The sequence below is a fragment of the Callorhinus ursinus genome, unplaced genomic scaffold, assembly GCF_003265705.2.
Source record: "Callorhinus ursinus isolate GAN/ISIS: 27379988/994484 unplaced genomic scaffold, GSC_fseal_2.0 scaffold54, whole genome shotgun sequence".
Taxonomy (NCBI): domain Eukaryota; kingdom Metazoa; phylum Chordata; class Mammalia; order Carnivora; family Otariidae; genus Callorhinus; species Callorhinus ursinus.
The window spans coordinates 6,551,406-6,695,584 of NW_027397116.1; the positions used below are offsets into that span (position 1 = coordinate 6,551,406).

The 144,179-nt window shown below is 41.9% G+C and overlaps 2 long non-coding RNA genes across 5 annotated transcripts in view; one reads left to right on the forward strand and one right to left on the reverse strand.

Moving 5' to 3' along the window:
• LOC141371051 (uncharacterized) overlaps positions 1–7,521 on the reverse strand; it is a 9,472-nt gene extending 1,951 nt beyond the window's left edge. For both annotated transcript variants that reach the window (XR_012375666.1, XR_012375667.1), the window contains exons 1-2: positions 7,407–7,521; positions 3,766–3,938 (exon numbers count right to left, since the gene is read on the reverse strand). This is a non-coding gene — a long non-coding RNA (uncharacterized lncRNA). The remainder of the gene's footprint in view (positions 1–3,765; positions 3,939–7,406) is intronic.
• Positions 7,522–38,828: 31,307 nt separating this feature from the next.
• Positions 38,829–107,805, forward strand: LOC141371041 (uncharacterized). Of its 3 annotated transcripts, XR_012375645.1 has the most exons (5): positions 38,829–39,027; positions 50,073–50,316; positions 51,119–51,373; positions 107,131–107,218; positions 107,675–107,805. It is a non-coding gene; the product is annotated as an uncharacterized lncRNA (long non-coding RNA). The 3 variants fall into 3 exon arrangements; XR_012375644.1 differs by lacking the exons at positions 107,131–107,218; positions 107,675–107,805 and adding an exon at positions 52,545–53,006; XR_012375646.1 differs by lacking the exons at positions 107,131–107,218; positions 107,675–107,805 and adding an exon at positions 52,545–53,006 and having other exon boundaries at positions 38,829–38,994.
• Positions 107,806–144,179: the final 36,374 nt, after the last annotated feature.

The window sequence follows — 144,179 nt, forward strand, 5'->3', positions numbered from 1 at the left end:
TTTTCCATCTGATTTAAGAATGTTAGGTCCCAGAGACCTTTTTTGCGTTTTGAGCAACCTCATTCACTTTTAGTTCAGGCTGCTGGCACATTACCCAGTGTAACTCCCTTAAAAATACTGTAGCCTTCTGATGAATATGATTCAAGATGCCTCCATTCAGTAAAAGCCATATTCATAATTATTTTTGAGATGTGCCTCTGAATGCTTATTTAGTGTTATTTAAAGATTAAGTATCTACGGGACAATATCCTTAAGATTCGTACAAGTCATTTTGTCTGGGTGAGGGGGTCTACTTGGCATTGTCTTAACTCTTTCAGTTTTTTTTTTTTTTTAGATTTTATTTAAATTCAGGTTAGTTAACATAGTTATTACTTTGAGGGGCAGAATTTTGTGATTCATCAGTTGCATATCTTCCAGTGGTTTTACTAAAGGGTCTTAGACTCACAGCCCTCATTTGAGCTTTACGATCAGGCCTTCTTTTATTGAGAGAATCTTTACGAGCTGGGGAGGCTAGAGATGAGAAACTTATTTTATTTTGCAACTCAGCGAGTTCTGACCTTTCCATAGTTCCTTGACATTGTTCTTGCAACCAGGCCAGTTTTTTCGTTAGCTTGTCTCTTTCTTGCGATACTTTATCTTACACACCTAGGAATGACCAGCTGACACTTGGAGCATTTTGCCCTGGAAATCATCTTGCTCAAATCTAGAGGTTTTTCCCATTTTTCAAATTGCCATAAGCAACAGTTTTACCCATTGCTTTTCCAACACACAGCATGGGTTTCCATTTTCCCAGGCTGTTATGGGAGTTCCCTACTGCTTTTTTCTATCTTCTTCCTGCTCTCCAGCCTCTAAAGCCCATGTCACATAGTTTAGGTTTGTGTGATGGCAGCTCTGCCCTTCTGTGACCAATTTCTGAATCGGTTATCTGTCGCCACACCGGCGCTGCATGATCAATAACCATCAAACCCCAGTGACATACTTCAGTGAACGTGTATTTTTGCTTCCTGCTCTGTAGGTCGGCTGGCTCTGCTGTTCAAAGTTGGGTTCATCAGGGCTCAAGTATCAAAGGTCAGCCGTGAGTCAGGCAGGTGACTTTGTTGGGAGATTTTTGAGGGCAAGTGTGATACTGTGATTTATAAGAAAAAATATATATTTGGTCTTTGTCCTCAATTCTGACCCAGAGCTTTAAAAACCCTTGGAATTTTCTAAGCGTTGAGAGGCAGGTGTTTTTTGTTATGTTAATGAGGTGACTTCTGGAGCTCACCTAAGCTTGGGGGCTGGTTGCCAGGGAAACCAACTATGTGGTTAGGGGGCTGGAACGTTCTGTCCCCTTCCCCCGATCTGGGGAGGAGAGAGGGGCCGGAGATTAACTTCAATCACCAACTGGCAATGATCGAATCAGTTGTGCCTGGGTGATGAAGCCTCCACAAAACCCAAAAGGACCGGCTTGGAGCGCTTCTGGGTTGGTGAGCACGTGGAGGGGCAGGGGCAGCGGCATATTCTGAGAGTGTGCAAACTGCGCCATTTCCCTATGCATCTCTTCCCTCTGGCTGTTCTTGAGTTAGATCCTTTTATAACGAACCGAAGCGGTTCGTTATAAACGAACCTAGTGAGTAGTAAAATGTTTCTCTGAGTTCTGTGAGCTGCTTTAGCAAGCTCCAAGGAGGGAGTCAGTGGAACCTCCTGTCAGAAGCACAGGTGACCACCTGAGCTTGTGATGGGTGTCTGAGGTGGAAGGGGGCAATCGTGTAGAATTGAACCATTAACTTGCACTAGTGTCCGAATGGAGTTAAATAGGACATGCAGCTGGTCTTACTGACTGGTGGTGGCAGACTCCCTCCCCACAGCCTTGAACTTGGTGACTAGAATTGTAATTGGTGATCAGAATCTTTGCAAGAAACATCCCTTATTTATCTTTGTATGTACTCCTTCTTCTCACATTGTGTCTACACAAAAAATGAAAGTGTATCTTGGAATATTTTTATTTTCTTTTCTCCTATGTTGTTCAGAATTCTTGTCCTTCCTGATTGGCCTGGAGCTTCTTTCTGTCTGGGGGAGAAGGGATATTCGACTTCTGATATCGAATGGAGATTTCTAAATTCTTTTGTGTCTCTTTTAAAATTGTGAATTGCCAGGCTCCCAGAGTTACTGTATAGTACAAAGGAGAAACAGGACCCAGCATGGCCACTGGTCTTGCTTTGCCATGATAATGGTGACATCAAAGGTCAGAGGATTATGGAAGGAGGGAAGCGAGAGAACGAAGGGAGTGGGTAGATGTGTGGGGTTTTATTTGTTAGATAAATTGAAGAGAATACCAGTGACCTCCCTGTCTGAAAGAGGAGAGTCTCACGGGCTGCTCCGGCATCCAACTTTGAAGGGCCCTATCAGCTCAGTATCACTGTAGTGAGAGGCAGAGGAACATCCTTAGCCTTAGCTTTCCTGAGCTTCCCTTGGTCTATAGAGGGCAAGGATAGGACCCACTGGTGCTAGGGGGTGCTGGGGATTTGGCTAGAGGGAGTTACTGCCGCAGGTGCAAGGTGGCTCTGTAGCACACCTGCAGGGCAGGTGGTCCTGGCTGGAGCTGAATGGAAGTCACATCTGGACCTCTAGGAGGTCTGTCGTGCTAGGGGAGCATGGAGATGAGATAGGATCATGAAAAGAAGGGGGTCCTGGCTTTCTGGGAGCAGGGCCTGACTCTCTGAACCAAGAGAATGACTGTGAGTTTGTCAGTTGCTAACTGTGGCATTGTGCCCAGTAGGCCTTCTGGCCGCTGCACAGAAGACAAACTCCTTGGAGGCCAGAGGAAGTAAAGGACACCGTACCTTAGGACCCTGATCCTCCCCTTCTGTCCCAAGGCTCTGTGGGCCATACTTCTTCATGAGGCTGCCTTGGAGAAGAAAGGGGGTGATGGTGTGAAAGACAAAGCAATCTAAGTGGCCAGTTTTTCCTAGAGAGACCAACATTTACTTAAAGGAGATATTTCAAACCATGATTCCTGGGGCGCCGGGGTGACTCAGTTGGTTAAGCGTCTGCCTTCGGCTCAGGTCGCGATCCCAGGGTCCTGGGATCGAGCCCTGTGTTGGGCTCCCTGCTCAGTGGGGAACCTGCTTCTCCCTCTCCCCCTCCCCCTGCTGTGCTCTCTTTCTCTCTCTCTCTCTGTCAAATAAATAAATAAAATCTTAAAAAAAGTAAATAAGCCATTATCCCATTGACCAGGGGAAGGAGAATAAGAAGGAAAGCAATATTGATAGAAATATAATACTGATGCTAATATTTATTGAACACTTATTATGCATGAGGCACGTGCTAAATTTAAATTAGGAGATTAAAGCAGAGAGGTTAAGAAATTTCCCCAAGGTCACACAGTGCTTGCTGAACCAGAATTCAAAATCAGGCCATTTGAAACTAGAGCCTGTGTTTTTATTTATTTATTTATTTATTTATTTAAAGATTTTTTTTTTATTTATTTGACAGAGAGAGACACAAGCAGGGGGAGTGGGAGAGGGAGAAGCAGGCTTCCCGCTGAGCGGGAAGCCTGATGCAGGGCTCAATTCCAGGACCCTGGGATCACGACCTGGGCCAAAGGCAGATGCTTAACGACTGAGCCACCCAGCCCCCGAGGCTGTGTTTTTAGACATCTCCTTTGCAAATTCAAACTGTAGAATGAGATACATTTGCAATTCCATTTCGTAAATGGTAAAAAGTACTTTCTGGATAAATACATGTTTTGGTAAATCAGATTAATAGAGATTACACTCTACATACCAGCCTTTGTTTCTTGACACAACGCTGTTTCTGCGACTCCTTCACCTTGAGACACAGGTCAGCAGAGGGCTGCTCAGGATTGCCCAGAGGCCTCCTGGGGGGCAGGCAGGAAGGAAGGTCTGGGCCTGTAGGATCCAAGGCCTCCTCTGCTCACAGGGTGGCTTCTGAGGTTACTAGAAACAAGGGGAAGAATATTCTCATTTGTTTTTGGCTGAATGGGAGAATGCAAATATTGGCTACTTTGTTAGCTTTACTTACAGAAGGATGTTTAAGTTCATTTCTTGGGGCTGAATTGTGAAAATTCCAAACAAACACATGACCAAACACATCCTTCTTCCCTTGACAAAAGGGAAAGAAGTGAGTCTATATTTTACTATTTAGAGACATTTACGTCAGTGTTGAACACGCACTGCTGATTTATGGGGGGGAAATTGTACCCAAGAGGCAGACGGCACATGGTTAGGTTTTTGTCACGTTCAAGGGAGTTGGGCCCCACCCTCCCAGATCATGTACTCTAAGCTGTTTACCTTGATTTCCTCCACCTTCATCACCACCCTGGAAAGAAGATGAATTTCTCTGAACCCTCCACACTCCCAGTTCTCAGGTCCCATCTGTCCCCTGAGCACTCACCGTCCTGCATATGGATTCTTGCCCATAGATTAAAACTCATAATCCAGCGTTTAAAAATGAGAGAAAATGGAGGATGTAGATTTATTTTTCTACAAAAATTGCCACCACAGGAGAAAATATATATTGCTTAAGATTCATTCTAAATTCAATTTATACTTTGCTTAAAGGACCAAATTCTTCACTGACTTAAAAATATATATTAAAGTATCATGACAAAGAAACTCAAAGATCCAAGTCAGATTGTATTCCCTGAGTATCTAGTAAGCTATAATATTTATCGCTGTTACATGGAATGCCTAACATAGATGATATTGTTTATATTTTACTACTGCATTTATATTATTGTTTTCTTTTTGTTGTTTTTTAAAAATTTTATTTAAATTCTATCGGTTAACATACACTGCAGTATTGGCTTCATGCTATGGCATTTATTAATTTATTAATTTATTACTATTATTATTTTTTTGCATGGAGCCAAACACGGAGCTTGAACTCACAACCCTGAGAGCAAGACCTGAGCTGAAATCAAGAGTTGGATGTTCAACCAACTGAGCCACCCAGGCGCCCCTCTATTGAATTTATTTTTTAAGAAGTCTAGCAAAGGACTTATTTTAGGAAGTTTTGTATTCTTCAACTGATTTGAAGTTAAAACATAAAAATTCACATAAATAGGCATTCCCCTTTGATTCTCACAGAAACCCAAAGTACCTAACTTTCAAAGATGTACAGAGTTATAAAAATGAGAGTCCTTGAGTGGAGCGTGATGTAGAGTCCAGTGCGTCCTCTCAAAATTATGAAAAGGAGTGATTATGTCTTGAACCCAACTTCCATTTATTTAGCTTTTTTCCCCTGGCTCCATTCTTCCACATTCTCCTCATCCCTCAATATTAATTGCTTCCCATCCCATCAACACCCTAAAAGAATATAATTTAGAAATCAACAATGCATTATTTATTAGTATGAACATTTTGGGTCTGCTTCTGAAAGTTAGAGAATAAAAACCACATTGCCTCTAAATAAAAAACGTAAAAAATGAAGTTGATCAAAGGTGTGAGTGTAAGCTAGACTTTTAAGCCTTCGTTTTAATTGGAGGCATTAAGTTTACTTCGCTTTATTAAGACTTGAATAATCTGGGCATTTGAAGTCCTTTATAAATGAAGGAGTCACGTGATCTGGCTAGGACTCCAGATTTAAACTATGTTGCTATTCACCATAGGAACTCAACTGCAGGAAAAAACAAACAAACAAACAAACAAACAAACAAAAAACAAAGGAAAGAAAGAAAACAACAATTTGGGATCCGAGTCAGAAAAATCTGTGACTGAAGCCAGCACTGTACAGTGACGGGGACAGCAACTGCAAACATTGACTGCCATCTAACCCAACGTCCATTTCTTTTCTTCCTCTCTCAGGGTCTTGCTGGCTGCGTGACTGGGAAAGCCTCATAACCTTTGTGAAATCTCGTTGTAAGTGATTTAAATAATACTCTGTACCCATCTCACCTCGTAAGGTTGTTAGGACTCAAATGAGATAATAGGTAACATCAACATAAGAGCTAAAATGTATGGAGCACTGATTCTGTATCAGGCATGGTTCTCACCACTTTGCCTGTGTTCCTTCATTTATTTTTGTCAACTCTCCTACGAGGTGGGCGATACTCTTTTATAGACTAGGAAACTAAGGCAAAGAAACTTTAAGTATCTTGCCCAAGGTTGTATAGTTAGCAAGGATTTGAATGAAATGCACACTAACATGATGATGATGATGATGATGTGTGTGTGTGTGTAACTTTCAACGGAAAATCCTCAAGTTAAATAGACTGGGAAATCTAGTGATCTCTTGGATCTTTGTTTAGGAACTTACCACGAATTTGCTTGTTGTTTGATGGTTACTGAAGGAGCAGCTCTTGGGAGTTGGGACGTTCCACAGACTTCCTGTTTCTATCTTGTTATTTGGGCAGCTTCGTGACAGTTCACGAGTGGTTCCTCTCTCTTTCCTCTTGCTGTCAAGTTTCTGCCATTCGCTGCACCTCTGTGCATTACCAACTTGTGGTCAACTAGGGAGTCTAGCCTTTAAGAAAAAGTGCCTTGCACTCTTTGCAATGTCCAAAGCTGTGTGCCCTGGGATCCCATTCAATTCAATGAAAGGAAGGCCAGGCTCATTATGAGAACTTCCTCTCCCATCTTTGCTTTCATGATTACCCTCTCTGTGCCATGGTATTATTATTATTGTCGTTGAAGTTGTTATTTGCCGCTGAGGCTGGAAAACATAACGCCATGCAGTGGAGGTGACCAGAGTTGCTGTGGACCCAGATCCCTGGGCAGTTGAGTTTCCACCCCACCACCTGTATCAGCCCGGAGACTCTGGGCAAGTTATTCAACCTCAGTTTATTCGTCTGTAAAGCTGGGACATTGAGAATTCCTACTTGGTAGCTTTGTTGTGGGGACTAAATAGTTCCCATTATGTAGAGTGCTGAGGAGTCCCGGAACAGAGTGCTTGTAGCTATAGTAATAATAAACAAATAATACTGCATTATAGGAATAATTCATATACAATAATAATTCCTTATCATCATCATCGTCAGTTTTATGACTTGTCTGTAGACTCTAGAAGCTGAAGGTCCATCTGTTTTTTCACCCTTGAAAAATCACTGTCCTCTACCACTCATCCTTTGGTTTTCTATCAAGGTAACTTTTCCGATAAACGCCTTTCATCATTCTTTTTCTCTTGTTCACCGCATGGACTGACCTCACAGTGAATGGACAATAAACGCAAACTCCTTTGATTGCCAATCAAGGCTCTCCACAGCCTGGCCTCCCCATGGGCTCCAAGCCTTCATTTTACAGGAAAGGTGCAATCAGTTACATCGGATGGTTTCTCAGTCCAGTGTCAGGGACAGCAGCACCATCTACTGGACAGTTTTTGTTCTAAATGAAACGGAGCATCAACCAGTCTAAATTTTTGGGAACTTAAAATATCATTAGATACCGTGTAAGGCAGTGGTTCCTTACCCGAGCCGCACATCTGAATCAGTTTGAGAGCCGTGATGTCAATTCCTGGGCTCTACCCCAGGCCCACCTGGGAATCAAGTTGGCAGTTAGTGGTAGAATCTATGTAGAGGGGCGCCTGGGTGGCGCAGTCGTTGGGCGTCTGCCTTCGGCTCAGGTAATGATCCCAGGGGCCTGGGATCGAGCCTGGGATCGAGCCTGGGATCGAGCCTGGGATCGAGCCCAGCATCGGGCTCCCTGCTCTGCGGGAAGCCTGCCTCTCCCTCCCCCACTCCCCCTGCTTATGTTCCGTCTCTCGTTGTGTCTCTCTCTGTCAAATAAATAAATAAAATCTTAAAAAAAAAAAAAAAGAATCTATGTAGAATTCTTCCTCTGAAGCAGTTCTTTGGCTATTCCTGGCCTCCCCATGTAGCACCTTGTGGTAAAATGTCTCCTTCCTCTCTACCCTTTAGCAAAATGGCTTTCTCTATGTTTCCTTCCTTTTCGGAAATCTATACAGTTGGAAAGTACTAGGTTAAAATAAGCAGTTTGAAAAAAATTCTCAATTTTATTTATTTATTTTTAAATATTTAATTTATTTATTTGTCAGAGAGAGAAAGAGCACAAGCAGGGGGAGTGGCAGGCAGAGGGAGAAGCAGGCTCCCTGCTGAGCAAGGAGCCCAATGCGGGGCTCGATCCCAGGACTCTGGGATCACGACCTGAGCTGAAGGCAGACGCTTAACGGACTGAGCCACCCAGGTGTCCCAAAAGTTCTCAATTCTAAATGACAAAGTTTGAAATTAATTTACAGAATTTGAAATACATGATCATGATCACAGCATCAATCAATACAGAAGCGTATGAAAGTACATTTCTTTCTTTTTCGCTCCTCTTGTGCCCAACAAAACCCTCTATTCCCACAGCCACTGTTAACAGTTGTAACGCATCTCTTAAGATGTTTTGTCTGTGTTGAACAACAATCCATCCTCTTTCAAAAATACCTTTAATGAGATGTCATTGGCATATATTTAAAAAGCACAATTTGATAGGTTTTGACAAATGCCCACACCCGTGACACGATGACCACATGAACTATCTCCCATCCCCCAACATTTAAAACCAGGAACACCAACTTGGGACGTCTGGCTCTACAAGGATGGAACATATTTCACCTGTTTCAGTGCTTTTAAGAACAAGACATGCAGAATATTTCCAAATCCAAATTCCACTTCTCACACTTGTTGAGTGTGTATTTTCTGCGTGCACTCTGCATTCTATGGGGTTTAACAGGAGGAAAGTTGCTTGGAAACACCCAGCCACTGGTGGACAGTTGGGATTTAAGAGGTTGTCCTGCACCCTGACCACACCTGAGACATCGGCAGTTTTTTTTTTTTTAAGCAAATGTGGCTATTGGTGCTAGCTTTTGGTTTATTCATTTATTCTAAGATCCGATTTCAGAGAAGAATAGGTATAAGACCATGGACAGGCCATGGAGATGTCATGGATAGTAACTATTGTTTCATTTTGAAAATCTTTGAAATCATGATTCTAGAATGCAGAGAGCTTAGATGAGAATAGTAGCGGCAATGGAATCCAGCTGTATGTTTATGCATCACTTCCTAGTTCTTCAAGACCTCTCACATGATCTTATTGGACCCTCAAGATAGCTTTCAAGTAAAGTCATTGTCATCCCTCACCTCCATTTCAAAGACAAGGAGACTGAGGCACAGGGAGGTTAAATTATGGGCTTTGGCTTTAAAGTCAGGACTTGTCGCTCCTGGTCCGGGAGTGGGACGTACGTCCCATTATACTATAATTACTGCAAACTCTCATTTTGCACTTGAGAAAACTGGATCCCAACGAGGCCAAGCAATGTGTCTCAAATCACATGGTAAGTCAAGAGTCATATCAGGACAGGAGCGCAAGCCTCCAGACCTACAACCTAGCAAAGGGCACCCTAGCTCCTCTCTTACTTTGCCCAAACCCCAACAACGATGGCCTCAGTGATGAAGATGGCTGATGAAACTCTTGTTGGAATTACTGCTCTGTGTTGTGAAAGCAGGCATGGGAAGCCTGAAAGGCTTTGCAGGTAATTCTGATACCCACCATGAGCAAGACCAGCCCAGGGTGGAGGCTGGCCTTGAGGCTGAGGAAAGAGGTGGGGAGGGGAGGAGGCACCACTTGGAAACCTCAGGCCGATTCCCTGTGTATTCTCGGGGTTGGCTCTGGCCCACATTCTCAGTCCCTCAGGACGCCAGGCTGAGGGAGCCTCTCCAGCAAGGCTGTTTCACACCTGCCTTCTGACCTCCAGGCAGACCCTCTCTCCTTACTGCAGGAAGTAGGGAAGCCGTGGTGGGAGCTACGGGTTTTATAACACACCCTCTGCCAGGACTGAGATCTGTTTTCCTGAGCAGCTCTTATGATTTGAGTCCTGGTGCTCAACACATTGGTGCAGTCAGCATGTCTTATTTCCTGGTCTCAATTCCTACTTCTGGGGGTTTTAATGAAGACCTGATCATTCTCTGTGGGCTGAATCTTGGCACAAGAGCTTCCTGGAAATATAAAAATGTCACCTAGGCTTGCTTGCACTTAGGTAACCCTTGCTGGAGCAACTTAGTTTGAAAGAAACCAGGAGACCCTTCTAGTCCAAATATTTCAAACCATTTAATTCTCAAACTTGCACAAACTATTATGGCTCTTTTGCAGTTGATTAAATTTTCTAGGACCACAATTCCTGGAGCTAGTATTGCTTTATAAAACCTATTTAAAAGTGAGTGTTCATCTAGACTCCAAATTTAGCACTTTGCATTTTCCCTGCATTCTGCAGTTGCCAGGAAATACTGGAAGTTTTCCTCGTTGGGTGGACAACTGGAGTTTTTAAATTACACTATATGATTTTCTCTGCCTTTCTCATGTAAGGGGAAAACATTTTCTTTTGCTGTATAAACATCGGTTCCAAATTTCAAAATCTGAATCGTAGAGGATGGAGTTCAGCTTACACCCCGCTCTGTGTCCTTCAAGATGGCGCCTTGAGGAATGGCAAGGACACACTGTGGAGGAAGGCATGGCCAGAAGGTGAACACGAAATCCATAAGGCAGGCTCAAGGAGGATTTTGAGGGTAAGAGAAGATTATTAGAAGGTACATTTTTTTCCCTTTGGGGATTTGCCCTTAGGGCACTAAAGGGGCCTTAGATGGAAGCTGCTCAGAGATAATAAACCTAGCAAAGCTATTGGGTTCATTGACTCAGAAAACAATGGGCTTTTCAGATGGACCCTCTTATCCTCTTTGGAGGCCATTGCCCAGGGAGGCCAGTTGGGTGCCAGAAATTTTAACAGAAATGTGTTTGAAATCCAAGGAATGTGGAAAAATGGCTTAAATCTTTATGAAAATTTCTAGAAGAGGTACAAAAGGAACAGTTACATTGTTTGACATAGCAAAACACCCTCAGTGTTTCATCAGTGGTTTATTCACCACAGCCTTATCCTCAAGGCAGTTTCTAGGGTGGCCAGATTAGTTGTTATCCAAATTGGGACCCTTTTGAAAGTGAAAGGGGGTGCTACGAATAATGACACTGGAGTAACAGGCATGTGGCAGGCCTGTACTCAGCAAACTGGGATGAATTATCTTCCGTGGCTTGTCCCACTGCTCCATCTTCTATTTCTCTCAAATTCTGGCATCCTCTGGGTCATCTACCTTCACTGTCCCTCCCCACTAACTAATCCGTGGGATTTATTTTGTTTTCCAAGAGGAGTCAGAATGTAAATCATGGCTCTGCCCGTTTCTGGGATCAGCACAACAAAAACCTGGTGACTGTCACTTCTCCTGCCCCTGTCCCTCTCTCTTATTTATGTTTTAAAGGAAAGCCTTTTGGTCTAGAAGGAGTGACACTCCAGGAGCATGAGCACACAGAGCACCCCAATCTTGTTTTCTAAATGCTGTTCTCCAATAAAATGAACAAGGCTTCCTTGGAGCAATGGCTCATTCTGGGGATAGCGCAGGGAAAATATAAAATTTGCCCGGAGAATTTTGTAGTGGCAGGAAATAGAGAAGTGCTCAAAGAGCAAAAGGATAGAGGCTTGTCAAAGGGACACAAACACCAACTGGAAAGAGCTCCTTAAGGCCAAAGCTGGAACAACTTGAATAATTAAAAAATACATATAGTATTGAACTGTAACCCAATGTATGAAATAAATATGCATGAGTCCATACTGCTAGAAATAATTGGGCAAATAAGTAAATAAATGGAGGAGAGAGATCTTTCTTACAGAAGAATTCCAAATAATGTATGTAGCTATTCTCCCACCCCCAATCAATTGTGGGCTGGACACAGTGACTCATTTTCAATGCATAGAATATAGAAAAGGAAAAATAGTAACTTTACCTTAGAGAAATCTCAACCAAAATGATCAAGGTGAACATCCCTGATGATGTCATATTGCTGTGATATACCCCCTGTGTAATGACAAAAGGACTTCATCTCTGTGGATTCCCCAAACCCCACAACCCATGTCTAACTAGGATTAAAACATCCAAGGATCCCATATTGAGGCATATTCTAAAAATTACCTGACCAGTACTCCTCAAAACTGTTGAGGTCATGAAAGACATGGCATAACTGAGAAATTGCCAGAGTGGAGCGGCATTCAAGAACTTCTCAGCATGGCCACATTCAGTCTTTACAAAGGTAGTACTTTACTCTTCTCCTCCACACCCCTTTTGTTTCAATGTAATAGGATTACTTGATGTCTTTTTTTTTTTTTAAAGATTTTATTTTTAAGTGATCTCTACACCCAACGTGGGGCTCAAGCTTACAACCCCGAGATCAAGAGTGACATGCTCTACCAACTGAGCCAGCCAGATGCCGCAACTACTTGATGTTCTTGATAAGGAAGGGCCAAGGCTCAATAGTTTTCTCTTATTGGTATTTCCCAAAGTAGGATTTGTATACCATTGTTGGTATGAATGCTGTTGATGGCATTTGTAGAAATATTTTTATTTTGATAGTTATATATTGATTTTAATGTATATTAGAAAATGATATTAGTAAACCTAGGATTTCATGAATATTATTATTAGCACAAGTTCTGTTAAAAACATGGATCAGGGGAGCCTGGGTGGCTCAGATGGTTAAGCGTCTGCCTTCGGCTCAGGTCATGATCCCAGGGTCCTGGGATCGAGTCCCGCATCGGGCTCCCTGCTCCTTGGGAGCCTGCTTCTCCCTCTGCTTCTCTCTCTCTCTCTCTCTCTCTGTCATGAATAAATAAATAAAATCTTTGAAAAAAAAATAAAAACATAGATCAATTTAAAGTTAATATAAAGAAAAATATTATATATAATATTTATAATAGTACAACTAGGAGATGGCCAAAACTGTGAAGGTGTTCCACGGAACCTGAAGTTTGGGAAACACTGTACTCTAAGAGTGTCATAAAAGAAAATACTTTTTATTATGGTTAAATTTCCAACATACCAGAAGTACCCAGAAGGTATCTATCATTCAGCTTCAACTATGATAGAGCAGATTGCTTAGATTTGCCCTCTGGTCCACCACAATCTGCTCCAGCTTAGTGAACCAGAAGAACCCATAGGGATTCAACGCCCCAAAGTCCCTGTTTCAAAACGAAAGTCTTTCATACCCACCAAGGAATTTGCACTTCACTTTAACATTTGGAAATGGGATGTCAGTGAAATTATTTGAATAGAGAAATAGTGCTATAGAGGGTTGCCTTTCAGTTTAGGAAGGATTTATTTAGCAAGTAATAAAGTAGTATCCTAAGGTACAGTGGCTGGGATGGTTTTTATAAATCTGGGGTTTATATAGTTTTGATAGCACTGATTATTAAGGACTGTATCTTTTTTTCAGTTTTATTGAGAAATGATCGACATACATCACTATATGAGTTTAAGGCATACAGCATGATGGTTTGACTTACAAATATTGTGAAATGATTATTGCAGCAGATTTAGTTGACATCCATCATCTCCTATAGGTACAATACAAAGAAAGGAAGAAGAAAATTAAAAGAATTTATTCTCCTCGTGATGAGAACTCTTAGGATTTGTTCTCTTAACAACTTCCCATGTACCATACATTGGTGTCCCCCCAGCTGTGGTAATCATGTTGTACATTCCATCCCTAGTGCTGATTTATCTTATAACTGGAAGTTTATACCTTTGATCACCTTCCTCCAATTCTCCTCCTCTGCCCCCAGTAACCACAAGGCTGATTTCTTTTTCTATGAGTTTTGTCTTATTTTTTTAGATTCCACATAGAAGCGAGATCATAGAGTATTTGTCTTTTTCTGTCTGTCTGATTTCACTTAGCAGAATGCCTTCAAACTCCATCCATGTTGTTGCAAATGGTAGGGTGTCCTCATTTTTTGTAGCTGAAAAATATCCCCTAGTATATATACACCACAACTTCCTTATCCATTCATCTATCAACGGACACTTAGATTGTTTCCATGTCTAAACTATTGTAAATAATGCCACTATGAACATGGGGATGCAGATAGCTTTTCGAGCTAGTGTTTTAATTTCCTTTGGATATATTTCCAGAAGTGGAATGGCTGGATCATATGGTAGTTCTGTTTTTAATTTTTTCAGGATCCTCCATCATAGAAATTTACAATCCAACAACAGTGCACAAGGGTGCCCTTTTCTCTGTATCTATGCCACCATTTTGTTAACTCTTGAAGGCCATACATTATTGTAATGCAGCCATGGGTCCCATCAGATCTTAGCACGGGAGATGTTCAACTCCTCTCTAGTATGGCAGACACACTGGAAAGAACAGTGGGTGTGGAGTCAGGCAGCTTCAAGACTGCAAGCCTGCAGCTCCATAATTTGCTACTTTCTAGCCGTATAACCGTGGGGAAGTCATCTCAACTGCTGAGCTTTTCTTTTGTGTAAGCATGGTGTTTTCTATATGGATCTAATAAGATAATAATAGCTGTAGTTATGACACCAGTCCAGAAGCATCTCCTCACTTTAGATACACTGCTTTGGTTATTTGGCATTCCTTTACAGCGGCTTACCCCACCCTGCCACCCCTCCACCCCGCCCACCCCTCCACCCCCAACCCTCAGCTCTAAGTGAATTTTTTTACTTGGGTGGGTGAGGAGATAGGGATCATTGTGGAGATGTCTTATAATAGATGGAAGAAGGAATAAATAGCTGTAATTTAAAACTTTGGCCTGCAAGCCTCTTGCTCCAAGGGAATCAACAGGTTATTCTCTGTTGGTTCCTGTGACGATGTGGAAATAAATAAATCTTGATCGAGGGAGGGGATGCTGTTGGTGAAGTTCCTTCCTTTGGCTGGCAGAAAGAAGAAAGGATTGAAATGTATAGCAGTAATTCTCCTGGCGTGCTTCTTGCAGAGAAACAGGAGGATCTTGTTGGAAATAGTTACGCCTTTGGAAAGAGAGAATTTCCTCAATTAGAGGACGTAAAACAATAATGAGAATAAGCATTTGGTAAATTCAGGAAATCAACTTCAGCTTGGGAATCCCAAAAGGGAGTATGTTTGGTGGGGTAAGGAGCAATTTTCCAGGGCTGACCCTTGGTGAAAGGAAACTTCTGATTTTAAGTTTTCAAGCTCCAAAGGACTAATTCAGAGTGGAGAAGGGAAAATGATTTCCATGGGGGTGCCTGCTAAGACATTTGCATACTGTAAACCATTGCCTTTTGGCTGATGGGGTTTGAATTTTTGGGCCTGCACACTTTTTTCATTTCTACCACTGAGTACAATTACTCCCTAAATCCATTCCTATGGAATGTAATGAAATCAATGTAGGCCCGCTTGAACTTCCTGGATTAAACCTTCATAATATTTTAAAGGAGGAGACACTATAGTTAGCAAGTAATTAAACACATTTTATTTTTCACCACATAGAAAACAGCACAGAAAGGATTCGCCAAGATCTCCATTCAGCAAAGAGTTCTCCTTCCTGGTTATGTTTTGGTGCCTTCAGGAGGCTCACTTACAGCACTTGGTTGCAATACTCTCAACATAGGCAACGTTGCTAGGGTTACCAATTGGCCTCATTCGTCAGAGATTGCCTTAATTTAAGCCCGGCAGATCAAGCTGGTTTTGCAGGTCCTAGAATCCATGGAGCTAAATGAAATGGGACAGAGAATGGGAATTTGACTTGATACATTTGGAAAAGCGTAGCTCGTCTGGACTCTACGCTTGAACAGGCGTGTTCCAATTTGTAGCACTCTCTTCAAATCCATATTCCTGCCGCTCTCTCTCTGAGCACCTACAAATCTCCCCCTCACATCCTGACCTTTCAGTGACTCTCCAGGAACTTCAGTTTAAGTAAACCGAAGCTCTTTCATGGGGCCCACCACTCCCTTCCTCTACCCAGGCTGCCTCTTAGCCTGGTTCCCATTGCTCCTGGCCTTGAACTTGACTCTCCAGGAGACCAGATGATTGGTGCTTCTGGGCACATAGCATGACCTTAGGCTCAGGCCCTGCCTCCTGCAGCAAGCACCCTTCTGTCATTGCTTCCTTCCAAGTGTGACATGTTAATTCCCCCTCATTCTTCAAGACAAAGCTGTCATTCTGCAGGAAGACCTACCCTGCCTGTTTGGCTTTCCTCTTATTCTTTTATATGATCTTGCACCGCCTGCAGTGATCACCTTTGCTGTATGAAATTATCTGTTTATTTTCACCCCCCCATCCTCCACCTGCTGAAAATAGATTGTAAGCTCTTGGAGGGCAGGAACCACAACTTATTCATACTTTTTATTCCAGGCCCTTGACTGTGGAAGTAATTTTTGATGGATTTTTGAAGCTAAGTCAGATCTTGTCCTCAAGGGGCTCAGGGTCTGGGGAGGAGACAAGGAGCAAGGAACAGTGACAACACAGGGTCACAGTGACATGTGCACGGGGGTGTGTTGGAACACAGAAACTGGGTCCCTCCTCAGTGAAGCTGACCTCGACCTTGATACATTGGCAACTGGCCACCTTTTAGGTGAGATTTTTTTATTATTGCTGCCATTGGCTTATTTTGTTTTGCTTTGGTTTTATCTTTCTCTCCGCTCCCCCCCCCCGCTTTTTTTTTAAAGATTTGGTTATTTATGAGAGGGAGGGAGAGAGAGAGGGTCTTTTTTTTTTTTTTTAAAGATTTTATTTACTTATTTGACAGAGAGAGACATAGCGAGAGAGGGAACACAAGCAGGGGGAGTGGGAGAGGGGGATGCAGGCTTCCGGCACAGCAGGAAGCCCGATGCGGGGCTCGATCCCAGGACCCTGGGACCATGACCAGAGCCGAAGGCAGATGCTTAATGACTGAGCCACCCAGGCGCCCCAAGAGAGAGATTCTTAAGCAGACTATGTGCTGAGTGCAGAGTCCGATGTGGGGCTCGAGCTCCCGACCCTGAGATCATGAGCTGAGCCGAAATCAAGAGTTGGACGCTCAACCGATTGTACCACCCAGGCGCCCCTATCTTTTTTGTTCTTTTTGCTTTCTTCTCTCTAATTTCCTATGAGGCTTTGGAACAAAAAGCTTCACTTATTGAAGGCTTCAATGTCTTCGTGTGTCAAATGAGAGTGAGTTTGTAGCTGCTGACTGAAGCTCCTTCTAGACACAACTTTGACAACTTTGTGACTCTCCCAAGTCTCCATGGAGAGACGCATGGATCCAGGAGGACTATGTGAGGGGATATTAAAATGCGACTCTTTCTGTGTCTTGTTTAGCTGATGCCCAGAGCTGATAATGGTTTCATAGGTGGCATACCACCCACATAGAACGTGTGAAGGACTGTCAACACGGTTCTGTTCCCTTTCACTCATCACTTACCTCAAGGTTATCAAAGATGTTGGAGGTTGTTCAGAGACAGACTGAGGGCATGGATTTCCTCTGATGAGGGTTGTTGCCTATCCCTACTCCTCTCCAGCGGCATGGGTGGAACGTGAGTCCCTACAACGTCAGCCAAGCACACAGCCTCAGAGGGTCGAGTAAATGTTCCCAGGAGCTTGGGAAATGTAGGGTCTGGTGTTTGATGCCCTCCTGTGTAAAATATAGGGTATTAATAGAAAATGTGAGGTATAGTAAGGCCAACAGATCAGGAGACTCCTGTCATTAAAAGGATAGGTTGTTACTCGCAGTTCCCAGGAGGGACGGGGCATGCCACACCATGGGGGTGGGTGCACATAGCCAAGCACCAGGACAGTCATTGGGCAGAGGGACAAACTACGGGTAAGAGGCTTTATTATGGTTTCTTCAGGAAGGAATGATGACGCAGAGTAAGCAGATTTGGAATTAGCCTGTATGAATAATTTTAGTGGGCTCTGGGCATGGGGGCTGTCCCTACTTGATTGGTACCTGGTCCTGGAGTGATTAGGGCAGTGGTCTGGAGGAAAAGGGCCCGATAGAGGAGGTGTGTGGGGATGTCGGCTCTAGATGGGTTGGTTTGCATGTGACAGGTGCCCTCCCAGGTAAATTGTTCATGATCTCTAGGAACTGGCTAGCCCTAGGAGGCGCAGTCTCTCAAGGGTCACGAAGTGCTCAGATGTCCAAGCATCAGACAACAGAAAATGAGAGGCAAGGTTAATACCCCTCCTGGGGAAGTCTGAAGTCAGCAGGCTGAGACTGGATCTGCACCTGCTTGGTGGGAGACAGAGATGTGCTGGGAATAGCTTCTGTTTGCATAAACACTGGGAAAATGGGCAGGTTTTCTGGGGCTCAGTGTGGAGTCAATGCAAGGGACTTTCTCTGTAGGTATCCCTCCCAGGAGAGCCTCCTGCAGAGGCATGGGAACTGCACAGAGGGGTTGAGTGCTAGCAACCCCATACCCGTGGAAGTGTCCTAGGGGGACAGCAGGAGGAGAAGCATGGCCCTTATTAAGGAGAGGCCTTTAAAGAACCCATAAATGGGCACCTGGATGGCTCAGTCGGTTAAGCATCTGACTCTTGGTTTCCACTCAGGTCATGATCTCAGGGTCATGAGATCAAGCCCTGAGTTGGGCTCCGTGCTCAGGGTGGAGTGTGCTCAGGATTCTCTCCCCCTTTCCCTCTGCCCCTCCCCCGCCTGTGTACTTGCTTAAGCTTTCTCTCTCTCTCTCTCACAACTAAATAAATAAAACCTTTAAAAAAAATAAAGAACACACAAAAATCTATGCAAGAGAGCATGCTGGATGCCAAATATATAACTGTGCCCGTCAAATGTGACAGTTTTATACCCTTCTTCTCGCTTCTTCCTGGGCCCGATACTAGAGGAACAGCAGGTACCAGACTGGGGAGGAGGTAGATCAACAATGGAAAGCACCTCCTCCTCCCCGATGGCCTCAGTGATTACACCTGAGCTGGGGGGCCGTGAGGAGGGGGACAAGTTTCCCACTGCATAGGAATTTGGATGTAATTTTAATCTGGACAGGAATTGGGTGCTTACCAGTTACACGTTATATTTTCTAAGAGTGCTTGGGAAAGCTGTGGGATCTCCCCAAGGTGTCATCTGCGGGCAGAGAAAGGACTTGGTTATAGGGCCGGTTTCTGGAGGCAATAGGGAAGCGGATAAGCCCGTGCTTTGGTTACATCCGATCGTGTTTCAACTCCTTCGATAAACCTGTCGTATGAGCAGAAAGAGTGATGAAAGTCGGTTTGACAAAAGTTTTTTTCAAGCCTCCTGTGCCCCGAGCAGCATCCCAGGGACTTGGGGGATGATAAGTAAGTAGACAGGACATCTGTCCTTAAAGTGTTCACGCTTGAGCGGGAGGGAGAAACAGGCTGGTCCTTTGTAGCCGCCTGCCTCTTATAGGTCTCCCTGTTGCTTGGTTCTCCCCACCTCAGGCCCCCTTGTCCCGCCGTGAGAGCTATGAGCTCAGAGGTGGTGACCACCTGCCTGAAGACCCTGGCACCATCTGCAGTCCGCAAACTGCTCGCCGGGCTCTGGGTACCGGTGCACAGCGGCTGGGGTCAGGCCAAGAGACATCGGCCACCGTGTGAACGTTCCATTGGGTTCTTGGTCAGTTACTCCACCGTCCAGCCTAGCTTCCCAATCCCTACATGGATGAACTCTATGCCTTGAACTGGTTGTGAAATGAGATGACCTGAGATGTCTGTCAAGAGTTGGCCAGAGTGCCGTCAGACCGAAAGGCTTCCTAATGAGAACTACTGTCATTAGCATCTGTGTCCCTCCTCCCCTCTCTGGCTGTCCCCCTCATGTATTTGAAACCTCCTGGTTGAGTTTCAAATGGCTGCAGTCTGAAGACGATCTTTATGGTTAGATGCTTCTATGGGGAAAGAAGTGTAGAATTTTTTTTTTTTTTTTTTTTAAGAAACTAAGGAGTAGTGCATGACATCATTCTTAATAAAACAGAGTTAAGGAGTCCAACTGGAAAGGTTGATGACTTTGTAGTAACTTTTTGTGTGTGAGTGTACCAGTGAGATTAGGTGTGTCAGACACATTTATATTTTGCAGAAGGGAGTGATTTAGCTTTCCTTTGTATACGCTGTCCATGAAGCCAATTATACCTGGGATTTATAACAGCTGATCCATTTAGTGAACTGGGAAGGCACCTGAAAAAACTTAAAAAGTAAAAATGTGGTTGTCATTCCTTCAGTGGGTGATCTTCCACTGCCCCTTGCCAATCTGACGTAGGAGAACGGGTTTTCCCAGAGGGCAGTCTGAGGCTCTTGATGCTGTTGCCTTGTTTTCTAGTGCGATTAAGGAACATCTTGTCTCCAACAGAGAGTCTGGGTCTTTAGGACAAGGATTGTCTCCTCCACTTTGTTGTTGTTGTTGTTTTTCCTGTATTCGTTGGTAATTGGATCACTTAATAATTATTCATTTCCTTTGTCTTGTAAGTGACTCTTGAATCATCAACAGTGGTTTAAAATAAGTTCATGGTACTTTTCATGTTAATCCTTTTTCCACATAATTCTTTGAACATAACTGTTTGAAAATTGGCAATCTTTGTATTTATTAGCCAGAACAGTTCATTCTCAAATCCTGCCATATAACAGGGAGTTCCCTGCCTTCTTTTTATTGTTATGGCCCATATGAGACCTGATGAGTAAATGGTATCCATCCTCAGACACATCTTAGCATTTGGATTCACACAGATTCTGAAGTTCAGAATTGATAATTAATTTTAAGGTCTGATGTGGAAATATGTGCCCACTGAGAATTCTACTGAGCTTTGTTTATAGAAAATAAATATTAATTTTGTTAAACTGAATGCATTTGCATTTTTTTCCCCCAAATCACCACTAGCCTGCTCAACAAAAGGCAAATAGAGGCAAATTTCCTAGATTAGCAGCTTTTTTATTTCTTTCGGGGATGTTTTTAATAGAAATGTGTGTGTGTTTGATATATATGTGTGTTAATTTGGGGGGTATCAGTTTACACTGTCCATTGAAATGAGAGTTTTCTTATTTAAACCTATTCTCTCTGGTTCATTTTCATTACATTGTCTGAATAGGTGAGCAATTTGATGGGCAGTTTGTCACACACACATGAGAAGGCCGGACTGATTAGGCTGGTAAGGATGAAACAAGCCACCTTCAGACTCAGACCATTTATTAGGTACATATACAACAAAAGGGGCAACAGGTGTGCAGCTCCCTGGGGTCCTTATCTCTCACACCGGAGAGGGTAACACAGACAAAGGGGCTGGATCTCCGCACCACGACTCATGGATTCCCCATTGCCGAAGAGCCCATCCTAAATGGCAGCTGCGGAGATTTATATTTTGCATTTCTGCGGTGGGGGAGGCATGCCAAGGACTCCATACCTCATCGGAATCTGGGAGGTGATGCTGAGCTGTGTCGTGACAGCCTCCCAGGGGAGGCAGGGAGGTGAGCGGGCAATGGCCTCACAGCAGCTCCCCAAGGGCGTCCGATGCGCTTGCGTTCTGGGAGAGGCAGGAGACATTTTGAGATGACTCAGGTGATCTGTGCTTCAAGCCTTTGCCTGCATGGTCTAGGGGATACGTGGAAGGCTGCTGCGGCACCATGGTGGAACGTGCCCCCCCTACACCATCTTTTTGAAAACTGCCCCCTGCAATGGGCACGTGAGAAGGGCTGTAGCAGGCTTTGCGGTTTCATTTTGAAGCTCCGGCGTCTCCTGTTTGTCCAGTTTCCTCGGAGCTGCTTGGAATCCACAGCGATGTTTTCTGTGTGCAGGTCTCAGTTGCTGGCTAGGAGAGCATTGGTCTGTGATGCTTGACCTCGAGAGGGCACCCGATTTATTTATTTTATTTATTTTTTTAAAAGATTTTATTTATTTATTTGACAGAGACACAGCTAGAGAGGGAACACAAGCAGGGGGAGTGGGGGAGGGAGAAGCAGGCTTCCCGCGGAGCAGGGAGCCCGATCCGGGGCTCGATCCCAGGACCCTGGGATCATGACCTGCGCCGAAGGCAGACGCTTAACGACTGAGCCACCCAGGCGCCCCGGGTGCCCGATTTACTAAGCAAGTGGAGGACTTTCCGGGTATTTTGCTGTACTGGGCTTCAGTTGGTAAGCGCAGCCTGGTGGTGACCAGCTTAGATGCTGCAGTTGGAAGGTTCTGCCATTGACTAGCAGGGTGACCTTGAGCAAGCTGTCTAGACTCTGGATAGCTCCATTTCCTCATCTACAGAATGGGGACAATAGCACGAGAAGCTTGTACGAAGTAGTATGGGTAACATGCTTAGAATGGTGTCTGAGGCACGGTAAGCACCCAATAAAGGTGACCCACAAATTATCGAGAACATATTGGGGTGTTGTGCTCTCTGCTGAGCACTTGGGATAGGGGAGGAGGACAAGGAAAGAAAAACCCCGAGCTTTGTTAATTTACCATATAGTTGAATTAACTGAGCATGGACCAACAGTCATAAAGCAGCCAGTCAATGAACATTGACAATGGTTATAGAGTGGTCTTTGTAAAGAAGAGATCAATGGTCATAGGAGTCATCTTTTGGTTGGATTATGACATCTCTGAATTGGCCCGGTGATGTGGCCACAGGTGGAGAGCAGCCGGTCCCTCAGTAAAGGCTTCCATCGAGGAGTGCTGCTCACAAAATCATTGTGCGTAATGGTCTTGGCCAGGGACTGTCTTACACACCTCTCTTTGCCTTTCATCGTCCAGCCTGAGGGATGCCTGCACAACCTATTTGGTCATTTTGACTGAAACGACTGGTCATTTCACATCCTACGGGATGTTTGCAGAGGACATTAAACACAGGTGTGTGGGGATAGAGGGTGAAGGCCCAGCCATTTTCCAATTAGGAGCCCCTCAGTTCCCTGAAACCCAATCACATGGAGTGAACCAGACGCCCCTGTCTGGAGCTCTGTATTCAACCTAGGATCCAACTCTCAGTGGAAAATTAAAAACAAAGTCATTATTATATATTAGATTTATTAAAAATGCAACTATTACCAAGAGCCTGTGGGCATGTGTGGAAAATGCTGTAATTAAATTAAATTAAATTAAATCCAGCAGCTAGAAGTAACATTTTCCACTAAGGAGGAGGAAGAGAAAGAAAAAATAAGCCCATAAGAGAATTCCAGACCAGAAAAGTGCAAGAAGTGGCCAGGATTCTTCCAGGAGAAGGAAGATGTTGTAACTGTTAGCATTATTATTATTGCTGCCCTGAAATAATGGAAAAGTAATATGTAAATTTGGAACAAGATTGGAACTTTCCAGGCATTGGGAAATGATGTTTATTTGGAAGAAGGTGAATCACATTAAAGCCAGAAGGGGAATAGCTACTATTATAGAGAGAAAGTTTATTTGTGGTGATTATCCAGAGTAATTATTCAAATCGTGACCCTCAGATCAGTGGGAAAGTGGTGCTCTTTCCGTGCTGCCAAAGTTCAGGGGAGGGTAAAGTTGCTGGCAGATTCAACTGTCATGCTTCATTTCGGGAAGAATTAGGGTAGTGTTAAGATGATAGGTGATGGGTAAGACTGGAGCTTTCACTCTTTCTTTAAGAAAGCCCATGCTTCTGGTTTTCATTTGCACGTGGCAGGAGGGAGCTGGTGGAGAGAAGCAGGCTGAGAGTCAGCGGATGAACCCTAGATGTATTTATATTTTGTTTCTCCTTTTTTGAGATTTGTTGCTACCAAGAGGTTGGATGGTCCCCCACAAAGTCCCCACGGCAGATTCCCTTAGGACTAGATGCCCAGAAAGGCTTTCCAGGGGCAGAAGGACCTCCCAGTTCCTTGCGTGGCTGGCCCGGGATCTTGGGTGGCCAGATTTGCTGGCTTCTTCAGCAACATCAACACTGGCCACAGCTGTGCTGCTTTTTCTGCAATGAGGACGGTTCTGGGGTATTTTTAACAAAGGAAGTGGTCCAGGCAGCCTGAGGGTGAGGTCAGAGGACGGTCAGTACATTAGGGGTGGCAGCTCCCTAAATGCAGAGCCCGGGGAATCCCCAGGCAACAGCAGCTAGAGTGATTGCTGGTCTTGAGGTTGGTGGTTACGGGCTGTCTGGCTACCAGAACTGTTCCATTAGTTTTGCATCAGAAACGGTTTTTGTCCCATACCCGAGGAATTTGTTATCCTTCTGAATCCCACCAAGGATGAGGCTTTGCTCTCAACCGGCTCGTGCTGGGTTGGTTGAACTGACTGATCCATTTTGAACAACAGATTTGATTGATTTATTCCTTGGCCACATAATCTAACTCGTGCCCGTCAAAGTGATGGAACCCCAGTTGCTTGATGGTAACTCCAGATCGTTACCAGACCACTCAGGGATTGTGATTGAAAGCTCCGTGGCCCAGAAAGAATCCTCTTTGCTCAACTTGGCATTCGTGGGGCCTTCCGTGTTAGGACTACACTCAACTCAGGGGAGAAGCCCGTGAGGACTTGTAATGATTTTTTGGATGTTTTTGATGGCGACCTCATTGCTGCAGTTCTGAGGCTCTTTGGGGACAGGGGAGGTGGTGAATTTTGGCTTCCAGACAGTGAACCCTGTCTATAGTCAGTGAGGCTCTTTGGTTCTGCGATGGGGAATGAAGACTTTTGTGTCTGGCTGTGAATGAAGACATCCTCAGTTTATATAAAAGGGGCTTGCTCGTCCCCTGTGACCCATCCGTGGGAAGATTTGGAGGAATCGGGGGCTCATTTAACATAATGTAATTTAAAGGAACACTGTCTACTCCTTTTACATCTGGAGAACTCAACTGCCAAATGCTGTACTATGAGTCGATCCGTTTTTTTTTACTCCTGGATAAAGGAATTTATTACCATTATAATAAAGTATGTGTGCTCAAGAACAATTTATAATTTAGTAATGACTATGAAAATTACAGTGATAATGTGGGAGAGGTTTTAGTTACAATGTAAGCACGTCATTTGTTGGGTTCTAAAGTACTCCAAAGGTGTTTTGATATATTCCTGTGCAAGTTTTCACTTGTTATTGGAGGGGTGAGGTCGTTTGGCTGGTCACCTTGATCCGAGCCCTGCGTGCACAGTAAGTTTGTCATTTTTTTTTCTTTAATCGTGGCGAAGTGGCAGAACTCATGTTGGAGTATAAAGGGAATCCTACTTATAGTCACTTTTATCTACCTGGGTCAGATCTGCAAAAAGCACTCGAAAAGCCAATAAGCCATTCAACCTGCCGCACAGCACACAGAGAAGAACTGGTTTTACTTTTTACGAAATTTGTATTTATTTATTTGAGAGAGATGGGGGGATGAGGGTGAGAAGGAGAGGGAGAAGCAGGGAGCCCGATGCAGGGCTCGATCTCAGGACCCTGAGATCATGACCTGAGCCAAAGGCAGATGCTTAACCGGCTGAGCCACCCAGGTGCCCTGAACTGTCTTTACTCCTATGGCAATCCGTATCATTTCCCAGTTGAGACTGGATGATTTCAAACGATGCTCAGAAATTTCTTTGTAGTATGTCCCTATGTAGTTATGTTTCTCTCCACAAAAAAGGTGGAGAGATTAAGAAGATAATATCAGGAAAAAGAAATCACATTTCTTTAAAATAGTTTTCTACCTATATTTCTAATGCCTATACTAGAAATTATGAGGAAGAAATCCAAGTATGGCTTGATGGCTTTATGTGTTGGGTTTGCTCCACAATACTCTCCTGAAGTCAGATCTCCAGAAGCAAACTGGGGAGACAGACACGTAAGTATAGGGCAGAGAGGATGATGTTAGAGAATTCTGTGCTATTTCTAAGGATGTGTACGATTTACGAAAGACACCATGAAGGCTTTTGGAGTGCGTGTCTCCATGTCCACTGCTGCACGTGTGGGTGAGTTCAGGGGATCTGTGAGTGCACATTTTGAACACAACAGGCATCCAGTTTCTGTAAATATTATGAGCCACTCTTCATCCCAAATCTGATTTATGCAGAATGATTTCAAGGGTGGAAAGCAAAGCTGATCTGTGCAAGCGGGTGCTTAGTCAAGGATACTTATGTATATTCCGTTTGTAGTAGGCTGTTTGTCAACAGGTGTGAACATAGCTTTGAACAAGACCTCTTGTTTTGTTTCTTGGTCCTGTTAAAGAGAGGCAGCATATGGTTAAGAGCATGGACTTGAATCAACAGATCTGGATTTGAATCCCAAATCTACTACTTTATTAGCTCTTGGATCCTGAGCATGTTGCTCAAGCTTCCCCCCCCCCCCCCCCCCCCCCCCCCCTTCTTTTCTTCAAACTCCGGATGTAACCCTCCCTCCCCGCTATGGAGTTGTCAGGATTAAGTGATAAGATAGATCGAAAGCACTGTCAATTTTTTCAACCATAATCTGCAGTAGGAAATACATTTTATTTATATATTTTTTTGCTTTACTGGTTGGCATACCTACATATATACAGAAAGACACATCACTTTAACAGGACTTCATGAAACAATAGTTATCCTTCCTATGTATGTGTGATACACTGATATTATCTGTTCTATGCTATTTCATATTTTTAAAATTTCTGGTCAGGACCCACTAAATTAATTTTACAGTGCATCAGTGGGTTGTGATCCACAGTTTGAAAAATACAGATCTAGCACTTAGCACAGTGATGGGCACATGGTCATTGGCCTGGAAGGAACAAGCATTGTACTTGGGAAGGGGTCATGTCATGTAATCGGCAATTGAGGCCCAATTCTTCGGTCAGAGGAAGTTGTAATAAAACGCTAGAAGTTTCTTAAAGAGAGTGGCATGAAGGTTGTCAATAAGATAAAAGCACTAACATGTTGGCTGGGCTGCATTCCTCTTTTGGAGACTTTTAGAATGAATCTGCCTCCAGGCTAATTCAGGTTGCTGACCCAATTCAGTTCCTTGTGGTTGTAGGACTGGGGCCCCTGTTTCCTCGCTGGCTGTTCCGTGTGCTCTTAGGGGCTGCCAGCATGCCTCCTCATGCTTTCCATGTGGCTCAGCAGTGGGTGGAGCCCCCCTCACCTTTTAAAATCTCCCTGACTTCTCCTTCTGCCTCCTCTCAGCCGAGGACATTTCTCTGCTTTAAAGGGCTCAGGTAACATATTCACAAGACCCAGGGGGGAGGGCACGGACATCTTTGGGAGGGTGCTATTATTCAGCCTACCACACTTGGGTTGGAAATTTCCTTCTCTTTTGGGAAGAGCTTCTATTGTTGTCAGATTTTTCATGGCTCTTAAATAGAGTTTAAATTTTAAAGGTGGACAGCTTTTTTTTTTTTTCAAAGCTTTTATTTATTTTATTTGAGAGAGAGAGTAAGAGAACAGGAGTAGGGTGGAGAGGGAGAAGCAGACTCTCTGCTGAACAGGGAGCCTGATGTGGGGCTCGATCCCAGGATCCCGAGATCATGACCTGATGCTTAACTAACTGAGCCATGCAGGCACCCCAAAGGTGGACAGCTTCTTAAGATTCATAAGGTTCAAGTTCCTCATTTCACAGATGAGGACACCAAATAGAGGTTGGTGGGAGGGTCAGGGGTGCATCCCGTGTTTCTTGATTTCTGATCCTTCTTCATGGCTCGGGATGGATTATGTTCCTGGGAAGGTGGGTCTTCAGGAGGAAATAAATGAGAAGCCCTAGCCATGGGCAGGCCAGGCTTTCTGTTTCCTCCCTCTCTGGGTTCTAGGAAGCATTTCTAAGGTGAAATTGTGACAGTTGCTTAAGGGTATTTTAAGTATTTTATACCATCCCAGCATGCTGGACGTTTTTGAGACTTTCTGGATGAGTCTCGGTTCTTAAAAACACCAGGGATATATAACACATTTCCCATTCAGATCTTTTAGATGAGAAAAGGAGAGTATTTTGTTTTTTCTTCTTCCTAGTATAGTGCAAATATCCTTGTATCTGAGGTTAATAAAGCCTGAGAGGAAGAGGAAGCAGAGGATGTAAGAGGATGAAGACAGAGCCTGAAACGACCAGTTGCAGGGGGTTCTTCAACGAAGTTCTCACGGTTGTGTCTGTGCTGGTTCAGGCTGAGACGAACACACCGGACCAGCCAGCGGTGGTTTATTCTTGTGAATATCAGTGGGAGCTGGAAAGAGGTCCTACTGTCTTTCTATCTATCATCTATCTATCAATCAATCTATCTATCTATCCATCCATTATCTATCATCTATCAATCTGTCATTTGTCTATTTATCCATCCAACCATTAATTATTCTTTCGATCCTGCTTCATTCAGTCCCTACTTACGGAGGGCCTGTTGCATGCCCAGTGCCATGCTAGGGGCTGGGATACACCAAGGGATTAGACATGGCCTCTGTCTTTAAGGAGCACACAGTTGAATCGGGGAGACAGATACAGGAACATCTGCTGTCCCAGAATTGTGACTAAAACCCCAGTCTAAAAGTAAGAGGCTCAAAGACTCCTACTTTTTAAAGAGGAGGCAGAGAGAGGGAAGCAGGCAGGCACCTCCCTCCAGGGCCTCCTAGGAGGTGGTAGAACCTCTCGGCTATCACTGCCACCCCATCTACACAGGAGGAGAGGGTAGGAAGGGGGATGCTGTGCCCAGAGACAGGGACTTTTTAGTCATTAGCCTTGCGGGAGTGTGATGTTCATGGTAAAAGGGGATTGCTACCTCCCCGGAGGGAGCATAAGGGTGCTTTTCCTTCCCTCCCACCAGATGAAAGGAGCCCTCAGACGATCATTTGTAAAGCTGGGCTGTGTGTGCTGCACGACAGGGAGATTGGCCTCTCACACCCTGGCCATCACACTGTCTGATCGGCCCCTGAGTACCTGAGAAAGGGGGAAGCAGCAGGCAGGGAGCCTGCAGGGCTCAGAAGGGGGCCGCCGCGGGGTCCTGGCCTGCCAACCACTGGCCGGCCTGGGAGGGGGGCCTTGGGTCTCTAGTGGATTGAGTGCACTCGGTGTGAGGTGAGCCCTTTTGCTGAGACGCCGCCTAAGTGGGTTACCCCACATGATGCGGGGACCCCATGGGCCAAAGTGGTTGGACGGACCTCTAATGACAGGATGTGGGAAGATAGGAGAGATGGAGCTGAGCAGGGCCCCCACATCAGGGGATCCATGTGGTATAACCCATAGAGTGAGGAGGAGCCTCTTGTATCCTCCAGTCCATATACTCATGAACCCCATAGAAGAGTCCACTTTGGGCACTTGCCCCGCACGCCTCGCCTTACTGGTCAGTCAGGATTGGCCAGAGAGAGGATTGCAGTGACTCCAATGAAGTAAGGAAGTGTTTGTCTTTTACCGATGTCCGCTGTCCGCCGGCCCCCGCCGCCTCCGCCGCCTCCCTTCCCCAAAGGATCTGGAGTCTGAGCATGGAGGAGGTGTGGCCATAAAACCATGTCTTCCTTCCCACTCCAGTCCCTTGCACTGCAGGTCTGACTTGCAATGAGGGAGAGGGCAAGTTAGAATCAGTTATGAGCCCAGACTTGTTGCAGGATGGGACTGAGTTTTAATGACTGCAAACAACTGGGAAGTTATCGGGCCTGCCCTAGGTGTGAAAGGATTTATTATCAAGCAGGGAAGAAAGATTTGACAGAGTGTGAATAAAAACAGGGATTAAAAAAGTTTTTGTTTGTTTCCCACTGATTTGAAATTGCAGTTCCTCAATACACTGGTTACAACATAAATGCAAAACAGAGCGACTGGTCTTATAATGGTAGCAGATACAAATAATTTTCCTTTCTTGCACAATGTTTTGTTTTTCCTAGATTTAATGAAATTCGGGTTTTCTTTCTTTCTTTTTTTTTTGTTTGCTTAGCTTTCTATTTACATATCACCAGTTCAACCCCAAACATTTACCCCAGTTGTCAAAACCTCTCAGTACGTTGAAATACATAAGGTATTCTTTCATATTTACTTGTTGAAAACATCTTTTTTAGAGCTCCTTCTGGCCAAGTATAATATGGGAAAAGTGTAAAAGTGGTTTAAAGGTTTTAGGTGATAGTTGATTTAATTGATAGGAAGTTCATTGTACCTCCTTTAGTGTACCCGTGGACACTAAAAAACCTAATGAATTCTTAAGGGTTTATTAATAAAGGCATAATATTTACAGTGAAGGAGGCGATTGACTAATTCTCCTTTGTGAAGCCATGTTTCACAGATATTAACTCATTTAACCCCTACTTTACGATGAGAAAAAGAAGACACAGGAAAGTGTAAGTTCTTGCCCAAGGTTACACATATGATAACTTTTAAAAATGCCTTTAAATCTTTGAATAACTATTAAGAGAAAGAAGAATTAGTTTTTTTCTCTCTGACTCCAAGGACAAAGCTTGGACCAATGATTAGCAGCTATAGTGAGACAGACTTCAGCTAAGGATGCAGAATTACCCTCTAAAGACCAGCTTTTCAAAGACTGCTTGAATTGCCTTGAAAAGAACCAGTTCCTTGGCATTAGAAGTATTTAAGGAGCCTGAATACCAGTGGCAGGATTCAAACATCAGGGGGTTTCATTAGGGGACCATCAAGATTTAAAATCTTGAGATGCTAGGATTTTATTCATCAGGCAGAATGCTTCTATTTTGAGAAGCATCCCTAAATTCCCTCGATTTTGGAATAGAAGGTCATCTGAAAAGGTCATTGTAGTCATTCCCTTGGTGGCAAGTACATCTGTGTCCAAACCAATGGAAACAGTTCAAAATATTTCTCTCCTCCCCGCCCCCACCGCCTGCCTCCCTTTGACAGTCTCCAAAAGGAAGCATCATAGAATCTCAGGCTTATGGACATTTAGGCTTGAAGGGACAGTTAGAGATTGCTGAGTGTGACACTCTCTTTGCAGAGGAGGGGACTGGGAACCCTCCAGGGACACGACTCTCCCAAGGTCACCCTGCTGGTTTGTGGCAGAGTGAGAACTGACATCCAGCCCTCTAGATTTTGAGTTCAGTTTTCTTTGCAACATACTACACTGACATTCGCATTTCCTTTGGAAATGTCTTCCTTGCCTCTGATTTAAATTGTTCACTGTGTGCTCTAATTCCAGTTTCCCACCATTTTCTCTAAGAGCGGTGAGGGTTGGCCATTTTTCCTGGCAATAAAAGGTCTTTTGTCTTGAATAATGGAATGCTCTCTGTTGGCTGCGTGTCATATTCTCCTCCGCTGGGATGGGACCATGCCCATTTCACACTGGCACTCATCTGAAACTAGCAAGCATTCTGAAGAATGAAAGGCAAAACCAGTAGTTACTGCTGTTTGCAGGCATTTCTCAAATACTTGAGACCAAGGACGAGGTCTGGTTCTCACATGCGGGGTTCGTGCAGATGTCCCCTCTCTGGGGACAGGCCGTTGTCTGTTCACCGCTGACTGAAGACATTGTTTCTAACTGGCAAAACTGTAGGGACGTAGACAAGTCAGTTGGGGTCCAGAACTCGAAATAGCTTTGTCTAGAGCAATCCTTTTCCTACTCTTTCGTTCCTGGGTTTCCATGATCTCCCTTGACATTAAATTCCCCTCGAGCTGGGCTTTCTAAACAGACATGCACTACCTCTTTGTATATAAATACTTACTATACCCCTGCCCCTCCCTCCCCTCTTCATTATTAGAGCGGTGTTCACAGTGATGTGTGAGTTGAAAGCCCAGGCGGCTATAATTCTATATAACCACAGGAGGGCAGGAGAGGCTAAAGAATGAAAAGAAAAGGCACCTGAAAACAAACTCCCCTTTGTTCACCGAGAGGCCAAAAATCATCAAATGATCTGCAAAACCTGGCAACTTTTAAGAACGATAGAAGAGTGTTATGCATTAAGTGGCCAGGTTGCTAGCTTGACCATCCGCAGTAAAGCAGAGGGCTTTTGGGACTCGTGATTTACAAGCTGCGGTCTTTGGCAAATCAGTTAACCCTCCTAAAGGGTCTCGGTTTTCTCCTCTGTAAAATGGGCCTGATATTGCCCATCGCCCAGGCTTACTGTGGGACTTGAATCAAAGAGCACGGGAAAGCACCTGCCCTGGCTTCCTTCCAGCCTTCCTCAGCAGTTGGTCCTCGATGCCCGCTGCCCCTCGTTCTTCGATGCCAGACGTCGCTTCTATGAGAAGCCTTCCAGATTCCCTGATCCTGGTCTCACACTGCTTCGTGTCTGTCTCTCTGCTAGTCTAGCTCACATTGCATTCTACGAGGAATGGTGCCAAGTGAAGTCTTGCTAAGTGCAGGATGGTGCCATAGTGGTCAAGGGCTGGGCTTTGGCATCAGGCGGGGCTAGCTTCTTCATTTACCTATGTAGGCGGGCAGGCGACATCCTTCACCTTCCTAAGCTCTAGCTTCCTCTTTGAAAAACAAAGGGTTTCTGTGAATATTAGATAGGAGACGGTGGGGTCCTTATCTGGCCCAGGAGAAGGCCCAGGGAACGGCGGCTGTCATAATGATTGTCATTGTCCTCCTTTTTTTCTGTTTCGTTTCATCTTGTTCAAGTCCACTAACTTCCCCCGGTGAGGACAAGTCTTGGAAAAGGTGCCTGGACATCCCTGGAATGGCAGTGGATTTTCCAGGGAAACAGCCATGCATGTTTGTTTCGAGCAGCTAACAATGCAGCTCTGGACACCCCAGCCCAGTGCCTTCCTGTGTCTGAGAGAGAGACTAGAAGATCGGCGGTCAGGGTGCGGGGGGGGGGGTGGCCTGGTTGCCACCAGGATTGGGTGCTGTCCTCCTCCCATTCTAATTTTTGTTAAAAAATTCACGATGAGTCTGCCATCCATTACGTTGTCCGAGCAGATTAGCTCTCATTTAAAATTTTGTCTTGGGAGGTGGCAGTGTCCCATAAGCTGTTTCACTGGTTCACCGATGATCAGTCGGACCACGGGAGACAAAGGAAGCAACGATTTTTAGGTCTAAGCACAGATTCTAACCCTACGTCACAGAGAGAAATGCAACCAATAAACCGGCCTTTAGCAATAACCATTATCACAAATGTGTTGTGTGTCCGAGTCTTTGCGAGAGTCTCCGCTAGAATTATATGAATCCAGCGGCGCCTGGAGGTTAAATACAACTTCGAAGTTCTAGTCTCACGCGCCTCTGTGTGGCTGATACGCCCTTAGGTGTGTCGTGGCTTTCCAGGCAGGAGAGGGGGCGGGGACAGGTGTTGAAGTTTTCATGCCCATTCACACTAAGTTTTCATTCTTAGTGTGGTCCTGGACTATGCCAGGGTTAGGCCTTCCAGGATGACCTTTCCAGATGAAAGCTGTGTAGCAGTGGCAATAACACGAGTTCTTCTGGGTTATTCTGGAGAAGCAGAGAAAACATCCTTGCCCCTTTCACTGGAATTTTCCAACCTCTGGCAGAGTTGGCTGTGTTGCTCTCATCTTCAATAAAGAAGCAGCTCTCCTTTGGCCGGAAGGTCTTGTCTGGAGGAGGCTGAAAGCCTTGTTCTCTTGGGGAGGACTGATTTAGCTGGAATCCGGCTAAGCCCAGACAGGATGGTGTCCTCGGGGAGGAAGGGGAGGGAGAGGGAGGGATGGAGGCGGGAGGCCTGGACAGTGGCAAAGTTAACTTCTTATTTACTCCTGAGTCTCGAGTTTACATTTATCACTGGGTGATGTGTTTGCGCCAAGTGACAGGCGTATGACATCTCAGAAAACTGTAGAAAAGAGGGCTTTGTAACAATCCGAATAGAAGAAGGGGTCACAAATATTATATCATCACACAGCAGCCAGTGGTACAGTCCTGAGATTTGAAAAGCACCTGGACTTTCGTTCGTTCGTGACTTCATTTCAGCAAAATGACATTGCTGGGCACATTACATTAATGTAACTGATTTCAATTTCATTGGTTTTTAGTTTTATTTATATGTAACACTTAAAGTTTATTTTAGTTTAGAGTTATATATCAGTATTTGTACATGTTTGATCAATATTTGTATATGGTTTGGTCATAATAAAAAGAATTTGTCAACAATAGGAAACTGCAAGTTTGTTTTTAAGAGTTTATACATTATTTGTGTTTCAGAAATACTGGATTAAAGGAGATTTAAGAATGCTTTTCTGTAGCAGGGTTCAGTTAGGGAAGGAGAACCACCATGAGTGAGATGGAATAAGGAGTTTTGTTTCTTTTCTAGGGACTTGACCTTCACCTGTGGGAGCTGGTGAAGAAGTCTATGGAAGGCGTTGTCTCTGCGTCTGGTCTGATGGCCAGCCTATAGCTCTGCAGGGCTGGAAGTTGGGGAAGACAGCTGGGCACGAAATAGCGCAGGAGAAAAGGACAAATGCCTTTTTTTTTCACAAGGTAAGTCTAGAACCCACAGCTGTCTTCTACCACTAGTTAACATTCATCACCATACATAGTTGTAGGATTTTTTTTCTGATAATGAGAGCTTTTAAGACCTATTCTCTTAGGAACTTTCAAATACACAATGTGCTATTAATTACAGTCACAGTGCTCTACATTACATTCCCATGACTTTTTTATTTTATAACTGGAAGTTTGTAACTTTTGACCCCCTTCACCCATTTTGCCCATCCCCCACACCCCCACCTCTGGCAGCCGCCAATCTGTTCTCTGTATCTATTAGCTTTTCCCTCCAGATTCCACATGTAATGAGATCATATTGTATTTCTCTTTCTCTGCCTGACTTATTTCACTTAGTATAATGCCTTCAGGTTCCATCCATATTGTCACAGATGGCAATGTTTCATTCCTTTTTATGACTAAATAATATTCCATTGTGTGTAGGTCTATCTATCTAGTGATGTGTCTACACATCTATATAGTGGTATATATAGATAAGTGTATATACTGATGTTGAGTACCTATCTATTCATGTATCTGCTGGCCATCTGTATGTCTTCTTTGGAAAAAATGTCTATTCAGATCCTCTGCCCATTTTAAAACCAGATTTTTTTTTGCTATTGAATTGTTTGAGTTCTTTACATATTCTTTATATATTTTGGATATTAACCCCTTATCAAATATGTGACTTGCAAATAATTCCTCCCATTGCCTTTCATTCATTTCACAGGTTGCCTTTTGATTTTGTTGATGGTTTCCTTTGCTGTGCAGAAGCTTTTCAGTTTGATGTGGTCCCACTGGCTTATTTTTTCTTTTGTTGGCTTTGCTTTTGGTGTCAAATCCAAAAAATCATCACCAAGACCGATGTAAAGGAGCTTCCTGCCTATGTTTTCTTCTAGACGTTTCAATGAATTATTATTGAATGAATAAATGATTTAAAGAATAATACTGAGCTTTAGTCTATAACATTTTGGTGATCTCAGTTTGGCAGTTTAACCCCACAGGGTTTAGAACATGGTTGGTGTTCGGTGAATATTTACTGGATGAGTTACTGAATGGTATGGCAGGAGGAACAAAGGACTGCCAATCAGGAAGCTTTGGGGTGGTCCCAGTTCTGCTACTAGTTAGCTGTGGGGGACAGGGTTAATCCCTTCAGCTCTGTGGCCTCCGTTTGGTGTAAGGGGGTCAGATGAAATAATTGCAAAGTAAGTTTTTGCTTAGAAATTTTGCAGTTCTATGAGTTGATCAGATTGCTTTCCAAACCAAGTACTTGAGAATCCCAGAGTGTGAGTGATCATTATGAAAAGCAGCGCTGGCTGAGGTCCCAGGACTAAGAGTTTTGGAATCCAGCAGTTTGCCCGAGGACCTACCTGGAGGATGGTTGAGGGGAAGAGGGAAGACAGGTGCAGAAATGGGGATCACAAGAGCACCCCGGCCAACTTCACCTGCTTGCAAATCGTGCCTCATGCTGGCTCTGACTCAGTTTGAATCTGGTTTCTCAGCCACGTAATATTTTCTGTTGAGCGAATTCTCCTCTGCGGCAAGGTTCTTTGTCTCATAGCAAGAGGCAGTGTCATCTTAGATCCCAAGGCTCTCTGGGACACAGACTTGTGCCTTGAAAAGCCTTCTCTCTCTCTCCTTAAGCACCGATTTCTTAAAACCATCCCAGTTTTGCCAGGCCTTCCCATATACATGCTGTTTGTACTGAGCTTGACTGGTGGCTCCAATTTTGAGGACTTGATGAAAACGGGGTGGGAAGTCCTTCATTACAATTTCTTGTGCCCTTTCCTTAAGCAGCTGTTCTTTTCCTTCTAAAGGTATAAGATGTCATTTGTAGTCTTTGAGCACAAGACAAGAAGATTCTCTAGCTTAGGTCATGGTAAATGATAACTATGCACCCTCATTTCTGTGTCAGATGAAACAATCATTTTCCTATGCACATCTCATCCTCGTCACAACACAAGACCTTAGAGCTATGAGGTCCAATTTACGATAGTTCATCTAGAGCTTAAAGTCAACCTTCAACAGTTTACTGAGTAGCTACTGTATTGTTGGGCTGAAAAGGTGCTTGGGGAATCCCGAAGTATAACCAACCATAAGGCTTTTCAAGAATGAATCATCTTTTTGGAAATAGAACAAATACGTGAACAATGAGGAAACTAAGGGACATAATAGGTGGCTTATAATCCCGGTAGGGCTTCAGGAACGTGCTTTACAAATCTATGTGATTTGCAGAGAAATTTGCTTGTGGGTGTTGGGTACGAAATTGGGCTTTCAGCAGTTGTCAGAAAAGAGGAATAGCACTCTGGGCATGGGAGTGCAGGGGTGGGAGTGCAGAAGTGGGTGTGTGTGTGGGGGTGGTGGTGGTGGAAACAGCCCCAAGGGACTACAGTGAGTAGAGAAAATGTCACAGGAATGCTGGGCAGCTGGCTAATAGGACTTCTGTGTGTTTTCAAACTCATCTTTCCTCGATATTTCTAGACCCTTCTAAGGCAAGATGCTGGACCGGAGTTTAGGAGCTCCCCGGCACAATCTCAGTCTAGGGATATGAGCCTCTCTTCTTGGAAAATATTTTTAAAGAATGATGGTCCGAGATAACCAGTTTGGATTCCTGGGCCTAGAGCCACATTCCTAGAGCCTTTCCTATTTTAACGGTGCAGACTCTCTCTTTTTGCTTCTTTCCTTTCTAGCATGTCAGCTTCTACTGGTTGTGGTTCTGAAAGGACTTTGCAGGTGGCAGGCCAAAAAAAAAATAAATAAATAAAATAAATAAATGCCTCCCCCCCCCAAATACCTCTTTAATTTATGCCTTCCCATCATCTCGTATAGCTTTCCAAAAAATGAAACACGTACATAAAGACAAACTACATTCAATATGCCAAGCAGGCCAGGGAGAGACGAGCCTCTTGATCATTAACCAAGGCTCGGCGGAGGAATTAGGTTGTATGATTCGTCGCTCCAGGCCTGGTGAAATAGTATTTCATTTCAGTCCTTCATGGGCTTCAGGTTGCCAATATCTGGGCTTTGAAGTGGTTTCACCCTCTGTGATGTAACTGGATCCCTGGTGCTGGGCCTAAAGAGGCAGTTTCTCATAGTCCCTTGTGCCCACACTAGCCACCGGTGTGTTGCCAGCCCATGAACCTGATTGGACTGCCGCTCTGGTTTCCAGTGATTCTCCCTGAGGTCTACATTTCCTGCACTAGATACTCTGAGAGATGGAGGTTACAGTACATCCCCCCCTTGTGCGTGGTAGATGCTTGTGCATTAGAGGGGGCAGGTGCTGAGATGGGTTCAAATGCTGTGAATTTCAACTGCCCAATTTCACTCTGATTTCAGAGTGACTGCACTAGGCACCCTCCCCACCCCCCTTTGTTTTGGAGAAGGTTGTTTCTCCACACTGACATGGGGCTTACTTGTTTATTTGGCTCTTCAATTTCCATTAAGAACGGTAGCCCTCCGCTTTTCCTGGTTGATTATTGAAGGAAATCAGTATTTCAGTAATCAGAATCACAGACTGTCTGCACTCCAAGGGTTTTCCAGAAATTATAAAAACCTGAACTCTCTCTGTCCAGTCTTTTTTCCATGGCCAGTTGTGAGAAACATTTTTTTTTATATTTTTTTAGAGAGAGCAGGAGTGGTGGGGGAGGGTCAGGTGGGGAGGGAGAGAGAATCCCAAGCAGGCTCCACCATGCTCAGCGCAGAGCTGGTTGCGGGGCTCGATCTCACAATCCTGAGATCATGACCTGAGCCAAAATCAAGAGTGGGATGCTTAACCGACTGAGCCACCCAGCCCCGAGAAAGTTTTTATTGAAGATTTTCTGAATGAGAGAATTAGGCTTTCCACACCTCACTTTACCTTTGAGAAAAACCACCCTGCCGGAAAGCTTTGTGCTTGGGATGTGCTTTGGCCCCTTGCAACAGATGCTTGCACTGAATTTCACCCTGAGCTTGTCTCCAGCCTATGCTGACAGATGATACGGGGAAAGCTGTGTGAAACCTACTAGGTTTATTGTAAGGAAGCTTTTGAAAACATTATCTTACATCATAGAGTACCCTTTTTATCAGGATAACAACAACAGAACAAACAAGTATAGAGATTCTCTCGTGTCTCAGCATTAGGGAAAATGTGCTTCTCCTGAACTATGGTTTCTTAGGAAAAACAGTTTCGTAGTAGATATCAGTCCAATGTCATTGGATTGGTCCCTGCTGAGTTGAAATTTTTTGTAGTTCGTACACATGATTTTGATCTCAAAGTGACTGTGGCATATCTTGGAACTTATGCTCATGGTACATTCTTTTGCAATATATTGTCAAAAAGCTTTCGGCTGGTTTAAAATCATGGCCTCAATCTACTGCATCAGACCTATAAATGCTCATTTGTTTTGTAGCTTCTAAAATAGTCTGGGGTAAGTGGATGGTATTTATTTGAAAATGTCTTGCAGTTTGGGGTTATAGTGTGTTTCTTCTATCCACCCGAATTATTTTTTTCTAGATCTCTTCACACTAGGTGGCAGAAGTGGCTCATAGAGGAGCTTAACTCCCTAACGGAAAGACTCTGATGGCCTCTGGGGGAGGGGAAGGGGGGCAGTGAGGCAGTTTCTCACAGTGGACTCTGGCAGGTCCTGCTCTGGTGAAGTAAGTGAATGCGTGGCTTGGGGGGATGGTCTGATTCTAAGCCTGTGGCCCCACACATGTTCTTTCTGTCTCTATTTTTGTGCCAGAGAGAGACAGAGAAAGAGACGGGGGCGGAGTGGGGCGAGAGGGAGAAAGAGAAAGAGGGAGGGAGGAAGAGAGAGAGAGAGAGGGAGAGAGAAAGAAAGAGGAGCAGAGAGAGAGAGAATGGAAGGAAAGAAGGCGGGAGAGAGAGAGAGGAGGGAGGGAAGTGGGGGCAGGGAGAGAGGAAGAACACCTTCTTTTTCCCTTTTACGAAAGTAACCAGAATCTCATTTAATACATAACAAGACAGATGAGGAGTCCCAAGCCTGCGTGTGAGGAGCTGCAGAAACCCGCCGCCTCTGTCACTGCTGACGTCACTCTCCACAGGGCTGGGAGGTGCCAGGTTAGCGGCACTCCTGCTTGGAATTCTGCTCACGTATGGCCTTTGGAGCATTTCGGGTTATTCGGTCAGTGTGGGGAGGTGGCATGAGAAGTGGACAGAGGGTCACACAGCCTCCTTCCGAGACTTGGCTTTGTCTTGGGCAAGTCACTTAATCTCCTTAATACTAAGTTTCCTCATCAGTGAAATGGGGACAATCATAGCCCTTGTTTCAACGTGTGGTTTTGAGAATTAAAGGAAATAATACCAGGGAAGCGTTTGGCACCTGGGAACCGTACAAGATATGTTAGTTGTCATTGTTTTTTTTTGGTTTTTTTTTTTTGATCTTGGACAAGGCAAACACTGTGAACCTCAGTTTCATGACCCACAAAATGATAGCTTTGAATCCTATGAATTCCAAAGTTTTTTGTAGCCTCCGAAGTTGGAGACTTTGTGTACTGTGTGTGCAGCGTTTCTGTCATTTTTATGTCACTCCCAAGGTCTCCCACATGGCTGTGCACACAATAGTTAATTGTGTGTTTATTAAATGCTTTTTAAATTCAAACTGAAAAGAAAATATACTCTTTTAATGTAATTTATTTTACAGATAAGTAGATGATTAAGGCATAAATAATATATTCTGTTTTTTCCCTCTTGTTGATTCATTTAATCATTACTTTTAAAGATTTTATTTATTTGCTTATTTGAGGGAGAGAGAGCGAGAGAGCACAAGCAGGGGGAGCGGCAGAGGGAGAGGGAGAAGCGAGGTCCCCACTGAGCAGGGAGCCCGACGTGGGGCTTAGATCAGGACCTGAGCCAAAGGCAGACGCCTAACCGACTGAGCCATCCAGGCACCCCTCATTTAATCATTACTTTTAAAATAATGCGCATTTATGGAGCAAATCCTTACTACATACCAGGAACTGACTGAGAAGCCGTGAGGGAAAGAAAGCTAAGATAGAACATGAATCCTGTCCTCAGAGACCTGAGCTCTGGGTGAGGAGGCGGACTGTGATGGGGCCACAAAACTGCAGTCTGCACGGGGTGCCCTTGGAGTACAGGGTGGACACGCCTGTTACAGCAGGGCCTTGCAAGCCGTTGGGTGTAGCTGACCCTATGTAGAGTGGTAAGAGACGGGGCAACCTGAAAACATTTCCTAGGTCTGGAGTGTGCCTAGGCTATCAAAACAGCCACATGTGAAGCTTCAATGTGTAGAAAATGCTGCATCTTTAATTGTTGGAAATATAATACTGGCTTTATTTTAACAGTTCGTTCTAAAAATTCTCTATTACAGAAATGACAATGGGAATAATTGTATTATATTTACAGTTTATAAAACTTTGACATCAACTTATTGGTTAATCATAATGTTTCTTGCATTTAATGAGCCCATAGTATTTACCAGGTACTGCATTTGGCACCTGACGTCGTCACCCCTCATTTATTCCTAATTAGAACCCTTTGTAGCAGGAACCCGAGTTTACCACCAGGGGGTGCTAATATGGGGGAGAAACAGATCTATGCTCTGTGAGGTCAAAGAACATTTCTATCCATCTATCCATTATATCTCTAGCCTCTGGCATGGTGCCTGGCATATAGCAGGAATTTAAGTGATATTTCCTAAGTAACTAAATGAAATGACTTGTCGAGGGTGGTAGAACTAGTAAGTAGTGGAGTCAAGTACAAAAGTACTGGATTTTGACAATTTAGATTGGAAATAATCATGGCTAGAGAAAATCTATTTTCTGTAATGTGGAAGCAAATCAAGCTCAGTATATGTCTTTTTGGCCATAGACCCTTGCTGGAAAGGAATACACTCTTTTTTTTTTTTTAAGATTTATTTATTTATTTTGAGAGAGTGAGAATGAGAGAGAGAGAGAGTACATCAGAGGGGGGAGGGTTAGAGGGAGAAGCAGGCCCCTTGCTGAGCAGGGAGCCCGATGTGGGACTCGATCCCGGGACTCCAGGATCATGACCTGAGCCAAAGGCAGTTGCTTAACCGACTGAGCCACCCAGGCGCCCAGGAATACACTCTTGATAGTCATTTGGTTTTCATTCATCAAGGATGTTGACTCTTTGGTGAGATGGGCTTGAGCCCTACATAAGATGGCTGGCTGAGTAGGGACTCTTTACCCCTTTCTCAATGAGATCGGTGTGATGAGAAAAGCAAATAGGATGAAGTAGGGAACACATCATTCCTGCTCACCTTTTCTTCTCTTAGAGCTAAGCAACTATGACCTTTTACCTTCCGTTTGTGTTGAATTCTGGCTGAAAGGGATTCGGGGAGACTGCTGTTCGCTGTAGCAGTGAGAATGTGGAAGCTCCAAAGGTAGACATAAGTGTATTATGTTTCTAAGAAATCTTCTGATTCTTAAACAACCTCTAGTTCATGGCATTCTATTATTTTCTAAATAATAGAATGGGAAAAAAGAATTTTTCCCTAAGAAATGTGGCACAAAGCTGATTCCAAGATCAGCTTCTAGTCTTGGAAGTCATTTTAATTGAGGACAGGTCATCAAAAGTTTGGGAAAATGTACATACCTAAAGAACATTTTTTTGAGACTTTTCAGCTTACTCTCTTTAAAAATAATAATTTTCTCCTTAATGAACTGGACTGAATAATTCAGCAAATAGTTGCTGACTGCTTACTAAATGCTAGGTCCTGTGTTGGGTGCTGGGGATGCAAAGATGACAAGACATAGCTCTTGCTTTCAAAAAATGAAGTGGGAGATAGACCTGGAGGCCACCTGAGACCCTCAGTGGGGGGAACATGGAAACGCCTATGGATGTACAGGAAAGTTGGAAACAGAGGCCCCAGATAGCTTCCCATCATTGGTGACTTGAGGCCAGGAGAGCGCTATAGACTGAACTTGTCCCCAGAGTTCTTATGTTGAAATCCTAATGTCTATTGTAATGGAATTAGGAAGTGGGAACTTTGGTAAGGGGACCAGGTTCTGATAAGGGCAGAGCCCTCATGAATGGGATTAGTGCCCTTATTAAAGAGACCCCACAGGGCTCTCTTACCCCTTCCCCCACATGAGAATACATGGGAAGCCAGCAATCTACAACCCAGAGGAGGGTCCTCACCAGAGCTTGACCATGCCAGCACCCTGATCTTGGATTTCCCTGCCTCCAGAACTACGAGAAATACATTTCCGTTGCTTATAAGCCACCCAATCTGTGGCACTGCATTATAGCGGCCTGAACTGCTGGGAAGGTAAAGAAGAAGGGAAGTCCTTCTGGAAGGGACAAAACCACCTGCTGAATATGAATGGATGAAGAGTTTCCCACCCCCCTGGCAGTAATCTCATACCTCTACCTCATCGCTTTGATGACCAACAGCTCCCAGGCTTTATGATCAGATTTAGTACTGTATTATTATGGTTTGTTCTATATTTACCAGCTGAAAAAGGCTGACTGGAATGACCCAGATGGTTCTCAGGTGGAGAAGCTGAAGCTTTCCTCTTCTTCCTCCACTGATGTGTGCACCTCCCACGTTGTCCTCAGACGGGGCTCTGAGGTGCTGATTTCTCTTTGGCCATTTATCTTGAGTCTGTGATATTATTCATTGCTTCTGCAGCCTCTTCTTTTATTCTCTCCTTGTTCCTATTCTGTCGTTCGACCCATTCTGAAATGATCCCATTTTTTCCCTAAGAAATGTGGCACAAAGTTTAATGCAAACCTAAGCACAGAGACTTTTGGGCAGAACTTTTGAGTATCTCTATCTCCTGTTAGAGATGGAAGGATTTCTGGAGATCCCGAGACCTAGCAACACGTTCAGTAATCTGACCAGCTCCATGCCCTTGAATTCCGATTTCAGCTTAGTTTACCAGATGGAACCCATGACCATCAACGCACTAGAGCAGTGTTAAGTCTCACAATGCCAGCAAAGCAGTGTGTCTCATGATTAGACACGAAGGGCAGGTAGCAGTCATTCAGAAACCCTGAAATGGCAAAGTTAGGGAATTGGGTTTTGAAAATGAGTCACCCAAACATTTTCTTTCCAAACATCTGCAGGTTGTTAGCTTGATTTATTTTGAATTAAAAAATCTTTTTGAGCTGGCTGACAGCTTATTTTAATTCCCAGCTGTTAAAATGTTTCAGCAATTGGAATTAGGGGCTGTGCCATGGCTTTTGATGTGGTGGGAACCAGTTCAGCATTCAGGTACACCTGGGGGACCTGCCCCTCCTCATCATGGTCCTTCAGTTTTATTCCTTCTGTTTAAGAGCTTGGTGCTTTGAGCTCTTTGTTTACGATCTATTTGCTTGGGTCTTATAGCACTGGTGGCCAAGGGAGTTTAGCTCATATTCCAGGATGTGGTGGCTTTTACCCAGCACCTAGCACTTTGTGGCTGCCTTAGATTCTTTCTGGAACAAGTTTGGGGAATAAACAAATACATAAATAGGTTTATATTTAATTGATATTGCCCCCTCCTCCCCCAAAATATGCCGAAAAAAATTTTCTACTCAAAGCTGGGGTTCTTATAAATGTTTTTAAGATTTCTCTGTAGATTGTTGGTTTGGTAAGGGCTTTTGACTTGTCCTTCACTTTTCTCTGGTTGTGGGTGAGCACCTCTTGTTTTTGCTGTGATTTTAGATAGGAAATCTGGCGACTCATTCTCTTCTCTCCTGATCCCAGCCACCACAAACAGTACCAGCACCACCTCCATCTGCTACTATCAGTGCCACCTACCACTACTACCACCACCACCAAGAAGTCATTCCTTGGCCCTCCTAATTCCCCTAGCATAGCATCCTATTATTCATATTACTTTTTTTGTCTAACTCCCCCAAAGAATTATCTGTACTAGCTATTTTCACTTCTTTGGCTCACCTTTATCCCTCATTTTTTCCTTTTCTTTTCCACATCCACTGTGGCTCACTCCCATCACTCTGTTGAGACTGGGCTCTCAAAGGTCATCCATGGCTGTTTAATTGAGATTCAGTCCTCTTGTTACCTGACTTCTTCGCTTGTTCCCTGACTGCTGTGTATCTGTGTTAAGGGAAACTTTGAGACCAAAAACTAGAATGACAGAGTGGGACATTAAATGCTAGAGTAAGGATGTAGGGGTTTCTACAATAGACACTGGGGGACCCAATCCTGCTTTTAATCTTTGTTAAACTAAGGAGTAAATAGGTGAATCCGAAGATGAAGAAATGGTTGGAAGATTGTCACAACAGACTAGGTGGAGAAGGGTACCGAGGGTATAAATTAGAACAATGATAAAGAGAATTGAATGTCAAGTGAAGATTGGAGAGAGATGGAAGGAGTCTAATAGAAGATATGAGGGTTGATAAAATATGTAGAGAGCAAGTGGCAAGAGAGCCATGGCCTCCCTTAATCGTGTCCCTCATCTTTGACCTTCATGTTTTGTCTCATAGTCTTTCTGTAATGTCTTTTCTAAGTCATCTCTGTTCAACTTCATGCTTCTTATCAGGACTCTTTAAAAATATTATTTTTATGAACTCTTTTTTGATCTCCCGAGGTAGATATTACCTCTAATTTCTAAGGATTCTGTAGTACTCTATCTTCACTTTTATCTCATTATCTTAGGACAATAATCTCCTCAGTCTGGTTTTAGATGGATGGCATGTTGTTAAGGGTGTGATGAAGACTTAGGAATGAGGAAGGTGGAAGAGACTGTTGATAAGGAAAGGGTTTGTCGTCTAGTGGCCAAGATGGAATTACAAACTTCATTTCATGGGTGGTGTGAATTTGGATTCCTGTATGTTTTTACTCTTTTTATTTTAACTTGTGATAAAGCTGAAAGCTAGGTTCTCAGGAGCTCTCATTAGAATGATTAGGAAGCATTTACCCTTTGGTAAATAAGACACACACTTCCCACATCTCTCAATGAACTGGAAGAGGGTGCTGATTCTTTTTCCTGGAAATTAAAAAAATTTTCTGCTTGTGATTTTAAGTTAAGCAACTCGCTGAGATTCTTTCTGAAGAATTTATCCTCCTGTGGCTGAGTGCAGCATAGTTGGTTTTCTAGAAAGAAGCATTCAGACCCAACAAAACAATATTATTTTCCCAGTAGGCTTTTCTTTTGCTAAAGAACATCATGCTTGGACTCTTAAAAAAAGGTAGTATTGAGTGTTTGAGTAATATACTGACGCAAATGAATATTTTCTGCTTCTACTCTTTTATTTTAAATGTGACTAAACTTTGAGACTCATTTTAGAGTCGTAGGGTAATATTTCTAATTGGATTCTCCCAGAGGCAGTTGAGTTGGGAATGAGTTACATGGGTGCTTTTTAAATGACACATTATGACACATCTGCACGTTAAGATGACTGGCTTTCTGTTTTTTCTCTTTCTCTCCATTGATACGTAAGCTCCTTTGCCTCTTCTCAGTGATGAGTAAAATGCTTTGTCTCATCACTTTTTTTTCACATTACAAATAGGGTTTCACCACTTTTAGAATTTATGAAAAATGCGAATTTTTGTGCAAAATGCTAATTTCAGAACCGTCTTCAAAGATTCTATTCAGGAGTTCAGGCTGGGGCCCCATTTTCCATACCCACCACCACCAAGCCACCTACCCCAGGGGCTTGGATGCCATGGACTCTGGGCCACATGAACTAGCTGAACTTCACCCTTCACTGCATGGTCAGTCTGCAGTCCACAGTGGCTTTGCCCACGAGGGAGCACATTTAGATTTGTAAATTTCTTCTATCCCCCCCATCTCTTCCAAAGAGAAATTATAGGGCATATATCCAGTTACAGCTCAGTACATATGAACCAAGAGGATTGTCTCAAGTTACCTGCCTTCATGACTTCGAAACTCTTATTCCTGGATTGTGACCATTTTGCTTACCTCAGGGAATCCTCAAATAGCCTTTAAAAAAAAGTACTCTAAAGAGTAAATTAAAAGTAAAAAGTATTTCACATGGTATTCAGGTATCAGTGAAGGATTTGGGCTTTAATAACCCTGAAATTCTATAATTTAATAAAATGTTCTTCTATAATATTATACTCTACGTTAAAGTGACATATTAAAATACAGGAAAACTTCTTTCTTTGAGAGGATGCGCTGCTAAAGTTGTGAATTTACTTCTCATCTCTTTCCAGCCTTTCCTTTCCCCCTTTTGTGTGAAATGACTTGCCTTTATAATTTACCATGTTATTATTTTGGTGCATCAGTATTACAACGATTATGGGTAACAGGGTTGGCCATTGGCATTGTTTGTTAACTCTTATAAAGGAAACCACGACAAGTCAAGATGTCAGAACCAGTTTAATGATGGGGTCCTGGTTATAGTTGTATGTACATCAAAGATAGAGGAAACTAGACGCTATTTACTATGACACTGTATCAAGTGTGTTAAACACCTACTGTCATTTTGTTTTTTTCTCATTTTATTCTTATTTGACTCATACAAGGTAAGTGGTGTCATCTTTTCAGTTTTGCAAAAACAGAAAGCAGAGACTCGGTGAGTAGCCACACTGCCTGACAAGCAGCAGAGGCAAAATACACAACTCGGGCTTCCCTAACGTCAAAGTCAGTGCTTTTTTTATCATACCGTGCCATTAACGATGCTTAATTCAGTTTAGGGATACCAACCAAATCAAAGTGGATTTTGTTCTGATTCTGCCGAGGAACAGACTCTTTTCTCAAGTAACTAGCAGTTGCTTGTAACTGGCTAGGCAGAGCTCATAGTTTCTAGGGTGGCCAGTACATAAAATTGGAGACATGGACAAAATCAAGGCAGAGTAGAAAGAGCTATTTAAAGGGTTTCAGAGCCCTTGACCGACACTTGCCTCCTGGGATAGTTCTGATCTCTCTGCTTTTCATAGCCTCTTTCTTTTCGAGACTTAACTCACTCCCACCCTAACCCTTCCTGCTGGTGGCTGTCCCATTCACAAGGGAGCAGATACCAGATGTGAGAAATTGAAGAAACAGTTGTTGGGCGATTGTTCTTATGAGTTACGTACTCGGGCTCTTGGTTGGAGGGCTCTGATCTGAAAGCTTGCTTCAAATCCTCTGAGAAAGTAGAGTGATTTAAGTGGTGACCTGGGGAAGGGCTGGGGAGGCCGACCGTGAGGACTAATTTGTTCTTTAAGTTTATCTAATGGTTTGCAAGGGTAGAAATATCTGCTGGGGTGATGTGGTGGATTCTCCTAGGAAACTGACTTCACTGGAGAATTCTTTAGAAACTGTTTTCAGGAGCGAGACAAGTGGCATGAATCTATTGACAAAGGAAATTGGCTCTGTGTCTGTGACTGGGTCAAAGACCCCGAGGCATGCCTGTCGCGACGCGATACAACGTGGATGTTTGTTCAGGGGGCAAGTGCTCACGCTGAGTGATTTTCAAAGCTATTCGAGGGCATTTATCAGGCTTTTAAACTCTAGATACTCTTTCCCACGGTGTGAAGGCCAAGAGAAGGGATCCTGGGCTCTCTTCCCTGGCCCCCAGGATGGGAATTCAGGGGGAAAAGGTCACCTATTCTTATGACACAAAAGAAAACTCATTCATCAGTTTTCAAGTAAAGGCCCTTCAGTGTCTGCAAATAGGGGAATTGCTAAGAGCTTATCAGCTGTGCTGCCCCTCCCCCCCCAACCTGGTACTGCCATGGTGGGGGGCTTGTGCCTTGTCCTCCTTCAGGTGAAAAGGGAGTGTTCTGGACTTCTTTTGATAAAACTCCTTCCAATTCCAGGAAAAACATGAATTCCAAAGCCATCATCTTTTTACTGTTTACTGGGGGGAATCAGAGGTAGAGAAAAGAGAGCAAACAGCGGAAGTGGATTTACAGTCAGTTCTCCGATTGCTTTTCTTGCTAAAGAATATTTCATATCACAGGATTTTCCTTCTCCTCTGTACTCTTGATACACCCCAAATCTTAATATCCTCCCAAATGCAGATTAAAGATGACACAGGGTGGTGGTGGTGGAGGGAACCAGGAGGAAATTGCATTTTAAAGTTTTGTTCCATTTGTATTACCAGCAATTAAAACTCTTTGAGGTCCCCACCCCGATTATAGCAGCAGCGCCATGAGGCCGCCCTGCTGGGAATTCATTTCTAGTCCAGCCAGCTCAGACAAGGCTCAGATGAATTAATGGGCCCTGCTCGATTTCAACTCCCTCTCCTCGCCTCACTGAGCCCCATCCCAGGGTTCAGTGGCTGCACGTGTGAGCACACCACTCCTGCCCTTGACCTAAAGCACGTACTGAACTTGGTGCATGCATGAACCATGCTGCACCTCTGGCCTGGGATGGCAGAACAAAGCTAGCTGCATGCTCCATGGGGTGGCAGGGGACCTGCAGTAGCTCCCCTGACCCAGTGAGGGAGTCTCCCTTCTTCACCCCGCATCTGCCCATCCTTCTGGAGTTTGTGCTATAGCTTAGATCTGGCCTCCTGGGGGAGGTGAAATATGGCTTCACTTTGCAACAGCTGAGGTTTGCTCATGGAAGCAGAGGTGCTGGAGTCTTAAGCCTATGATGTGGCTGATGCCAGCATTTCTTAGTAATGAGCCTTGCAGACACATCCCAGGAGAGGAAGTTAGATTAGGGCAAGACAAGTGAATGAGATTGTTTAAAGGCTAGAAGGAGATTAAAAAAAAGAGAAAAGTAATTCCTCTTCATTTAGGGTTATGAGATCCTCTTTCCTGGGTGACTCCGCAGGTAGTGTGTGGTTAGGGCTCCCAGCCTCGACGTGGAGATTTCATGTCAGAGGAGATGGGGATGGGGGGGATCTACATAGGAGCTGGATTGTGAGTCAGCATTGCTGCCTTTCATCTGAGTGTCCTGGGGCAAAGCCTTCCCACCTCCCATAACTGCCAGTCACTCTGGCGTCTGGGAGGCCTCCTGGTTTTAGGGTCTGCTGGACAATGGAGGGACAGCAGGACTGGTGTTCACACCAGGGGCTGGGGCGCAGGGATGGAAAAGTGCCTTGTACCCAGCGGTCACTCAGTGATTCATTATTAGGTGACTGAATGAAAGATATTTTATGGTACACTGACTTTGACAGTCAATTGCCCCAGAACAGTTGAAAATGGGCTCATTTTGAGGCTCACCGCTGTCCTGTCCTTCCTGGGCTTCTACTCGGGCATCATCTACCACCTGGTAGGCGTGAGATGCATCCATCCCTGTAGGCATGAGGGACTGGGAAGCGGTGGTTTTGTTCCTAACTATTACTTCAATGTCAGCTGAATTTCTCTTTTTATTTTTAATTAATTAATTTTATTTATTTTTAAAATTTATTTATTTATTTATTTATTTATTTATTTATTTGACAGAGAGAGAGACAGTGAGAGAGGGAACACAAGCCGGGGGAGTGGGAGAGGGAGAAGTGGGCTTCCCTTGGAGCAGGGAGCCCAAAGTGGGGCTCAATCCTAGGACCCTGGGATCATGACCTGAGCTGAAGGCAGACGCCTACCGACTGAGCTACCCAGGCGCCCCTAACTTTTTATTTTTTCAGAGAGGAAGTTCCTAATTTTTTGTAGAGCTGGCATAATCCAAAATAATGGAACCTGTGGGGAAACAAATCAACCACAACTAAAAATAATCACTTGCATGAGAGGCTTCAGATGGTGGTTTTGATTTAAAAAGTAAGTGGTGGGATCTTTACGAGAACATGCTGCTTGGAAAGAGCACCTGGTCTGGTCAGGCTGATGTAGTGTGAGATGTGTCATTAACCCTTGCCTGAGGTCCATGACCCTCATCAACATTAGGTACAACATCCCAGGTTGGTGGGATTTGGTGGTGCAACTTTTGAGAGCTCCTACATTATAGTAATTTCCAGATGGTTTAATAAAGTTAAAAAAAAAAGAGATGAGGGAGAAACAAAGATTCCTCCCCGCCTGCCCTGAGTAATGAGCCTCTTGGATGAAAGACTACCTTATAAAGGTTTTTCTCTCCATTCCCCGCTTCCTGCCACCCAGATCTGGGTGGGGGAGCTCCCGAATCCGGGTAACAGGTTGGCATTTCTAATCCGAGCCCAGGTTCATCTCCTGCCATGTGTATGGGTTGTTGAGCAAACTGATAGACTATGTGAGTGTCTTGCCTGAGTGATGAGCTGCACATACCAGCTTGAGCAGAGCATTAACAAGAGCTGGTGTATGACTCCAACCTCGCTGAATTTCCTCTCTCTCTTGCCAGTGGACATGACAGCCCAGGAGAAGGTGACTGGGAGCCCATGAGGACAAATGGGACACAATGCAGAAGCCTGTCTTGAGAACTTCCAGCTGGTTTGCATTTCCTCATGGGATAAGAGCCCTCTCTTGTAGGCTGGGAAGGCAGTGGGACCACCACATGATTTTATGGATCCATTTTCACTTTTCCAGATGCAGAGAGGAGCCATAATTACCTTGCGTACGTTTTGATAACGTCCCTTGGGCAAGAGGTAGGTATAACTCAACAGATAACCTCTGCTTTTGCTCCCACGTTGTCTCCATTATCTGCAACATGGGGGTGTTGAGTGATGCCACAGGCAGCTGGAAGGGCTCATTTATTTGACCTAATTATTCCCATTGTAGACCTGACTCATCAGAATGGGCTCTTCTTCAAAGGAAATGAGAGCCAGATTGTCTCCTTGGCAGCAATGGAAAACAAATGCTATCCACAGAATGGTTGTTAGATTGAAAAAAGGCACAACTGGCTTTTGGGGCCAGCCGATATGTAACCATGTTACCAAGAATAGAGGATTGGAGAGAGAGTAGTGTCAACTTCTGACATGCTAGCCATCTCATAATGTTCTTAATAAAATTAACTCGCCCTTGGATGCCGTGGACAAAAGTAACCACATACTGAGAACCCGGGGAAAAATGGAAAACTTCCATGCGGTGTTTTTATTAATAACTGATGGAATCCCTACGGGTACCATAGGGGACTTTTCACATGGGAACCTTATTATTTCTGGGTCCTCTTGGAGGCTCTATTGAAGAATTGGAATTGTCTCTTCTAAGGGATGGGGAGACGGAGTAAGGGAGTTGAAACAGCCCTCCTGGACCGTAAGGCACATCAGACAGAGAGCGGGAGCAGCAGCCACATTCCCTCTGTGAAGCCTGAGAATAGTCTTGGCTCAATGATGCATGACTGAATATTGAAACTTCATTTCAGACAATTGCAAATTGTCCATACTGACCCACAGGTGCACTGAAAAGAATCATCTAACTGTTCCTTGGTCCCACTTTCCTGTTTTACAGTTGTGGTTAAGAACACCATGACCCTCAGAAATTCGGGAAAGATGTGCACTTGGCCGATGCCTGTGGCACAGTCTGGCTCTCAGCCTTCTGTTCCACAGTTCCTGAGGCCCGGGACTATGAAAGTGCCCCGTTGACCACAGGATTCCAGGGTCCACCTATTGTCACCATAGACAAACCTCCAAGAGCAGCGTGTTTGATCCCGAGCCTGGATCCCATCTGGGCAGAGGAGAGGGAATCCCCTGAGCAAATAAATAGGTAAGAAGATCCTGTTGTTCAGTTATGTCCTCTGACACTGTAGCGATGCACGCATATGGTTGCACTTGGCATTCTGACACGTGCATGGCATGTTTTCATCTCTTCCCTGGAGGTGAGGCCAAAGCCTGAGGTTCCTTTTGACACAGCTCTGCAAAAACTCTGGCTTTGTGCTCCCCTGTGCTTTGCAATAACATACCAGCTCTGTGGTGTGGCCAATGTTTACTTAATTGGTGGGAGGACTTTTTAATATCAAAAGGAAAACATTTCTTCTGCATTCCACATAGGTAAGATGTGGTTTGCTGTGGTACAAGGGTAAGGATTGGGGGTGGGGAGGGAATGAAGAGAGGAAAAACAGTCCTTAGGACTAAAGTCATGGGAGGGGCTGGGTGGATAGGAAAGAGAACCAAATAATGAGGGGCAGACGAAAGATCAACGGGCATTGCTTTTAAGAGTCAGAGCTAGGACTGGCCATATGCTTGCTTTGCAGTTATTTCCAAAAATAGATGATTGGTAGTGAGAAGCAACTGGTTTCTGACGCTTATGAGGGTGTCAGTTAATATTATTTCCAACTGCTGGGGTAAGCTACGGGGTAGGCTGTAGATCTAACAGAAAGAGATTGCTGAACTTCGCAGTGCTTTGGATTACATTTCACGGAGCTTTTATCGGCTAGACAAAGCTGTTAGCTAAGTAAGAGGAATTGACCTGAGGATAAAAGGGGCTGGTAACTTGTAGTGGTCACTGCAGATATTCTGTATTTTAGGTAGTGCTAATCTACCAGCAATTGAACAGTCATTAAGAAATGGGAGCTAGTGAGCACAAGGATGCGCAGAGGTGACACCCTGCGAGCCATTCCCAAATGAGAATGGTCCAATAGGGGGAATTAGTGCTCTCTCTTCTCCACAGATCCCTGGATGAGTGGTGACTCCTAGGTCAGAGATGTCCTGAACCTTTAATATTTCCTAGAGAAGAGGTTGAGGGTGCTCTGTGTTCAGGTGAAGGATAACCCTGCTGTAAATTGTGTTGCTAAATGGTAAATGTGTATGCAGTTCTACAACTTTGATTTATTGTGATTGTGATACTTCATGAAAGATGTTGTAGTGCTTAAGTTTGTCAGTTCTCCCAGAGCAGAATCTGCCAAAGACTTTCCTTAGGATCTGCTTACATTCAACAGACACCAAGAGAGTCCCAGCAGGACAGAGGCAAGTGGGTAGAAGAGACATCCCTGGCGGTGAGAATATGGCAACAAGAGATCCCAAGACATAACAAAGGCACCAATTTGACTTCTTTTCTGGATGCACATGGTACCTTTACTTCCCTCTAAACCTGGGGCAGTGCTAGAGGTATTAGTTTCTTGAAACGTTTGCAAGTCCTTGCAACGGACTGCTGCCATTTGCACTGAGGTATGTAGACGGGACATACCTCAAATGGAAGGTTGCTGACTGAGTTTTAGTCCCAAGGGCTCACATTCCATCTTACGGATTACTCTATCCAGCTTTCAAGTTCAAGTTGAGCTCTGGACAGCTGTTGGTTCTTTGATGCTCATATCCCCAGAGGCCAATCTTTCAGTTGACTGCTTGTTCCAGAGCCATGTGCCATGCACTCCAGGAGTGATGTAGGAAGTCCTAGCCCTGGTCTCCTTCGGCACTGGTGTCAAAAGCTGAGGGCGAAGACAGGCAGAGATATGGGTTGATTTGTTCTTTTAATGCGGTTTTTCTTTTCAGATCAAGTGAAACAGTATTATGTAATTCTTAGTAGATTTTATAAATGTTTGTTGGTCATCTACCATGCATCAGGCTGAGACTCAAAGTTTAATAATACACAGAGCAGCCATCAGGGAATTTATACTTGGTGTATATTTCTCTCCCTTCACTAGACTCAGCTTGTGAAGTATGGCATAATTCTTAGTTACCTTCTGATCTCTGCCATCTAGCACGGAGCTTGGCCCATATGTTGAAATGATATGCAAAGAGCAGTTCGCCTTGCTATTTTCCTTTCTTGTTGTCTAACACCCTTGCCTTATATAGGTCAACCAATGGATTTCCTCCCATCAACATACCAGAACATCTTTCTCTCAAGATGCTTATTTCCTACTGCACCTCTTACAATGACTGTGAGGAGAAACAGACTTTTTCCCTTTATGGCAAGGGTGACTTCCCACTAGTATGTACAACGCCCCATAAAGGCAGACCTGTTTTTATCCTTTTGTTCACTGCTGTTTCGCCAGCACCAAAAATACTGTCTGGGACATCATAAGTACATGTTAGCTTATTTGTAATTATTTGTTCGATGAATATGTAAACTTAAAAGGACAAAAGACCTTAACATATTAGACAGGTTCAGTTAAGCTATGCGGCAGTAACAAGTAAATCTGGAAATTTCAGGGGTTGAACAAAGAGGTTTGTTTCTCTTTTCTGCAAAGTTGGCCATGGGTCCTTCAGCCTTCTGGATCGGCCCCTTTCCCGGTGGTAATGCCAGGATCCAGGATGGGATGTATAGCTTTTGGGTTGCTCCTATAGGGTAGGGAGGGTGGAAGGGTTGCATACTGACTCATAAATACTTTTCGCCTGGAAATGATGCATGTCCCTTCTGCTCATGGTCTTTTGGTTACGTGGCTGGGAAATGTGGGTGAGCCCATGAGTATCCCCAGTGAGCATGCTCCACTAAGTATGTTAGTCAGGCTTGCTAAGGGATGCTGTAATGTCCTAGGAAAGCAAGTGTTGATGTCCCTCCCTCCCTCTGACCCCTTCAGTGCATGCCGGCCGCTTTCCCAATGCCAGCAGCTGCATTTCTTTGCCTGAAGTCTGGCTTGGGTTGCCGGAGCTTGCTTTGGCTTCCTGCTTTGCCTTCAGCATAGGGGGCTCCCAGTGTCGGGAAACCACCCTACATGAGGCTGAGTTTAAGGTTGAATAAGACATAGAGCAGCCATCGAGGAGCTTATACTGTTTGAATTTTTCTCCCTCACTAGGTACAGCTTGTTAAAGGCAGCATTGACTCGATCAATGACTGATGGGAATTAGTGTATAAAGAGCTCAGCTCTCTCACTGCTCAGATGGCAGGACCCTGAGGTGTATTTTCCACACTGGCTCCCAGAGATAACAGCAGGTTGAAGCTCTAATTGTCCACAGCGATGACTTGCTTGATAACAAACCTATTATCAGCCGTCTTCCCTTCCCCATCTCACTTCCCTACTTCCTTGACAGTGTTTCTTGGGATTTCCTCTCAAATAAACTATTTACACATGATTTTGTGTTTTAGGATCTTCTTAAGGAGGAACTCCAAACTAAAATAAAAAGTTGCCTAAATAGTTCAAATTCTGTGTGTGTGTATTTGTGCGTGTATATGTGTGTGTGTGTGTGTGTGTGTATGTGTGTGAGAGAGAGAGAGAGAACATAGTATTGATTTGGGATGGGCACAAGAGAGACCTCCTCACTCTCTCCATCTGAGGTGCTTAGGTAGTTGGAATGAAGGAAGTGAGAGGAATGAAAGGGAGGGGAAGGAGAATACCTAAGGTGCCAGAAAGACTTTCTCCTATAAATGGGTTGTTAAAAACATAAAGCCTGGATCCTGTTATTACCGTACTGGCTTCCTAAAGTCCCGGGGAGAAACATTCTCAAAGGCTTTCTAAGGTGGGCACCTCCCGGCCCATCAACATGAATGCCGGGGTGGCTGGAGTGCTCTGTTTTTCAGCACCTCTTGGTGGGGTTTCCAGAAGTGCCTTCGGACAGTCCTAAAGTGGTAACACTGGTTTTCGGTTCTTCACTTCTGCTTTCCATGCCCTCTATTCCTTTTTGGTGATCTCCTGTGTCCCAGGATCAAATAATGCTAAAGTGACCTTATACTTTGTCATTCACATTGGGGTATTTTTTGTTCTTACGTCCTCGTAGACCAATGAGAAAACTAAGGTGTCACATAAGCAATCCATTCTCACTCAGCAGGTGATGGTGCCAGGATGTAAGGGTGGGGGGTGGTGTGCTTCCTTAATGCACCACCTGCTGTCCCATATTGACTGGCCAGGGGTTTCATGGCAGAGGAGAAGGCCTGGGGCTCCAGGGTGGGAATCAGGATGTGCAGGCAAGAGTCTCGGGTTTGTTGCTCACTCCTAGGGGGAAATTTGACAAGTCTTTTTGCTTCTCTGGGGGCAGTGTCAGTATGTATGAAGGACAGACCTAGGATTGGGTAAATAATAATGATAATAATAGTAGCAGCCATGCTTTCCTGTATATTTAGTGGCTGAGACTTAAGAGCATGGATTCTGAAGCCAGAAACTTGGGTTTGAATCCCAGCTCTGCCACTTACTAAGGTGAGATCTGGGCCAAGGTACTCATCAATTTTCTTAACAGTGTAACCATAGTACAAGTGCCATATAATAAACTGTACCTATTTAGCAAGTACAATTTTTAAGTTTTGGTATATGAATATGCTCATGAAGCCATGAAACTATGACTACAATCGAGATAACGTACGTATATATATTAACACTTTAACTGCTAAATTATTTTCTTAAGTATTTTTACATTCTAAATTCTAAAGTAAATTTTCCATTTCCACTATTAGTGTACAGTATAAGAGTTTTAGCTCCTCCCCATCCCCTTCAAGGCTTGATATGGTCATTATTTTATTTTATTTTATTTTGGCATGATCATTATTTTAAATAGGTGTGTAGTAGTATCTCATTGTGGTTTTGATTATTTTTTTTTCCTCATGACAAATGATAATGAGCATCTTTTTATGTACATGGTGGCCATCATGTATCTCCGTAGATGAAGTGTCTATTAAAAACTTTTGCCCGGTAAAAAGAAATTGGTTTGTTTTCTTATGTTTTGAGAGTTCTTTATATGTGCTAGATAACAACTCCTTTATTAGATACAAAATTGTCAGTATTTTCTTCATTTCTGTTGCTTGCCTCTTCATTCTTTGGCAGTGTTTTTCCCAGAGCAAAAGTTTTTAATTTTGATGAAATATGACTTATCAATTTGTTCTTTTATCCCTAGCCCAAAATCACCTTTTCTCTTATTTTTTCTTCTAGAAGTTCTACAGTTTTAGGTTTACCTTTAAGCCCATGATCCATTTTGAGTGACTTTTTGTATATGATGCGGTGTGAGGTGTGGATCAAAGTTTGGTTCTTTAACATATAAATAGCCAACTGTTCTTGCACCTGTTTGTTGAAAAAGACTACTTTTTCTCTGCTGGACTGCTTTTGTACTTTTGTAAAAAATCAATTGTCCACATGTATGGATCTCCTGGACTTTCTGTTATTTTCATTTTTTTTTGTTGTTTATATTTACATCAATACCGCACAGTGCTCTAGGTTTATAATAAGCCTTGAACTAAGGTACTGTTAGTTTTCCAATTTTGTTCTTAATTTTCAAAGTCATTTTGGCTCTTGTAGGTCCTTTGTATGGCTATATGAATTTTACAGTTGGTCTGACAGTTTCTACAAAAAATCCTGCTGAGATTTTGATTGAAATTCTGTTGATCTCATACATCAATTTTAGGAGAATTGACATTTTTTTTTTAAGATTTTATTTATTTATTTGACAGAGAGAGAGAGAGTGCGAGAGCAGGAACACAAGCAAGGGGAATGGCAGAGGGAGAAGCAGGCTTCCTGCCAAGCAGCGAGCCCAATGTGGGGCTCGATCACAGGACCCTGGGATCATGACCTGAGCTGAAGGCAGTTGCTTAACAACTGAGCCACCCAGGCGCCCCAGAACTGACATCTTAACAATATTGAGTCTTCTGGCCCAGGATCATAAAAACCAGGACACATTTGAAAGTGAAAGGGGATGGTAGGAAAATTATGCTTGGATAGCCAGCACAAACCAGGGTTTTTCCGGGATGTACGGTCATCCTATTGTGTGCCTTCTCATCACCCCCCCGTGATGACATCCTATTGGTGGCATTGTTCCCAGAACTCTCATCTACTCTTGTCAACTTCAAAATTTATTATGATTCTAACAGTATTAACTACATTCCTGGCAGAAATATCTCCATAAAGAAAACCCTAAAATCTCAGTATCCCATTGACGGTTTTTCCTGGATGGCAGGAATGACAATGGGTATCCTGATAAATCAATCCCTAGTAAGAATTACATAGCAGATGCGTTATTCTATTAACTTATTCATTCTCCTCACTTAACGAATGTATCCAACTCATTTATTCTTTAACTTTTAAGGACTGATTCTGAAGGCAGGTTAGGACAGTGTTTAAAATAGTTTTCAAACATCCATCCCTGTGAATTAAATTAAATAACAGCTGTAGAACACCCAGTACTATTTCTGGTGCATCCAAAGCCATTGGTAAGTTCCCATCCCTTGAAGCACATCATAGCCGTGGGCAGTCCCTGCCTGCAGTCAGGAAGGGCTTTCCTGGGGAGGTGGGAGAAGGATGTGAACCCTGATCTTCCTATATTCTTCTGGGTGGATCAAAAGCAAAGCTCATAAAAAGTTGGCAAAAGAAAACTCAAAATATATCATAGCAAAAAATCTGGATTAGTTCTTTGTGGTATCACTGCCAGCAATCTTGCAAGATACTTGAGGACATGACCTTCACTGCTCTTTGCTGTCATGCACTCAAGGGTCAGGGTTTGGGTGGTGTAGGAAGGAAGTGGTAGCTTTGAAGCCCGTTGCCATTACTGTGAGCAGGAAGTGAAATATCAAGGATGTTATTCAAGAATTCTCTCTCTGCTTAATTCTGTTTCACTCTGGCTTCCTGTGTATCTCTTCTGTGCTATGCTCCTTCTCTGTGAGGTTCTGAAGCCATTCAGGTGGTCAAGATGATGAGCTCAGCAGTTTAGGCTATGGGGCTAAGGAAATCAAGGTCACAGGTTTGGTCTCCATATGAGCCAATTAACTCTGTAGACAAAGAAATCTGTCCAAGTCCTCAGATTGCCTTACTGACTCTCACCAGCTGGCTTGAAAAACTGTGCTCCACCAGGGCGTGGGGCATGGATGGCTAAATAACAGGCCTATCCTTAGTTCTGGAGAATTCTCCTTGGAGGAGGCCTTCCAGACGTTAGAAACCTCATTAGATTCTGGGATTGTTCATTAATCTGGCACCACTTCACTTCAAGGCCTGGTGTTTATCTTGAAGTAATTTATGAGTGACTGAGGATTTTGCATTGTTGTAAAAATTGATTGTTGATAGTGTACCAGCCTACTTGATAAATGATTCCTTGCTTCAGCACGCCGGAATGCAGAGTCAGCCGCAGGAGACTGCAGTGGGGAGGCCAAGGGCTAGCAAGTTGAGGCTTCAGATGTTGAGTTATTCATTTAAAAACTTCCTTCGAGTGCCTTCCATGGGCCAGGCACAGATTGGGATACTGGGGATATAAGTATTCATTATTTCCACACATGTTTTCAGGCCTATTCCATGAGAGGCATTCTACTGGACCCAAAGGGCAGAGCAGAGAATGAGATACTCATCACTCATCATCTCATCACGGGATCTTAACCTTTGTGCCATGGACTCCCTTGGCAGTCTCATGAAGTCTATGGAAGGCTTCTCAGAGTAACACTTTGAGATGTCTAAAATGAGCACGCGAGATTACAAAGGAAGCTAGTTATAATACAATACAGTTGTCAAAATAGTAAACAAATACATCCATGCTAAGTGCTAAGCATGGAACATGTACCCATGGTCCATGTCTGCTCATAGCTCCTCCTCAGGGACCCTGTGCCAATCTCAGCTGCTGCTTGGAGATGGGGGCGGGGGTTTCTAGCCAGCCAGGCTTTGAACCACAGGTCTTGGTCCTCCCAGGCACAGCTGAAAAAAGACAGGGAAGCACTGACCTAGAGACCGCTGTTCAAACAACTGAGGTGCTCTGACCAAAAGAGCTGGCCTAGGGAGGAGGTCATTCTTAGGAATGTGCAGTTGGGAAGCAGGACCCATTTCAGATATGGCTGGGAACTGAAGATGAAGAAAAGCAAAGAGCAGACCCCGATGTAGTCATGAGATGTCCAGAGCAAGGTGAGGGTCTGAGGAAGCTGAGTCAACGAATAGGCAGAGCTGCTGAGAGAAGAGAGTTAATAAGTCACTTGCTGTGGGTAGAGAGGCAGACTAATGTGCAGAGAAATAGAAAAAGCCAAGGAGCTGAGGTGGGTTGAGAGCAGAGCCTTGGAGTGAAAAATCCAGAAATCTTTCTGCCGAGCTCTGTAGGATTGCTTTGGATCTAGAACAATCCTTCAGTTCCTGCCTCCACTTCCATTTTTCCCAAGGGGCCTGGTGGTTCATCTTTTCCAGAATTGTCCTGAAGGGCTAGCTTCTTGGCTGACTTTCCCATTTTCCTTATTACTGTGTACGTTCTTACAATAAACTTTCATGTCCCGAGGCAACTAGAGTAGGTCTCTGTTCCTTGGGATCGAAAGAGTCAAATGCAAACATGGCAGAGTGGGGTGAGCCCCTAGGGGATGATGGGGCATCTGACTGCCTCAAGCCGTAAGCGTGGGCAGAGAGTCTTCCCAGCACTCTTCTAAGTTGATTCTTGGATTTGTCAATGACTAACCAGTTCAAAATTTTGTCAGAAAATTTTATGGTTCATTAAAATATTGCTTCTTTTTTTATGTTGGGGGCATTTGAATTCCATTATAGTATGTGGTGTTCATAGTAAAAGCTTTGTTTTGTGTGTTGGGAGAAGGGCTTGGTAAAGGGTCAAAGTCAGGGTCAGTAGAAAATTCAAGATAACTAAAAGTGATATTTAATAATGAAATCCCATTCACACCTATTTTGCTTGGTAATTGGTAGTAAGGTGAGAAAAGCCAATAATAATTCTTAAAATCTGAAGTTGCGCACGGATTGCTTAGTACAAAAGGGAAGTGCAACCCTAAATTAGATAGGAAAAAAGAGGGTGTGGGAGCCAAATAGGCATTCATTCATTCATTTATCCATCCAGTGCCTCTCCTGGGTCAGGCAAAAGCAAGACAGACTGTCCTCAGGAGCTTACCTTGGGGGGTGGGCGGTGGGGGGGGTAAACAGTACATAAAAATAAACAAATAAATAGGTAATAATACATTGTGAACTGTGCTAAGAAGGATATAAAAGGAAGGCATGATAAGTGAGGAACTAGGTGGGTGGGGGCTACTCCAGATAAGATGGGTAAGGAATAGATTGCTTCCTACCTTTGTAAGAAGGAACAGTTGAGCTGAGACTTAAAACTTGGCGATGTCAGTCCTCGGTATGGCCAGAGAAAGTACCCTCTAGCCAGAGGGAACAGGGAGTGCACCTTAAATATAGAGCACTGTGTGACTGGGGCTCAGGAGGTAGAGAGGGAGAGGGAGAACAGTTTGAGTGAGGCTGGAGATAAGCGAAGACCATTTGCTTAGCAACCATTCATGCAAAGCCTTCCAGGGACCAGGCTCTGTGCTATTCCAGGGATATAGCAGTGAACAAGACAGAGAAAAGCCTCTGCCCCCAGGGAGCAGAGGCTTTAGAGCGGACTTGGTCATAATATGCCTCATTTGTCATAATAAAGGGTTTGGACTTTAGGGTAAAGACAATGGGGAGCCTTTGAAGTGGTCAAAGCTGGGGAGTGACATAGTTGGATTTGCATTTTAGAAATCACAGCTCTGAGAGCAGTGTGGAGAATGGTTGCGGCAGGGCAGTCTAGAGGCCAGGGGACTAGAGAGATCGGTGCAAGAAAAGAAGGTGTTATTCAGCTTTTAGATGGTGCAGCAGGTCGGAAATAAATGGAGAGATTCCACAGGTATTAGGAAGGTGTAATGGACAGGATCAGGTGGACAGGTGAAAGATCTAGAAGGACACAGGCATGTGTGGTCAGTTTTCTGACTTCAAGAATTGGGTGGATGTTGTTGGCATTAATTTTGGGGGGCAAGACACAAGAAAAACAGATTTTTTTCTTGGAGGAAAAATTAAATGGTATCATTCCTGCTCTTGATGAAATTTATACTCTATTGAGGAGACAAACATGTAAATAAAGATGTAAATAAAAAACACTTTATCAACCAATGTGTATTAGTCAGTAAATTTTGCTGTGCTAACAACCACCATAATAGTGTTTTAATACAACAAAGATTTATTTTTCTGTCATGTTGCATGTCCAAAGCTGACAGGGTGGGGTCGACTGGGGGAAGCATGGAACTCTTCTCATTGTAATCAGCGGACTGAGGCCAGCAGAGTTTCCATCTTGACACAAGATTTTACCCACCAAGACAGAGTTAAAAAAAAGAGAGAGAGAAAGAAATAATGAATCTGGCTCTTAAATCTTCTGTCTGGAAATGATTTGTGTCACATCTGCTACTATTTCATTGGCCAAGTCATAGGGTCATGCCTAACTTCAAGAAACCGAGGAAGGACAATCATACTATGTGCTGGGAAGGGAGGAAGAGAACTGATTTCTTCTTTTTACTGTATCCTATCAGGTGGGACACAATTTCATTTTGTCCTTTACTGATGGCAGTCGTTTTGATAACTTGATGAAGTTGATATCTGCCAGACTTCTCTGTAAACTTTTTTCCCTTTGTAATTAATAAATATATTGTAGGGAGTTACTTTGAACTTATGTAAATATCCCATTCTTCATTAAGCTTTTAATTAATTAAGATTGAAGGGACCCGGGGCGCCTGGGTGGCTCAGTCGTTAAGCATCTGCCTTCGGCTCTGGTCATGATCCCAGGGGCTTGGGATCGAGTCCCACATCAGGCTCCCTGCTCAGTGGGGAGCCTGCTTCTCCCTCTGCCTGTCTCTCTCTGTCTCTTCTGAATAAATAAAAAAAATCTTTAAAAAAAAAAAAGGTTGAAGGGACCCATGGTTTTCTCTTTATTCAATGGGCTATCATTCATTACTATAATTATTTCCTTTCACACTCAAATTGTTCCAGATTTGGCTAGTGGGAACCCCTTCAATCCTGCTTCCATGTCTGCTTAGCACGTTCCTGCATTCTTTGAGCATTTCCTTCCCTCTGGCTGTAGGCTCACCTTACACTTGGCTTGCTCCTACTCTAGCTATGGAATCAGTCACTTCTCCAAGGAGCCCTGATTGTTTTTAGTGGCGAATAGGCCCTCTCAGTGGACAGAGCGACGGGATACATGTATGCACGTACACATATACAGACACACACATACACGTGCGTACACACACTCACATCTCTACTTGTATCCGTATCTACTGTGTATATCGAACGCCATGAGTTTACTTTGATATCTCCAATTCCAGTTCAACACCACAGAGTATATTCTGCTCTTCTCTCTTTGTATTTATAAATCTTTTCTCCTGCATTGAAAACATTGGCTCTCATCCTCGTATATTTACTTAGTTCATGAGTCCTGTCCCAACCCCCTCCCGTGTGGGTACTCTCCCCACTCCGCTTGGCCTCCAACACCATGCCAAGCCACCTTCCTTGCTGCTTAAGCTTTGACTTCCCATCCTGAGTTAATGGGGACGGTGCATTACTAATGAAGCCTGCACGGTGATATTCCTATATCCTACCATGAATCTGTTTGGGACCCATTTTTATAGGGAATGTGTGATATTGAGAAAGGATTGCAGACAACTAAGAGTTAGAAATCCAAATCTTCTGATTCCCGGTGTTTCCCCCCCGCCCCCCCGCAAGTTCTGGGCATCAATAGTAATTATTGGAATCCATGGAAGATTTCTCTGGCTTCTCTTTCTCAGTTTCATTCCCAAATGGATTTACTTTGGAAAGTAAATGAAAGTCCATTTACCCATTTCAGAGTTATCTAAAGGTGAAAAAAAATGCTATTTTTTCAGCAGTTCAGAGATTTTTCAAATACTTTTTTGTCTTTGGATTACTCAAAAGCAGCTTTGTTTGGAAATTTCAAACTTGGCATCTCTGGTACAGAACCCTGAGTAAGGAATGTGTGCTTTGCCTTGTTTGAAGAAATTTGGTTTTGAAATAACAAAGTTATGGATGTTTAAAAATACTGCACTAAGCAGACACTGTGTTATTTTCCTTTGCCTTTGAAACATGCTCTATATTGTGAAGCCGGTAACTTTCATGGGTGGGAGAATTTAATAGCGTATACTTAACTGATGCAAATGTGAGATCATTTTATAAGTCACATGGGAATCTGGTTGGGTTGTCTTTTCAGCTTTTATTCAGTAAATTCACATGATTTCCAAATAACTTAGAATCCTTGGGCACACTGCCTGTGTACATATCAGGTGCTCAATAATTATGGAGCTGATGTGAACTGAACATGCTTGTTTTCATTTGGCTATAGGGTTCCCCTCCAGCTTGGAGTACCTAATTATGGTCTAAAACGGGTTGGCAAATTATGGACCATGGACCAAATCCAGCTTCCCGCCAGCTTTTCTATGGCCTGCAGGCTGAGAATGTTTTTTACATTTTCTGAATTGTTGAATAAAAATCGAAAGAAGACTAACATTTCATGACATGTGAAAATGATATGAAATTGAAATTTCAGTATGCACACATAAAGTTTTATCAGGATATAGTCATGCTCATTCACTTAGGTACCACCCAAACCTGCTTTCGCATCACAGTGGCAGAGAGGGACACTTGCAACAGAGACCGTATGACCCGCGAAGCCTAAAATATTTACATCTGGCCCTTTACAGGAAAAGTTTGTGGAGGGGCACCTGGGTGGCTCAGTTGATTGAGCATCTGCCTTTGGCTTGGGTCATGGTCTTGGGTCCTGGGATCAAGCCCCATGTCTGGCTCCCTGCTCAGTGGGGAGCCTGCTTCTCCCACTCCCCCTGGTGCTCCCCCGCTTGTGCTCTCTCTCTCTCTCTCTGTGTTAAATAAATGGATAAAATCTTAAAAAAAAAAAAAGAAAAGAAAAAGCTCGTGGACCCCTTATCCAGAAGATAGAAGATGTTTTCTGCTCATTTTTAGGATTTATTTGCTCTAAAACTTAAAGCCAAGGCTCCTTTTTAATTTTCTACCCATCATACTTCTAGCCTGCCTCTTCATTGGCATTCGATTGGATTCCAACCTCATTTCAATAACAAAAGTTATTGTGAAAAGAATAAAAATATAAAGCATAAAGTCAAATATAATTTTGTTGATTCTGTCCTTTTGTTGTTTGTCTCCACTTCCATTTTTATATTAGAAGACTAGTAAAGGCAATCATGAGTGAAGGGACCTGAACGATACCACCTATTTTATACATTGCTGTGTTTGTTTCCAGTTGTTTGTTAATTTTGCTTTCTCAAGCTCTTCCGAAGTTCCACAAAGGTAGGGATGAGCTTTATTGCTTCTTTTGGATTTCAGGCTTGTAGTGTGGGACCTAGAGCTTGGAGTCACAACTATCTAATGGTACCACCCCAGCATCTGAGCCCCTGAATGTTATTGGAGATAATCATGTATCTGTGATGATGACAAATCTCCAAAGTTCCCCTCTCTCTGCTTGATCGTCCTGCCAGATATCTGCTCAGTTCACTTTCCCATTCTCATCTTGTGGCTATCCCACCTCACATTTCACAGACAATACAGAGGGAACCGGGTGAAAATTACTTCAGTTCTACCCATGTGCCTGCATCTATATCTACACAGTGATGCAGATCATCGCGTAACAATGGCTCTCTTACTATAAGTAATATTCCCTCCATTTCCCTCCTGGATCCCATTGCCTCTTGCCTTCTAAAGGACTTGGCTGCTCATTTAGCCCTTCCTTGTCTCCACCACCAGTTGTCCCTTTCTTCTGTGTCATTTCAATCAGCACATAAGCTGGTCTTAATATGATCCATCTTTTAGAAGACCTCCCATTTCCCAGCACCCTCCTCCCTCCTCTTCCTACTGTCTCATGTCCGCTACTCTTAAGAGCACCTCTTGAAATCACTGTCTATACTTGCCATCTGCCTGTTCTCCCTTCAACCCATTCTAAGCAGATGTGATACTGGGCAAAGTCACAAAGGACTCCATCTGGCTAAATCCAGTAGTTGATTTTCTGTTTTGACCTTACTTTGCTTATCACTAGCTTATAATGTGGTTGTTTACTTTCTCTTGTCTTCTAGGGCACCACACACTTCCCCTCTTTCTCCCACATTGTTGGTGACTTTTTCTCCTCTCTTTGGATGGTCCCTTTTATTAACCAGTTCTTTTTATATTGTTGCTTTGACATTCAGGGTCTTGCTGAGAATGAAGGGACTCTTCCTCCCAGCGTTCAATAATAAACAACTCAGCCCTGAGTGTGCCTTTCAAATGCAAACCACCCCATCCAAATCCCATACCCCCCAACCAACTTCCTTCCTGGGGTCTCACACAGCCCTTACACTCCAGGGCAATATTCCCTTGACATAATCACCTAGGGCCACGTACCAGACAACTAGGGACAGCACCTATACCCCAGAACTATATCCCACCCAGGCTAGAGCTCCCCTCAGCAGGCCTTGCCTGCTCCCCAGAACCCTGTTTCTCCAAAGGCTTAATACCTTCCTTTGTCATGCTGATAGCTTCCCTCTTAGGAAGTCAGGGCTCATCTCAGGAGAGGGAGCCAGTACATTTGGCATCTGGTTGGAATAAGGATCCCAGTTTTCAGTGAGGAGGGATTTATCTTAATCATGGCTGAAATTATTCTAATCACATCCCATTCACTTCAGTTAATAAAGGAGTGATTGCCTGCCATAAATAATATGAGCTAGTCATATACTCAACCCCGACACTGGCCAGGTGAGACTGACAGCAGTTTATTAGTTACATATATTCACACTCTGGGGGCCCAGGACACTACATGCCATGCAGGGCCCCATGGGGGTTGCATCCGGAACAGGGAACCAGCAGGGGCTATGGGAGGCAGGCTTTGTAGAGGCATGCAAGCAGGTGAGGTGACCTTTGTTTTCCCCAGGAGGATGCAGTTGGCTTGCTTGAATACTTCACGGGCTAGCAGAGAGGAGAAACCTGTTAGGTGGAGGACTGGGTGGAATGCAGCTGGTCTGGCTGATAGAGGACGTGGAGGGTGGGGGGGCCTTTCTTGCTGGTGGGGGGCATATTTGGTGAGAGAAGGAGAACCATAACTAAGACTTTGGGGGCCCTGGGAGGCTTGGAGATGTAAAAAAATGTCATTGTAGGTCTTGCAATATACTAGTGCAAAGCTTCAAACAATAAATATTTGCTGAATGAATGAATGATTTCACTTACCCTTCATTCAGAATCAGTTATGTACCCAGCTCTATGTTAGCTGTGGTGGACAAAAAAAGACTAAGGCACAATCACATATACATTATAGGATACTGAGCAGTTATAGGGGAGAGTGATAGATGCTAGGATGGATATAGGTCCCAGGATTTGTCAGCAGGCTTCTGATGGGCCAGCGTCTAGGTAGGATGGAAACAGAAGGTGGGCATTTCATTGAAGTGGTTCTATTCTTTTGTTCTCATCCAATCATCCACTCACCCATTCAACCAATCATCCAGTATTTGCTGAGGGTCTCTCATGTGCCAGGCTAGGCAACTGAGTTTTTGCTGTTTTAAATCTAATCCAGGAGACAAACTCCAACCATGCAACAGAAAGGACAAACTACAACTAACCTATGAAGAAGAACACACTAAGGTTTAAATAGTCTCCCTGAGGATCGTGGGAACAAAGAGACAGACATGCTGTGTTCTCACGTGGGTGTGGGGAGGGTGGGGGGCACCCAGAGGGCCGCTTGGAGTTCAGGGGAGCGGAGTACACGGATTGGCAGGAGGGAGAGGTAAGGCAGTCCAGGCATGGATCATGCTCTGGTTGGTTTCCTTGCTAAATAGATTTTTCACAGGGAAGGGCCATCTCCCGTCCAACAACTTTCCCCTGTTGGATTTATGCAACAGTGGACCACCTGTGCCTTTGTTTATGGAAGTATAATGCTACGTATGCAGCTGAATTGTTGTCAGGCAAAAACTCTCAGGGTCCAGAGCCTGATCTTCACCATAAAATGGAGGCAGGAAATGGGAGCTACAAGCTTCTGGCTCTCCTAGATCAACTTATTTTGATAAGACCCTCTAGTCTTCATTTTCTCTTTGTGTGGTGGGAATTTGGATATATATTAATTTATCAGACGTCTACTGAGCATGTGCTTTGTGCCAGGCAGAAAGCCAGGGTCTGGTAAAAACAATGATAGGAACAACAAACACATCTCCGTCTTTGAAGAACTCGCAATCTGATGGGGAGAAATAACAGCAAAACAAAAAATAGCAAACAAAATTCAGTGTGATAAAGCATAAGACATTGATTGTCAAACCAGAGAATTCAGGTGTTTTTTTTTTTTTAAGATTTATTTGTTGGGACACCTGGGTGGCTTAGTCTGTTAAGCGTCTATCTTCAATTCAGGTCATAGTGTCAGGGTCCTGGAATCGAGCCTGTGTCGGCCTCCATACTCAGTGGGAAGGTTGCTTCTCCCTCTCTTTCCCTCTGCTGTTCCCCTTGCTTGTGCTCTCTCTCGAGAGTGAAAGAGAGAGAGAGAGAGAGAATGGGGGGGAGGGGCTTAGGGAGAGTGAGTGTGGAGCCCGGTGTGGGCTTGATCTCACAACCCTGAGATTATGACCTGAGTCAAAATCAAGAGTCAGATGCTCAGTGGACTCTGTGACCCAGGTGTCCTGAGAATTCAAGGTTTTGATTCAGTCATTTTCTAGCTGTTAGTCATTGGAAAAATAGGTTAACCTGTTCACTCTTTTCTGAAATGAGAATAATAGTACCACTACTTCATAGTGTTATTGTGAGAATTAATATTGTAAGAAATTTGGGCAGTGTCTGCACATAGCACTCCTTATTCTTAATCTTGTTATTGTTTCATTGTGATAGAGACATGTTCAGTGTGCAAAGAGTGCATATAGGATGGGCACCTAATAGGCAGGATTCATGGAAGTTTTCCTATAAGTGGTGATACTTGAATTGAGTCTAGAAAGAAGAGTAATGGTAACAGCTAAAGGGTACTGAGTACTTACAACAGGCAAGCTACCATTCTGAGAATGTAGCATGGATGATCTCTTTTGACTCTCATAATTCTCTGAAGTATGTGTGAATATTATCTCCATTATTACAGATGAAAGACAAAGAGGACTTAACCAGGCAGAGAAGGGGACTAAGGGGAAGGCATTTTGGACAGTGATTCTGATACGATGGTCCAGGGATATGAAAGAACAGCAGATTAATGGGATTGGAAGCAGTGCAGCGTGGCTGGAACGAAAAGGATGTGTGGCCAAGTGGTGTGAGATGAGGCAGGCCAGACAGACAATTGCTGTCGTCTGGAGGGTTTACTGGACCCCTAAATGAATTGTCTCCAACCAAGCTCTGGCCATCCACTTCCCATTGTATTGATGGGAAGCAGATGCCATTGGACTCTTCATTGGAATATGTGCTCTTCCTTTGTAAAAATACATAGGAAGGTTCTTGGGAATTAACAGAAGGAACCATTCCAGCAAAGACTGGACAAAGAGACAAAGATGCATGACTGCTAGTATCTCTCTTTTTACATTGTTCAGTTCAAGTGATTTTAAATCCAAAAGTTAAACTCACATAAAGAGGAACTTGATTTCAAATTCAGAAATATGTGCACAAAAGTGGTTCTGTCTTGACTCTCTGATCTTCTCTGATGATAGTTTTCTTCCTAGGCCTTGTTCTGATCCTTTTTCAGTCCCTTGACCCAAAACAATGAAATACTGATCTGACTTATATCTAACCCTCCTATGTAGTATAAACAAGCACTAACAGACATTTTGAACTAAGACACATACAAAGAAATAGGCAAAAGGAACAAACTGATAGCAACAAACCCACAGAGAACTGGAACAAAAAAGCCCAACACTAGGTCATGTCCATGATTTAGGGCTGGTGCTTGAAAGGCACAGGAAACTTCTAACTGATAGGAACCCTGAAGCCACTGAATCAGGTGGGTAACACATCTGAGAACAGATGGCTGGGCTGGCCTGGGTCGAAGTTCAGGTCATACTGCAGTTTGCAGATCACCTTGTTATAGAGATCTTTGTCACTAATTCTGAAGTCCTTAGTCAAATTGTAATCTTTATCACTAAGTAAATGCTAGACCCTGACATTCGAAAGAGGGAACTATTATTACCCTTTATTGGTGATAATGCAGAAGTTCAGGGAGGTTCTAGGTTGGCGAAAATCACCCAGCACACTTGGCATCAGCCGGGGAATAAGAACCAGATGTGGGAGAGCTGACTTGTAGATGCCGGTGGCAGGTAGGAGAGATGACAATGAGTTGGCTGCCCCGAAGGACTCAGCATGTAAAACAATTAGCCTAGCCCAGTGCTGACATGAACAGTGGGTGATTTGCATTGCTAAGCCACTGGTGAAGATCAGCCAAGCCAAACAGTTTCTTGGTGAGGGAGCCTCGAGGGGGTGCATGTCAGGGCGGTCACACTCTTCATTAAAGATGAGACTGGCCAACATATGGAGCCTTACTCGGAGATGAGTCCAAATCTTCCAAGAACACTTTTCCTAAGAGAACCAGTAGGCAGAAGACATGCTTGTGTTGTTAGTTCATGGGACGAAATACATAGAATCAGAGGATATATATATATGTATATATATATATATGCTAGAATTTATACATATATATATATGTTAGAAAGAGCCTTGTTTGTGTGTCTTGGAAGCTGCTGTGTTTGCTACTGTTTTTACTAGGTGATTTTGAACTGTTCTCCTGTGAATCCAACATGATCTCAAAGAAGTTCCTTAATTACCGGGGGAAGAATCAATTAGGCAGAGCATGAAAAAGGCGCAGGGACTTTTATTCTGCTGCCCATGTATTAACTCAGTAGCTCATCCAAGCCACGATCATGACATGTTTCTCTGCGTGTGCTCATCATCTATCTTTTTTAGTCCCAACATTGGAAACTCTCTGTACACAGAGATTGTAGCATTTCTTACTCAACCATTTTGTGAAGAGAGAACTCAGTGCTTGGTGGGTTTGATGAACAGAGTCCGGCAGTGCAGAGGACCACGGCAGAGGTTGAATATGGTGGTGATGCAGAGAAAGCTGGTGGGTGTGCAGTGGACGGGAGGAGAAGAGCAGACTTGGCACACAACACTTTGTACAAACTACATGGTTTTTGATTTCCATGTCCTATGTCCTTGAATCTGTGCTCAGCTTCTCAGTGGTAGGGGCCTTGCCTCCTAGTTTTATTCCCAGGGCCTTATCTATGGCTGCCGAATGCCCAAGGATTAACAATTGCCCGGGAAGGCCATAAAGCATGACCTGAAATTGAGAAATATACAGGTAATCGTAATTGCCTTTCTTGCTCCCCTAAATTTTGTGATTTTTTAAAAAGATTTTTAAATTTATTTTGAGAGAGAGAGAGAGAGAGAGCATGAGTGGGGGAAGGGGCAGAAGGAGAGGAAGAGGGAGAGAATCCTCAAGCGACTCCCTCCTGAGCGCAGAGCCCCATGCAGGGCTCTATCCCAGGACCCCAAAATCATGACTTGAGCCGAAATCAAGAGCCAGATGCTCAACCAACTAAGCCACCCAGGCTCCCTGAGTGATTCATTTTCTAATAAGGGATACCCTATCTATTCATTTTCTCTTGATAATAGCAGTTGTAAATACAAGGACTACTTGGTGGTGTTATACCCATTTCAGGATACTCCCCACTTCCGGATTATTCTGGCACATACTAGGCACTCAATAAATATATACTATGAAAGAAATATATAACATTAATTTCAAAAACAGTAAAGAAAAATAATGTCTGTTGAACAGCCAGTTTGTGCCAGACACTGTGTTGGAACCTCCATGTATTTTTCATTTACTCCTCACTAGAACTCCCTGAGAATAATTATAATGTGCTGAGGAGGCCACGGATCAGAGAATCTACAATGTTTTCTGAAAATATCACCACCCACGGAGCCAATTTTTGAGCCCCACTTTGTGTTCAGGTAAGGTTTCAAAATCCAAGGTCTTGCCAATATGGTGCTGTAGCCAACCAAGTTGATAAGCTTATGTTTACATAATTGTTGCATTACTGGTTGTTGAACGTTCCAACCTGTACGTATTATGAATTCCTAGAATGCAATGCGTGTAACACAGAGCTTGTCCTATTCTTTTCAAAAGTCTTCATCTCCTTTTAACTTCCATAATTTGGTTTAAAGGTACTACTTTCCTTCCCATCACTCTGAGGTTTTCCAGCCTCAGCACCGTTGACAGCTGGGGCTGGATACCTCTTTGTGGTAGGAGGCTGTCCTGCGCACTGTAGGATGTTGAGCAGTGGCCTTGGCCTCCACCCACTAGATGCCAGTAGTACCTCCAGCATTCCAGTCGTGACATTCAAAACTAATTCCAGACATTGAAAAATATTCCCTAGGGGACAAAATCACTCCCAGTTGAGAACCACTGCCTTATAGTGAAATTCTTTTTCTCTGCATCCTCCTTTTTCCCTCTTTTTAAAAATGCTGTATCCATCACTCAGTCCTGTTGCTTCTGTCCATGCAGTGTCTTGCATTCATCCCTTGTGTTTTTATTGCTCTTGCTTAACTCATGCCCTTATCTCTTCTTAAAAGGTTTTCCTTGCCATTGGTATTTATGACTTCCAACTCGTCCTGTACATGGGTGCCAAATTAATCTTCTTATCAGTCATGACACCTATCTGCTGAAACATCTCAAACAGCTCTCTTGCTAACTGAACACGTTTTCGACTCTCTGAAGTTGTTGAGTGGTGCCTGTAATTAGTGGGTGAGTTTAAATGTGGGAGGTTGGCTTCATGAAAACATTGTAGAAGCAGATCAAAGCCACTAATGGGCTTCATCAGAAACAAAGGTGATATTTTATATCTCCATTTATTTTATAAAACCCAATCTATAAAACCTTCCCTTCCTTGTAGTTTCAGTAGGTTTGTCCCATAAAAACCCTTGAACCTGGTGTCCACTGAAGGGAAGTACTTCAGATGACCAATTCCATTTCTTTCATGTGTTTTTTTGTTTATTCAGGTTTTCTATTAAGCAAATCCTGGAGATAATAGATATTATTTGTTATGTAAAATATGTTACTTATATGTATTTTTATTATATATTACATATAATATTTATAGCATATATATAAATTATATTTAAGCTAAGTTTTAAAAATGTATTGGCATAAAGCTTAATGCATAAATCCTCTTTTAAACTTCTGCTTTATCTATGGATATGTCCTTTTTTCCTCTAAATATTGTTTAATTATAACTTTTCTCTACCGTTTTTGATCCATTGTGCTAAATCTTGTCTCTTTTGTTGTCTTTTTCGGAAGTATGAACTTTAGTTTTGCTGTTCTTTTGTTTTATTATTAATTTTTTAAATTTTTACTTTTTATTCTACTTTTTATTATTTCTTTATGTTCTACTTCATTACATATTATTTCAGAGTTTTTTTTCCTTCTATTGCTTTGGGTTTTAGATTTATTCTCTTTTTTTCTAGATTTGTGAGTTGGATGCTTAATGCATTATTTTATTCCTTTTTATTTTAAATAAGTACATTTCAAACTACAAATTTCCCTGCAAATATGATTTTAGTTATATTCCACAAGCTTTTTTCCACTTATATAGTACTTTTGTCTTCTTGCATTTCTAAAGATTTCATAACTTTCATTGTGATTTTTCATGAGTTATTTAGGAATGTATTCTAAAGTTTCTCCAACATATTTTTCTACCTTTGAATTTTTATTTCTAATCTAACTGCTATCTGATAATCTTTGCATATTAACCCTTGAACTTATGTCATTCACATCATTTGAATTTTTTTATTTTAATGACTAGATTTTTTATTTCCAAAAATTCTCTTGGGTTCTTATTCACTGCTATTTGTTATTTCATTTTTTTGTCTCTTACAAAAATTTTCTTATTTAAGAAAATGGATACTATGCCTTTTTTGATCTCTTTTTAACCCTCAAATATAATTTTTTTCAGACTATTCCGCAAGATATCATTTGGACTTAATTCATGTTCCAATTATTGGTTTTGCTTGCTCTCTCAGCAGTGCATTTCTCCAATCTGTTCTGGAATTCTTGTTTGCGTACTCATTCTGAAAACAAATTTTAATTATTGTTCTATCTTTTTTCACTCTGCATCTCTTCCCTCCTCTCCTTCTCACCCCTCTACCTTTTTTTCTTATTCCCAAGAGACTTAGGTTTTAGAAGGGTATTTAGGCCTCCTACTCCATGGTGATAATGATTATATTGGAGATCCAGTTATGGAGCTGGGGTGCGGCTTGGTTCAAATTCCGGCTAGAAGGCCATATTTTATTTTCTCACTTCCCTAGATCTCCAACTTCCTCTAAAACCATGGCTACCTTTTGTCCCCGCACCTTCCTTTCTGAAGAGAGAGGGTGGCCCTCCTTCATTTAGAGACACGTAGGTCTGTCTCTATCAGAGACATGTGTCTATGACTTTATGAGGTAATTGGGTAACAGGAGAAGCAGTAAAGCTTGGTGAGGAGGGAGGATGACTTCAAGACCGGTATTTGCATGTCTTCTTGAAAACTCCCCTGGACCAAACTTCTACAGGAGGAGAGGGTTTCATAACTTAGGAAGAGGCTCGAGTGAGAAACTTTCATCTTTCCTGGTCCTGCCCTGGGGTTGACATGTAGATGGTAGGCATCAGTGAATCCCATGGAAGGCTTCTGGGATGGAGCCTTTTATCTGCGAGACACTTTCCCAGCACTTCATTGACATTACCCACAGGACCCTAAACCGAGAAAAATGCACGGTTCATCTGTAGGGAAGCGTAGGAGTGCTGGCAACACTGACGTCATCTTTGGCCCTCCATCTTATTCATGCCTGCCCAGTGACCTTCCTCCAGGCTACGTGTTTTAGGTCCCTGGGAACGCCCTGTATGCTCTGACCAGAGGCTTGTTCTGATGTTCCCTAAAGTGGTGCACAGAAGTCGCTACTTTAGCTAACTAGTAGAGAGGATGGGCAAAGAGGGCCCCACTTTAGATGATTAGTAAAGATGGCTGACACACAGAAGGTGCCACTTTAGATAACTTCCCTTTGACCTCACCACAACGCCCCTTGGTCTATAAAAGCTGGGGATTAAGGTCTGGATCTTGCAGGGGATAGTTGTACAGTTTGGGTCTTTGTTTCTCTCATCCATAGGTTATCTTGAATGAAACTTAACAGTATGGAGTGGCTTGCCTTGTTTTTAGTCTTAAAGTGCCTTCTCAGCCTGGAGGGTACATTTCTGACCCTTCTCTGCCTTCTATTTAACAGGAGGGTTGCAAACTTTTGGTTCCACCCCACTGAGACCTCCTGGAAAGAAGAAAGATTTTCCAGATTTAGGGAGCCTCCTGTTCTTGACTTGCTCAGGCACAGTCTATTCTGTCATTTGCTTGGGTGACCTAATGCTTGTAAAAGTGTGTATCTGTCTGCCTGTCTCCGTGCTGAGCAAGCTTCAGTTCCCCTGAGAATTTAATGCCAGTGAAAGGTCTTCTGAGGAAAAATAAGGGTCTCTTGAGGACCTATGGTGAGCAAGATGCTTTACACATCTTCAGTACAGAGATGACTTTCTTTTTTTAAAGATTTATTTACTTATTTTAGAGAGGGGGTGGGGAGGAGCAAAGGAAGAGAGAATCTTAAGTACCAGCATGGGCCTCGATCTCACTACCCTGAAATCATGACCTGAGTGGAAACCAAGAGTCAGATGCTTAACTGACAGTGCCATTCAGGCACCCCAAGATGATTCTCTTCATTTTTCATAAGAGGGAAGTGAGGCTCAGAATACATAAACCATGAATCTTGGGTCCTACAGTATGTAATTAACTTGGGATTCAGACCCTGGTCCCTCAGACTCCGAAGCCCGTGCATTCCCTCCCAGGTCGGAGCCACCAGCTGTCTCTCAACAAAACTCTCTGGCTTTCTCTCTCCTGACTTAGCAGCCAATATACCATAGCCTCATTTAATGTTTGTAGGTAGTAATCATTGTCTTTATGGTTCTTGTGGAATTCTCTCCTTTAGCTTAGATTATTTCTCATCTTTCTGATTTTTGTTTGTAACACTTCCTGAATCTGTTTGGAGTTTTTATTGCAATATGCCTCCAATGCCTCCACTTATTTTAGAGAGCCTTTGGAGTTTCTATTATAAATAAGTCACTGATAAAGTCGTCCCATCTTCAGCTCCTTATTTAGAGTTAATAAATTTCTTTGCTGCAATTGAATTTTACCTGGGGACTCACTTGCCAGGTGCTGCCTCTTACTGCATTTAACTTTCCATTTAGCCAGAGGCCAGAGCCAACCCTTCTCCTCACCTCATGCCACCATACGCAATTAGTCATCTGGCTCTCTTGACCCTACTTTCTTATCACCTCTGTGTCTCCCTTCCTCTTTCGCCAGTTCAGGCCTTTGCCATCCCTCTTGACTATTGCAATTACCTTCTTACTGATCTTACAGCTTCTGGTCACTTTCTTCTTGCCAGAGGCATTTCTGTAAAGTGTCTATCTGATAGATTTATGTAATGCCCTGTTGGTTCGTGTGCTTGAAAGCATTGAATAAAGAGCAACCATTTCAGGGGAGCACACAGAATCGCCTGAGATCTTGCCTCTGCTTACCACATCCACCTGGCCTTCTAATACTCTCGAGCTCCCTTTTAGTGCTACGGACTTCAAGCTGCTATAATTTCTTGAGAATGTGGTGTTTTCTTGAGGTTTCATATGTGCTATCCTCTCTACCTGCATTGCTACTCAGCAGCCCCAAACACATCAACTCAAATGCTTCTGTTGGTGGAGCTTTCTCTGTGCCTCTATCTGCTTCGAATATATTTATCCTTTTATGTTCATCTCAGATACAGTACTTAGCTGTTATTCCACTCATCTTAGAAAGTCTAATTGGCCTTTGTTTATGCACCTGTCTTCACGAGTTTGTGGCTTCCTTAGGCATCGGGAATGATATGGGGAAGTGCAGAGAGGGTAAACTGGTGGCCAGCAGGCCAGGTCTGGTTCTACAAAGGTATTTGATATGCCTTTCATAGCATTTAAAGCTTTAAACAATTAGTTGTCAACCTGGGAAAGGGATTTCATGTAGAAATCAAACTTTTGGCTTTTCTTCAAGAATCAGAAGGTCGGCATCACAGGGCCCTCCTTGCTCCGTAGCTACTATCAGTTGGAGCAAGGCAGGTGCTCTCAGGTTTGCTTCCCTGATTTATATTCCATATCAGGTTGGCTGGAGGCCCTGGAGTTTAGAAACCCTGAGGTGGTGAGAGTAGGGGCTTTGGAGTTGACCTGGGTTTTAATTCCAACGTTCCCACTTGTTGTGGATCATGTTACCTTGGGCAAGTATCTTAACCTCTTTGAACTTGAGTTGATTCAACTCCAAAAAGTGTCTAAGAGTAGAATATGCCCTAAATGGTTTTGTGAACTTTAAATGACAAAATGTACACAGAGCACTTAGCTTATAGTAAGCACTCAGTGTTACCTGCTATTTAGATATGTCATTATTATTTTGGGAATTCTGCTTTATTTGTCTTGTCTCCAGAGTCAGACTTTCAATTTGTGTGATAAATATCAATGAATGAATGTGAATCTTATTTCATCAACTATGCTGTGCAAAGAACAGGACTGTTCTTTGTAGCTCTGAACCAAGTAAACATAGTAGGTATTCAACAAAATTCTCTACACAGTACCCTTGTGCATTGGGGGTAGGCAGTATAAATGTTTTAGAAACCATCAAGGATGCTTGTACCTTTCAGATTTCTGTGTCCCTCAGGGTAGAATCTATAATTTCTAGGTCTATAGAAAACTTTAAATGTCATTTTCTCAGGGAAGCATTCCCTAGCCCCCAGAATAGGTAATCATCCCTGTTGTATGTTCTTACTGCATCTTACACTTCTCCTTTGCAGTGCTTTTAATCTTGATTAACCAGGCATTATCTTTAATGTATGTTTCATCTCCCAGATAGTATAGTCCACATGGCAAGGATTCACAGCTCAGCACACAGTGGCATTTGGTAGAGTAAGATAACAGTGATAAAGAGCTCAGACTCTCTGAAGCCATGCTTCAGTGGGTGATGGGGGTACAAATACCCACCTTGCAGTGCCGCTGTGAGAATTAAATCGGGTAATTAAGGTAAAATCCTTAGACTAGTACCTGGCCTCCAAAAGCACATGTAAATGCTTGGTAAGCTTACTTTAAGTAAATATTTGTTGAATTTATAAATGAACAAATGCAGGTGCTCGTTGCCCATTGCCATCTGGGTTAGGGCACAGTGATCTAGCAGGGACCAGTGTCCACACTCCCAGCACGCTTGGCCCTTGGTCTGCTACATTTATGTACTATTTTCCATGCCCCATATTGCATTTGTGTCTAATACACCGGGAGTTGCCGAAGCCAGTGGGTGGCCAGGCACATAGACACTGGCAACCTCCCTTATAACAAAGAGGCTTGACCCAAAGTTTACTGGGATTTCAGTGGCCTGGGCAATAAAGCTGGAAAGGAAGCCGGGAAGTGGCTGGGCTGGGTTTCAGAGTGTTAACCTGATGGAAAAGTTGTTTTCTCAGTGGGCAGATAAGAGTATTAGTTTAAGACCCAAAGATTAGAATAGACTAGAAGAAAATCTAATATCTCGGGTGGAATAGAGCAGCAGGAGTTTCTCACAGCTCCCAGGGTGATGGTGATGCTGCCAGCTCAAAAACCACACTTTGGGGGTGAGGGTTTAGATTACAATTTGTATTTATCAGAACCAATTGCTACAGAGAGAAGCAATCAAGGCCAAATCAATTTGGGTTTGTTAGAAGAATTAACAGCACGTGTTTTAGTAGAACCAATTTCTGATTGTTTTGACCTGAGTGGCAGAATACCATTATAGGGCTTTTTAAGTTATAATGAGAGAGTTGCTTTGGCATATTTTGGGGCACATCATTTGAGTCATCACACACCCGAAGTGGTATTATGAGGAGGCACTTTAGGCTAGCATTTAACTGTCAGGTAGATTTAGGTTTCTGTTGTGGAAACACCTTTTGAAATAGAGAAATAGGAGAAATAGAATGTCCCATGTGATATGAGGATTAAGACAGTTGGAGGCGAAGTATATGTAGGGTTAGAATGCAGCACAGAAGGGGAAAAAATTCCAAACCAAACCACCCAAACCCAGTAGGCCTGCCATTTAAGTTGGAGCCAAAAGAGCAGGCTTGCAATCAATCTTCTAAAGCCCCTGCATTCTGAAGGCAGGAGAAATGCTAAAGTTAGCATGTGTGGCTTCCTATAAACTGGGAGTAATCTAAAACAGATATTCTCCAAAGGACACTTCCAATGTTTCCTGGCCCTGGGCCAGATACTTCAAAGCCCCATTATCAGTGAGTTGTGGTCCCCCTCTTGGGAGAGTTAGGCGATGCTCTGCGGAAATGTCAGCCCGGGATCACAGTTTCCTCTCATTTCAATGCAAGGAGGTCAAAGTTGCTGAGGGCTGCCCGCACTCTGCCAGCAGCCAAGTGGCCGACTCTGTAGCTTTGGAGGTCGCCTTCGATTTCATCATGAGTTAGGATGCTATCTGACAGGAAGCAGGATTTGAAATGGTCTCTGCTGGCTAACTGATGATTCCTCTCCAGAAATCTGACTCTGCCAGAAACCCTTCACCTTGTTAATGAAAAGAGCACAGAGAGGTTCAGTGTCCTTCCCTTCCCTCACTCAGCTTGGTGTTTGGAACGCTCCCAGCTGAGCTGGTCGGGTGCCAGCACTGGGCACCCATGCAGTGCTGAGCCTCATATGCTAGTCAGCTCATGGGATGGGGAATCTTTAGAAGGCTATTTAGAAAATTATAGGACATGACACATTTCTATTTCCCCATTCTCTAGAGCACTCTCTTCATTTATGATCAGTAGTACTTGTTCTAATTGACAAGAATGGTAGAGCTGAACTTTCTCAAGCCCAAGAATTTCAGCGAGGACCAGATGTCCTCTTTGTAGTTCAGTAAGCTGGGGGTGATCTAAAGATGAGACCACATCCACACAGCACGCCAGGGTCCCGACTACATAAGGTTCCCTCTCTTGGCCTTGGGGAAGCATCAAGAGGTTAAGATGGCTAATTGGGATCCAGAAAATTATCCTGTTGTTGTTGTTTTGAATTGATTGATTCTTACTTCTTGGGGACCTGGGTAGAGGAGAGAAATAAAGGCATAAGGGGCATAAATAGAAAAACTACTCCAGGCCAGATAGTACCCATCCTTTAATTTTATATGGGCTTGCATGGCAACTTTGAGTAAAAAGAAAGTATCCTTGAGTGGATTCAGTATTACACACCATCGTTAAAACTTTTGTCAGAGCTTTGCGTTACCTAGTAAGTGTGTCATTAGGGTAAGTTCTTGGAAAAGTTAGGAATTTTGTCCTTAAAAATCATTCATTCTCTTTCCCCAGTAAGACATGAGCTGATAAAAGAGATCACATCTTAAGGCTTATGGATATTAACATCTTTTTAGATCATTCTTTTTTAAAAAAATTTGAAATAAAAAAACCCAGATTGAGATATAATTTATATACAGTAAATTACACATATTTGAAGTACACAATTTGATGTCTTGACATGTATATGCTTGTGAAACTATCACCACAATAAAAATAATGAACCTATCCATCATCCCCCTAAGTTTCCTCATGCCCTTTTGTAATCTGTCCCTCCCACGCCTCTCTAAATCCCCCCATCATTATGCAACAGCTGATCTGCTTTCTGTCGCTGTAGATTAGTTCGCATGTTCTAGAATTTTGTATGAATACAATACGTACTTTTTTTGGGGGGGTCTGGCTTGTTTCACTCAGAATGATTATTTTGAGATTCATTTATGTTATGCTTATATCAATACTTCATTCATTTTTATTGTAGCAATATGCCACAATGTGTTTATCCATTCACCTGTTGATAGGTGTTTGGGTTGTTTCCAGCTTTTGGTCCTTGCATTATGCTATGAACAAACTAGCTGCTATGAACATTCCTATTCATGGACATATGGTTTTACTTCTCTTAGGCCAGAACCTAGGAGTGGAGTGGCTGGATCATAGTAAATGCTTGACTTTTAATGGAACTGAATGGTTTTAAAGAAATGCCAAAGTGTTTTCCAGAATGGTTGAACCATTTTATAGTTTTACCAGTTCCTCCACATCCTCACCAACACTTGGTATAGTTAGTCTTTTTAAATTCAGCCATTTTAATATGCATATATTAATATTTTGTGGTTTTAATTGGTATTTAATAACTAATGATTTTGAGCATATTCTTGTGCTTATTTGTCATCTATATATCTTTGGTGAAGTGTCTGTTCACATCCTTTGCCTATTTACAAAAAAGCAGTTATTTAGTTTTGAGAGTTCTTTACATATTTTAGATACAAGTCCTTTATCAGACATATGATCTGAAAATATTTTCCCCAACTCTGTGATGTGTGTTTTCATTTTCTAAACAGTCTTTCAAAAAGTTTTAAGTTTTGATAAGGTCCAAATTATCATTTTTTTCTTTTATGGTTCCTTTGCCTGATCCACAGTCGCAAGGATTTTTTTCTATGCTTTTTTTCTGTTTTATAGTTTTAGGTTTGCATTTGGGTCTATAATTTGAGTTAATTTTGTATATTGTGTAAGGTATAAATTAAAGTTTATCTTTCTATGTGTGAATACCCAATTGTTCCAGCATCATTTGTTGAAAATAGTATTCTATGTCAACTGAATTTTTTGTTTTTGTCATTTGTCAAAAATCAGTTGTCATTATATCTAAGACAGATATGGAACTTATTCTGTTCCATTGACTTGTTTGTCTCTGTTGAGGCTGATATCACACTGTCTTCATTACTGTAACTTTATAACAAGGCTTGAAATCAGAGTGTTAGTCCTCCAACTTTGTTCTTTTTTTTTTCCCCTTCAAAATTGTTTTGGGTATTATAGATCATTTTCATTTCTAGATAAACTTTAAAATCTGGTTGCCAGTTTCTGCAAATAAAAAAAACTTCTGGGATTTTGAATGGAATTGTATTAGAGTCTATAGATGAATTGGGGGAGAACTGACATTTTAATATTAAGTCTTTCAACCCATGAACATATTATATCTCACCATTTACTTAAATTTGATTTAATTTCTCTGCAGTGTTTTGTGGATTTCAAGTCTTGCACCTATTTTGTGATATTTACTTCTAAGTTTCCATATTTTTACTGCTATTATAAGAAGTATTTTTAAAATTTTAATTTGCAATTGCTTGTGGCTAGCATATAGACATGTAGTTGATTTTTGTACATTGCTCTTGTAGCCTGAGACCTTGGTAAACTCACTATATCTAGTAGATTTTTATAGAGGCTATTAGATTTTTTTTTCACAGACAATCATGCTGTTAGAACCCCCTTTAATACTATGACATCAAGACGAATACAACTTTAAAAGTAGCATTTTGGGGGGGTGTCTGGGTGGCTCAGTTGGTTAAGCGACTGACTGCCTTCAGCTCAGGTCATGATCCTGGAGTCCCAGGATTGAGTCCCACTTCAGGCTCCTTGCTCAGCAGGGAGTCTGCTTCTCCCTCTGACCCTCTCCCCCTCTCGTGCTCTCTCGCTCTCTCTCTCAAATAAATAAAATCTTTAAAAAAAACCCCAGCATTTTTGGTACATGAATATGTGAACTCCATTAAAGCTGCTTGTGGAGAAATGTGAGTGCTTTAACAATTTCCTTCTGATGATGGTCCTGAAGGTACTGGAAGGTGATGAGTGGAACAGAGGGTCCTTGGCAGACACATGGATCGTGTGCCTTTGGTTTCCCTGCCCAAATGTGGATGATCTCCTTCTCTCCCTTCCTCCAGCCCAGGGTGGTGCTGGAGTGTAGATTCCATTTTATAGTCTTACTTCATGTGCACTTGGAATAACTCTACAAATCACAGGAAAACCCTGGATAGACGATGGTGTACTAGTCTGCATTTCAAATCATGGTTTTCAATTCACTGATAATTTCAAAATTTAGACTCTTTTTTAAAAGAGAATAGGGGGAAAAACCCCAACCATAGTACTTTCTCATCTTTATCCTTTCTTTGCAGTCCTAGAGGTTTAAGATAAAAATGAAAGTTTTCTTTTCTTCTTCTTTTTTTTCTTTCTTTGTGGGGAAGCTTGTAGAGGGAGCTAAACCACATGGTGAAAACTCACGTGGAGACTGAGCTTTTGGTACATTTATTTTTGCTGACTCAGGGGGGTATGGTAATTGACGGGTGGAATCCCTCCCCTCCCAGGTGGTGTAGGCACAGGGACCATGGAACATTGCCCCCCTCACCTCATCCCCTCACACTTGTACATATGCACTGTCTTGTATTACCTGCAGAATCTCTCTGACCTGTATGTGTATTCCACATTCCCTATCTCACGCTCCTCTCCGCCATCGTTCCTGGCTCAATGTGTGTGTCGATGATGCTGCAGACAGTAGGCGTTAACTTTGTGTGTGGTTCTGGCAGAAAAGGCAAGATTAGAAAAATCCTATACATGTGTTCATGAGAACACTTAGCTTTAGTGTCTATCATCTCTAGGGCAATGGAAACCTGACAGAGGGTAGGTGGCCAAGGAAAAACATTATGACCATCCATTGAGCATATTTGGGGAGGGGGTTGCAGTGAGGAGAAGAAGGTCTCTGTTAGCATTCATGTATTCAGCAAATATTTTTGAGTGCCAACTATGTGCTAGCTTCTATGCCAACCACTTTGGATATTCAGTCAACAAAAGGGACAAAAATCCCTGCCTTCTAAAAGTTTATCTTCTCATAGGGGAGCAGGTGGGGCAGAGAATAAATAATAAATGTAATAAATAAATACATTATATAGTAGAAGGTAACGATTATATGGAGAAAAGGAATAGAGTGCTGTTGGCAGAAATCTGGAGGGAAGTGGAGAATGACTACAATTTTAAATAAGGATTGCAGCATACAGGATGATATTTAAGCAGAAGCTTGAAGGAGGGGAGAGAGTTAGCTATGCATAAGAGCTGTTTTGGCCAGTGTGAATGGTATAAAGTGGAATCTTGCCTGGCATGTGTGAGGAAGCAAGTGGCTAGCACTATGATACTATGAGCTGGTCCAGTCCAGCTCAGTCTGATAGCCCTAATGTGGGAAGAAATTGGCTTGAGACCACAAGATGGGTTAGATGTCTTCTTTAGGTCCCGCTCAGTCTCTAGTATGTTGGCTTTTGGGCCCCTCTGAGGAGAGTACTAGCTTGTGCTTTGATCACACCATGTGTTACACTCCATTCTCCAGCCATTTCATTAAGGTACAATTGGGTGAGAGTGAATAATGATAGAAGCTTCAGTTGCAAAACTAAGCTCGGGTGTCCTTAGAAGTTGTTTCTGGGGCTATGTGAGATGGGGTGGTTTGGGGGGTGGTGGTGTGTGGAGGAGATACTCTTGCCTGGCAGCTGTTCTGAATATGCTCGGTAATGACAACACTTTGGCCTTCTTTCAAGATCCAAGTACAGTGTATATGATGGGTGAGAAAAATAAAATATAACTGACAAACTTGGGTCAGCCATAACTTTGAAGGCAATTCTCAAAGTGAAGTTCCAATTCTCCAAGTGAAGTTTAACATCAGTGGGACTTTAGGGAGTATGTATGCCGCTGCCTAGGGGGCTACTTTAAGGAGACTACTGATTTGGGGTCAATAAGCTATGGAGCTTGACTTGATCCTCAAGGAAGGAAAGCATTTTTTAATTTTAAATTTTTTAATTTTGAACATCGGAGGGAGGACCGTCTCCCTTTCAAACCTGGAGTACTTACAGCATCCTGATTTCCTAAAACATGGAGGTGGTGAAGTAGGGGTCAGACAGCTTAGGCCGCAGGTCAGCTAGAGGGAGGGAACAATGCCTCCACTGTGGTACTTGTGCATTTCTCATTATTAGAATGCTATTGCTCTTGTGTATTTTAAAGAAAATGTTGTGAGTCTGTAGGAGGTGGGGTTGTATCTTCAGAGGGGGTGATGGCTTTTCTGATATGAGGAAGAGTTATGGTTTAGGTCAGAAAATGGCACAAGAAGAGAGAACATGAAATGATTTCAGGTGGGAATTCAATTAATCTAATGTTTGGTCTTAAGCATGGGTGAAGATATTGAGACCTTTCAAAGGGGGCTGCCAGGTGGGGGGCCTAGCGTGGTAGCTTCTTTGTGAAAATAGGCTAAAATAGGCTAAAAGTGAGCAGGGAGGAGGCTGTTCAGTTGTATGGCCCTTTGGGCTTGAGGGTAAGTATGTCAGACAAAGTGTACAGTGGGACAGGGTCTGTTGAGTCCTTGGTTTGCCCAAGCAAACCACGGTAAGATCAAAACCCAGCTTCTTTGTGTTTCTTGCTTTCTCTGTTAATGAAAGGATTTGGAATATTTGAACTATGCTAAGTGGGAACCAACAGTGTTGAAAGGAAGGCAGCTCACCACCGGGGCCAGTGAAGTAGTAGCAGTGGGGATTCAAGTCGAGACCTTGCAGGGAAAGGGGCAAAGCCAAGGGTCAGATGAAGGCTGCAGCTCATTCACCTCTTTGCACCTGGAGACTTGCTTTCTCAAGCTAAGAACCCCCAGTTGGCAGTTCTGACTCTAATTCAATTGGGAAAGCTGAGATTCCTTTCTAAGGGCTCATATCTTCATTTCCAAGTCAGACCAATTCCATTTCCAATCCTTAGTTTGATAAATGACACACCTGGAGCTTATTATCTGTAAGCGGTGCTCTGTCAGTGATGTATTTCTTCACAGGCTACGTCATCACGAGGGTTCTTGATTAATTCAGTTTGATGGTTGTGGGCAGTGGTGTGTGGGGACCCCCTTGTGTGGCTCACAGGAGCTGATGATGCGTATCTCTACCCAGTTCTTCACTCAAGGACATCACAGGCATAGCTGGAAATTGTGGTGTGTGTATTTGTGTCACAGAAACCATGAAATTGTGAAAGGCCCTGAAAGACCTGAGTGTTTAACATTTATCAGCACAATTTTGTCCTAGTGCTTTTTTTCACTGTTAATAGAAGAAAATATAAAATAAAAAATATTTCTTTTATGGGTCCACAGATGGCTTAAAAAAACAGCTACCAAAAGTTTTGGTTATTTGGATGGTTGCTCAGTTTTACTCACAAAACAAGAGGCTTTTGATCAAAGGTCTTAAGAGTCAGTTAAGAATTTTCTACGTATCTTTGTGTCCTATTTTTTGAGATCGCATGATGAAATATTTGGAGTATTTGAAGTCAGGGAATCCTGGGCTGGAGTCTTAACCTACTGACTTCAAGACACATGACAACAAATGAATTTGATTCTTCACACTTTGGTTTCATTACCTATAAAATTAGAATAAAAATAATTTTTACATGTGAGGCAGCTTTGCAGAACTCTACAGCTGGAATCTGCTTTCATTACCCAAATACCTTTAGTAGGTAGTAGTATTGTTATTAGATCTATGTGGTTAAATTTTAAGGACCAGTTTACTTTTTCCTAGGATAAACAAGTGTGTGCCTTTTTTTTTTAAAGCTATTTTGGTCTTCTACAATAGCCAAATATTTGGTTGACGAAACTCTTCCCTTTTTGAACGGTTGCAGAGAATGTTGAGTCTGAAATGAATAATTGTTTAGCATTAACACTGGACTCATGGCAACAGTGTATGCTCATCCCCCTGCTGATTTTCACCCCGTGTGATGGACGATAGTAAAATATCAATTCGTGTGGTTTCTGAGGCAGCGGAAACAAGGGAAGCTCTCCACACTCATTTGCCTGCCCCACCCAGTCCCCTTCTCAGACTGACTTTCCTCCTTCAACCTCTCTGGCGTAAAAGTGCTGATAAGGGCCTAAATGCAGGGGTGCATGTCACTGGGAACGCTTCCTGCCCATCAAAGCTGTGATCCAGTTCAAAGATGTCTGACTTCCTCCCTTATCTTTGGAGCCTCTCTCCGCTCTCCGTTCCCCATGCCCATTTCCAGTCCTGCTATCTACACAGTTCGTAATCCCATTTCGCTCTGTTCTTTGGCTTTGCAGGTTGTTGATCCATATATTATGTTCTCCTTCTAAACACTGTAGTGTTTACTTTTCGTTCACTGTGTGTTTGGTATGGATGATTGATCTTGCTGTTGGCCTTGTAATTGTTTCGTTCGTGTTCACTTTGCATTGTGAACTGGCTGTAAACTTATGTCTTCTTCTCTACAATCTTCCCAAGCCTTTGTTTCCTCATCTTTAAAAAGAAAAAAGAGGATGTTAACACTCTCAGAACCGCAGGGGGATTAAAAGAAATGATAGATACCCAAGGGCCCTTCACATGGTGCCTGGCATTTGAAGCTGCTCAACAAATGGGAGCCTCCTCCTCTCCCTTTGCTGTTCCCCTTAATGCCCAAGGCAAAGTTTGTTGCCAATGAGTCAATCAGCAGATTCTTTTGGGGTGAATGATTATAACACCCATATGGTTAAGAACTGGTTCTTCAGTATGGTTGTTTGCTTCTGTGTTTTCTATTAGCAGAACACCCTGGCCTCACACCCATCTTCCTTGGGAAGGAGTGTCTTAGGGAGAATACATTTGGGGTCAGGAAGTTTGGGAGGAGGAAGTAGGTCAGTCTCTGTTTACCACTGTGTATGTGGGGGGCGGGCAGGTGAAGGAGTGATGGGGGTAGAGAGGAGATTTGGCAGCTTATAAACACACTCTGACCTGCTTCTTCACACTGGAAGTTTTACAGGGAAAAGCTCCTAACTAGAAAGCCTGTGTTTTTTCATACTTACGTATGCCCGCTTCTAGGATTCGGTAACAAAGGGCTCATTACTGTGCCTGTAAGCCACGTTCTCCAAAAAGAGATTGATGAAAAAGATGATTTTTTAAATCTCTGTATACTTCTTTTTTGCACCTCTTAATTGATTCAGAACTTGGGCATGGAAAACAGGGGGTTTTTGTTTGTTTTTTTAAACAGTGTTCTTTTAATATCTCTAGCAATCTGTTCTTTCATTTTGTGGAATAGAAAATTATATTTGAATCACAGCATCCTGTTTCTCTTTACTTTTAAAAATTTCTTTTAGGGGTGGCTGGGGGTGACTGGGTGGCTCAGTTGGTTAAGCATCTGCCTTCGGCTCAGGTCATGATTCCAGGGTCCTGGAATCGAGTCCTGCATCAGGCTCCCTGCTCAGTGGGGAGTCTGCTTCTCCCTTTGCCCCTCCCCTCCCCCTGGTTTGTGCTCTCTTTCTCAAATAAAATCTTAAAATAAAAGTTTCTTTCATATGGATTCACAAGTGTTTCAGAACCAGTGGAAGCATCATGAAATGCTTTATAATCCAAAGCACTCTTCATTCTCTTGACTCCATGTAGATGAATCTTTTTCTTTGGGTATCTTTCTAAAAAATTTTGGTGCATTTCTGCCAATTGAACTACTAGAATGATGATTGCTGTGTTTTTTTTTTCATTTTAATTTTCATTTTTACTTAAAAATCTTCCTTCATCCTCATCTTTCTTCAAAAGACAAGATTTCACTATGGAACTTGGTGAGAGGCCAACGTTGCCAGCCTCTGAGTGATTATAAAATGCTTGGGTGGACTCTTTTATCTGTCTCCCTTGATTCCAACTCTGAACCTCTGTGTAGGGTCACAGAGAAGAGCGAATGGGAAGTGGGTGATGAGCAATTAAAAGGCAGAATTGAGGATAGACAGCCAAAAAGACTTGTGACTGGGGTTTGGGAGAGCAGTCTGTCTCTGTGCCAAGCTGCTTTTTCATAACCCACAGAGCCTAGGACAATTGGTCATCTTCATGTGACACTGGTGGGGAATGAGTCACAGCTGTTGGAAGAAGGGGAGTTTGTTAAGCAAAGGGATGTGTCAATGCTGAGAGACAGGCGATGTTCTGTGGGGTTTCAATGGAGAGAAAGATTGGCAATGAGCCATTGACTAGAGTGCTCTATTCTAGGCTAAAAGAGAAACACAGGGGACTTCACTCTAGAGTTTTAGTGGGTTTTGTTTGAGAGCTCATCTCAGAGCTGAGGTTGGGGAACTGACTCCAGAGCAAATGGAGTGGTTTGCATTGCTGACAAGTGTTCTTTCAGAACCATGGCTCTGTCCGTCACTTAAGAGATCCAGCCACTTGGTTAATGATAGATCAAAGGAACACAAGTTACACAAATTGACCTAACCTACATAGTCCATCCAGATTGTTGCTTCACTGAACCCTGTCCATCAAAAGACAGCAACAGTGTATATTCTTGGGCTCATATTAATTAGTTAACAGTTTATTCATTTGACATTTTTTGGACTCCTGGCATTGTGCTTGATGATGCAAATATAAGAAATCAATTATCTGTGGCTTTGGTCTGCTCTTGAGGGAACTCACAGGCTATGAAGGAGAAAGACATACACACAGATAAACCACAAGCTTCTACATACGAAGAACAAAGTGCTATGGGAGCGCAGAGAGAGAACTGTGCTGTCGCTTTTCTAGGAGAACTTTGACCAGATATGTGTGCCATTCCTGAAAACTGCCTATGAGTTAAGAATCAGTGGAATGTGCCCTACCTGCTTCATGGGGTTGCCTCACCCCGAATGAACTGTATGAACAGCCTCACTGTGAGGATAGTCTGCTGTGGGCACCCATAACTTTACCATCACAGTAATCACTAGAAAATCGAAATAAACGTGTTCTAGGAAGATCTATGCCCATGAAGGAGTTGCCTGAGAAAAAGTGTGTTGGGACTACAACTGCTGGAGGAATTCCATTTTTAAATATATGTATAAACCATGCACAGCCTTATCTGGGTGACCTCCTTGCAAGTAGCAGAGGCTAATGCTAATTCTGTGGCGTCTGGGAGTAGCGAGGTTCCAGTTGTTTAGGTCCAGGAGGAGAAAGAGAAGATTTTATTCTCCAGACACTTCTTATCAGATGCAGGGTTGGAAGTATCCTGATAAATCTGGCACTAGTTAAACATCCGCTGAATTAGATGCTCCCATGGGAAAATCCGACCCTGGAGAACTTGGTCTTTTTATTTGTTTTGAGAACCTCAGTTGCTGAATTGTACAATTCCTGGAAGCATCTTGACAGCATGAATTGATTATGAAGATGGTGTTAGTAGTACTGAAGTTCCGGTGCCTTAGGTCATTAGAGTTCTTCCCTGTAGAAGGAGCGGGTGGGACATTTGTTGAAAGGATGATGACATGAAAAAAACACCATTTGCCCCAAATCTACGATTACCACAGCACCACCACAAGTGGCTTGCACAACTGAGGTAACTTTTCACAGATCTTATTGGAGTCAGTGTTTCCATAAGTAGCCACTGAGCATGGAGATGACCTTTCAAAATGCGGTTTTGTGCAGCTCTGTGATCCCAGTGGAGGGAAGGAAGAAAAGTCCTTTGCCGGGGCATCCAGTAGATGTCTCATACAGCCAGTTAGCATTGCTTGCATTTTAGTGCCGAGGAGGCTGAGGCACCAGTAAATTGAGTCACAGCAGGAAGTGAACAGTTCACTGGGCTAGGACTTAAAACTTGGACTACAAACCCAACTGTCATTTCTTTGCAGTGTAATCTTGGGCAAGTTACTCAGTCTCTAACCTCTAACATTTCAGCTGAATAATTGGAACGTAACTATTACTAATACCAATGATAATATTAGTGTACTTGGGTATGCTTTATGAAGGGTTTTCAAATTCATCGTCTCATTTGTTCCCCACCATGTGCCCGTGCTCTGGAGAGATGGCACAGGATAGTGGAAAGTGCTTGAGTTGTGGTATGGGAGAGTCTTGGGTTCAAATCTGGGCTCTGCCTTTGCTGTTTTGAGATCCAGTCTTTTCCAATAAAATGGGGCTAAAGTACCTATCATGCAGCGCATTTGTGAGACCTGAAAAGGAAGTAGGTAAAGTATGCTTAAAAAATGGTAGTTTCGGCACGCCTGGGTGGCTCAGTTGGTTGAGTATCTGCCTTCAGCTCGGATCATGATCTCAGGGTCCTGGGATGGAGCTCCAAGGTGGCTCTGCACTCAGCGGGGGTCTGCTTGAAAGATTCTCTCTCCCTTTCCCCACCCTTGCCTGCACATGTTTTTTTTATTTTTTTTTTCTCTCTCTCAAGTGAATAAATACATCTTTAAAAAATGGTAGTTTCTGTTAATGTCCCATTTGAAGGATGAGAAAAATGATCCTCAGATGTTATGAGAGCTCCTCAAAAGTTGCCTACATGAACCATACTAGACAGGGAGGTAAGGATCTAGGAGTGTGGGCTGTGGATTTAGTTGGACTTGGGATTTAGTTCTGGCTTCATTTTTTTTTTTAATTTTTTATTGTTATGTTAATCACCATACATTACATCATTAGTTTTGGATGTAGTGTTCCATGATTCATTGTTTGTGTATAACACCCAGTGCTCCATGCAGAACGTGCCCTCTTTAATACCCATCACCAGGCTAACCCATCCCCCCACCCCCCTCCCCTCCAGAACCCTCAGTTTGTTTTTCAGAGTCCATCATCTCTCATGGTTCGTCTCCCCCTCCAATTCCCCCCACTTCATTCTTCCCCTCCTGCTATCTTCTTCTTCTTCTTTTTTTTTAAAAATATATTGCATTATTTGTTTCAGAGGTACAGATCTGTGATTCAACAGTCTTGCACAATTCACAGTGCTCACCATAGCACATACCCTCCCCAATGTCTATCACCCAGCCACCCCATCCCTCCCACCCCCCTCCACTCCAGCAACCCTCAGTTTGTTCCTGAGATTAAGAATTCCTCATATCAGTGAGGTCATATGATACATGTCTTTCTCTGATTGACTTATTTCGCTCAGCATAACACCCTCCAGTTCCATCCACGTCGTTGCAAATGGCAAGATCTCATTCCTTTTGATGGCTGCATAATATTCCATTGTGTATATATACCACTTCTTCTTTATCCATTCATCTGTCGATGGACATCTTGGCTCTTTCCACAGTTTGGCTAATGTGGACATTGCTGCTATAAATCTGGCTTCATTTCTTATGGGCTGTGTGACACTGGGCAAGCAATTCAATCTGAGTTTTAGTTTCCTTATATATAAAATTATCTGTAAAATAATTACATCAGTAGGCAGGTGAGGAGGATGATAAAATTATAAAAAACACTTAGCTAAGTGTCTGTCTCTTCTTTTCCCCTTCCTTCCTCCCTCCCCCCTTTCTTCCTTCCTCCCATTTGTAATATGGGACATACGTAGTACATTTGGGGGGATCATGCATGGCCTTTATTAGCAGAACCAGCCTGATGTTGTAAAAAGCACATCAAAATTGCAAGGATCATGGGTGAAGTGGAGGAATGGTTCTGCCATTCTAGCTCAGGGATCTTGTGCAAACCACCTCAGCGGTCTGTCCCCTAGTTGTTAGTAATCCTTATCTCACGGGGGCACTGGAAAGAGTATGCAAGATGATGATTCTGATAGTACTTTGTATGTCACAGAGCTATTACTAATAAGGAATTTAGGGCATCAGGCAAAGAATTAGTAGATGTTTGTGTGGGTGCAGTGGGCCCAGACATCAACAGTTTTTAATTTAGAAGCTAAGTCCTGTCTCATGCCTAGCTGAGCAAGGTTCACCTTTTTTCATTTTGCTTTTATTGTTCATCTCATTGACCTAGTGCTTCTCCGTACCCTGGTACTGCCCTGACTTACTGTAAGGAATCTGTAAGTCCGTAGGCACAAGTATTTTCCCAATCAATGGATGTTAAGAGTAGATTTACTATCCTTACTCTTTTTTTTATTATGTTATGTTAATCACCATACATTACATCATTAGTTTTGATGTAGTGTTCCATGATTCATTGTTTGTGCATAACACCCAGTGCTCCACGCAGAACGTGCCCTCTTTAATACCCATCACCAGGCTAACCCATCCCCCCACCCCCACCCCTCTAGAACCCTCAGTTTGTTTTTCAGAGTCCATCGTCTCTCATGGTTCGTCTCCCCCTCCGACTTCCCCCCCTTCATTCTTCCCCTCCTGCTATCTTCTTCTTTTTTTTTTTTTAACATAAAATGTATTATTTGTTTCAGAGGTACACGTCTGTGATTCATCAGTCTTACACAATTCACAGCACTCACCATAGCACATACCCTCCCCAATGTCTATCACCCAGCCACCCCATCCCTCCCACCCCCCACCACTCCAGCAACCCTCCGTTTGTTTCCTGAGATTAAGAATTCCTCATATCAGTGAGATCATATGATACATGTCTTTCTTTGATTGACTTATTTCGCTCAGCATAACACCCTCCAGTTCCATCCACGTCGTTGCAAATGGCAAGATCTCATTCCTTTTGATGGCTGCATACTATTCCATTGTGTATATATACCACCTTTTCTTTATCCATTCATCTGTCGATGGACATCTTGGCTCTTTCCACAGTTTGGCTCTTGTGGACATTGCTGCTATAAACATCGGGGTGCACGTAGCCCTTCGGATCCCTACATTTGTATCTTTGGGGTAAATACCAGTTACTATCCTTACTCTTACCAAAGTTTTGATATTAAAACAGAAGCAACATGACAGAAAACACTAGAAGCCACTGCCCTTGAGTGGGGTCGGGGGTGGTGGTGGTTCTTTGGTGGTAAGAACTGAGTCTTAATTATCTTGCTATTCTAGTGCCTAGCATAATGTATCATGAACTGAGTAGATCTTCAATAACTGGTGTAGATGAATGAATGAATGAATGTGTTTTCTCGTTGAATTAATGCTGTGGCACAATTCTTCCTCTTAGAAGCCTCCAGAGTTCAGGTGTGGCCAACTTGAACTCTGGCCTCCTTTGCTTGTTCACACGGGTCCATCTGCCTCTGTGCTTACAGAACTCTTTGTTGGAAGAGCATCCTGCTCCCTTGGAGTCCTTGGTCTCATAGACTTTGCCCCCCTCACAGGATGATGATATCGCTTGAGAAATTCAGTTCTTAAAAATTCCATTTCTCCCAGGACAGGAAGTGAGCTCATGTCGGTTCAGCTGTAGACGCGTTAGAGTATCTCAACGACATCCTGTCCTTCCATCTCTTTTGCCTTTTGTGTTAGGAAGAAGAAAAGCAACCACCCAAAATGATCCACAAGAAACATCTTGGAAGTTTTTAGCACTTAACTTAGTTATTATCACCTCTCATGAGACAGAGCCTTAGACAAAATGTGGGAAAATGGCCCCTTAAGTGGAAAAAATGAAGAAAGGGGAAAAAATGAGATCAGTGAAAATGAATATAGTACAAAGCTCCAAGTGATTCAACTCTCTAAAAAGTAAAGCGATGATAGGTACAGGGAGTGCTGATTGTGGGTTATTTTCTGAAATCCCAAACAGAGGATTTGGAAAGCTGAAAGGCAAATCTGTCTCTTAAGCTTCCCCAGAGAGACCTTGCAGGGAGAGCTAATATCTGAGGCTATTTTGAGAAGGTCACCTATTAAACAAGAACCTCGTGTGCTGGATTCATATGGGGCTAGCATGCAAGATCATAGACATTCATGAGTCAAAGCGTTCCCGAATGTGGAGTATCTACAGCCAGTTGGACCCTGGTTAAATTTCGGCAGGAATTAAAACACAATCCTTATGTCTATAGCCTCCACAGATGCAACCAAACACCAGACAGGAGCTCACCAATGGATCTAGAATTATTCCGTACATTGGAGTGGAAGATCCATTTTGCCCCAAGGAATGTTCTCAGGAACCAAGATGTGTTACTCGGATGCCCACACACTCTCTTCTGGGTCAATGGTTGTGAACAAAACATGGGTGGTGGTAAAGGTCCGGGAGCCTAGTGTTTCTAGAATTTGGTTAGGCACATAGTCTAGGAGCCCAGGGCCAGTGGTGGGTGACCTAGGGTTCTGGGGGCAGAACACTGGAACTTTGGTGGTGTAGTAGGTAAGAAGAACATGGCTTCAGAGTCAGATATGTCTCCCTCGGCCACCTATTGGTTATATGGCAGGGACAGGTATTTTAGAGCCTTGTTTAAGGGAGGGGATAATAATATCTATATCATGAGTTGTGTGAGGATTAAATTAAAAATGATGCATGCAAAAACTATCCTGAACTTGACCAGGGTTAAGTAGTAGATGTTGATCTCATTATTCTCCAACTGAAGAGTCAGGGGAGGATCAGGAGCACATACACGATTTAGGAGACGACCAAGACCAGAAACATTATTACAAATGGAGTTTAGGTTTCAAGGTCGACACAGAATGTTGCTGAAATAATGAACTTTAGTAACAAGATTTTACATTTTCTCTTCTCATTGTCCATTAAAGTGATTTAAGTTTGAGCTGCTTTAGGAGATTGATTATACTGTTTTTACGGACAAATAAATTCCAAACTACAAACAACTGTAATATAACTTATTTTGTGTGCTGGTGGCTTTCAGTGCTGGTTAAAAGGATTTTAATTGTGTTGGAAATCAGTACTCATTACTCCTGGTGAGATGTGTTTTTGTTTTTGTTTTTTTATTTTTATTTTTTTTTAAGATTTTATTTTATTTATTTGAGAGAGAGAGAGAGAGAGAGAAACAGCATGAGAGGGGAGAAGGTCAGAGGGAGAAGCAGGCTTCCCGCTGAGCCGGAAGCCTGATGTGGGACTTGATCCTAGGACTCCAGGATCATGACCTGAGCCGAAGGCAGTCGCTTAACCAACTGAGCCACCCAGGCGCCCTTGTTTTTGTTTTTAATCCTTCAGGAAATTGCTAGTGCTTTGGCTAAATGGCTGGGAGGCAATCTTGGGGTAGAACAGAGAGAGCTCTTGGCCACTTTGACCTTTCTTTCTTCTTCTCTAACTCTTCATCTTTATCTTCTGTCTCCTCTCCCAGGATCTTGGGCATTTCTCTGGGTAAACGAACCTACTTGGAAGGTATATACTTCCATTTGGGGCTACTGTTTTCATGCAGCTTTTTAAAAAAGATGTTAATTCAAGAATTTTACTAAAGAAATATTTTTACAGTAACCCATCTGTCCATACATAGGTTAAGGTTGCAACATTTCCCATTTCTACCATTTCCTCCTTATCCCTGCCAATAATAGGTATTATTGTTATTTTTAGTTTTTGTCTGTCTGCTAGATCTCAAGTGCTGTTTTCATGTCCTGACAAATGAGTTTGTACCTTTTTAAAAAGTTGAGATATAACTCACATATAACATTAGTGTCAGGTGTACACCATAATGATTTGATATTCATAAATATTGTGAAATGATCACCACGATAAGTCTAGTTGACATCCATTACCTCACATAGTTATGAGAACTTTTAAGATGTACTCTCTTAATAACTTTCAAATATACAATACAGTATTAACTGTAGTCACCATGCTATACATGACATCCCCATGATGTTTATTTTATAACTGGAAGTTTGTACCATTTGACCACCTTCATCTGTTTCACCCACTACCCAACTGCCTCTTCTGGAAACCATCAGTCTCTTTTCTGTATCTATAAGTTTTTTGTTTTTTAGATTCCATGTATAAGTGAGATCATACGGTATTTGGCTTTCTCTGCCTGACTTATTTCATTCAGCATAGTGCCCTCAAGGTCCACCCATGTTGCCACAAATGGCAGGATTTCCTTTTTTTTTTTTTAAAGAATATTTCTGTGTGTGTGTGTATACACATTTTCTTTATTCATTCATCGATCGATGGACACTTAGGTTGTTTCCATGTCTTGGCTATTGTAAATAATGTTGCAATGAACATGGGGGTACAGATATCTTCTTTTTTTTTTAAGATTTTATTTATTTGAGAGAGAATGAGAGAGAGAGAGTACATGAGAAGGGGGAAGGTCAGAGGGAGAAGCAGACTCCCTGCTGAGCAGGGAGCCCGATGCGGGACTCGATCCTGAGACTTCAGGATCATGACCTGAGCCAAAGGCAGTCGTTTAACCAACTGAGCCACCGAGGTGCCCCTGATATCTTCTCGAGTTAGTGTTTTCATTTCTTTTGGATAAATACCCAGAGGGGATTGCTGGATCTTATGGTAGTTCTATTTTTAACTTTTTGAGGAACATTTTTGATGTTTTTCATAGTGGCTGCACCAAGAGTTTGTACCTCTTTTCACATATTTGATGGTTATTTGGAATTGTTCTTCTCTAGATTATCTATAGATCCCTTGGACATTTTCTATTAGTTTGGAATCTAATGTGAAGGAACTTTTAAAAAATAATCTTCACTTGGGGAGACCTGGGAGTTCATATTTCTTTCATGTGGTGTTTTTTTTGGGGGGGGGGTTGGTTGTGGAGTATTAAGGTAAAGAAGACTTCATCTTAGCAGTAACTGTTAGCCAAGGGGTAAACTGGTAAAGGGCATATCTGTTGTCCCAGCCCAAAGACTAACTGCCTTGGACCGCTAGGAACCCATTCCTTGTATCCTTACCAAATGACAGCTCATAAGACTATGAGGATGTAACAAATCACTTTAAAGGAGTTCCCAAAAGTCTTCAGAAAGAATAAAATTTTGCAAATTTCTTCCTGCACATTCTGCACATTCATTTTTGGATGTGTTCTGCATTGTAAACACAGAGTCTGTCTTTCTGGGTTGTCAGTCTTATTAAAATGGTATCTTCCAGCCTTACTTTGTTGTAGACTGCACTTTTTTGCAAGATTTTAATTGTTTTTCATGGTGTGTTGAAGCCATTAATTGCTTAAAATTCAGTTTTGTATATTATATAAAATAGGGGAACAGTTTTATTTTTTTTCCTGGATGCATAGTCAGCTATGGCAGCATCATTAAATAATAATTATCTCTTTTCCACCTTTGCTTTATTTTTAACCCCATATACACTGTGATCTTTTTCTGTATTTCATTCTTTTCCGTGATTGAAAAGTCTATTCTTACCATTACTGCATTGATCTGATTACAGTGGCTTTCAGTTGTGCCCTGTATCTTGTGTCTCCTTTCACACACTCCTTTTGGTTCTTTTTAGTCATTTATTAATCTATGTAAACTTCGGTAGTTATCAAATTCCAAAATAACACCACCTATTGAGATTCTAATTGGAACTGCATTATATTTACATTTTAATTTTGGCTAATTGAATTTTTCATAATGATAGAGTTTCTTACCTAGGAACCAGTATAAGGGGCAAATACAAATTAAGAGACTTAAATGTCTGTGGAAAATAAAAGATTTCTCCCCCTCCTTTCCCTTTACATTCAGAGTATCTTTCTGAAATTCTGTTCAGAAGACAGATATATGAATTTGGAATTTAAGTGGGAGGTCTGGGCTAGATATACAAAATTGGGAGTCATTATATAGAATATTTAAGCCAAAAGATTGAGATTGCTAGTGAGCACAGATGAAGAGAACAAGAGAACTAACATTAAGATACTGGGGAATGATGAAAAAGGGCAAGATTAGTGAGAGGAAAACCAGGAGAGTATGGTGTCTTGGAACTAAGGGAAGAACATTTTTCAAGGAGGAGGGTGTGATCAGGCGTGTCAAGATGCTAGTAATAGGCCAAGTAAGAGGATATTGGACTTAGTAACATGGAAGACATTGGTGACCTCGACAAGAAGCCCCCAGGGGAGTGCAGTGTGCAGTGAAAGTCTGATTGGAATGAAGTTAATACAGAGTTCAAGAATAATAATTAAATGTAATGCATGATCCTTGATTGAATCTTAGATTAAAATAGTACTGTGACCCCGGCTATTACCACCATTATCAATAATCAAAAAATCTGTAAAGGATATTATAGGAGAAATGGGGAAATTGAATATGGGCTATTAAATAATAATACTGTAGTAGTGGTAAATTTTCCGAGTGTGATTGTATTGCAGTCCTATAGGGAAATATTTTTAGGGTATACATGCTAATGTATTTAGGAATGATAAAGATGAACTCTTAAATGCTTCAGCCAAAAGAATACACATGTGTGTGTAATAAACACATGCATACATTTTATTTTTATATATATGTCCATGTATCAAGAAAATGTGACAAGAATATTAGTAATTAGTGAATTTAGGGGTAGCGTATATAGATCTTCATTCTGCCATTGTAACTTCTAAGTATGCTTAACATTTTTCTCAATAAAAGTTGAAAAGAGAAACACTGAGTATAGAAGAGGAGGATTTGGAGACAGTATATGTGTGTTTTTGTGAGGGTCAGTAACAAACTTCAGTGACCATTCAAGGTTGTTATGTGTTTTCCTTAGTCATGTTCGGATACCCCCGTGAGGGCATGAGGGTTGGGGTGCTAGATATAGCCAGGGTTGTTATTTCCCAAAAGGTGTAAAGCTAGAGATGGCAAGACTGTCCAAGGCATATGTAAGGACCTGATTATAATGACTGATCATGGAGTAAAGTTGGGGGAGGGGTGGGGCCAGTGATACTGTTGTATGATCAATGGATTGGAGATCCTGTCAGGGGGACATAATTGTAGGAGTTGAGTACCAAAGAAAATGAGCCAGAAAGCTCGAGATAGCAGTAAGAGAGTAGAAGGTATGATAAGGAATTCATGGAGGGGTTATAGTTATTGTCTATTGAATTACCTTTGCATTTCTGGAATAAGCCTTCCTTAGTCATAGTGTATTATTCATTTGATTGCTAGAGTTCTATTTTATTTGGGTATTTTTCTTTTATATTTAAGAGTGAGATTATTTTGATTTCCTTGTTATATTCTGGCCTAATAGAGTGAATTGGGAACCATAATTTCTATGGCCAGAATATATTTTTTTAAAGATTTTATTTTTTTATTTACTTATTTAGAGTGAGCAAGCAGTGGGAGGGGCAGAGGAAGAGGGAGAGAGAGAACCTCAAGCAGACTCCACCCTGAGCACAGAGAGCCCAATGTAGGGCTTGATCTCATGACCTTGAGACCTGAGCCAAAATCAAGGATTGGATGCTCAACTGGCTGAGCCACCCAGGTGCCCCCTATGGCCAGAATATTTTCAATAACATAGACATGATCTGTTCTGTAAAGATTGGGTAGAACTTAGCCATTGACCCTCCTGTCCTGTGTCCTGTTCACAGTAGATTTAAATCACCTTTCCCATTTCCTTCTGTAGTTGTTGGTCTATCCAAGTTCTCCACATCTTGTAAAAATTATTTTTATAATAGTAGCAAATCATTTCCTTCTTATGGGTTTAAGATTTTTTGTCACAGATTAGTATGAAATATTTTCTTATACTTCTTTTGATCTCTCCTGAATCTGATTTTATTCCTTTCCTCATTCTTAGTCAGATCTATTTGTACTGTAATCAAGTACACAATGGTATTGTTTGTTATTGTTTGTTATTTTTTTCCCAAAAGCAAACTTTTGGGTTTATTTATCATATCTATTAACTTTATTTTCTACTTCACCAAAACCACATTTTAGATTTATTTCCCTCTTCCTATGTATTTTTTTTTAAAAAGATTTATTTATTTATTTGAGACAGAAAAAGAGAGGAGGGGCAGAAGGAGAGGGAGAGAATCTCAAGCAGACTCCCTGCTGAGTGCATAGCCCATGGCGGGGTTTGTTCTCATGGCTGTAAGATCATGACCTGAGCCAAAACCAAGAGTTGGAGGCTCAACCGGCTGAGCCACCCAGGCTCCCCTTCCTATGTATTTTTTCATTTATTTTAATGGTTTACTTTTAATTTATTAAAACAAAAGAACTAAGTTCATACATTCTGTTTTTCAAATATGAAGGCATTTAAAGCTGTAATTTTAGCTTTTGCTAAGTCTCATAGGATTTGATATGAAGTGTACCTCTTTCCATTACTCTTCAGATCTTCAGACAGCTTGTGAATTAGCTTCACCTTTTGAACCAAGGATTATCTAGATATTTATAAATGCACTTCTAAGTATTTAATATTTTTGGCATCAACTTTTTCTCATTTGTAATTTTATTATCAGAAAACATGACCTGTAAGATTTCTATTACATTAAATTTCTTAAACTTTTCTTTTGTGGTCAAATATAAAAGTTGCTTTTGCAAATGTCTTTTTTTAAAAGATTTTATTTATTTATTTGAGAGGGAAAGAGAGAGCGTGCAAGAGAGAGAGCGTGTGTGCGCATGCACGCCCAAAAGAGAAACAGAGAACACAATGGTGGGGGAGGCAGAGGCAGAGGCAGAGGGAGAGGGAGAAGCAGACTCCCTGCTGAGCGGGGAGCCTGATCCAAGACTAGCTCCCAGCACCCTGGGATCATGACCCGAGCCAAAGGCAGACACTTAACTGACTGAGCCACCCAGGTGCCCTGCTTTTGGGAATATCTTATAAATATATGGAATAAATATATACTCTATTCAAGGATTTTAAGGTCCTCTTTCTAGAATCAAGTGTTACTTAATTTACCCTTGACTTACTTATTACTTGTATATTAGATATGTTTAATTCTGTAAGAAACATATTAAAATCACTTCTTATAATTGTGTTTTAGCCAAATTTTCTTTTATTTTTATGTGTGTTATATATTTAACTGTCATGTGATGCATTTAGGTTTATCACTATTTTATCTTCATACATGGTGCCTTTTACTAATATAATGTTCTTCATTCTGATTCATGTTTTTGTCTTTAAATTCTCCTTATCTGGTATTTTTTTTGCCACTGTTGTTTTTCTTGATGTTTGCCTGGTATTTTCTTGCCCTTTGCTCTATTGTCAACCATTCTTCATCTCTTTTTTCATAGTGTGTTTCTTATAAATAGAATATAGCTTTATTTTTGTTGTTTAGCTTAATCTGTCAGTCTTTTTTAAATGAGGGAATTTCATCCTTTTTCATTGATTATAAAACTTCTATACTTGCTTAGTGCTCCTACTTCTTCCCTTCTCTGGGTGCTGAACACCTTTAGATGTTATTCTATGCTGTGCTCACGGACATGCAGGTCTGGTTGTGGGTGTGCCAAGTACAAATGGTTACTTTTCTGCCAGTAGAGAGGGGCTGCTGCGCTGTCCCTTCTCCCACGACTCCTTGCATTCTTCTAGCTTCGGGAGGTAGGGAGGACTCAGTCCACCCTGCTAGTTTTTCTTAGCTTCCATTGGGCCAGCTCCCCAGAGAGAAATGCTAGTGTCATTTCTCTCTACTTGATTCTGTGCAGAGGCCAGGGTCTTAACTATACCTATGTGACCATGGACCCCAGCAGCAGTTTGGCTCAAGAATATACAGAGTGGAGTCAGGAGTGGAGGGATTATTAGGTGAGTTGAGATTGCCATTTTCCTAACATCTCTCTAAGACTCTGCCACTTATTTTTACGGTTTTGACATATATGGGGCTTCATTGAGTTATATACTGAGAAAACTCTCAGTAATATCCTCTCCTCTATGTGCTCTGGAGATCATATTTACAAAGAGTAAATAGCTGTGAATAGCCTGATATGAATAATAAACACTAATCAGATGAGAAAGAGACAAGTTGTTTTTATGTTCAAATTGCTTGGCATTAGCCTTAAGAAAATAGTCTCCAAATACTTTATAACTTCTTGTTCTTTAAATCAGTCAAAGGCTAAAATGTCCTGCTTGCTTGCTTGCTTGCTTGCTTGCTTGCTTGCTTGCTTTCTTTCTTCTTTCTCTTTCTTCTTTCTTCAGTGTTTTGCAGGAGTCCCTCGTATTTCTACCATGAGCTTATCCATTCAGGGACATGACAATGGCTCTTAACCACAACTGTGCATCAGGATCACTTGTGGAATTTTTAAAGATACAAATACCAAGTTTGCACTGATTCTAACTCCGTGTCCATAAACCTCAACTTGTTTGTTTTTAGGCTCTCAGGTCACTGGTATATTCCCAGGTGTTACCTTCTCATTATTGTTATGTTCTTTTTCTGTTTCTTAACCCTAAACCTCTAAACACACCACATCATTGACTTTCATTATCAGCACATTCCAAAGGGTCAAAAAATTTTTTTGAAAGACAGACCTCTCCTGATCTCTCAACATTCATGGACCCCCACTGCTAATGTATTTTGCATTATGAATTTGTTCTCTAAGGTGTGGCCTCAGTTGTGGAAACTGATTGACATTACCTTATATATTCACTGTTGGAAATGGGAGCTAGCATGAAGCTGTGTGTTTGGAGCAAATAAATGTCCCTTTAAGTCACTGTCATAGTTTCTATCTGTGCCTCCATTCTCTACTCTTGTCTTCTAGCTCTCTGTCCCAGGAGGCTGGCCTAAGTGGGTGGCAGCAATAGGCTCCCTTGCTTGGTTGGGTTGGGCCAGTTGGGAGCCCTAGTAAGAAGGTAAGGTTGATGTATTCAGTCCCCTGGCTCCTCTCTGTGAGGACTTTGAGCTGGCTGTAACCTCAACTGAATGTCTCTGCTCCTTTCAATGTGGCTGCCCTTACATGGTATTTGCCTTCTGTGTTCCAGTGTTCTTTCCTTCTTCTTCTTCCTTCTGGCCTAGGAGTACTAATGTCTACATGGCCTCCTTGTTATTCCTTTGTACTTGACCTATATCTTTGCAAATAGCTCCACTGTAATTAAGCCTTCTTTACATTGTCCTATCATGAGTGAGTCATCTCTATCCTATTGGGATCCTGACTGATCCTCCCCATTCCTCTTGTTAACAATGAGCCTGAGCTGCTACAGTTTGGTAGATTAAGGCAAAATTATAAAAAGAGTGGGATAGCTTAGTCATTGTCATAGATGCTTGGTGTGTTGTCCAGCTCTCTCTTAAGACTTATATACTCCTTCCTCCAGCTGCCTGAAGTGTTAGTGGCGAAGTTCCCATCTGGTGTTTCGTCCTCCACTGAAGAGAGCCACCTGAATCAAGATCATTCTCCTTTCCTGGGGAGCATCTGGAATCCAGTGGCTAGTCAAGTACAACGTAGGGTAAAAAGACTGTGCAGGGCTGTGCCAACTCTAGAGCTCTCCATGAGATTGGTTGACACCTTTGCTGTAACAGCCAACTTCTCTGTCCAATCTGCATCCTTCTCTCTCCAACAGGTGTTCATCCTGAACGTTGTGACTATTTAGCTTCCTGTACACAAATCTGAGTCAGAGTCTGATTTCAGGAGAGTCCAGCCTGTAACAGTCTTCACTTTGCTTTTTTCCCCCCACAACTGTTCTCTTTATAGGTCTGTCTTCCCTTACTTCTTACATATGCAAATAGACCTGGGAGTTTTCCCTCTCAAAGCAGCTCTAACACAAAGGAGAGGGTGGTACTGGGATGAGGGATGAGTGACGGTGGTGATTCTAGGCTTGAAAAAATGAAGAAGATAGCAGGAAGGGAAAAATGAAGGGGGGAAAATCGGAGGGGGAGATGAACCATGAGAAACTATGGACTCTGAGAAACAAACTGAGGGGCTAGAGGGGAGGGGGTGGGGGACTGGTTAGCCTGGTGATGGGTATTAAAGAGGGCACGTACTGAATGGAGCACTGGGTGTTATATGCAAACAATGAATCATGGAACACTACATCAAAAACTAATGTAATGTATGGTGATTAACATAACATAATACAAAAAATGGGAAAAAACATGTGGTGAACTGGGCCAGTTGGGTCTCTTTGGGTCTCTCAAATCAAGATACACAATTCTATTCCTAGATCAGTGTGGAGAGAAGAAAGAGGAATAACAATGACAAAGATAAAGTAAATTAGAGATGGTGGTTGAATGGACCTTTGGAGATATTTTTCAAGGATAAACTATCCCAAGATAGATTCAAGATACTAAATTAAGTTGATGGCACACTGTCCTATCACCTACGAATGCCTGTCTGATCGAGACTATAGACTCGTCCGCTGTTGTGAATGAGACACAGGAGCAGCAAGTGTAAATTTTACATTTTAAAATTAGAAATTTGGTCTCTTCCTGGAAAGTGAGTTCTGGAAGACAAAACTCTTTCTTCCATAATTTATAGAAAGCTCTTTGAGGAAATCCTATATTTTGCCTTTTTGAAGTACTGAGCAGAAAAAAGAGTATAATTTTTAGTTTTAAAAGGACATAAAGCAGAGCAAAAAAAGGGACCTCCAATCTAACCCTGCTTTTATTTGTCTGAATTTTCAAGTTTGTGAGCAAATCACCAATTTGCCACGAAAAGCAGATGGGTAGCTTTGGGCTCTTCCAGCTTGCTGGTTATTCTTGGAGGGCAGACAGAGTCCTTGTTCACTGCCCGCTTGAAAAAGCTAAGAAATCATTCCCCCCAAAATAAAGCCCTCCTTGAAAGTCTTCTGATGAGCACAGGAGAATACATTTTGGCCTAAAGGTGACTCAAGCTGCAGTGTGGGCTTGATTGAGGAAAACATCCAGTTTATTTCCATTCAGATTTAGTAAGAGGCAGCATGCTCAGAGTAGTAACTTGCAAGACACAAAGTGCTGTTGAAGGCTGAAGTGAGTGGTCAGGACTGCTTCCTGAAGGTGCTGGGGCTGGACATTGGATGTATCTCCCCTCTTCAATTGCCTCTTTTTACTGGGTCTGATTGTTGTACCTTTTATACTCCACATACCTCAAAACTTTCTCAACTTGCTTGACAGTAATTTAGGAGGGCTGGAGATTATTTCCTTAATTAATTTTTCTAGAGAAGGAATCCAGTACACTCAAGTTTGGGGATGGGTTGACAGGGTTTTATCTTGAACCTTCCTTTGACCTCACTCTTTGGCATTAACTTGGTTTATTTTTCTAGTCACTTTTTTTTTACTTTATTGCTTCCTATTTCAAGTTTTTTAAAACTTTGTTCAAATATTTTTATTAATGACAAATAACATTTACACTCAAAATTAAATATCTGTTTAATGTTTGTCTTCCATACTAGACTATGAGCTCCAATGATTACACATAATATGTGTTATAAAAGATATTCTTTGAATGAAGGAATTCATGTAATTCTTCCTAATTGATAAAATATATATTTTTTCCACATACTTTTTCTTATTTTATTTTTCACATTTTCTTATTTTGATTTTCATAGCTGACTCTTTTTTAGATAATTTGGATCGATATTATTGCCGTATGAATTTTACAAAGGAGGACATTAAACTTAGATAGGTGGTATCCTTATAGTCCTAGAGCTACGAAGTAGTAAAGCGGTGGTTCTCAACGTGTAGATCCTGGACCAGCAGCATCCGTGTCCCCTGGAACTTGTTAGGCAGGTGAATTCTCAGGCTCCAACCCAGATATTTGGAATCAGACACTCTTTGAGTGGGGTCCAGAAGTTTGTTTAATAATTGCTCCAAGGATCCCGAAGCATTCTAAAGGGTGGAGAAACACTGAGGTAGAGGGAGAACTTGCATGTTATCCTCTTAATCCAGATCCTGTATGATTTCTGCTTTATTGCTTTGGTTCTGTAATACTACTAAAATGTAAAGAAGTTTACTGAGTGTATAATGCCAACCTGAATCTCTTAGGGGAAGAGTCCTGTTATTGATTTACATTCCATAACAAATAGTTATTTAGTGAGGACATAGTAGGTTTATAAATGTTTCTTCTTCTTTCCCTCCTTTTGTCTTTCTTTTTTACTATTGCCTTTGTCTGATATTGGTATCAGGGTAACACTAGCTTCATAAAACTAGTTGGAGGAACTGTTCCCTTTTATTTTATGTTTTGGAAGGAATTGTATAGGATTGGTGTTAATTCTTCTTCAAACATTTGGTAGAATTCTCCATTGAGACCACCTGGGTCTGGAGATTTCATTTTGGGGAGTTTTTAAATTATAAATTCGATTTCCTTCTTTCTTTGAGAGCTATTATCTGTTTCATAGTGATGCGGGAGAGCTAGGTTCTTGTCTCACGGAATTGAAAAATGAATCTCTCCGACAAAGGAGAGTGAGTAAAGTGATAGAAGTTTATTAAGCAAGGATACAGAAAAAACTCTCAGGAGTGAGAGGAGTCCCGACAGGGTTGCCACTGAAGGCCTTTAGGGTTGGTCTTTTATAGAAAGTTAACCAGGGAACTTAAATCTTTTTGACTTCTCTACTTGACGGCACCTTTTTCTAAGTAGGACTAGTGATAACATCTTTAATGGCTTACTTTTTAGGGTCTGTTTATTTTCTGTTGACCACAGGAGACCGTCATAAATAAGACTCCCCCCTCAGACACCCAGGGCGTGGGGGTCTGGAGTGTTCCCTTATCTCTGGTTTCCTTACACCTTCACATTTTTGGGATTTCTGTGAGCCTGATTATGGAGCCCCCTATCTATCTCTCCCTACCTAGCCCTGCCTGTCCCTTTCTCAATATGGGAGGATTTATGGTGGCTTATATTTTTGGAGGAATTAGTCAATTTTGTCCAATTTATTTGTTCATTGTTGATATTCAAGTGAGGGAAATTCCTTGTTACTGGTGGGTTGTGGTGGGAGCTCCAGCTCCCCATATAATTCCTACTGAGGCCATGGAGAGAGGACCTTGCTACTAGCTCTGGGGCTGTGAATCCTGGCTCCACAGCTGGCTTTTTCTGACACCATCCCAACAGAAGTGTAGCTGTACTTAGTGGAAGGAGTAGGAAAATAATCTACTCCCATCTCTCTGGAAATGGAAGTCTTTCTTGAGACAGTTATTTCTCCAAAAGAATGGTGCAATTATTTTTTTTCCAGCTGTAGCGTAGTTTTTAACGAAAACAGACCTGAATGGAAATGTATTCTGTGTAATAGCCCCAGTGCCTTGACTGTGATGTTGATGCAAAATACCAGTACTTTAAAAAGCTGCCTTGTTGATTCCCCCCCCCAACCCCGTTCTGCCTTGGCTCTCAGACTTCCTTTCTATGTATATAAGGCAGTGATGTCATTTTAATCATTTACCCAGGACTGCCTATTGCCAATAGGCATCCCATCTCAAATAATTCTGGTTGGGAAGTGGCCAGGAAAATATTTAGCTTTATTCACGGAAAGTGGATAAGCCTTTCAGTCAATTATTGCATACTCAAAAATGGAGCACCTGGGACTCCAACTGGGCTTTGACTGAGGTAAAATTTGATGAAGGGTGGAGGAAAAGATAGATTTCTAGGTTTTAAAGAATTGCCTAGGGAACTATTTGAATGACCCTTACATGACAGCCCAGTCTGGAGTGAAGGGAACATTCTGGAGTGCCCTTTGAAGTACTCATTGAAGTAAATAGAAGGTCAAGAGAGGTTAGAGGCTCCTCTAATTTAGCTCTCTGGTTTCCACAGAGACCACTTCAGTGTGGAATCCTGAAGCATTGGAATGCTAATCTGTTCAGCTGATAGGAGGAAGAAGCATCACCAGAGGGAAGGACTGGTAGGTAGCTCAATGGATGAGTTAGCTCTTACGCCTCAGGCTACTCTGTAAATGGCTCTTTGCCTTCTCCAATACAAGTGTTATTTAGTGCCCAGAAGTCTTTGTGACCAAGTCTGTGAAAAAGCTGGTTTCTATAGCTTTTTATTTTGATCTCTAAATTTCCCATGTGTAGAGGTGAATCCTGTTTGCCCATAACAGTAATGCAAAACCTTAGGGCATGCATTTTAGTCCTCTCACTTTATCTACGGCTCCCCCTTCTATGCTACCATGATTATCCCGTGACCTTGGTTTTATTGTCATTATTTTTATCCTATTGCATTATATGAATTTCTATAAGCCATTTAAATATTTCTTGAATATGGTGGGATCTAAATAAATAAAACTCTCCTTTCCCTGACACATAGCACATTTCTGACCCTCCTCCTCCTCTCTTATCTTGTATTTACTCTTTTTCAGGAAACCAATTTAGACTGAGAGAGAATGAAAATAAAAACACCCTTTCACCTTTCCTGACTCTTCAATCTTACTTCCCAGGACTGACCATTGAGAGCATCTTATGTATGCTGGGCAATTAATTTTAAAACAAGCCTGAACATTGCTTGATTAAAGAGAATTTTTTTCTAAAATCTTATGAAGCATGAATAAGAAATATGGAACTCATTATCCCCTGAGATCATATAGGCCAAAAATATGAGCACATTCAAGTCAGTTTTAGTTAAATTCATAGATAAAAGATCCATCTAAGAAATTTAAAAAGAGCATAGGAATGTTCAGGGCTCATCACATTCGAAGCTAATAAATGGAGGTCAGCTCCCATGGTTTCCCATAACCATCCCTGCATCTAATGTCCAGTGATGTTCTGGTAAATGTTTAATCAGTGGCAAAAAAAAAAAAAACAAACAAACCCAAAACCCAAAAAAACCCCAAAGATGTGTGCATTAGGTACGTATATCCATATAAGTACTTTGTTATAAATATTACAGATATACAGATGTATAGCACATAACTTACAAATAATAGTACCACGTACAATACTCCTTATTGTAAATTCCATATAGCCAATGGATGTGTAGGGAATGCTTTTGTTCATTTTTGCTGAACTCATGTCTGTGGCCAACCTATGATTGCAGGTCAACCATGACCTGACAAATGGAGTTCCATCTCAATCTGCTAATTCTTTTCCCAGTAAAACTTACTGTCATCACACATGTTATAAGACCTATGATTAAGCTGTTTCTCATTCTTGCCCAAATCACATTCATTAAACAGAAATTTCTTTCAGCTTCAGTACTATGTATGTCACAACTTTACTCCTTTATTGATGACATGAGTGACTCTTTGCTGACAAAGTTACTTTTCAAATACTGGAAGAATATTTCCTCAGTATTTTGCATAGTTGAGAATACATGGCTATAGATAGGACACCCTTGTCTTTAAAGTTTAAATTACATTACTAACATTGTCTCCATCTTTCTTAAGACTAGAGAATAACACAATAAATCAAACCCAGATGTTTAGTTTTTGCTGATTTCCGTGGTGTAAATACTCCCACCATGGCTGTTTTCTAGTTTTTTTTTTTTTTTTTTAAGATTTATTTATTTGACATGGCATGTCATATTTAGAGACCATAGGATATACATAATTTTATACATGTAAATATGTATGTAGATATAAGAATTATATATACAATAAAATGTGCACTAAAATTTAACCAAATATTGGCAACAAATTAGACTTTTTCACCATTTTGTTTCCAAATTCAGAAGGAAGATTTTAGATTTTTATTTGTAAACCCTCTCCACATATACTGCTGGTATATAGTCTTTATTCTCAATTATAGTTTCTCTGTAAACAGTTTTTTAAAGTACTAAAACATCTCAATGAATTGTGTAATAATTTCCGTCAGATAAATGAAACAAATGTAGTGAAGAGCATCCTGAGATTAATTTATAGAATTATACCCGTATTTCAGCATCAGTGTTATGATCCGGTACTTATCTAACAATGCTGTTATGGGTACAAATTTTAAGATACATGGATAAGAGTAACAGTCATTTTTAACTGGACCACAAGGGAAGAGAGTGTTCAGCTGAGAAATAAATTAGCTGAGTGACAGAATCTTGAGCAGCCTCCCACAAGCTCACATGTTCACTAGGTCCTGAGAGTCTTTCACCCTGATTTGTTTTGAAGGGGAAAAAATTAATGACTTATATTTATTGATTAAAAAACAGATGGCATTCCTGTCTTTAGTTATTTAACCCACAAAATACTTTACAAACCCCAAAACTAATAGCCTTGAGTTAGGAAATGTCATAATATTGAATCATTTTCTAAAAGGTTCTGCTGTAATTGAGTTCTGTTTGTCAAGATCACCAGAACTTGGGAAGACAGAGACACCCCTTCCCCACTGCAGTCCTGGGATTGGCCACATCTCTGTGAGACAGACACATCATTGAAACATCTAATACCACCTGGTTTTTTATCAAAGGCAGGCTTTGTCTCCTAGGAAAGACCCTTTCTTGCTAATAAATCTCCTCTGACTCTGCTTCTTGTGGATTGTTTCTTTGGTTTTTGCAAATTCTTTGCCAACTTCTTCATTCTTCCTGGTTCTGAATTACCTATGTGGCTTGATCTGGGATTTAGCTCTCAAGCTTTCTCTTGACCTTACCTGCCCTGACTCAGCACTCAAAACAAAAAGCAATTGTTTGCCCCTTTTCAGTATTACTGTTCATCTCTGAGATGACAGCTCTGAAACAAGGCTTCAGAGTTTCAGGCGAAAGGTGGCAAATTCTAAGACAATGGGACAATATCCATGGAAGGCAGACAAGAGAGAATTCATCAAACTGCTTTTCTAGACACAGCTGACATCTTTCCATTTGAATGAAAGAGAAAATAGAATACATTCTCTTAATTAGGTCTATTTTTTCATTTCTAAATTGTGTTTCTTTTTAAGATCAAAAAGAATCAAAGAAATCTCTTGAGGCTGTTTTCTTGTCATTGATGTTTTAAAAACAGTAAAACACCTTCACTGAATTGTCATAAATTCAATGCTGCATAAAGGAAAAATGTTGATGGTGCTTGTTTACTTTTGTCAGAAAACATTTTTTACAAATCCTCTTCATATCACTCCTATTTTTTTTATTACTTCCAATACACTCTTTTTGACCTTTTTGCCTATGACAATGGGGTCAGCCCAACAAATTTTGCTGATGGAATGAAAGCATCTTGCCCGTGTGAAGCACGCTTCACATTGACCTCTACCGTGTCCTTCACAGATGTCACCACTAGCAATAGGGGAAGGGGGTTGTCTTGCAACTAAGTGGGCATGGGGCAGTCTAGCCCTTTAAGAAGGCAGCAAAAAGTAAGGGCTGCTGATAATAGTGGTCTCTTCCTCTCAGAAAGTAACTTCAAGCCATCGATATGGCAGAAGACTGTGGTCCCGCTCAGCAGTCTGTACCTACTCTGACAAGCATTCATGAGAGGAGAGCCTCAGAAAACTCAATTAGAGGCTTCTCATGGAGTGGGCAGTCATGGCCTTGGCATTGCAAGGTGTCAGAAGGAACACCCCACTGCTGAAAGGAAACTGGAGAAACATGTTGCCACACTTCCGAGAGGTTCAATTATCCAAGATCCAAAAGGCCATCCTAACTCCAATCAGGGATTGTAAGGAACAGCAGAAGGTTTTTGTTCTCAGGAAGAGTTCTCTTCTCTGACACTACCATAATCTTCTGCCCCTGAAGTAGCCATTATAAAGCTCATGTGCCTTTGTACAGCTCATTATTTCAGAAAAAAAAATTCACAAAGAATAAAAAATGTAAAGTGTAAGTTGGGGGTGGGATTGGAGAAAAAAAAATGACATACACTTAATGCAAACCTCCATGAGAGTGAATAAACCCCAACACATGGGTTTATATATAGTCTTCTTTATCCTTCAGAATTTGGCTTTAGAAAAATTGAAATCTCATTATGGACCTGAATTAGCCCAGTGAACTATAGGGGAGGAAAAATTTTTTCTCTAGCCTCTTAGCTTCTATAACTGGGGCTTATAAATTAAACTGACAAAAGATTAACAAAGATCCAAAACATACAGATTGCGTTAACGTTGTTAATTTTACATGCACAGTGGCTTCACAGAAAAAAATGTAGCTAGAGATAAAAGAAAGCAGTTAGGCTCAGAGTTTTTATATACCATTTTAACAAAGGGTGATAAATTATGACCTATGACTACACAAAGGAAAGGGGTTTGGGTTTCTAGGGGCAATAAATTGTGGGAAGGTAACTGGGAAATATACAGAGGAAATTCATTGTAGATAAGAGTTATTTAGTAAGCTTTGTTTATGAAGACTCATCTCCATGCCATCTCTGTCTCCAGTGATAAAGTTTGTTCTCTTCTTCCTGATATAGGAAAATGGGAACAACTTCTGAAGATAGATGTATGCCCTCCTTTTAAGCAGATGAGGGAAGAGCAGATAGCTCTTCCCATGTCTGCTTTTTCTTAATAATGGCCTTCAGCTCAAAATAATCCTAATGCCAAAGTGGCATAGGTTGGGGTGTCATATTCAATCAACATCCTTCAACTCTGTCTCTGACAGGTGACATAAGCAGTAATGTGATTCATCTGGTCCACAGGTTTGCGGAGTCACTTGTTAAAGTATCAGGGATTTTTGTGAGCCTGTGTTAAACATAGGTGTTATTAAAAATTCAACTATATAAAAATTTAAATGAATTATACTGAAAAACAAAGGTAATAAGTACTCAAAATTCCCACTTATTTTAGTACATTTTACAATCACTCACATAGTTATACACATCTACTGCATGTGTATGATGAGAATACTGTAAAATATTGTTATTGAGTACCACCTCTTCCCAGTTTCTCTTCCAATGGCATGTTGGTAACTAGAAATCAGCCAAAGGGGTGCTTGGGTGGCTCAGTTGAGTGTCTGCTTTCAGCTCAGGTCATGATCCCAGGGTCCTGGGATCAAGCCCCATGTTGGGCTCCCTGCTCAATGGGGAGCCTGCTTCTCTCTCTCCCTCTGCCTCTCCCCCTGCTCATGCTTGCTCTCTCTCTCTCTCTCTCTCAATCTCTCTCTCTCTCTCATAAATAAATAAAATCTAAAAAAAACCCTTTTTGGTAGATTGTTTTATATTACAAAATTTAATGGAACTTAAGTCAAAAGGAGTCATGTATCATGATTATTATTGATAATGGGACTTTATAATGCAATCAGTACTATTCCAATCTAAAATAAGTCTTTATTTTAAAATGTATCATGTACTATTCAGTACTTAGATAAAAACGTTCTAAAGGGTTTTGAGGAGATTTATGCCCATGGTTGGAGTTTGTAGGTCCCATCATGCTGGAAATGCTGAGATGCAATTTTGAAGCTAGATGAGCCCTTTAAGAACATCTGGGCAGTGCATTCAGTTGTACAGGTGAATAAGAAAGCTTAAAATTTCATGCATTTCTATGTGACACTGTCCAAATGTTATACTCTGGGATGATGTCACCCCCCTGTGAAAGTCTTATATGATATGACTCATAGTAGCACAGTTGACATTCAAAAATATTTTCCCTGTGTGGTTTTTCCTCTTCTAAATGGGATGGCTTGAAATTCATTACTTCTGGAAGAAACTCTGAACAAGGTGGCAATAACAAAATTAAATCCTCTGGCTTGGAAAACAGGGACCAGCTTCTTTGTTAATCGATACTATCCCGTGAACAGTGCATTGAGAGTCAGTTTGTATTGTCAGGTGGCAAAGGAATATATCATTTGGGGAGAATTTTTAAAAATATATTTTTAAAGTATCTGGTAAGTATAAATATCAAGTAAGGAAGGTTTAGTTTGAATTTTTACTTGGTAGTTTGTTTGTCGAATGGCCTTTTGGGATAAGTATTTTTCTCATCTATGCCACTCTAGTCTAAGGACTAGAACTCAAATAGCCCCTACATTTCTATTCACGGGCACTCACGGAGTCACATTAAAATTAGTATACATCCCGTCCCTCACCCTAGCAAATGTGGAGGCATTGGGAATCCCTGAAGCATCTTCTATGTGTTCATGTATGGTTTTTTTCTTATCCTACACTCTGCCATTATCCTCCCTGCCCCCCACACTGACTACTAGAAGAAAATATGTGGGTAGACACAGTTGTAGGCATTCTGGGAAACAGTGCTGCTTTGAGGCTGAGTGCTCCCCTGGTGGGAGCCCTTAGGGGGTGCCAAATATTGCTCTTTCTGCGTCCTCCTTGGTGCTCAGAGCAATGCTGTGTTCCCCTGGAAAAATGTCCCCATTCTCCAACTGGATGAATCTGGTCTCTTGGATCCTAAAAGGAACCTTGATGGATCCTGAGACATAAGTTCCTCAGGGAAATGATTTTGGGTCCTATCTGCAGCTTCCTGGAGGTAGGTATAGCCCCCTAGGCCTGGGAGGGGACACATACTTATATACCATGCTGGTCCTCTCCAATAGCCATCTCTCTGTCTTTCTCCAAGATACCATGAGTAAAGCTTCTTGCCTTCAGACCTGCTTTCCTTCATCTAAATCACCTCAGGCTATAGGTCTTGGAGCCCCACTGACTCACAGGTTCACCTGACTGAGCCAAACCCTGAATCTCCATTTGGGGTTGGCAAGGTAACTCTTCTGTGATAATTACTAATAGCTATTGTCACGTGTATATTTGCTCTTCACAAACAATCTACGAGACGGGCAGTTTCAATTCTGAGAGGCTGACCAAGTGGCCTGATGTTATGTAGCCAGCAAGAGGTACAAATGAGCTTAATCTGAGTCTACTCTCTGACTCCTTATCCAGTGCTCTCCCATGACACATTGTTTCCCTTGGGCATTGTCCACCAAACATTGAGCATAATGTCTGGAAGGGATGTTTGGGGATATCTCCTCCAAACCCCTCATTTTATACACAAGAGAGCTGAGGCTTCTGAAGGGGATTTTCCCAAGACAGGCTGGGAATGGAAGCCAGTTAAAAAGGGTTCTCTGTCTCCTCTTATAGGGTATGCAGGTAGGGTGAGGCAGATAGTGTACCTCCTGTTCTTCTTTCTCTGGAGAAGTTCTATTTGGTTACTTCTCCCTGCTTAACAGCCTGAAATTTTCTGAAGGCTGGGAAACAGAGGAGCTGTTGCTAAAAATGAGCATTTTTGACATATTGAATCAGTGGAAGCCATTTTGTTCTTTTCTTTGGGCCTGGGTGCTCATCCTGATAATTGGCCAGTGCTTCCAACACTTTAGCAGATGTGGTAAACTTCACCTGGGGAAGGTAGAAAGCTCCTGGTCTATTTGTAAACTGATAATTCTGTGCAAGTTAGTGTGACATTAGCAGACACCCTCAGAGCAAAGACTTGGAATACCTGGGCTTTTGCTCAGACTCTACCCCTCAGTGGCTATGTGACTGTGGAAAGTCATGTCAGTACCGAGTGGTCATTTCTCTCCTCTGTAAAAAGGCCACTAGAGTATCGTAATCACTAACTGTTCAATAAGATGATTGTGATGTTCAGATGAGATGAGGTGTGATGAGCCTCCTGAGTACTGGCAAGTGCTCTAGCCACACGAGGCACCATCAGTAATTAAGTGCTTACACAGACAGTGCACCCCATTTTCTCAGCACACCCAGATTTTTATGAGATCACACAATGGCTCTTTGGCCGTGATATTCTGAAGCAAGGCCGAATCGTGGAAGTTGTCTTCAGCTAAAAATGTATTTTCTGAAACTTGACAGAGTATTGGAGGCAGTGGTTCTGGTTGCCTGGGGAAGTTGGCAAACACACCAATCCATGGTATGCAGAGGATATGTGTTTTATCTTCTGCTTCTGAAAGGGCTATTTGTGAAGGTGAGGTGGTGTTGTTGTTGCTTTTAGAATTTATCAATTTATTTGAGAGAGAGAGAGTCTTAAGTAGACTCCACGTTGAGTGTGGAGCCCGATGTGGGGCTTGATCTCATGACCCTGAGATCACAACCTGAGTAGAAACCAAGAGTTGGCTGCTTATCCAACTGTGCCATCCAGGCCCCCCCGACCCGCCTCTTTTTTTAATTGAAGTGTATTTGACACACAATGTTAAATTAGTTTCAGGTATACAGCATAGTGATTTGACAAGGGTGTACATTATGTTGTGCTCACCACAAATGTAGTTACTCCCTGTCACCATACAGGGCTACTACAATACCATTCACTCTATTCCCTATGCTGTCCCTTAAGATGGAATACTATAAAATACTCATTTTATAGCAGAAAAACTCTTTTTACTCTGGTCATGTCGAGTTTAGGTAGTTTAGGAACTTAAGAAATTTGGAGGAGCATTAGGATCCTCCCTCCCTCATTTCATCGCTGTTAAAGGAATCAAGAATTGCTTCCTTTGGATCTGAGTCCATTGGATGCTTCAGATTGAAGATCATGCATTTCTTTTAAGGTATTTGTTTTACAAGGACATAGGTGTTTGTTTTGATCCCCTGCTATTGGGGATGAGGTGGATGAGGCATTGGTGTGCATTCCTGAGGCATGTGACTATGAAGGTAACTTGCTTACCTGTAACAGAGGATAGTCTACTTCTTTAGGAAGCTTCCCTTCACTTTCCAAAGATAGTTAGAGGGAAAAGTAAGATGGGAAGGGGTTCTGTATCAGGTTTGATTTGAGACGGAGAACCACAACGAGTGATATGAAGTAAGGGGTTTGTGATAGGGATTAGACTTTTTACAGCTGTGGGATCTGGTAAAGAATTTTATAGAAGGCTGTTTGCTCTCATGTATCTGATGTGGGCATGAAGTTGCTATGTCTGTAGGACTGCTGTCCGGAAGCTGCACATGAAATGGGAGAGAATAAAAGTCAACTGGAACCTATGAGATTCAACTCGACTCAAGGACAAATTGCCTTGGACTCGAGGAAGATGAAGGAAGCTCTGTGGTGAGAACTGGAGTTGCTGTGGGCCCAGAGAGTCCCATGTCAACAAGCTCACCTTGTTGACATGGGTGACAACATCCACAAGCTGCACCTGCGTCTCATGCCATTTACCGACCTTCAGAGTATAAAGGCTGCTGGTTCTGTGCTGCCTTACAAGACTTAGGGAAATTTCTCCCACCAATCTTAACCTGGCACCATGCAGGGAAGGAAGTTCTGAGAAATGCAGCCCAACTTATATCCTCTTCATTTTACAGTTGAGGGTACCAGAGTATTTATTCACCAGGAACCTGAGGGGGAGAGAGAAGCAGGGATATTTCTTACCACAAAGAAATGATTCCTTGGCTTTTAGGTCAGTAGCAATAAACTGAGTGTCCCAAGTAAAGTCTGAAGGAAATTGGTGAGTTTGGGCATGTTGATTGGAGCCATCCTTTCTTGGATGGAACTGATGAGCTTTATGATGTCCACTGACTTCTCAGTAAGCACCTGTGAGCTTTTCAGGTGAAGGAGCTTCTGGCCATGTTCATTCTGTTGTTAGGTCCATCTGAGAAATGAAAACATTGTTCTGGGGGGCCTCAGCTCTCCCTTTGCTTTTTCACCACATTGAGAGCATTCCTAGCATTTTAAAATATGAGGTTATACTTATTTAAATCATAACTTAAACCAAAAATGTTGACTTTTTTTAATGCATTTATAAAATCTTCACCTTCTGAAATCTCGTTCTTCTTGCTGATGAGAAACATCTGAATTTAGGAGCATTAATTGATAGAAAATATTCTCGCAGTAAAAAGCACAATGACCTATTGGGTACTAGGACTCAATTTCTCAGAGTAGCTGTATTTTGCTTTTTGGGATATTTATAATTTAAAATGCCAGCACTCTATTTAGTCAGAGTTGTAGCTTGGAAGCTTGCCTCTAGGAAAAAAGAGCTTGGGGGAAGGGAAAGAAATCACTTTAATTCTATCTATAAATATATATTAAAGTGATGATTGAAGGAAATTAACCTAATGGCCATCCAGGATTCTTGGACTCTTGGATCTTTCTAGTCCCTTTTTCTGTTCATTCTTCATTCATCTGGGCCCAACCATTGTATTATGAGAATTCACAGATGGGTGAGATATGCTCTCTTTTCCAAAAGGGTTTTCAGTCTCACAGAAAAGACAGGAATGTAAACAGAATAAACACTCAGAGTACTATTAAAAAGTCTGCTAGGCATAGTAGAGTCACAAAAGTGACAGAAAAAGTGATAGAGAAAGACACTCTTTAGCAAGACTTGACTGTTGAACTGGTATTCCCAAACCAGAGCTTCCCATTCGGGGTGACAGGCCACAGGGATTATAGGTGTGTTAGGTTGTCAAGTTCCTTAGCCTTTGGGCTCTTGGAAACTCCTCTATAGACTCCAGCATGTTGTATAAATATTGCCATTTTTAAATGCATGCCATGGCATGAAAAATGTTGAGGATCACTGCTAAGCTGACACATGGGAATAGGGAAGAAGTAGAGGGAGGTGCCAGGGCAAACAGACTGAGATGGAAATTGGCACCATTTTTGGAAACAGCCAAAGGATTTTGAACAAGACAGAACCATGCTCAAATTTGTATTTTAGGATGTTCACTCTCTTCAAAGTATGTAGGTTGGATTGGAAGGCTATAACACTGGAAGCATGGAGACATTTAGGGGACTTCTGTAATAGATGAGGTGAGAGGTTATTGAGCTCTCAATGAGTAGCGTTGGAGATAAAGAGGCAGAGATGAAGATGAGAGATGGTAAAGAGGTAGAATTGAAAAAAAAATTGGTTACATATTGTTTGGAGGAATATAGAGAATCCATTCACTTATTCATTGAATCATTCATCACATTTATTGACTGCTTACAATGTACTAGGCATTGTACTGGGATCTGGAGAAATAATAGTGAGTAAAGCAGATCCAGTCCCTGCTCATGGATACGATGTTTTGATAGGGGACTTATTTATTGATCAAGTAATCACAAATATAAAATCATAAGTGGTCTGAAACACAGGAGCAGGATGGTATGATTTGTGTGTGTAACAGCCTAATCTAGTCGGTAGTTCAGAGAAGGCTGTCCTGAGGAAGAGGGCTTTGAATTGGGATCTGAAGGGTAAACAGGAATCAACCAGATGCTGGAGGGGAAGTTGTAGAGAAGAGAATCTTACACAGGCTGAGTCAGCATTACACAAAGGGCTTGTGCCTGTGGGTAACAAGAGTGTGAGAGGGATAGGGAAAGACCAGTGTAGCTGGAATGTAAAGTAAAGGTAGAAAGTGGTATGAAATAAGATTGGAGAGAGAAGGTAGGAGTCAGCCATGCAGGGTCTTGAAGGTTCTGCAGAGGCTTCTGGCATTTATCCTCAGAGTAAGAAGAACAAAGAGAATTTTAAGCAAAGTGTGCATGTGTATGTGTGTGTGTGATCTAATCACATTTGAATTTTATAAATTTTATGAAGATCACATTGGCTGCAATGTGGAGAATGGCTTGGAGATGAATGGGGGTGGAAATGTGGGAGGTCAGACAAGCCTATTGCAATAGTCAGGGTGCAGCTTAGAGGCCAGAATGAGGTGGCATTAAAGAGAGAAGTGGGTGGCTCTGGGAGGTAGTCCCCTGTTAGTCAGCAGGTCTTGGTGATACCTTGGGAAGGGGGAGCAAAAGGGAGAAAGTTGTCCTCATAAGTCTCTGGTTTGTGGGATGGTTAGATGATTCATATTCTCTAAAATAGGAAACACAGGGAAAAGAGTAGGTAAAGGAAGAATATTAGTGACTTCAAGTTGGACATGGGCCTATGAAACTTTCAGGTGGATATAGCCACTAAGCATCCAGAATTCAGGAGTAAGATATACATGAAGCTATAATTTGGGAGTCATCAGCCCATAAGTTATGGCTCAAATGTAAAAGTAGAGTATATATGATAAGGAAGATTATGTAGGGTAAGAGAAGAAGAGGATTGAAAGCAGGAGTTTGGGAAGTGCCAGTGCAGAAGGAAAGGGCCAAGGATGGGGAGCCATCTTGGAAGTGCTGGGGAAGAAAATAGTCTTCAGTCAGAGCCACTGAGGACATGAAACTAGACATATTTGTCAACAGTCAGTAGAAAAAAAGAGATAATCACAGGAGCGTTGAGTCTTCAGGAAACATATATCTTTACAAAACCAGAGCAAAATAGCTTCTTAAAAAGGAGCAAGTAGACATTATCATTAGACAACATCAGAGGTCTGCTGGACTCATGTTTATCCCTGACAAACGAGAGTTTGCCCCACACTTTCCCTCTTTTCCCCTAACATTTTGGGCATAGAATACTGAGGCTAAACCTCCCGGAGAAATAATAGGTTAGACTGCAATCAGGAGAAGAAAAAACAAGAACCCACCAATATACCTAATGAATTTAATCAAACAACCAATTCGTATGTTTTCTTCTCCCTGTCCCATCCCCTATAAAGAGAGGATTTTTGACTTTCAAACTGTAGATTAATTGATTTGGGCGAAAGTCTCAGATGTGACTGGGAATGTCAGTGCCCCCATGGACCTCCCCAGCAGGGTGTTAGATGCTTAGGAAGGCACATTTTTTTCACTGGGGTCACATAGGGTCCTGAAACCTTGGGATGATGTTTAACTGAGATCTTGGAGATGTTCTGTTGGTGATTTATTGAGAAGTATATTAGTTCTTATTGGCCTCCTTTTTAGTCAACACATAATTATTACATATCTATCATTTGTAAGACACTGTTAAACACTGGGGTGGCTACAAAGGGGAATAAAATTCTTGCTTCCTTCCAGCCTGGCCCACATTCCCTTTTCTCTATGGAACCTCTTGATGCCTCCAGCCCCCACTGACATCACCCTCCTTTGAACTCTTGTTGGGCTTCACACGCTCTTCTAAGATCTAGTTTTAGCAAAATGAGGGTTCAGAGAGGCTTGGACTCTGCCGTTCTTCTGAGACAGTACTTGGCAGGTTAATTGTAAATTAATCAGAGCCAGATGGATTTAATCAGACTTGCAGAAAGATTTTAGAAGGATCTGGACTCACCAAAATGTCCACCAGCCTGGAAACATTCCGATAAAGATAACAAAAGTTTATAACACTCAGGAGAATTCTACGTATTTATAAACTAGGACCCAAAGCTTCTCATATAATTGAATAAAAATACCGACCTTCCCAATGGAATAGAGCATTCTTAGACCTGTGTGTGGGGTCATACCTCTCCTGTTTGTATAATCCCGTTTTTGTGATGGGATCTGAGCTCAGCCTTCACAGCTTTCACAGACACATTCATCTCTCTTGTACTGGCTTGGATCACACAAAGTTACAGAGAAGTTTGCCTTTGGATCTTCTTCTCCATATCTTCTGTGCTCTTCTCTCTTCCCCAGGTGTTGATGCCTTCCTGTGGATTCTGGGTTACTAAGGTTCAATCTCTGCAGCCATTCTTTCTGCAGATTCTGTCAGGACTCTATCCTCTGTTTTCTAAGGTGGTTTCGAATTATTTGATGTAATAGTTTATACCTAGTTTTTAACAACTGAGAACAGTTTAATATGTTACCTCTCCCTGGGACATACATGCTTGGAATTACAGGGCTCTAAAGTGAAAGGGTGAAACAAACAAGCATCATTTCAGGAACTCGAGGAAATAGGATGGAATGCTGGGCTTCTTCTTTGTGGCTCGTATTTCCTGAGCAATGAACACATTTTTATAGGTTTTCTCGGATTTAGAATGTCAAAAATTAGTGAGTAGATTTTAAAATAAATTTGGCAATATGAGATTCCGAGTATTGGAAGAATACCTGCTTGATTTTTAGAGATCATCTGACTTGCTTGTTAGCATTTGATTCCTATTGATCACCGGAGTTGTGACTCCTGGCCCATTAGGTCAGGTGATCACCACAGGCTTTTTATGGTACTGTAATTAAATTAATATACCATATATCAATTGTATTTATATATTCACATATATCTAATTACACTAATTGCATTTAGTTTAATTGCAGACTGTCTAGACTTCGGCTTCCTATCCCTTCCAAGCATAAGCACCTAATAATATAGCTAAGATCAATACACCAATACACAATCTTTTTTTTTTTTAAAGATTTTATTTATTTATTTGACACACAGAGAGAGCGAGAGAGAGAGAGAGAGAGAGAGAGAGAGGGAGAGAGCACAAGCAGGGGGAGCGGCAGGCAGAGGGAGAAGCAGGCTTCCTGCATGAGCAGGGAGCCTGATGTGGGGCTCGATCCCAGGCATGAGCTGAGCTGAAGGCAGTGGTTTAACCAACTGAGCCACCCAGGCGCCCCCAATACACCTTGTTTCTGCCTGCACCCTATTTTCCTCTGTGCCTTCCTTTCTTTGCTAGGTCTGTCCCTTCTCTTTCAGGGCTGCTCTAACCACAGGCTGTGGGTGGTGTCGCTGCTGTGTTGTATCAGGAATCCTGGCAGAACTGGGCCAAATTAGGGAGTGGGTGGCCTGAGCTCAGAAAAGGTTCCTTTCAGCAGCATGGTTGGGATAGAGCACACACAGGTCACACCCTAAGCTCTCCTGTAGGACAGCCTTGCGCATGCTGCTCTCTTCCCTCCCTGTCTGCCCTCGTCCAAGGCAGAACATTCACTGAGTTATCTCCCTGTGGTTTCTTTACAGTCTGTTCTCTTTATCATGTTAGTCATCCTTCCCTTAGTTTGTTCTTGGATAAAGTTCATCGGTTACCTCAGCTAATCCCATGGATCATGTTTCATGGATACGTACATCTATCCTCCATCTACCATACTATGTCCTGACATTTACCTCTTATTATAAATTAGGCACTGAGCTAAGTGTTCTGCACACATTTTCTCATTGAATCCTTACCATAACCCTGTCATCTGTTTTATGGGTAAAGAACCTGAGGCTGAAGGAGATAAAGTCACTTGTGCAATGTCTCACTATTTGAAAAACTGTTGTGCTCCTAAACACTGTTCTCTATTACCTCCTTTCTCATGCAAAGGTGCCCAGATCTCTTCATTTCTCCATAGTCACCTTAGACCTGAAAGTCTGGAGAGCCCTCTGTCTCCTCATCTCCCACTCCTCCCATAATTCTCTATGCTTCAGTCAAAGTGTCATCAGGGAAAGCCATAGGGAAGGGACAGACTCCAGCTGGTCCTTCAGAATGGGGATGATAAAAATGTTCTTGAAGTATGAAGGTTTTGATGTGGCTGCTGGAGGCACATAATGGGTGCTCGGTAAATAATCACTGAAGGAAAGGCCAAATGAACCGAAAAATGACCAGCACAGTCTTTTATGTTTGTTGTGTATATCATACTATGATACGGTACATTTAGCAGTTCCTAACCATAATGTTTAGATGCAGCACTGTGTAGCAATCTGTCATGAGGCTTGTTCAATAATTTGTTGTTATAGAATGTTTTCCAGTGGTTTATTAAAAAATAGACTTTATAGCTTAATTCAAAGCCATTACTGACAATATGATGCACTTTCTTGAATGAAAGAGAAAAGGGAAAAACGGTAGGATAACCCAGAATCGGCTTAGTCCTTCCATAACCTGAAGTGAGTGATTTTTGAATCTCTCAAGTTTGGGGCAGTATTTTACTTCTCTGCCAACTCAAGGAAGATTCCCCCCCTCCCCCAAAATCTGGCTATCCTCATGAGATTAAGCATATTGTGCAGAGACAATGCAATCATGCTCACTAAACTGTTCCATTTCCCTCCTGAGCACACAGGAAGACCCTGTTTTTCTGCCCTTTTGGATCTAGGTAGGATCATGGGACTAATCCAGGCCAGTGAAATATGAGCTGGAGTCATGGTCGTCGCTTCTGGGAGAAGGTGAAGTACGAAATGTAGCTTCCTTATTCTCTCCTCGCCTTTCTATCGGCTTGACACAAGAATTGAAAGATTCCAAGATGGTGGAGCAGTAAGATGGAAAGAGCTTGAATCACGGAAGTACCAGTTGGGGCAGAGCTGAGAACTGAAAGCAGACTGTGATTAAGAAAGAACTGTTATTTTTGTAAACCACTGAGATTTCAGCATTGTTTGTTATTAGCATTACTTACCTTGACTAATCCTTACATCATCTACATCTTGACAGGAAGGTCAAGGGCCACTGGCTGATACTGCAACCTACCTTTACTCTAAAGCGTATTTCCTGACTCTGACATTTGGGAGTTTATTCTATTTTATTTCTATTCCTAAAACATCATTGTTATCATCATCCTTATCACTTTAACCTTCATATATTGAGCATTTACTATGGGTCAGGTAGTAGCCTAAGGCTTTGACACGGAGCTCATTGAATTAGGACCTTCCATCTGCCTCTCCCTACTATGCTCCAGCCACACAGGCCAGGTTATTCCATCCTTGAAAAAGCCAAGCATGTTACTATCTTAGGGCTTTGGTATCTGTTTCATCTGCTGGGAACATTCTTCCTCTGATTATTACTGGCTGGTTCTTTGTAATCATTCAGTTTTCATGTTGCTTATGAATTCCTCAGTGAGATCTTCCCTGATCATGCAAACTAGAGTATCCACCTAGTCCCTCTCTCTAGCTGTTTTACTGTCTTCATGGGTCATACACATCATTATCCGAACTTACCTGTTCCCTTGTGCCTTACCTCACTCTTCCCTGCTCATCCCTTTTCCCTCAGCCCTGGAATAATGCCTGGTATATAGCAGGCCCTAAATGATGGTTGAATGAATGAATGAATGAATGAGTAAAATAGATGTGGTAAAAACGATTATAATCATAAGCGTTAGATGAGAAAACGAAGGCTTAAATAGATCCCCTACCTTACCTTTCTTTCCCTCTTTTTAAAAAAAATGGTACATATTATATAGGTTGTGTCTACAACTAAAGTGAAAAATTCAATTTACCATCTAAATTTTTTTTATTTAAATAATGGCAAACATCCAGACATTTGGAAAGATTTAATGTTAAGAATAATGTAGACCCAGCTACTTGACACATGTATTCATACTGTTTGGATCGGTTTAATACATACTTAGAAGCATTAAAACAAATGGTGCATGTTTGAAACATATACACTATTTTTAATGTCTAGGTTTCACAGATTAGATTTTTTTCTTCACAAACAGAGACCTTTCTTCTCTGAGGAAAAGTGTTTCTTAGTAAAGTAAGTTTTGGAGATGTACACAACTATAATTCTTTCTTAGGTTCATTGTGTCATTAGCATATTTAAGGTTTTGGGAAGTCTCATAGTTAAGAAACCTGTTTACTTTTATTTAATGCAATGTTGTCTAACTCATTTGACCATGAATAGCTTTTTTAAAATACATATAATGACTTTTGCAAATGAGACTCATTGGGAAATACTGTTCCAGGATTTGCTAAAAATTCATAGTGATTTCAATGAAGAGTTTTCCTTTCTCCTTTGCAACCCTCTCCATGTACAAAACTTATGTCATTTTATTTCATGAGCTTCTGGCACATGATGGAAATAAACTATGCATTGCTGTATATTTGCAGTTCTCTGTTTTGTTGAGTCTTTATTATTTTTATTACTTATTATTTCCTGCCAAGTAGCAAGCTGATATGGTCTAATCAGCCTGTAGTCATGAGTAGGGATTTCCACATCTGTATGGTTACTGTATTTTCTTTTAAAATGTTGCACTCATCAACTATTTTCTCTTATCTTAATCCAATTCCACAAATGTGGGAAGATATTTTTTTCAATAAATTTAGAGATGAAGTGTTGACTAAAGAAGGAGAGTATGACCCAGATATAAGACTATTCTGTCAAAAGAGGTCTTTTTTTTTCTTTAGGAATTTTCTGAATCTGAGGTTTTTAATTAATCATGTAACTAGCAATATTTATTAATATATTTAAAATACAGTTTTATATTTGTTGCTGGGGCATATGAAGAATAAGATATCTTACTGTCCCACTGGAGCTTATAGTCTTGCTAGAGAGAAATCATGAATGCTCACTAAACAGAGAATAAAAATCAACCTATAAACCTTAGGGTTGGGAATTCATAGCAAAGCAAAATCTCTAGATTTAATTAGCAAACATAACCACACATTTCAAGCTTTATTAGTGAGATGAGTTTTTACTGAACTCTCCATCACCTACTATAATGAATTTGAGTAGTCAAGGAATTCTCTGGCATTATTATTTATAATTATTTGTGAGTCTGTTAAAGTGAAATTAGAACATTTTGTTCAGTCATAAGCATTGGTTTGGTCAATTTTTGGTCATTTTCATAGCTAGTATATAGAGTGAATTCTCATTTTTCAAGGTTTTCCCATATATTAATTGATTTGGATTTCTTTAGTGTTTGGGTAAATAAATATGCAATAATTTTTCCTCTGAATTTCACTTCTCTTAGATTGCTTACACATATAAATGTGATGTCAAAAAAATTAGTTAAAACTTAAACTTGTCCTCACACACAAACCAGTTGTCCCATGGAGGCTTGGGATGAGGCTTAACACTGATCCTCACAAAGTTGGGGAGCTTGACAAAGATGGTGGTATAAGTTGGTAAGAGACGACCAATGGATAACCTGAGGTCCTTATGTGGTTGGCAAAGACCCATGTTTCCTCTGTGCTCAGACTATAGAGAATATTAGCTGTGAACATGATCCAAGGGGTCATTTGGCAAATTGGGCACACTCCATGGACGACTGACTGCTCACTGCAGGTAGGGGCTGCCTCTATGGGATCATTCAGGCCATGTAGCTGCACAGGGATCCAACTACTCAGATGGCTCTAGACCATCTAAAATGCTGCCTAAGTCTGCTCAAATCCTTACCCTTCATATAGAGCCAAATGCCCACGTATCTGAGAAGATGAGAACGAAGCCATACCAAAAGTGGGAACATATCCCTCTCCCTGCCCTTCCCTCCCAGACTTTTATTATTAGTATCTGACTGCCTAAATTCTCCATTCTTTCAGTAGAGAGTGAGAGAGTACAGAAGCAGTGGAAAAACTCCTTTAAGAAAATAACTGAGTTTAAATTGAGTTTTGAGTTAGATCATATTGGGCTAAATTAGATTTTTCTGTTGCTGAGCTGAAATGGAGGATCCAGATTTGAGATCAGTAATAGAAAATAGAGCTTCATGTTTCGCAATGTTGTTGCAGCCAAGGAAACTCCTAGCCACTATGCATACAATGAGCTCATATATTCCTTTCCAAGTCACCAAAGCAAAACGGGAGAGACTGGTCCTCCCCATTTTCACAGATTCCTGTGTTAGGTGATACGCTGCTCTTTTGTGATTTTTTTTTTCTTTCTTCAAAGATGTACCTTGACATTCACTTGTATGAGAATAGGGATTCAGAGAAAAAGAAGTGGAGGGGAGAAAGAGAAGAGACCCTATAGATTTACTCACTCCAGGGTGTAGACCCTGTAGGAATGTTCATCAGCAAATTTTCAGGGTTGCTACGTTCGTAATTCATTTATTTATGGATTTTTCCCCCCACAATATTACCATTTGTAGTCCAAACTTAGGGGTGCTTTTCCTAGAAGAGCACAAAGTATTAGAAATGAGTTTTGGCTTCCATACATATTCTAATAAATCCCAATAAAGAACTATAATTTTAAATCACTTCAAGCATTTTCAAAGGCTAATATCAATAGTGGAAGAATAAAGAAGAAAAAATATCCATACGCAATATAAATATGACATGGCTCACTGGGTCTTCTCATCTCTTTGACCTTTTCCTGAGGTAGTGTTGGCATTATTTCTCTTAAGGAAACAATACGTGGCATTTTAATACTAAATTAGAGTTAAATGGTTTTGAAAAGATTTCATCTGGGAAGTTAGATCAAAGTGTTTTTTTAAAAATACTTCTCTGAATTTATTTGAGTGCAGTGTCTTGGGCAAATGTTATTAAAATATAAAATGCATTTAAGGACAAAGTGGAGGAGGGAGATATAGGGATCCAAGAAAAATATTTCTTAATTATGTGGTAAACCTATTATGTAACATCCCTCTTCCAAGACCAAAACAATTGGTAAGTGGTTGATGTGCACATGTGGGAGTGGATAGGATCCAGCTACACCTGGGAAGCAGAAGTTTGGCCCTGTAATATGTGATTCTGGGTAACTCCATTTGGGGGGGGTGTTTTTTTCATCCTCGGATATAGGAAGAGGTAAGGCATACTCAAAGAGCCATACTATGGAGTAGGAGTGTCAGCTAGAGAACCCAAGCTGTTGTTACCTTAGTATGTAGATGTGTCTGGGCATTTCTTAGAATACCAAATGTGCTAACCAGTGTTTTCTTTGAAGAAGGGATTGTGAGAGATTGATTACAAAATGTCCCTTATTTTCTATGTCTCCCTCCAGCCACACCCTTGGCAATGTGAATTTGCTGCTCCTTCCATCAAGGGATAGAATCTAGTTCCCCACTCTTGGCATCTGTGCTGCCCTTATGACTTGCTTTGGGCCATAGAATGTATAGGGAATGAAATTATGTCAGTTTTAAGTCTAGATATCAAGAGTACTGTGAGTACCTCTGTTCTGCCTTGGACACTTGACACCACCATTTGAACCAGCCTGGCCTATCCTACTGGATGGTGAGCGACACAGGGCCCAGTCACTCTTGTCACCACAGTGGATGTCAGTCAAGTACCAGACTTGTGAGACAATCCTAGACCAGCCAACCTCCAGCCCACTGACCCTAGCCTTATGATTAAGCCCAGCTGGAGATCATCTAAATCAGCCCAAATCAGCAAAACCATCTAGCTGAACAATAGACTCATTAACAAGAATCCATTTTTATTTTTTAAGCTACTAAGTTTTGGGATGGTTTGTTATGCAGCATTATATAACTGATACAGAAACCGAGGTGGGAAAGCAAGTATCCTAAAGGTAAGGGGCACTGCCATGTACTAGTTTGGTTCAGGGATAATGACTCATATTAGAGTACAAATAGAGGACCAGTTCTCAAAGCGTGGTTCCAGAATTGACAGTATTAACATCATCCTTGTACTAACTAGAAATACAAATTCTTGGACTCACTGAATCACAAACTCTGCAGGTAGGGCCCAACAATCTGTCTTTTTATAAGCCCTCCAAATAATTGTGACGCTCATGAAAATTTGAAAACCACTCAGATTTAAAAGGATAAGAAGAAAATTTCTTACACCTCTCTCCTAGAAATTCTTCAGGTGGTACTCATGATTTGGTAATTATGAGAACACTCAAACCATGCAAATAGGTACAATTATCTAAGAAGTATGAAGATTTCAGATAGTTTGAAAAGCAAAGAATTTTTATTGAATTTGGTGCTACCTATTTTATTTTGAATCTCAGAAACTTAGAATTGGTCTCCAAATTTACAATAACAGTTTTAAAACTCAACCCTCAAGGAAATTTTTAAAAATCCAGACTATATCAAGATTGCTACTGTTAATGTCACAACAATGCCTATTACTAGTACACCCCCATCTTGGCCACAACCGTTTCCTATTGTAGGCACTGTGCTTGATACTTCTCACAAATTATCCCAATTAACATAACAATCCTATGAAGCAGGACTTATCTTTTTCATTTCAAAGATAAGTAAGCAGGGAGATTTAGAGTGATTAATTTGTCAAATATCACATACCTAGAATTTCTGTTGGGCAGAAAGTTGATGTTTCTCTTTCTAAACAGTGGGACACAATGATGAACTGGTGAATGTTGAACAATTAGATTTCTGAAAACAACAACAAAACAAATTAACAAATCCCTGACTTGCAGTGTTTGCTAATTTTTTTATGGTATAAATACACCATGGCCAATTTCAAGCTACCATTGTGAAGTCATGAAATGTGGAGTTGGAAAGAGATGTGCATGATTGGCTTTTCTGACCCAATATGACCTGTCTTCGGCACACCAGAGTGGGGAAGTATGAGTGAACGTTGCTTCAGTGGTGAGATGGCCATATTTATATTTTAAAGTTTATCTTGAAAGTAATGATACTCATTTTGTCACTTCCAAGGATAATCAAAATAAGCTTTGGAATTGCTTTGTTTTAGCTTAAATTTCAACCTGAATTTACAGTGAAAATATTCAAAATCAGCTACTTTGATAGATCTTTGGTAAATACTCATTTTACGGAGTCAGAGCTGGGTGGAATCTCATGAAAACATTTTGTTTTTTTCCACTGACGTTAGCAAGGGATGCTTATCTAGCTCAGATATTTTATCTTCATGAAGATGTCTAAACATGGAGGCTTTACTACATTTCTCAGTGTTCTAAACAGTGCTTTATCATCCTCAAGAAGGCCCTTTTCTAGATTGATATGAAAGCTTTCAAACTGTAATTTAAGCCTATTCCCTTCATTTTATCTTTACAGACATGAAAAGAAATTGATTGACATTCACCTCTTAGAAACTCTTCTGCTTTCACAAAAGATGTTAAAAGATTCCTTTAGTATCTAATTCCAGCTTCTTTAAAAATAACCTTTCATCATCACATTAGAGAGGAAGATTTCCAGTTAGGCAGGCTGCCATTATTGGTCCCTTAAAAGTACAATCTTAAGACCTCTCAAATTTCCAGGCAAGAAATGTCCTGACCAGTTTTTGACAACTTCTCTTCTTGATGTCATCCAGTGTTAGATTTCTAAAAATTGTGTTAATGTTTAGCATAAGATCAACCCTCTTAGCAAATCTTTAAGTGTACAATGCAGAATTGTTAACTGCAGACATGATGATGTAGAGCAGGTCTCTAGAACTTATTCATCTTGCATAATTGAAACTTGATGTTGGATATTTAAAGAGCAAGGGGCATCAGGCATACATTTCCAGTGATTTAAATGGCTCCTCATTTATCTGCAAGAAATGGACCCATTTGGAATATCTTGGCTGTAAGGCTTTTAGTAAAATAGGTGAAGTATGACTGTCCTTAACTCACATGGTTGAACCATGTCTTCTACAACAGAGGGGGAGATGATTCTTCATACATAACAAATTTGATTATATAGGCAAAGGAATAAGATACACAATCAGATGTTGAATGGTTCTCCATCATTGCTATTCTCTTTTCTTCTCACCCCTCCAGTAAGAGTCAATCTCTGAAAATATCTAGGTAAACTCTTCTTCATTTAAGTATAGGAAGAAGATTCCAAAACAGATGTCCTTTTGGTATTTCTTAGCCCACTTTTCCTGCCCTTTCTCATTGCATATTGGTTTTGCTTTGTCCTTTTTGTCATGATGGGAAAACCAGATGTTGAATTTTCAACCTTAAGTTGACAAGAAGCAAAAGATCCTCTGGGAAAGCTCTGGCCTTTGACTTTTATGTCTCCAGCAGTTACATACTAAGGATAGGTAACAGTGGGGGCAATCAGATGGTGGTTTATGAGCTCACCAAGTTTATTAGAAAGTCGGATAATGAAAGGCATGGTAGAGAGGGAAAAACAAATGCTAGAGTTAAACTGGATAGGGTTGAAATGGTGCTGCCATTGCTTAGTTAAAATGGTGCTTCCTTTACTTAGCTGTGATGTTAGGAACTCATTCAACTTCTGTTTGTATCTACAAAAATTAGACCACTATTGTATACTGCAAAAGATGAAATGAGTTCACGTACATACTACCATCGACTTTAATGTCTGCTACTTAACAGGTGCTGAAAATTGCTTGTAGGCCATCTGTGTTCAGAATGCACAGCGTTCCCCGAATGTATACAACTGAATTTCTGTGTGTTGTCCTTTGTTGGGTAGAATAGTATTACTTCATTTAATGCATGGGTCTCTTTGCCTTCTCTCCTGGCTGCTGGCTTTCCTTGTGTTGCTAAAGTGTTGGCTTGCCATGTTAGGTCAGTAGGTATTGAAAACTATGCAGCATAGGAATAGAGTTTTTAAAAGTTATTTTTTTCCTACTGGAACTCTTCTCACTCCAACATGACCGCTGAGTAGAATTCTGGTATGCTAGATTGCCGGGCAGGGTTGTCAGGGAAATCAGTTCACTGTTACTTCTGTCCTTTGAAACCTTGAAATGTGATTCATACTTAAAGAAGCCGGATTAGCTTGCAAAATATGATTTCAGGATCAGCATGGCTCTCTCAGACAGCAAAACTGTGGTCTCCTGAAATTCCAGAAAGACAAAACCATTCCCATACTGCCTGAAATGTAAATACTGGCTAGATAATTTACATGTTAAGTCACTTCAATGATTGACACCACAGTGTGAAGAAAGTTGTAAACCGGGGTGCCTGGGTGGCTCAGTTGGTTAAGCGACTGCCTTCGGCTCAGGTCATGATCCTGGAGTCCCGGGATCGAGTCCCGCATTGGGCTCCCTGCTCGGCGGGGAGTCTGCTTCTCCCTCTGACCCTCCCCCCTCTCATGTGCTCTCTCTCTCTCTCATTCTCGCTCTCTCAAATAAATAAATAAAATCTTTAAAAAAAAAAGAAAGTTGTAAACCTTAAATATCTTTTCTCTAGCTTTGGTGAATAGAAAAGGCATGAGAATAAGTGGGGGAGGATAAAACAAGCAGGATGGATAGGTCTGTCTCTTGGATTTCCCTATGAATGAAGCCAGATATGGTAGCTGGCTCACCATTCGGGGAACAAAATAAAGACTCAATTATTTGCTGACAATATGAAAAAGAAAAAAGTTCACCTCCAGCACAGCTTGGTTTGTAACTGATTACTGGATCAATATTTATTTTCTAATATTTATAGTAGGTCCTTATTTTCTGAATATTTGTTACCCAATTCCAAGCAATTATGAGGTTGTAGAAGCAGAATTGGCCACAACATAAAAATATTCATAAACAAACTGATAACTTTATCAAAACTTCTTATTCTTTCTAGAAACACAGCCAGAACTATATATCCCAGTATCCCTTGTGGCTATGGATGGCCACACAACAGAATTTTGGCTGAGAGAATTTGGGTAGTAATGATGTGTACAACATCCAGGTTTTGTCCACAAAAATATCTTTCTCCACACAGAATATACTCTCTCTTCCATCATTGGCCAGTCGGCTATTGGAGCCCAGAGACATTTGTGAAGGCACTGAGATTTAGGGGCTTATCTGTCACAGAAGCTACTGTTTACCTTAATTAACGTAGAAATTGGAGCCAAAGGTGATGTGATTTTATCAATATCAAAGTATGTGACACTGACTTAGCATTTTGTTTCCTGGCAATGGGAGGTGGGAAAATTGACATTCAAATCTGGGAAGATAAAGACCCATGCTATTCAATGGTGAAACATTTGGGAAAACCATTATCCTAGGAGAGTTTGGAAAGCAGACACAGTGAAGACAAAGTGTATAGCTCTAGGTTGGAAAAGAGAATGTTACTAGAGTGTGTTGATTGTTACTGACCTAGCCAGTTTTTCAAAGAAAGAAATGAGCTTAAAGGAGATTTGGCTGGTTTACAGAGAAGTCCTATAACTCAACACCAAAAAAAGAGAAAAAAATCCAATTAAAAATGGGCAGAGGACCTGGTAGACATTTCCAAAGAAGACATACAGACCGCCAACAGACACATGATAAGATGCTCAACATCACTAATTATGAAGGATATGCAAATAAAAAACACAATGAGATATTACCTCACACTGGTCAGAATGGCTAGTATCAAGGAGACAAAAAATAGTAAGTGTTGGCAAGTGTAGAGAAAAGGGAATCCTTTGTGCATTGTTGGTGGCAATGTAAATTGGCACAGCCACTGTGGAAAACAGTATGGAGGTTCCTCAAAAATTGAAAATAGAAACACCGTATGACCCAGTAATTCCACATTTGGGTATTTACCCAAAGAATGAAAACATTCAAATCAAGATATATGCACCCCTGTGTTTATTGCAGCATTATTTGCAACAGCTAAGATCTGAAAGCAACCTAAATGTCCACCAATAGGGGAATGGATAAAGAAAAGATATATATATGTGTCTGTATACATTCACACACACACACACACACACACACACACACACACACACACACACGTTGGAATATTATCAGCCATAAAAAAGAATGAGACTTTGCCATTTGCAACAACATGGATAAACCTAGAGGGTACTCTGAGAAGTGAAATAGATCAGATAGTGAAAGACAAATACCATATGATTAAACGTGGAATCTAAAAAGAAAAAAAAAAGAAAGTTTATTATATTCATATCACTAGCAGCATCTAGAGCATCGGCATTTTGGCCACAGTTCCCTAAACCCCAGTTCCCAGAGGGAAATGCCCAGAGGGTGAGATGATGATACTTGTCCACTCAATGGGTTGGGTTGCAAGAGAAAATCAGAGTTTAGGGAACTTAAATCTTTTCTATTGGGTAGTAAGCATGCTGCTCTTTGTTCTAAAGGAAGACATTAACTTTATTATACTAGACAGTAAGCATGACTGCCTGTTCCTTCAGAGGGAAACACTGTCTTTATAGTCTAAGACTGTACGCAAATCTGCTCTTTGCTCCAGTGGAAGATATTATCTCTACATTACAAGAATATTTACCATACAAATCTTTTGAAAAGATAGAATAAAGGGTAGACTTGCTTGCAAAATGTGAAGAAATGCAAGAGATCTATGAAGAATTGTTTCTAATACAACTCTCCAAACCTTTAGTCTTAATGGTTCCTAATTTGTTAAGAAGAAGGTCCATTCCATGCATTTATTAAATTTAAGAAAGTTCACTTTACGGCAATCCTCATTCTGCCAAATTGTCTGCTGCGTGTATGCAGAAATGTTTTTTTTCTCCCCCTTCCTGAATGTGATTTTCTTTCCTGTATAGTGACCATGGAAGTAATCACATAGTTTTTGTTTTTTTTTTTTTGATTTGGGGGTAGAAAGAAGAATGTCAGTTGTGCAGTGTCTGAAATATTTTTCCACATATGTAGCAGTTACCAACTTTATCTTAACTATTATTGTTGCCACTGTCAAATATCCCTTCTGGTTGGGTTAGCCAAGGTTTTACAATTTAACCATTTTATGTATATAAATATATACACACATAAACCATATATATATGGTTTTTTGTTTTTCTTTTGGGTTTAGTTCTCAGGTTATTAGGTTTGTGGAGAATACATTAAACCTAAATATATAATTACCTGGGAAAGAATTTGTCAAACAAAAAGTATCTTGCACGATGGTTTTTTTTTTACATAAAAATATTCAATACATATGCTTATCAATACATATATAGATACATTTTTAAGAGTGATAATAGTTTTTAAAAAACAGTGTTAATTAATCACCAGAAGTCTGTTAATGTGTTAATTTTGTTGCTTTCTACAAAGGATGAATAAGTCTAAGATCTATATTAAGACAGAGTTATATAGATCTAATACCAACATTGTGTTATTGATTTCATAGAATGGGGAACAGATATGTACAAGATGTTGTGTGAGATAGTTTTCTGTTACTCTGAATTGGATGCTAATGTCCCAGAATGAAAACCAGCAGCAATTAAACCCTTCACACTCTGAATTGACATTCTTTATACTTTGACGCAATAACCAATCTGACTACCGAACCTAGGGAAGGAGAGGTTGAACCAACCTTGACTTCCCTGCCCATCATGGCTGCTTTTCTTTCTCCCTCCTGTACAAAAAATGAGGGGAGAAGAGAGAGAGGAAATGCGAAGGTATTGCTTATGATGAGATCTTTTTTTCCCCTTGGTGGGCGAGCATTCATTGAGATTGGGGTCGTACAAGGGAAAGGCTGGTGTTTTGCTTTTTGGCTGCTTGCTGCTCTGCTGGAGAGCCATGAGCCCCACCTGGAACAGCCCTGGGAGTGCAGCTGAACTTGAGGCTCAGGTGTACTTGATTTGGGTTATGCACTAAGAGTCAGGTGCCCACATTTCCCCTGGAGATTAGTGGGGGCCTTGCTAAAGTAATCTGAGCCAGTGGGACAGAAAGGGATTATAAAGCTGTGCTGGGGAAGAAAAGGAAGCTTTTGGAGGATCTCAGTGGTTCACGCAGAGGGGCATGAAGTTTAGGGAAGAAGGCCAGTGACTCTGCAAGAATATGTTGCAGCTCAGAGAGAGATTGGGAGCATGGTCTTTTGGGTGCAAAGGAGAGGTGGCTGCAGAGCAATGAAGAGCCAATACTTCAACACCGATTAGTATGGTAGCTTTTGTGGGTTCTCTGAGGAACTGCATCCCACATCCCCATAATAAGCCATCCTACCTAGCTGCATATTGCTCCATCTTCTGTGCCTCAAGGCCACTCTAGGAGTTTCAGGTTTTTGTTTGTGTGTTTGTTTTTTAGATTCTTCTCAACATGTTTCAAGGTGCGACTGATCCCATAAAAACTGTGGCAAAGGAGACCCCTCTTCACCTACATGAATCACTGTGAGCTGCCAAAGGCTCAGCTTTTCTCTTCACGATCAGAAGACAATTCACTACGTCCAAAGCATGAGCCCCTCCAATCTATTGTTTTGGAAGTCTGTAGATCAAATAATGTTAACGAGCTACTCCGTGTTCACACAGTACCTGACCCTTCTGGGTACAGCTCTTGGAAACGTGGTGGAGAAAAGATTTTTGGTGATTTCTAGAATTACAGAGATGGAATTGTCTATCTGGTTTTGCATAGGCACCACTTTTGTTTTACATTTGTTTTAGCCTCATGAAGTAAAATTCTTAAGAGTGTGGCTAAGCTTTCCATTCATGTAACCTGGGGCTCCATATTCCATATCATGGATCTGGGGGAGTTTTTTCATACTTTCTTTTGCTGTCTTTGCCAGGCTTGTGCTCTCTGGGCTTCAGGTCTTGAGCAAGGGCCCTGTTTATTCAAAAAGACCCCCCCTCACCCCCCAAGAGTTTGGTTTTCATCTATGACTGGATCATGTTGGGAGTTATCTTTCAATTTCTGGCTACTGCAGCCAGAAACCTCTGTTAGCTAATTGCATTTTTTTTTTTTTTTTTTTTTGGTCTCCCTGCAGACCCAGAGGCACTATAAAAAGCTCAGGTCTGACAGACCAAGGGGAAAAAGAAGAAGAATAAACAAGTGTGCTGTGAGCTTTCTACTGTGGAAGGGTACAGATGCACTCGAGTTCTTAGCATCTTTTGCATACCATGACCATAGTTTGAGAGGTAGCCAAGTCTGACCAGGAGTTAGACTTCAGACGTCTCATGCCTCCCTCAAGAGCATTGTCACTGATCTGAGACACAGGCTGAATATGAACCAAGTTCTCTTTGTTTTGTTTCAAAATCCAAAGCAGGGAGGGAGATAATCACTTTACTCCTCCTCCCAACAAGCCTTCCCCTTGTAATGATGGGCTTTGTTCTAGGGAGTACATTTCTCAACTTTGCTCTCATGCTTGGGTAGTTTGGCAGGCTTTCTGATGCTTTGGGGCAATCTGAATCACACCTGAAGCTGATGGGTTGCTGACATGTGGAGCTTTAATTAAACCAAGCTGAAAACGGAGAGCATCTGGAAACCAGGGCTGGGCCTTGGAAGGCCCTGGGTGGTGCTTTTTTGATTATGTTTTTTTTTTTTTTTTCCAGAGACCATGTTTATCTTTTCTACCAAAAAAAGTTGGAATAACATGAATAACCACATTGAACTTGGTCAAAATGTTGTGTCAAGACAGATTTGTTTTCTTTTGTGAGTGTTATAGACAATACTTGAAAGAGTTGAAGTGGGATTTGGTCATGAAAACAGCTGTTTGAAGGGCACATTGCTCTTCTCTCTCAAAATTGATTTTCACTGGCCTTAATGGAAGGTGGTGGAGGACAGTTAAGCCAAAAGTGACCCATACCAAGAGAAGGGTTTTCAATTCAGAACCTGTAGCAGATGACCACTACAAAGCTTTGGTGATGCAAAAGATATTTCCTGTCCCTGAAAGTGAACTATATGAAAAATTAAATGTAATCACTATATGGGTCAAAATTGGATTGTTACTAAATTATAAGAAGGAATGAGAGTACATTTCCATTTGGTTAGTATTTATTCTGACCTAGACACTGCCCTTGATCCTAAGTATGCAAGTGCTCGTTCATTCATTCATACATTCATTCATTCAACAAATACTGTGTGCCTATTACATACTAGGGCCTGTTTTAGATACTAGGGATAAAATAGTGAACATGGAAAAATATCTGGGCAGAGTAGAGGTTGGGAGACCAGCTCGGAGGCTCTTTCAATAATGTGGCAAGATAGCTGGAGAAGAGACCCACTGATGAGCCTCATGTGCAGCAAACACCTCTCCGACAGTCTTTCTTCCATGCTTCATCAGATCCACAAAAATGGGCCCATGATTCTGGACTTCTGCCTGCAGGCCATCAAATGCCTAGACTAATTTGAAACCTGTAGAGTTTGAGGTATTTGGAAAGACAGCTCTTATCTGAAACTTAATTTTAATCAGAATGTTTCCCAAGAAGCTCAGTTCCTCCTTTTGATCAGAGTCTGACGTTAAAACCACCATCACCACCACCCAAATCTCTAACTCCTTAGTATGTCAGAGCTTGAGTTTAAAAGTAGGGATCATACAACTAATTGGTACTAATATTGCAGCTTAAATATTTCTTCACCGGCATTGTTTGGCAGGAGAGCATGCTCAGGAAAGGAAAGTGCACATGATTTTCAGATCCAATTTGCCACCCCAGCTGCGGGTGAATGGTTTAGAGTGGTGGCACGGAAAGGAGTTGGATTGTAGGCAGGAGTAGACCTGAGTGTGAATCTCAGTTCCAAAGTGACACGGGGGCAGGTCACCGGAGCTTGTGAGTGTGAGTGTGTGCTTCTTTGGAAAGTGAGATGCTGCGTGCAACAATTGGTACATCATCACTATTCAGGGAGCACGGCTTCCCTCTTCCCTCTTTGAAAGCACATCTCACTTTTCCTGGCTGTGACACTGCTGAAGATGTTCAGCTCAAGTTTCTTCCATCATCACAGAAATATGAAGAGGAGAGTTCTCTCCTCCCCTCCCCCTCCGCCCTCCTCCCTCCCCTTCGCCCTCTCTCTTCCTCTCTTCTTTTGTCTTTCTTCTTCTGCTCTTCCCTCCTCCTCTTCCTCCTTCCTCTCACTCTCTCTCTCTTTTGTAGAAATAGTACAGGTTAACAATTGTGTCCCAACCATAAAGCTTAGTTACTCTGCAGGCATTAACCCCATCTTCACAACTATTCCAAGAGGGAGGTACTGATATAACCCCCATTTTATGGATGAGGAAGCTGAGGCTTAGAGAGGCTTCATTGCCCAAATATCACACAACCCATCATTGGTGGCATTGGAATTTGAATCCATGCAGTTTGACTCCAGAGCCCTTTTCTGGTACTTTTTGTGTGTGTTAGATTTCTCGCTCCCTTTAGACAATTTTATTGAGTGTGGGGCATGGGGACGTTGGTATTGCTGATGGCCTTGGTGGAGAGCTGGGGATTCCTGAGGGGACATAAGTAGGATTTGCTGTTTATGCAAGTGCATGGATGTGTGCGCCTGATTCATGAAAAATTATTCCCTTCCCCCTTTATTGTCCACCATCTGTGTCACACCTGGAGGTGCTCGGTATTTTCCAGAAATATAAATGATTCATACAATTATTTTCTTACAATGTCTAACCTCCCAGAGGAGGGACCAGAGAGGAAAGTTCATTTACAAAGATCAGTTATGCTTTAAATGCATCTTAATTTGGTGAGTTGGAGAAAGCCAGGCTGCTAATTGATTAGCTTGTTTCTTGACCTGCTAATTGAGACTTGGTCTTTATTCACATGGCTCCTCGGCAGTTCTGGCTTCAGTTGTGTGTCCTGATCTAAGCTTGCCAAAATCAGATGCTTTGGGGTGTAGAGTTAACAATCTGGCAGAGCATCTGGACATGTAATGTAGATGCCGTTATGGAAAAATGAGGAACTTCCCTCCCAATTAGAGAAGATTGTTCTGTTGCTTACTCTGTTGTTACAAGCTCGTTCTCTTAAATACCTCCACCGTTGCATTCCAAAATATAAGACTATATATATATATATATATATTTTTTTTTTTTTTTGGAGAGGGAAACCTTTGTATGTTTAAATGCTCTTTCTATTATATATGAATGCAAGTAAGCGCTTGGTGGTGAGACGTTGACCCAGTTAACATAGTCCGCGTAGGACTAGGTGAAGAGGGAGAAAAAGTCTCATGTGGATTTTACCCTTTTCAGAGAGGCGTGAGCTTCGATGCCTTTTGCAGAGAGGGGATCAGAGTAAATAAAGGGATTTCTGATTTTATTTATTTATTTGAGAGAGAGAAAGAGAGGGAGTATGAGCGGGAGGGAGAGGGAGAGAGAATCTGAAGCAGACTCAATGTTGAGCATGGAGCCCAACAGAGGGCTCCATTTCATGGCCCTGAGCTCACGACCTGAGCTGAAATCAAGAGTTGGATGCTTAACCGACTGCGTCACCCAGCGGCCCCTTGTTTTTCATTTTCAAAGCAATCTTTGCACGTTACAAAAAGAGAAGAGAAAAAAAAGTTACTCGAATCTTCTGAAGTAATTAACAAACCATCGAGTTTTCCTTTTTTTGTTTGGGAAAAGGGAATAATGACCTACCCATTTTTGAGGATTAATACAATAGCATCTTTAAGCAAAAAACATAGGGCTTAGCCTTCAATAAATGGTTGAATCATTTAATTCACATTTTCCTGCGTTTCTGCAGGTTTACCTATTGGCCTCTACCCGCTTTCCTCCTGTTCCTTCCCTCTTCCCCCTCTGTCTCTCCTTTATAACACAGAGACTACGTACAGATTCATGACCAACCTATCATAGATGTTTTGTCTAGAACATTTGAACCAAGTAATCCTTATTAAGAGAGTGGGCCCCCATCTTCCATTCACTAATTTTTTTGACAATGCCAATTTATCATTGTGTTCCCCCTGCCATAGCTTCAGCAATGGAACCAGATCTGGCAATCTGCCTGCCCTCCGTCCCCCCCACACCCATCCTCCTTCCCTCCTGGCTTTCCAAATGGCGAATAACTGGAAGGAACCAAATTCAGGAAGCATACACACTGATCTCAAAAGACGTGTTTGGGAAGCGCTTATAGCGGCAGGACATTCTCAGAATTCTACACAGTGAAGCTGACTCGTGAGTCATCGGGCACTCAGAGAAATAAAAACTCACCCAAATTGGGACTGCTTTCTCACCCCTGTCCCCCTTTTCCACTTCAGATCACTTCTTATCTGGCTTAAGCGGTTTGGTTCAAACTGTGATTTGATCTTAGGGATCGTTTTGCTCAGACTCATTTTGCCTCTGAAACGAATGTGTTCGAAATCAGGTTGGGGCAAGATGACCTCTGATCTCTTTTCCAACCCTGTGATTCTGTGACTTTTATGAACAGGAGGAGGAAGACAAGGCCCGCAAATGGCATTTACTCTTTCGAAAATTTCCCAAGCACTGCACGACTTCAAGTCTATTTATTCAGTTCCTCTGAGCGTTGGGTATTCTTTAAACACGTGTCAGGACAGCCTGGCTCCAAGCCTGTATATTTTACTAAGAGGTTGGTGGGCTTATTTGAGTTAGCTCATGTTAGAAGTTTAATTGTTTTTTTCTTCTTCGTCTTTTTTGCTGGCAGTGACTGTATCTAGGAGAATAAAGCTTTGTCCAAGCACGCCCTCTCATTCCTCATACACGTGAGACGGGGACTGGGGATGGCTGGTGTTTTTCTGAGGTCCCCCCCTGCCCCACAGACCATGTGTTTCACATCAAGTGAGCAAATACCTTTTCAGCTGAAAACCTTTCAACGGCCTCAAGTTTCCAGACCAGACTTTACCTCTGGGCTCCACACAGATCCAGCCTTACTTCATGTTGGTTCACCCTTAATATTGGCATAATAGATGCTGATTCATGAGTGTAGGTTCCAAAGACCTCAAGTCTTAAGCCTGTTATTTCTCTCTAGCCCAAAGTCCTGCCATCCTGTTATGGGAAGATCTATGCATAGTGATGGCGTAGTAATAATTACACCCCTACTTCTTCATAAGAACTCTGTGAAGTAGGCATGGCTATTCTCCATATTTTACAGATGAGCAAAGAGGCTTAGAGAGATAAAGTCACCTGCTCAAGTTAGAGGCGTTAGCATGTTAGGGTCATCATTAGAATCTAGATTTGTAACCCCAAAGTTCAGGCTTTTAACCCCCACATCAAACTGTCTACAGCAGGAAGGATAAGCGCTAAGGGCATTTTTTTTTCCCCTTCCAGATTTGAGCAAATTAATTTAGAACCAAAGGGATCTCTGAGATCATCTGGCGTCACCTCCTCTATAGATGAGGAAGTCAGGCTTGCAATGACCTCTGGTTGGCTCAAGGTCACAGTCCTCGCAGTGCCAGGCCCCAGAACAAAGGGGACTTGGGCTCCTTCCAGCACGGCATGCTGGGTGGGGGCAAGAGTCTGAAATGACAGATGAGTGAGAAGGTGCTGGCCAAGATTTAAGAGAGCTAAGATTTTGTCCTAAATTAAAAGTGAATTTACATTTCCTTGAAATAAAAAAATATATATATATTAAAGAATCAAACACATGTAAAGGATCTGCAAGCTTTTCTGGTTCAGTCCTTCTGTAAAATCCAAACTCCTTCCAGGATCTACAAGGCGATGTATGATCTCTCCCTGGCTCTCCATCCCAAGCTTTCAGTGTTAGTCTCGTCTGAGTCCTAGACCCCAAGTCATTTTCTGTCCTGGGCTTCGCGCAGCCATTTTACCTACTCCCTGGGCCCAGTCCCCCACTGCCCAGCCAGGAGGGCTGGCTCCTATTTTAAAAAAAAGTTTTTAAAAATTGAGGTATAATCGGCACATAGCATTATATTAATTTCAGGTGTATGACATAATAATTCAGTATTTGTATATGTTGCAAAATAATTCGGTTGGCTCTTTAATGCGTCAAATCAAATATCCATCCATATACTTCGTTTAAATAAGTCTTTCCTGCCATCACTCTGTGTATACATACATACCCTCTGCCCCCTCCTTTATCATCTTACCTTTTATTCTTTAGCTCTTACCACGATTTGTAATTATTTCTTTTTTTAGTTCACTTGTGTAATGCTTGCGACTTGTGCTAGATTAGAAGTCCAGTGAAGTCAGGGTTGTGTTGTTCAGCACCTATAACCTGGCACATTGGTTGGAGAAATGGCTGGCTGGCTGGTTGGCTGGCTGCAGGAGCAACTGAATGAATTTCCATCTGCTGAACCCCAGATATCCACTCCTTAGAATGGTATTACTTGAAGCCCTTCATGGGGAGAGATTCCAGTATTCCAATGCAATTCGAATTTATTTTCCAGGAGTAGTAAACTTAAATCACTTACACTTCACTGTGATTCACTGCCCCCCCCCCGCCACCCACTACATAGCTACTTACTTCACAAAAGCCCAAGAGAATGGGATAGAAGCAAGGCATTATTTTGGGGGAAAAAAAGGTGAAGGATCAAGAACCGTGAGGGTTGGAGGTACTGGGTGTGGGCAGTGCATGCGTGTATGGACCTGCATAAAACTCCCGTTTCCAAATTTTGAATAATTAAAAAAATTCTTAGTTCTAATTCGTGTCTACTTACTCTTTCTGTAAGTCAGGCTCCTCCTAGAGTGAAGTTCCTTTCTCTACTGAAGACACAGTATCCAGTGCCTCTTCCTGTCCGTGGGGCCTAGGCGGGTACCAGGTACTCCACTAATGCTTGTCAGACTGTCTTCCTACAGGAAATGAGTATACGCTTTGGAACACAATTAGTCTACAAGTGTTTTATAAATGTAAGATTAAGGATGATAACAATATGAATAGTGATTATTGAGTGCTTACTATATGCAGGCAATATAAGGCTTTGTTTTCAGTATTATTTAATTCTTATAATTACCCTCTGAAGTAGGTACTTCCAAGCTGCTCTCTCTCTCTCTTTTTTTAACATTTTATTTATTTACTTGACAGAGAAAGAACATGAGCAGGGGGAGGGGCAGAGGGAAAAGGAGAAGCAGACTCACTGCTGAGCAAGGAGCCCGATGCGGGGCTCCATTCCCGGACCCTGGAATCATGACCTGAGTTGAAGGCAGACGCTTAACTGACTGAGCTACCCAGGCAACCCCCCCCCCCCCCCACCCCAGCTGGTCTCTGACTCCAGAGCTTTTGCACTAAGCACTCTGAGGTGAACACAAGTCTTTATTCACCTTCCCATATTCTTGATGAGGAGAGCTAGTTGAGAAAGAACCAAGAAGGATCTACCTGGCTGCAGATTGTGAAGGAGCTGCAGCAGAGAGGCTGGGCTGCCTTTGGATGAGCAGGTAACTCTGGGGACAGCTTCCTCCTGTAATGCCTGGGCTGTGTGATTTCCCAAGGAACTTTGTGACACTTCTGGGACTATCGGACTCGTCCGAGGAGGGTGCTAGGACTGAGTTTCTGGTTACTGTTCATAGCTGAGGGGTAGTGGAAAGGCCCAAGTGTGGTTCTTAACTTCCAGGCTTTATGATTTGGGGCACAGTGTCTACCTCCCCTTAATGGCTTTCTCGTCTGTCAATGAAGACGGAGTGAGGCTAATCACTAATGAGGCCCCCTGTCATCTGGACTGAGAGAACACACGTATTTGAAAGTGTTTTTATGCTGCACTATTTTATAAATGCATAGGTGGTTATTAGTGATGGTTCTTTCAAGAAAAAAAGGTGGTGTCTTTTGGTCCAGGCATAAGTGATCAGTAAGTATTTATCGTTTGATCTGCACACTATCCAGGGCCCAACAGTCCCAAATTCCACTGGCTATTGTCCAGACTCTAATGGGTGGTGGATCCCAGGCTTCCAAAGCTATGGCTCTTAGAGTTGGCTTCCACTGTTGAGAAATATAAATGAGACCCAGCCACAGGTTCTGAAACATCTGGAGCGTTTGTCCCTTTGAACTTACTGCTGTGGAGCATAATTTGTACACTTTAGTTCTGTTCACTGGCACATTTGTATTCCTTCCAAGCAATTGCCCCACATTTAAAAGCCATGATGTTGGTAGCCAAATACTTGGTCCTGTCCTGATGGGATGCCAGGCCTTGTGTCGTGGTCACGCTGGAGAATCACCACAGAACCACCCATCTGCTGGGGGAAGAAAGGAGACACTTCTGCTCCTTGTGGAGTCAGCTTTCTGACTTACTGGTTTTGTTCTTTCCCACGTGAAGCATTTAGAGAAATGTACTTGGCTCTGAGAAACAAGTGTCCCTGATTGGAGAGATGCTTGCCCCAGTCAGGGGTGTTGAGTGGCTCA